General features: G+C 32.2%; 3 protein-coding genes across 5 annotated transcripts; 1 reads left to right on the top strand and 2 right to left on the bottom strand.

Annotated features, from left to right (window-relative positions):
* Positions 1–8684: 8684 nt before the first annotated feature.
* On the bottom strand, positions 8685–47089 carry LOC143048522 (glucose dehydrogenase [FAD, quinone]-like). Of its 3 annotated transcripts, XM_076222223.1 has the most exons (13): positions 47023–47064; positions 41358–41392; positions 29990–30132; positions 29438–29643; positions 28097–28286; positions 27098–27226; positions 23421–23542; positions 22887–23054; positions 20228–20375; positions 18382–18524; positions 17411–17585; positions 9326–9551; positions 8685–8840 (listed from the first exon to the last, which is right to left on the bottom strand). In XM_076222223.1, exons 3-13 carry the CDS (start codon positions 30123–30125, stop codon positions 8705–8707), a joined length of 1779 nt encoding a protein of 592 aa, XP_076078338.1. In that variant the 5' UTR covers positions 30126–30132; positions 41358–41392; positions 47023–47064; the 3' UTR covers positions 8685–8704. The 3 variants fall into 3 exon arrangements, with proteins under 3 accessions (XP_076078338.1, XP_076078348.1, XP_076078357.1); XM_076222233.1 differs by lacking the exon at positions 41358–41392 and having other exon boundaries at positions 47023–47089; XM_076222242.1 differs by lacking the exon at positions 47023–47064 and having other exon boundaries at positions 41358–41446.
* A 12822-nt stretch (positions 47090–59911) lies between these two features.
* LOC143048512 (plasma alpha-L-fucosidase-like) lies at positions 59912–71595 on the top strand. The gene is made up of 8 exons (XM_076222213.1): positions 59912–60429; positions 62406–62512; positions 63761–63888; positions 67098–67228; positions 68435–68532; positions 70070–70202; positions 70516–70686; positions 71172–71595. Exons 1-8 carry the CDS (start codon positions 60008–60010, stop codon positions 71428–71430), a joined length of 1449 nt encoding a protein of 482 aa, XP_076078328.1. The 5' UTR covers positions 59912–60007; the 3' UTR covers positions 71431–71595.
* A 14159-nt stretch (positions 71596–85754) lies between these two features.
* LOC143048506 (serine/threonine-protein kinase TBK1-like) lies at positions 85755–123773 on the bottom strand. The gene is made up of 18 exons (XM_076222199.1): positions 123635–123773; positions 117571–117696; positions 116698–116824; positions 115788–115878; positions 114217–114307; positions 113249–113409; positions 112707–112817; positions 111887–112066; positions 104192–104415; positions 102175–102340; positions 99346–99502; positions 95284–95408; positions 92609–92722; positions 92205–92303; positions 89432–89525; positions 89117–89202; positions 88735–88806; positions 85755–86054 (listed from the first exon to the last, which is right to left on the bottom strand). The coding sequence occupies exons 1-18, from the start codon at positions 123737–123739 to the stop codon at positions 85901–85903; spliced, it is 2283 nt and encodes a 760-aa protein (XP_076078314.1). The 5' UTR covers positions 123740–123773; the 3' UTR covers positions 85755–85900.
* Positions 123774–124219: the final 446 nt, after the last annotated feature.

Raw genomic sequence — 124219 nt, 5'->3', positions numbered from 1 at the left:
TACTGATTAAAATACTACAATAGGGAACAATTTGACAATGATTGAATTAAGTAGTGTCAACCCTGTGATTATGACCCGTGTTTATAGCAAAATCCTAAATACACCGTTTGGTGGTGCGCCTGTCAGATGCGGAACGTACAAATAAGGTAATAGGTAACAGGGGAATATACGATTGGTATCGGTATCGGATTCGACCCGTAACTTGTTAATTATTGGCAATATTAATTATGTGGAAAACAAAAGGGTCTGGAGTGGTGTATTATTAATCTACACCATTGTCCTATATAAGCTATACATAAAGTTGAATTATTTGATTTGTTGTTTTTACCCCATGACAGCTGACAAATTGTACCTCGTTATTTTAGTATTACTAGAACACACCCGTGATATCGCGGGTCCGTGACTGAATTAAAGTATATAACTATGCGCAAGCCTTATTTTAGTAATTATTATTAACATCTGATAAAGTCAAACTGAGTATAAGATACACCGTTTTCTCTGCCTTCAAATCTTTCTGTTTGAACCCGTCGAACTGGAACTTATCAATATTTATTATTTGGAAAACAAAAGGTCCAGGAATGGAGAATTTTTTAATCAACAGCATTGTACTATATAAGTAATAAATAAAGTTGAATTCTTTGATTCGCTGTTTCACGTCATGCCCGCTAACAAATTGAAAACTGTACCTATACGCCTCATTTTAAGTCCAGATTTTTATACGACCCCCAAAATTTTTTTGGATCGTATAATGGTATGATGTCGTCGTCTGCGTCGTCCGAAGACACATTGGTTTCCGGATAATAACTTTAGTTTAAGTGAATAGATCTTCATGAAATTTTTTCAGAAGGTTCAATACCACAAAAGAAAGGTTGGGATTGATTTTGGGGATGATGGTCCCAACCGATTAGGAATTAGGGGCCCAAAGGGGCCCAAAACAAGCATTTTTCTAGTTTCAGGATAATAACTTGTGTAGAAGTATTTCAATTGCTCTGAAATCATATCGCAATGTTTAAAACCACAAGTAGAAGGTTTGGATTCATTTTAGGGGTTATGGGGCCAAAGTTTAGGAATTAAGGGCCAAAAAGGGGTCAAAACAAGCATTTTTCTAGTTTCAAATCAATAACTTATGTGTAATTGTATGGATCTCTCTGAAATTGTACAACAAGGTTCAATACTGCAATGGAAAGCATGGGATTGAGTTTAAGGGTTATTGCTCCAAGGGGGTTTCAAAAAGTTGGGGGGGGGGGGATTTTTTGTTTACGATTTTTTGAAGGGCTTCCTTTTTTTCAAAATTTTTCAAATTTCGAAATTTGAAAAGTTTCAAGAAGAAATCTTCAGTTGCAGTTTTGTGCAATAGATTTGTTAGATCTTTGACCACATTAATTTTGTGACAAAAACCTATATTATGTCAAAAATTTGATCACAATCCAAATTCAGACAGAATCAAGCTTGAATATTGTGACCAAATTTGCCCCAACTGTTCAGGGTTCAACCACTTGTGTCGTATAAAGCTGCGCCCTGCGGAGCACCTGGTTAGTATTCGTATTGTTATCTTAGAAAGTCTTACTGATCAAAATACTACAATACTGAATAGGTAACAATTTGACAATGATTGATCGAATTTAGTAGTGTCAACCCTGTGATTATGACTCGTGTATATAGCATAATCCTAAATACACCGTTTGGTGGTGCGCCTGTCAGATGCGGAACATACAGATAAAGTAATAGGTAACAGGTGAATATACTATTGGTATCGATATCGGACTCGAGATGGAACTTCTTAATTATTGTCAATATTAATTACTTGGAAAACAAGGGTCTAGAGTGGTGTAATTTTTAATCTACACCTTTGTACTGCATTAGTTATATATTAAGTTGAATTCTTTGATCCGTCGTTTTTACGTGATGGCGGCTGACAAATTGGACCACATTGGACCTCGTTATTTTAGTATTATAGATTATAGAAATAATCTAAGACTCTTTCATCTTGCAATAGTATTAAAACATTTGACTTTTCTACACTTTACACAAGTATTTCACATTCCCAACTAAAAGACAAATGAAAGAGTTGGTATCGCTTTGTTTCATAAAAAATAATGGCCAACGTAGATACAAGTACTTTGTCTTAGAGAGGGACAAATTTTACGTTGTATAGGATCCCTCTGATTCAAACAAAAAGCTATGAAACTGATATTTAAAAATGCTTGATTTCTTGATTGACAACAAATTTGTTACGTTTGGAGGATGTGTTTTTCAACGGACTGTCGGCATTTCAATGGGAACTAATTGTGCTCTCTTGTCGACTTGTTTATTATTGTGAGGCTGACTTAATACAGGAACTTCTTAGGAAGAAAGATAAGAAGTTAGCAATATCGTTTAACTTTACTTCCCATTATACAGATGATGTTCTTTCACTAAATAATTAAAAATTTGATGACTGTTGAACGCATATATGCCATCGAACTAGAGGTAAAGGATACAACAGATACAGTGAATTCTGCCTCATATATTGACTTAGATCTAGAAATTGACAATGACGGTCGGTTAAAAACAAAACTTTTCGACAAAAGAGATGATTTCAGCTTCCCAATTGTGAACTGTGCTCATTGTTGAAGACTGTACAGTGACCTATAGTTGTTAATGTCTGTCATTTTGGTCTCTTGTGGACAGTTGTCTCATTGGCAATCATACCACATCTTCTTTTTTTTATATTTCCATTTCTAAGTAGCAACATTCCAGCAGCGCCTGCATACGGAATATATATCTCCATATTGATACAATATTCCCGTGCTTGTATTTCCTATCATGATTTCCTTGATAGAGGGTTGTTGTTCACAAGGAAGTTATTAAACCAAGAGTTCCAAATGGTGAAGCTGAAATCATCCTTTCGTAAATTTTACGGATGCCATCACGACTTGGTTAACCGTTATGGAATAACCGTTTCACAGATGATATCGGATATATTCCTTACGTCAAAACTAAAATCCCCTTCCATTTTCACGAATGTGACCTACCGAATTAGGCCTATTTACCGGATTTGTAATAACATGAGCAACACGACGGGTGCCACATGGGGAGCAGGATCTGCTTACCCTTCCGGAGCGCCCGAGATTACCCCTGATTTTGGTGGGGTTCGTGTTGCTTAGTCTTAAGTTTTATTTGTTGTGTCATGTGTACTATTATTTGTTTGTCTTTTTCATTTTTAGCCATGGCGTTGTCTATGAGTTTGACTGTCTCTCTGGTATCTTTCGGCCCTCCTTTGTGTATAGAATACAATATCACTTTCCGGCGGTTTGTTTGTTAATGAGACTAACTACAGAAGTTAACCTAACTGTGGAGTATGCCACATGTAATAACAAAAACATTTTAAGACAAAAGGTACATTTTAGCTAAGTCAGGTTTGGTGAAACTTTATGGAATTTAACACAGGTCCATCAACAACTGCTGCTTAAAAAGTATTTGTTAAGAAATGGTTTATAGTAATAGGTAACATTACGGATGTTCAAATCATATTGGTTGAATTGCAAGATCGATGATACTTTGATTAAGTTTTAGTGGGCAGTTATTACAGTTTCAACGTCATTTGGTCTCGTAGGGAGTTGTCTCATTGACATCCTCTTATTTCATTATGAAAGGCTGAATATATTTGCCATTTGACCTCGTTTTAAGATTATCAGAAACTGACACATCTTACACTATTGTTTGTCTGTTTGTCTTTTTCATTTTTAGCCATGGCGTTGTCAGTTTGTTTTCGATTTATGAGTTTGACTGTCCCTCTGGTATCTTTCGTCCCTCTTTTACACCAAGTTGCACTGATTTGTATTGACATCAAGGTTGTCAAAAGAATGGTAAATTGGCTACAAAAGGCACTTGGACTACAATGAAATTGTAAGGGTATCAAAAATATTGACCGCTCAATTAATCAAGAAACTAACTTTGAAAAGTTTATCCGGTATTTATTGTATTTGATGGTAAGATATAAAAGGACCCGATAAAATGAACAACAATTCAAACAAGAAAACTAATGACCTTATTTGTGATTAGACAATTAACGAAAAACAAAAATGACAGCAACCAACGAAAACCACTGAATTACAGCCTCGATATGAGACAGGCACATACAGTTGTTGGTTTTGTATCGTTCATCATCAACTATCGTCGTGCTCAGCTAGTATAAAAAAAAACGGCAATCTTTTAGACAGACATTGTTCTCAATAACTGTCCTCATCCCCATACGATTTTTTGACGACATACTGAATAGTACATCAACACAAAGCACGTGGGAATCGTAAATAGATAGAGCCATGACATTTTTTCCAAGCGTTTTTATTTGTTGATTTAACCTTTTCTTAACAGTTGTTTTTTTTTTCTGTATGAAACTTGTTCTTTAAGAATTCGTTATTACTATGTACCTCCAAGTGCACATTTGTTTTCATTCGTCATCACTGTTTTTCCGTTCACTCTTGTGCTGTGTGGTGGCCGAAGGCCAGGCTATCGGGGAATTAGTGTATGGAAAGACAAAAATTCAAACGACGTCCATTTATAAAGATTTTGATTATTATGACACGGATGTTCTGCTAACAGACATAAAAGCAAGATTTAACCAAAGTCAATCAAGCATAATTGGGTAGTACTATTCAAGGAGATTGTTATGGTGAAATATAATTCTGATACTAGTATAATGAATAGTTGTTGAAAAAAAATACCTAAACACTATATTTAACTAAAGTCACGCAAGAGTAAAATGTAGGTCAATGTCACGGTAGTGTTCGTGAATCACTGGTAGTACTCATCAAAGTGATAGTTTTGATTAAGTTTCATTGTTAATTATGTGTAGTTGTTGAGAAACAGACCTTAACACAAAATTTAACCAATTTGTCACTCAAGCATAAAATGTATGTGAAGGTTACAGAATTGTCGGTGAATCTGGTAGAACTCATTAAGGTTATTGTTACCGTGAAATATATTTAGGATATTATGCATAGTTGTTGAGAAGCAGACATAAATGCTAAATTTAACCAAAGTCACTCAAGTGTAAAATGTAGGTCAAGGTCACAAAATTGTCGGTGAATCAGGTACATGTAGTACTCATTAAGGTGCACGTAGTGATATTATATCATTAAGATATTACAAGAGGTTACCGAAATATGGACCTAAACGCAAAACTTAATTACCTTGGAACGGACGGACAAGGATAAATCTGTATGTCCCTACCACATTCGTGGGCAAGGCATATAAAAATATACATGCTATATGTTGCATAGCTGTATATGTTATTTAAGAGTTCCAACAAAATTGGTTCAAACCATTTATTGTTTTAGAAGGAGTTTGAGTAGGGACATATAAAAAATACCGGTAGAAAATGTCATAAAAAAGGAAACATTATAGCTGAAAATCAAATACGAGTTGCATATATGTACAATGACAGCTGTTGTAAAGACTTCCGGAAGTATTTTTTTTTTCCTCATAGTTCTCGTACAGATGGGTAATAATAATTTTATGCTGGGCTTGATTTTAATAAGAATTATTTGACAATTCAAGATACGTTTAAAGCATTTGTTTATGTTACTGTTTTCTTTAGGTGACATGTTTATGGCCTAATTAACACCTTTGATGGTCTTTAATCTGTTGATCATGGGTTAATTAGTGTTATCACTACGATTTACACGGTCAATGTTTACTTGGCAATTTCCTTCAATCAAGACTATTTGTAACCTTCGTTTCAAAGGGCTTTGATTTTTCAATATTTTTTTTATATTAGAAAACTAAAATCCACGAATTTAAAAACCCACGAACATGTTAATATTGCTCAAACCACGAAAATTGATAACCACGAATTAAAGTACTTTCACAGTACTCTATAATTGCTATCGAAACATTGCGCATTCCACGTACCTACGTGCCGTATCTCAGCAAAACTGCCACAAAGGAGTTACATGTCTTCTCTGATGCATCAGAAAAAGCCATAGCAGCTGTTGCATATCTACGCACGACCGACAGTAGTGGTGAACCAAACATAGGTTTTATTCTTGGGAAAGCTAAAGTTGTACCAACAAGTGGTCATACTATTCAACGCCTTGAACTATCTGCTGCAGTATTAGCAGTCGAGATGACACAGACCATCATGGATAATTTAGATTTACATATAGACACCGTAAAATTCTAAACAGACAGTAAAGTAGTCCTTGGCTACATCAGTAACGAGACAAGAAGGTTCTTTATCTATGTCGCCAATCGAGTAGAGAAAATAAGTCAAGTCCAAGTCAATGGAATTATGTACCAACTAACCATAATCCCGCAGATTCGGGAACAAGGTCCGTACCAGCCCACGAAATTCACAGCAGTGAATGGTCATTGGGACCAAAACAACTACTTTCCTCAGAACAGAAGAATTCTGAGGACATATACCAGCTAATAGATCCAGAAGAAGATTGAGAAATCCGTGCAACTGTTAATGTTACAAAAACATTTTCCACACCTGAGCATAAGGGTATCGGAACTGATAGATTCAATCGATTCTCTAACTGGACATCACTTGTGCAAGCGATAGCCTTTTTGGGACGTTTCTCCCGTTTACACGGGTCAAAACAGGCATCATCAGTGACTTCATTGGAGTTTTTCGAATGCCGAAAATTTCATCTTAATATCTGCACAACATGAAGTTTATGGAGATGAAATAGATTGTATAAAACGTCAGGAACAAATTAATAAGCAGAGCCCGATAGCTAACCTCAATCCGTTTTTAGACGAACGAGGACTATTACGCGTAGGAAGCCGTATCGCCAAATCTGACTAAGACCTCCATGAAAAGAAACCATTGATCGTCCCTGGACGCCATCATATAGGGACATTATTAGTTCGACACTACCACAACAAGATAAAACATCAAGGTTGCCTTTTCACGGATGGAGCGATTCGATCCGCAGGATTTTAGATCGTAGGAGCAAAACGCTTGATCTCATCTATTATTCATAAATGTGTGACATGCTGCAAACTCAGAGGAAAAACCGAGTATCAAATCATGTCTGATTTGCCAGAGGACCGTCTTGAACCTTCACCTCCGTTTACTAACGTTGGAATATACACCTTTGAACTCTGGACAATTGTTTCACGTAAAACACGTAGTGGATATGCCAACTCAAAACGTTGGACAATTTTATTCACATGCTTAGTGACAAGAGCTATTCACATCGAATTAATCTAGGAAATGAGTTCTTCAGCCTTCATAAACGCTGTCAGGAGATTCGCCGCCATAAGAGGCCAAGTCAAGATTTTCCGATCTGACCGTGGAACGAACTTTATTGGCGCAATCGAAGATTTAAAGATTGACTCAATCAACGTTGAAGATGGACCCTTCAAGAACTTTCTGTACAATTCTGGTACAACTTGGATCTTCAATCCGCCGCATTCGTCCCACATGGGTGGAGCCTGGAAGAGAATGGTTGGTATCACCAGGAGAATTCTTGATTCTATGCTTCTAAATGCAGCCGGAAGAAGCCTAACACATGATGTGCTCAACACACTAATGGCAGAAGTTTCAGCAATAGTGAACTCTAGACCATTGGTACCGGTATCAACAGATCCAGAGAATCCGTTAATATTAACTCCGGCTATGTTATTGACACAGAAAACAGACTACATATTCACCTCAGATCATCTTGGAGAATTCGATAAACGAGATCTGTGTCTTGCGAATGGAGACGAGTACAGGCTCTTGCCAGTGTTTTCTGGTACCGTTGGAGGAAAGAGTACCTGCCGTTACTACAACGACGAAAATGGACCGAAGACCGCCGTGATCTCATCGTAGGAGACGTCAATCTTCTAAAGGACAAAAACCTTTGCCGTACCCAATGGCCCGTTGGAATTATAGTGAACTCATTCAAAAGTTCCGATGAACATGTCCGTAAATCAGAAGTGCGAGTAACCGTAAATGGAAAAGCCACAACCTACACACGACCTATCGTGGACATGATTCTTCTTGTAGAGAACAACCCTGTGTAATTATTTGCATATATCTTGGATTTATAAAGTGACATTCATATGTGTTATATTTATGGAATAGTGACATCAGATAGACATCAGACGGGGAGTATTCTGTTAGACCGTTCCGTAATTTATAAAGTTCGTTTGATTATATTCTTAATCTATTTATGTGTTCCAGTCTAGGAGGATTATTCATCTTTAACCTTATGAGAACGTTAAAACATCGTGCCGTCGCTACCTTTCCCTCTCTCACACGTATCTAAAACTGAAAATTGCAAGGTCATACCAGTACTAAAAAACATTCAAAGGACAAACGTCATCTTGGACACAATTCGTGGCTAACCACAGAGTGAGTTAATTCTATAACATTGTATTTGAACCCTTCAAATTGCTCTCTACATATTTGAACCTTTTCTCCGTGAAATACCTGGAATTTACCGTTCTTGAAAGTACAACATTTTCTTGCATTCAACGGACTGTGCTATCTATTACCTTTGACATTTCGTTTTAATAACACTAATTGAACACATTGTAAAAATTGTATTTTATTTGTTTTTCAGCTTTTTACCATTTGTTAGATTGGTTTGAGAATAAATTATCAGCACCTGATAGTCTTGTTGCTTGAGCCCAATCGTCGGTTAAACTTAATGGACAGGCCATTACAGTAATTAATGTTTATCCGAGGTACAAATTTAAAACAATCAACATGTATGTTTTTTATTTAATATTTCCGTGCTCGTTTAATAAGATCTGCTGCCTTTTCAGCAATCATCACAGTTGGAGCATGTGTGTTGCCAGATGGAAGATTTCTCATCACAGATGCATCAACCACTCTCAAATTTCTTATATCTTTTACTCTGTCAAATAAAATACATAATGGATCTCATTAAAAATTAAAAAAAAACCTTGGTAAAATGCTTTGTTTTTTTCTTGGCTTTCTCATGTTTCTATTCAACTCTGCAACAGAGCGGATTGAACTATGCAGCAGGAGCTGTTTACCTTTCCGGGGCACATGTGTTGATGAGATTCATGTGCTCTATTTAAGGTCTTATGTTTTACTGTTTGTCATTTTGTCTTCTTCTTTTGGCAACATGTTTTCTATCTTTTGATTTACGATTTTTTAATGTTTTTTTTTAATTGGTATCTTTTGTATAGCAGTTACGTTTCAAAATTAAACTACCACCTAAAAATTAATATTACACTTCATAGAATTTGAAAACGAAGCTACTCATATAAAGCTAAAAAGTACAAGTGAATTGCACTTACAAATATATCGAACATTAAGTTGGTAACAAAAGTAAGTTGTTATTTACAGACATTCTTATTGTCACAAATTGCTTACCGTAAATAAGGGTCAACCACAGTGGTTGGGTCCGACTTTGCACCCATTCTACAAGTACTGGTTTGATGCCAACCGCTGTCTGCAAAATGTCTCATAATACAGTCCCAATAAGCATCTGTGTTAAATGGTAGCTTATCACAATGGTTTGTGGTATCCATCCGAATAAACCTTGCATCAAGACTTTTCCATGCTTTTGTTCTTTCAAAACTTTGCACGAGACGGATTCCTATAAAAATAATTGACGTTCAATGTAAATGTAATGGAACGGAAAGAAGCATTTAGGTTCATATTTTATTTTGATATATATCATCTGATTGTATGTTTTTCCGGATTAGCGCACAAGAAAATTTTAAACAGTCAAAATTAATTGATCAACGCTGATCACTATACTATATATATATAAAAATATTAATTTTCGCGAACCATTTAGGTCACGGAAATTCCAAAATATGGCATCAGTAAGGAGAGTTGTACAAATAGTGTGAATACACAGAACCCCCATCCAATTCATCTTCAGCTAAAAGTATTCATCATGTTCTATTTTATATGTACTGACAATATTCCATTTTTCTATAGTTTCGATTAAAATGTGCCGAAATCTGAGTTAAAATAGGTCGAATGACCCTAATAAACATTCCCTGATTGGTTGAAGTATACTGTTGCGTCGATATAAAGCATAGCAAGCCTCGATGTAAAGCACACGCTTCACAGGAATAAGGAGAGTTTTGCAAATAATGTGAATACACAGACCCTAAATCCAATTTATGTATTGCTGAAAATAATCAAGTGTTCATCATTTTCTGTTTCGATTCTGCTAACAACATTCCATTTTTTTCTATAATTCAGATTTAAATATGTGAAACCCCGCAATAAAATTAGATGGCCTCAATGATGTAAACGCAACGCAAAAAAAATCCGTTAATTAATATCTTGAACGTCGACCCTGGATTCAAAGGGGTTAATAAACCGATTCACAAATAGAGATCTCCTTGCTCTTAAATTTAATCCTTAGTGAAGTATACAGGCAACTTCGTTTACAGAAATATATACACACTTTATCAGAAATATAGTCATGCATCTGCATATTCACGTTTTTTTTTATGCTGAACTTTATTTAGTCAAATTCAATTCCATACAGTTTTATTACGTAAAGCAATAGGAGTAAAAATATTTTTAGCGCCAATTTAACCAGCAGTGATCATTGCCATCATCAAAATTATTTATCGTAATCATTATGAAATTTCATTTACATAGAGTTAACAATATGGAGTAATTGTGGTAAGTATGGCTAATTAATGTTAAGGTTCTCGAGATGTGCTTCTCTAGACCTATGTCAACATTTGATAAAATATATTCGACCTATGCCTACAAACAAAATACAATAGGTGTTGTTATAACAATTATTAATTAATTAAAGGTAAAATACAGTCAGTATATTTCAGCATTAAATATTACTCTTTTAACATTCAGAAACAAAAATAAAGTATTTGCAAAATTATGTTGTAGTTAAAATGGAATAATACAAAAAAATCTAAAAAAAATGACATAATTGTAAAATAGAACCTTTTTGTTGAATCAAATGTTAAATCAACAATAAAAAAAAATGACTAAATTTTTAAAATTAAACACTTAAATATAACAACACTTAAGAAAAAATAAGTAAAAAGCTTACATTTGTGCAATTTTTTTGATAATTTGTGTTCATAATTTTGTTGTATTTAATATGAAACATACTTCGCGATCAACAAGCAACAAAATATGCAAATATACCATACTTCAACAGAAACTTTTTAAAATTACTTTAATTTTGCAATATAAAATTTAAGATAGATATCAAATAGAATGATTTTTTGGTTCATTTATAGGCAGTGTCTTTCCAGTGGGTTAGTGCACCCTTTATTTACTTTTTTTTAGGTTTGAAAAGTATTCCGTGTTTTTTTATTCATTATATTGGGTTGTGAGAATTATAGACATTTTGTGCCTCTAACTTGGAACTCTATCATCCGAATTGATAATTAGATACATGATGTAAGAATAAGATAATTTGCAAAATTAATATAAAAAATGAGTGTAATTTATATCAACACATTTGTGACTATCCAAAGACCATCATAAGAATCCTCTCGTGTAGTCCTTACTTTGTGACCAACTTAAAGATGTCCAAATTTAGGAACACTTTGTGAAACACTCTCAGGACTAGAATATACCGTAAAACCACGCTAAGACATGTCTTACTCCTGAGATAGTTTTGTAAAACTTGCCCTAGAGACCAAAGGAAAACAAAACGACATCAGTTGATTGGACAGATGCAGCATCATATCTTATACCAGAGACATAAACTACAATAATTATATTATGTCTCTGCTTATACTATGACTTTTGAGACAATCGTATAAGTGAAATTTATCTTATTCTCTGTACGTGTAGGAATTAATAGTGAACATTTATAATAGATATTTTACATGAGTCAGTATTTATGAAATACACGAGTTTCAATAATGTTGTATTTCATTGTATTTGAAGGAACGTATTTTAAATAAAATTAAAATTTTTTATCATATTTTTTTTTATTTTATTCACCAGAACACTGATAAACTTTTAATACGACTAGATTATTGTTCTTTTAAAAAAATTATAAAATCCTTTTCTTTACCCATTAATTCATTACATGTATATTAATTTTAAACTAATTCCTATATGAAATAGAGATCCTCAACACACACAATTACTTACATTTTTACTAGCTATATTACTTGTAAAAGGAATTGGATATTGAGTATACTTTAACGCTAGATTTAAAATGGTTGCAGATTGATTAGCCCCTAATTAATCATTTATGTTTTTATAACACTTAATCTGTAAAAAATTATTCAACCTATGCCAACATTTTTTCATACAATTTTATACCTAAATTTCAAAATGTTGGCACAGGTTGAATGAACCACATTTTTGACGGTCAGTTTAATCCCATTTATCTCAAAATTATCCCCGATGACGGAAATGTCAACCCGACCTATTCGTGTCAAAAGTGAAAATCTAATCTATTTAATGAACTATTTTTTTCTAAAACTGTACATGCATTATTTCTGTATTATGCATGTTTGCATGATAATTGGTTCTGTATGAGTGAACTGTGTAGTGTATTGCAAGATCGATGCAAATTGTGACGTCAGTGCGCGAGCACGTGACATTATTATTTGTAAACAAACCGGCTCATGTAACACGTGTCTGAAGTATATATTCAAAGTGCAATCAATTTTTCAATCACTATTTTATGATATTTTTATGTCTGTTTTAAGGTTTGCATATCAGTAGTCGAAGTCAATTAGACATCGTGTCATATTGTTCCAGTTCTGAGTTGTAACTTTTAATATAGAATTAGAAGGTAAGTCTAAATAAAACTAAAAGGGTCCAAATAAGCATTTTTCATGGTTTTCGCACAATAACTTTACTATAAGTGAATAGAAATCAATGACATTTAAACACAAGGTTAATAACCTCAAGAGGAAGGTTGGGATTGATTTTTGGAGTTTTGGTCCCAACAGTTTAGGAAATAGAGGCCAAAAGGGTTCAAAATTAAACTTTGTTTGATTTTATCAAAAATTGAATTATTGGAGCTCCTTTATTAGATTTCTTCAAAAATTGAATTCTTGGGGTTCCCGAACTGTTCCGGGTTCGACCTCTGCGGTCGTATAAAGCTGCACCCTGTGGAGCATCTGGTTGTAATATGTACATCAATCAAACATCTACCCACACCAAACTGAATGTAATTGAAAAACATCTAGAGGTCAAAATACAGTCTCGAACAGAAGACAAAAAAAAAAGAAAAATATAGCGAATTTTGGAGAATATATATTATTACGTGTACATGCTTTTGATTTATTGTTTCAATTTTTTTAGTTTAAGGTTCCCCCTAGCTACCATTTTAGAAAACTGGGATTTCAATGCTAGTCTACAAGAGGGATATTTGATTTTCATTGGTAGTACATGCAGATATGGAATCTTATTTTATCATGAAGTCAGATTTGAAAATGACTTGGAGTTGTCAGTAAAGACCGAATGCCAGTTTTAGTCTTATATATGTGTAACACTCAGAAACGTGTCCTTCCCCCCAAACGTGTCCGATTCCCCCAAACGTGTCCACATCGACGTCACTGAACTGCAAAAACATGTCTAGTTGTCAAAGGGCGCCAAAGCGTGTCACTTGTATAAACGCTCAAACGTGTACATTTTTTAATAAACCCCCAATCGTGTCCATACCAAGCTTTTTATTTTACTGGAACTATCATTCGTGTTCATATTATAAAAACGTAGGTTATTTGTGTGTTGTTTTTTTATTATTATTATCATTGTATACTCATTTTACGATCTTTTACTATTTCATTAAAAGATAAAAAAAATTACTTAAATTCTTTTTCTATGCGCATTAAAATGTTTGTAGCATTTCACTCTATATAATGTGCCATACGTTGTATTTTGGAAGGCATCATTTTTTTTAATTTGTGCAACTTTTATTTGAAACGGCCTCTATATTACATAACAGACATTGAAGTAGTTTCTTACTGAAGTCATAAACAAATCGGTCTTTACTCGCATATATTTTTCTTTAGATTAGTGGTCATCCCAAATAACCGTAAAAATTAATGCCCAATAATAAATTCCCGGTTTGATAATATAACCTATCTACAGTATATATCGTTAATATGATATCGTTCAAATAACGAATGAAATATTTGGCACTGGACGTTATTTCTCTTGTTCGTGTGTCTTTAGTGACGCTCGTATCCTAAAATTTATTAAAAATTAGAACTGTTAAAAAAAGATGGGAGGTCAATTCGACTGAAAGCCCACCGTGCGATATTCTGATTAATATAAAAGGCATCATCGGAGTTTATTAGTATAAAATAATTTACATAGTAAACGATTAATTGAACTGTACCTGAATTATTTGTATGTTCGCTTTAAATGAGCATGAAATACTTGTAATGCATATGTTACATATTAAAATTTCAGTAATGATAATCATTAACAACCGGCATTGAACAAGTTAATGCTAATAAATTACCACTTCATCAACTGTGTCCCCCATCACAGAACTGCCGTGAACGTTATTGATGTCGCGTTTAGGACATGTGTTAGCGCTAAAAGACGCCAGACGTTCGGGCGTTTAAAAGTGGGCACGTTTGGGCGAATAACAATAGTATCGGGCACGTTTGGGGGTTCTAAAATCGGACACGTTTGGGGAATATTGAATATTATGGACACATTTGGGAAGAATAGACACGTTTGGGGAAATCGGACACGTTTGGGGGGGGGGGGGGGGAAGGACACGTTTGGGAGTGTTACATATGTACTTTAAAATTTTAGTCTTACAAGTATATAATTATGTGTACATATATCACTGATTCAGTGGCAAATAGACACTGACAAGTCTTGGATAACATTTTATATTTTTGAATGTTTGTTCATCAGTTGACTAAAATTAGGTGGAGGTGTGTTCTTATTTCCAACAGAGGGGCACTCAACCTATATTAATTTGTGCATGAAGCAAATTGATAGTTGCTAGATACTGAATGATTGGGTCCTACTAAAATGCACCCGGGAGCGCCCGGGTGAAGAAAAAGCGTCCGGGGAATAGAAAAAGCGTCCGGAGAAGAAAATATAGCGCCCGGGGATAAAATATATAGATATTTTATTAGCATGAGACAACTTTGTTAAGTTATGGACATTGATTTTTTTCTATTCTATTTTATAGACAAGTAATTTGCAAATTCAGATAATAGACATTTGCAATAAAGCACAAAAACAAGTATGAATATTTCAATTTTAACAATGATATATGAATACTATTTCGAAAGACTGATAATAATGGATCACAGTTTATGCGGAAGATTTATAACATGTAAGACATCAAGAGACATGTTTTTCAAAAACGATATCAAAATGAAAAAGACAACTCAAATTTCAAAGATAAATATTAATTTAATCAAAATTAAAAAAACAGGTACACATAATAAATCAGTAAAAAAAGCAGTACTATACATGTACCGTAATTAAAACAAGGGGGTACAAAGCACGTGTGTGGTTTAAATTTAAGTCTAAGCATTAAAACCCTGATAACCATAGCCATTGAAACAGTTTTAGTTTTATAAAAAGATATATAATAAATCTATCTCAGCATCTGTATAAAAAAGAGTTCACCATGCAGTTGCGAAAATATTAGACCTCAGGCACCGATTATTTTTAGTAACAAAAAAAATTATAAAGCCTATCTGGCCTATTAAATCGATTTTAAAAACTATATTTCATTGTACATGTTCAACATTTTTCATTCATTTGTTTATTTCTTAATTTGTGTGAATTAACATTGTTACAGTAAATGTTAATTACTACACTTTCATACCACAACAAATACTGTATTGGTACATGGGCAAGCTATCAGATTACTTTTGGAGCAGTTTAATATGAGTCTTTGAAGCAAAGGTTCTTTTGGTGAAATCATTGTCATATTGGTCAAAATTTTTCTTTGTTTCGACCAGATTTGAAGGAGATATTATCAAAGAATTGATAAAAATCAGCACAAAGGTTTACTTCCTAGATCATCTAGCCCCAAGCAACATGTCAGGCATTGTCATTACTAAAAACCAATAAATGTATTCTAATCAGAGGATTATTTTAACAATTTTTTTTACTAATGATACTGATGATCCACCACAAAATAATATAAATATAACCATACAAATAGTAAGCAAATACATATAAAAAAAAAGATGTGGTATGATTGCCAATGAAACAATTCTCCACAAAAGATCAAAATGACAAAGAAATTAACAACTACAACTAGGTCACCATATGGCCATCAACAATGAGCAAAGCCAATACCCCATTATCAGCTATAAAAGGCTCCGAAATGACAATGTAAAACAATTTAAACGAGAAAACAAACGGCCTTATTTATGTACAAAAAAATAAACGAAAAGCAAATATGTAACACACAAACAAACGACAACCACGGAATTACAGGCTCCTTATATCATGTTATCAAATCTATATATCATCTCCCATTTAGAAAAAAAAACAACATGAAAAAATGAGCCTATTATGTGTTGCTCTCCTAGTTACAAAATGTATCCAAAATCAAAGATGTGGAATATATTCTATCATAATCATTTGGTAACTAATGTAATTACTGTCTCTTCCATGCCCGTCTTGAACATAAAAACTAAATATTGAATAAACAATACTCCTAATGCTCAGGTTGGTTGTCATCGTGCAACACAGGTAATAACACCATATAGGAAAACATAGAACTTTTAATCATAAGACACTGTCAAACATCCAAACATACTATCCCCACTCATCTGTGTCAACACTTGTTTAACTTAAATAAAACCTAATGTATCACTACTTCCAATAGTTTAGCCCCCAAAAACATTGTAATTAAAAACATAATAATCCTCATGTTTCATACCATCTTAGAACTATCTTATTAAAGCAGGTTAAAACACATTTTATATAAGTGGTATACTTTCAAAGTTATTCATGGCGGGCATGGTGTATTTGAAATTAAACAAGGGTTACATTGTTTGTGCTTGCAAAGTATTACATTTTTATTAAATAATGCATAACTTCGATCCTGATAGGTCAATTATCGAACTTTTGGGTTAGCATCGAACACGTATGGCACTTTACAAAGGAAACCATTCTTTATTTAGATGAAGCAAACACGTTTTAGAAAACCAATCGTTTAACGGCTGACTATTCTAATCTTTTATTAATATTTTAATATTTTAACCTGATGTAGAAAACCAGAAAATCAAATAGAAAAAATAATGATTTGTTTAAATCTTCCATCAATTCGAGCAAAATATTGATAACCCTATATTAGCCCGGGTTGCACGAGAAGCACTTATTAAAGGCGTATCAAAAGGGATATGCCGCATATGGGCTGCTAATTGCCGACTGTACTACATGTAGCATATGTTCTTATTAAAGTATTTGATAAATGGATAGACACATGTGAACTTGGATTTGCAAAATCTATTTTTTTATAAATCAATGTTTGATAGATTAATCAACGTTTACCTGAAATTAACTTTGATACATCATCAGGTTGAGAGAATGTATTTGGATTTATCATTGGCGACACCATTGGGTTCCTACTCCTTAGCTTTAGAAACCCTGTACTCTCTGGGTGTAGGGAGAATAAAATTAATGAAAATCCATACTCAGGTTTTCTAGGTTCAAGCTCACGTCTTATCTAATATAAAGATATTTTTTGTATCAAATTATAAGTGTATATTAAACATGTTAAAACTAAATGCATAATAAATTTCGGCCTCAATTGAGTCGATCTAAAATTTTTAAACTTGGCATAAACCAATTATTTTCTAATGTTACACATATTGGCATAATTAAGGCATGTGAGGTGTGATAAAATAAAATATCATCAATTCGACACGTAATCTTTTAGTGGCATGAACGCATATTTTTTGGTAGAATATAACCGAATATATGTATAGAGTAATAACAGAAATGATGACATGGATATCTACCATTTTCTACAATGTAGCTAATTGTCATATTTGGTAAACAATATAGCACTGCAGTTGTAATATTGCTGGACCAATATTCTATAATACTGAATGTAATTCTTTGCGCAATGTATTTAAGAATTTCAGAATTCTCTTTGTAGTATTATTCGGTTGAAAATACACTGACCGAGAAAAAAATGTGCGCACGTTGAACGCTTTTATAACCCTAAAAGCTACAAAAAGAATAGTTCAATTCTTATAACTTCATATTAATGCTAAAACATACAAAAATACGAGCTAAATCAGACTTTTTTGATTGTTTTGTTTAAATATTTTTACAACATTATGATAACTTTGGCCCGGAGACAACATGCGGTCATGATTGTTGCATTTAGCTATGGAATAAAACATCACTTTTGAACACCACATGGCATTTGTCTGCCAATCATAGCGATGGAAGTTTTCTTTTAAACATCTTTGTAATGCAATTGCACAAACCTTACGTTATTCTTTTGTTTTTACCTCGTTAATTAAAGCACCTTGGTTTCCGCCAATGTCTGCTGGACTTCTAAGAAACTCAATCTGTATATCTGGGTAGGCTTTCGTTGGGCCTTTAATAGGAATCTTTGAAAACACATGTCCATCAATTGTTGAACTGTATCGTCCTCAATAAAAATTGAAATGTTTTTGTTATTGCAAAACTTGTCAAATAGATATGATTGCATTCGTTAAGAGTTTTTCTATATATAATATATAAAGATTCTAACTCCAAACGACGAAAAACGCTGATGAGTTTGATCTATAAATAAAAGGCATATAAATGATGCTATGTTTAAAATGTAATACTCGAAGGTACCTCGGCGTATCTGTCCGGGTACTCCGTCTTCATCCACAAAAAAAAAAATTAGTCACCTAATATAGCCAATGAATTTGAAGGCAGCGTTAAAGATATCTACAATGTATTTTAATGAGACTTCCATGCCATCGCAATTTTATTTTCAAATTACATTGCCGCATGGTTAAGGGACTGTTTATTCAACATATGACCAGGATGATGTCCAGTTGTTTTTATCAGAAAAACGCAATTTTCCATGGATTGGCTACAGTGAGCTTAACGTGTTATGGAAAATATTCCATGCATATTCAGGAAAAGAAAATATCAAAGAGAAATCAACTAGGTAGGTTCCACAAAATAAGCCAACTGCACTGAAGGACACAATCTAGACTGTCATTGAACAAAAAAAATATATTTGATAGGGTAGACATTTTCCCTAACAAAAGGCCAACAATGGACCCTTCACAGAGTTATTGCATAAAGCACGGGACTATCTCAACAAGAGGCGTCAGATTCAGCTAAATTGACGCACACTTTTCAATGTTGTCGGTTCTAACCTGTCAAGGGCACCTTCGTATTTCTTTTGTGTTTATATGATGCATATATACTTCTGGTTTATATCTTTGCTAATGTGTATACATGTCAAATGTCATTTTTAACTTTCAAATGACATCTTTTGTCTCCATTTTTGTTCCAATATTTATTGATTAATTTCGACTATACAGTTTTTGTCTTTGTGTGTATGTCCATTGTTTTCTCAAATTTACTAGTAAATAATTTTTTATCTGATTATTTCGTGATTTGTACTGACGGTACAATAAAACACAACCTCCAATCCAATTAAAACAAGTATTTAAATCATAAAAGGTTGTATGGGAGTCTTCCGCCATCTTGGATTGTAAAATAGCAGAACACAATAGGTCTAGATTTTCGATCAAGTCAGGAAATTTCAATGCAGGAATAACTTAGCGTATTAAGTGGAGGTAACTCAGAAATTGTGTAGTTTATAAAGGAATCTACTGAACATTTTCTTTTTAATTTTTTAGCAGGAAAGACGTACGGTGACCCCATTTTTTTCTTTTGATATTTTGAAAGCATTTTATAAGAGCTATATATCTTCTCATATTTTATTTAGTTTACTTTCTATTCACCAAATGATGCTTCTTCTCTGTATAATCCATACAAAATGTGTCATTTTTTCACAACCTGTAGCTTGAAAACAAGCACGGTGACCTATCATTTTTATTATATTTTTGAACATATATATCACATTATATACTACATCTTGGCAAAGTATGAAAAAAATCTATCGTTTTTTGTTTACACTCCCAAACCATCTAAAATGCAGCTTCAAAGACTTTTGTGCGAATGGTGTATAGACCAACTCTGCCTAAACATTACCTTACTTTGCAAATCTAATGACATGCATGTATTATTAGAAACCTAAACCTTAATAATGCAAAAATATCTATCTACAAAATGTATGATTCCAATTTAAAAGTATATGGAAGTTATGACGAATAGCTTACATACCTCTCCTATGGAGTATATATTCCAATTTATCTTCAATGTCGTCCTTGTTACTATTTGAAGTAAGTGTTGTGTTAATCGAGTATGTTAAAATCAAGGAATTTTGATCTCTGTAGTTCTTACCAACAGGCAAGTTTGCTCGCACTGGGATCTAAAGTAAGAGATTTTGAACTTTGTCTTATTATTTTTTTTCTTCTTGTGTAGTGTCATTCCAATTCAAATAAATGTGTACAATAATATCATCGTGACCATTCAAAACAGGTCAAGTAATATGTCAAGAAAAATGTTACTGTACTTACATGTATTTATAAGAACAAATGTAAAAGATATGCCGATGAGTTTTCATGAAATGGCTTCAAATTAAGAAGGCTAAATATCACGGAAGCAACGGACAAAAAAAAAAATCACAGGTGCGACTGTACAAAATGACATGACGCAGGATCATTCTGTGTTTTTTGGCTGTAGTTATCTCTATTTTAACAGAACCTGTATGTAATTATTTGCCTTCATTCATTAAGATGAAAGAAAGCTCATCTACTGTAAGGTCAATTGTTCAGTTGACATGTATGTGCTTGAAATGCATCTCGCAGGTGGTATTTGATAACTGCATATGATGGTGTTTATGCGAGATTCGTACGTCATAGTTTATATTATCACCAATCTTTCCTAAAACAAATTATAAATGAAGGATAGTCTGACCTTTCAGCGGTATAAAAAAAAAATCTTTGAAAAATGAAATATTCCTAGACAAAATCGTAAAACTCTTCAAAAAAAATGGGGTCAGTGATCCGAGGTGCCCTGGAAGGGTAGCTAATCAGTATCCACTAGTAGTGTACGTCGTCTTATCAGGGCATTGAAGTAGAATTCTGGTAATAAGTAGTATTAGTGGTTGTCATAATCAAGGAATGAAGATTCGAGTGTTGCCCCATGGGCATCTTATAAATAAGATATCAAATAACGGTGAACTAAATTATAATAACGTAAGTAACTGTTCATAGAGATTATTTCAATTTTACCATTTAACAAAAAAAGGAACTGTAGAGGTCTCCACATATTTTCAACAAGGGTAGAATTCAAAACCTTGAATATGAAAGCCTCGAAATCCATGATACTTTTTCTGTGCGGTAGTTATATCTACAAATTCCAATCATGTACACGACATATAATACATGTATATTCATACATGTATATTTATATATTGGGAATTTATTTTTGTTTTCAAACAGAATTATAAGGTTATGTATAAGTGCCTCCGTTCACTGCACAATTGTAAATTGTCTTCCTAAAGACCAGCAAAAATTAATGGCACAAGTTCACGTAGTCATAAAAAAAGTCGTATAATTTACGTTATCGAACAAAAAATCAGAAATACGGAATATTATATGTGAATCGTTAGGAAATCCGTTTCCCCTACAAGTTTTAAAAGTCAAAGAAAAATGTTTTCCCTGATACAAACGTTTTAAGAACCAGCTTTGTGTAACCTATAGACAAATTCGACTGGATATAAGGAAGTTAATATGTTTACTCTGATTTGAAATTATCTTTTAGAACTTTTTTTGGTAATTGAGAACCTATGTTTTTTATGGGTAATAGGTGAAATGTTGCATGATCCCTCAAAATGACAGCAAGCGCAGTTTTCCGGACGATTTTCATTTGTACACTGCTAAAAACTGTCAGGTCCTGGCCATGGTATATTTTGGAGAAATTTTTTTTTTACTGATTTTTACTAAAAAAAATATTCTCTGTGTGTGGCATTGCAAGAAATAGTTTTGCTCGTTATTTTGTCATATTTAAAAAAAAATCTCAACTAAATTTTCCCGTTTAAACTGTACTAGAAAAAAGTTTGGCATGTGAAACGGACGAAGACATATTCTAACAGAAGTACAAATACAAGTCCTCCCCTTTGTGTATACATATGAGAAAACATTTCAAAGTTATTGATTGAATTCAAATCCATAACACATACGGTACACATTGTAGTCCGAAAAAATAAAGGACTTCATTCCTATCAAACACCTTTTTAATTGTTTACCAGTATATTTCTTTTAGTTTTGGGTAAAATTGTAAATTTAGGAAATAATACTATCAAGACGTCCTTCCATAAATCTTTTTTTTCTGTTCTGACTTTGAAGAAATGACTACTTTTCGCCCGATCGAAATGGTGCATGGACATATTTTGTTTCATATTATTAGAATTATTTTCAATATTATCAATATTAAACTTGATTATCGACACATGAAAGTTTGTCAGCATGGTCAATCTTTTTAACGTTAAAGAACCAATAGTTCGGTCACTACTCAATTAAGTTTGTCGGTAACGTAGCTAATTTTGACGGTAAAGAAACATCAATTCGATCACTTCTCTGTTACGGGCTGTATCTAACTTTAAAGATGATTTTCAAAATATCTTTACATCGTATGATATTGAGATATTTCATTTAACGAAGCAGTATACAATGTCACTTTTGAAGTCACTGACATTGATGTATTACTATTTTAATACCTCCTTTTTTCTTTAAAATTAAATCACTGTTAAAATTGATCAAAAGACTTTACAAAATTAACTAATGTAATGGATTCTAATAATACACCTATACTTGACAATTTAAAAAAATCATATTTTTGCATATGTAGCATTACTTTTGAAGTATCAATAACTCACCTTTAGCTGTTGAAGATGATCTCGCGGTCCTATTCCGGACAAAAGTAGAATATGTGGTGAACCAAATGTACCAGCTGATAATATTACTTCCCGTCTAGCGTAGATCTTAGTTCTCCGTCCAAACTTTATAATCTCGACGCCTATCGCTGTTCTTTTTCGAAATAATATCTACGGATTAAAAAAATATATCTTACATTGACTCAACAGATTAACTAAATATTTCTTTACGTTTATTAACAAATTAACTAGTCCTCCTACATAAATGACACCAGCTTAAATGTTGATTTCACTTTAAAAAAAGTTACTACTGTACATTTTGTGATTATTTCTGTATATATTAATGTTTTCTTATATGACAATGAATATCATCGCAATTTTAAACAACAAATATGAAAAGTTTAAGATTTCATTTACAATAAAGCATGAATGACTTACTTGACTGTTAACAATAGGAATTTTGCAAATTGAAGGAGAAATTGATTTTAAGAGTATTAAACCCAGATAATAACATTAATTATAAAATATAAATTTTACCTTTGATACATGACTATTTATGCTGACTTGTAAATTATTTCTACGTATGACTGGTCGCAGATAACATGATGCAGAACTACAACGCTCGCCATTATCGATGGTGTGTTGCACTGGGCAAAACCCTGAAACAACAAAGTGTGTTTAAAAGAATGCAAAAATATAGTTGACACATTTTGTAAGCTTAAATGAGTTAAATGTTGATTGTCATCGGTATTCAGTCCAAGATATGTCTGCTTTTTAAGACATTTAATTATAGTAGGCAGAGTATATATAAACTGCTAAGGGACTTTATACTGGGATGGTCATGTTATACTGCTAAGGGACTTTATACTGGAATGATAATGTTAGATTTACAAAAAGCCTTTGACACTGTCGACCATCTTATATTGTGTAACAAACTACAAAAAATGGGTGTCAAATGTACTAAATGGTTTGAATCATATTTATGTAATAGACAACAAAAAGTTAGTATTAATGGTACTGAATCTGATTTAAGATATATTACATGTGGAGTACCACAAGGGAGTATTTTAGGACCACTTTTATTTCTATGTTATGTTAATGACATGTCTATAAGTATTAGTAAAGACTGCAAAATTTTATTATATGCAGATGATAGTACCATACTTTATTCTCATAAGAACCCAGAAGTTATATCGGAGAAACTGGGTAAGGAGCTTGAATCTTGTAGCAAATGGCTGATTGATAATAAATTATCACTTCATTTTGGGAAAACAGAAACTATTCTGTTTGGGTCAAAACGTAAATTATCCAAAATTCGTAACTTTGATGTTACTTGTAATAATCACACAATTTCCTCGCAAAAATGTGTGAAATATTTAGGCCTTAATATAGATAATTCTCTTTCTGGAGAAAAAATTTTAAATAATATTATTCAAAAGATAAATTCAAGATTGAAGTTCCTATACAGACAGGCAAAATGTTTATCAGAACAATCAAGAAAGACTTTAGTAACAGCTTTAATTCAATGTCATTTTGACTATGCCTGTTCTGCATGGTATGCTGGTGTCAGCAAAAAATATAAAGATAAGTTACAAGTATTACAAAACAAATGTGTTAGGATTTATAAAAAACACTGGATATAGATCAAAAGTTGACCATAATGTATTGAATAGTATTGGTTATGTTAACATTGAAAATCGTGTTAAACAATTGAGATTAAACCATGTACATAATATTTATTACCACCATTGTCCAAATTATATGTATTCAAATTTTACAAAGGTGAGACATTTACATCACCATTTCACACGAAATAGTGAATATAACTTCTGGGTTCCTCCAGTAAAAAGTCAACAAAAAGACACATTTTATTTTAATGGCATACAAGATTGGAATATGTTGCCAATTAAGGTTAAAAAAATAATGCCCGCGTCACACTGTCTCGATTTTTATATACGATGGACACCCGAATGCGAAAATTGTAAGTTCGTACGAAGTTGGTCCCGATCTCGTTAAAATACCAAAAAGTGACCGAAGCAAGTACGATGAATAACGAAGTCTATACGAGGGTGCCAAAAGTATATACAATAGCAAAAGATGGACATACGAAGGTTAACCGAAGACTGTATTTAAGCTTCATATCTCAGCCGAAGCCTACAAGATGGATCACGAAGGCTACACGATGGATTACGATGATGGCGCGATGGCCATACGATGTCTGTACAGCTTACGATGCATTTAAATTATATGCTTGTCGTTTTTCTTTGCGACCATGTTGTTGTGTTTATTGGAATTTTCGGTTGTCTCATTGGTATCTACTCTCTCCTTTTAAAGGAGTCATTGCCCTTAAATGACAATTTTTCCAAAAAAAAAAAAAAGATTTTGGTCATTATCTTGAAAACTATATCAGATAAAAAAAAAACTAGCAAAAATAATCAGCAAGTAAACATCTACCTGTAAAGATCTAAATGGAATTATATATTAAGTATATGTCAAATTTCTACCAAAAAGCGGTTTTTGCATGGTGTGAACTTCATAGTAAAATAACCGAATTGCATTTTTGAAGAGAACATATTTGGTAACTATAATATAAAATGGAAAGGGAAATTGTTCTTCCCTTCCTTTACCAAGAGTCATATCGCCAAAATTAAAGATGTTTGGAATATCGAAACGGAAACTTTTTATAGTAATCAAATAATACTTGATAAACTAATATATAAAGGTAACTGGATGTGCGAATACAATCTAATAAAGAAATCACTGATAGGATTAATGAACTAAGAAATGCAAGTAATGCAACAAATTTGAATAACATAAAAATCCAGAATCACAAAATATAATGATAAGGAAAGAAAATGTATTCCCCCAGAAAAAAAAAAACAATTAAAATCATTACAAAAATAATCAATAAATGTAACAGTTCAAAATGTAAAATTAAATGGAATAGAACATTTAATACGGAACTAGACCAGCAATTAGTTTGGAAAAAGCCGGGAACAAAATTTAAATAACAAAAGATTTCATAATTGGTTGTTTTTGCTTTCACGAGAGAAGAACTTAAAACAGTACACAAGGTTTGAAATAACATTGCTATATATATGTTTTATTTAAAAGTATAAATTTATATTAAAATGCAAGGCTTCAAGGTGTGTAAAATATTAATTGAAAACAGATGCAGATTTTTATATAGAATGTTATATGCAGGGAGTAAATTTTTCACCCATTCGTATTTTCGCTGGCAAATGAGATATGTTAAAAAAAAGCAGAGACCCCTCTGTCAGCTGCCCTGTACTGCTTATTATGTCAGGTGATTTGACATAAAAGATAAAACAAAAACAAACAAAAAAATCTACAAATAAGTCAACATGGCCGAAGTAGTGAGTTATTGACCTTAAAAAACGATGTTTACCACTTTTGCGTTCTTGGCCTGTATCTTGAAAACTATATATAACAAGAAGAGAGACAATTAAAATCGCAAAAGTGGTTGAAGCAAGAAAAGCTCTTTATGACAAAAATTGTCAGTTGACTTCTGAAAGGAGTTATTGTCCTTAAATTAGAATTTTCACCATTTTGTTTAATTTTGACTATTATCTTAAAAACTATTAAAAAAAAAAACAGAAAGAAACTGTGAATTACAAAAATGATCAGTATAAAAAGACCTACAAGTAAGTCTACACGGCCGAAATCGTTAGTCAACTCTTCAAAGGAGTTACTGCCCTTAAATGACAGCTTTTGTTCTACACTTATTTCTTTTGCTGGTGGAAACTATAATAGAGAGAAGCTGAAGTTATACGAAAAATGATCAACAAAATCAGATCTATCAATAAGTCAAAATTATAGAAGTTGTCAAACGACTCACTATGGGAGTTATTTTTCTTTAATGATGAAATTTTTACCAATTTCAGTGATTTTACCTTATATCTTTAAAACTATAAAAGACTGAAACTCTGTCAAGCAAAAATTACCAGCAACACAAAAACTTGGACCACACAGTTTCCATTCAACCTAAATAATCTTGTGGCATTGTATACATCAATACGCAAAAAAACTAGCTGACCAATACAGGCTCCTTGGAGTCTTTTAAATTAGTTTGTCTCATCATGTATAACCATACTATCTTACTTTCTTCATTCACTAGCACCATTTTAAAGGTTTTGTCTCCTCGCCCGGATGAAACATTAGCTATAGTGAAAGACTCATTATACGGTACTGACCTGTTTGATTGTATCCATTACAGTCGGTAGTTTGAAAACCAATTTCGCAAGCTGCTTGTTGATGGAAAAATTCTAGAATTGAGGCACGTCTATGCGTGATTGTGATTGGTCCTTTTCTTCCATGATACTCTGATACATCAATTAAAAGACTTATATTCAAGATATACAAATAGTTAATTTATATCACTAATGATGTTGAGATGTACTTGACTGTATCTTAAAAAATAATTGCTTTGAAAGCTTATATGTTAGACATAATCGATGTATTGTACACAAACGTTTATTATGGGGATTGGGTTTACAAGTGTCTGTTCTGAAGGATAACACACTGATACGCTTCACAAAAATGTATGTCTGATGTCTTTTGGTTCCCCTTTTTGAATTTACTTTGGAGTTCGGTGTTATTTGGTTAGTTTTGTCGTTGGGTTGCTGTTTCATTTACGTTTAACCCATGTCTCCTTTTGTTCATATGTACCATAAGCCTTGCATTTTTCCATGCAAAATGTTGATTTTATAAAGATTTCTATTAAATACCGATCGAGTTTGTGCCGTCCGTGCTTTAGTTCTATAATATTTTGTTTAGTTATTTCTTTGGTTACACTTGTTTTGCCATATTAATGGATTATGATTTTGATCATTCCTATTGGTATGCTACACTTGTCTTATAATCTATATCCTTTAAATTTTAATCTTAAATATTTTAATTATTAAATATATTAATTACATTCAGAACATTTATTTGTACTTATTGGGGAATGAAAATTGAAAATCGTTCTACAATGGACTCAATGCAGATTAGCCACCACTAATCAGTCAAGTTGAAGATAATAACATCCAGTAAGTGTGGTACTCACATAAACCTGTTAATAATCGTATACAAACGTGTCATTTAATGGTAATGTCGTTAAAACTTTGTCAATGCGGATTCAATAATGACAATATAACAATGTTATTGTAAAAATGACGCTACTGTATCATTTCCTACTTTCTTTTACATACTTGAGTTTTGGAGTTGTGGAATTTTCATTTTCTCCATCTTTTTAAAGACAGGAAGAACGTCCTTGTAACTCCATCCTGTACATCCCTCATTTTCCCATTCATCAAAATCATGCCGGCTTCCTCTGACAAACACCATCCCATTCAGACTACTTGATCCTCCAAGCAGTTTACCTCTCGGGAAAGATGAAACCTGATTTAATTATATTTGTTAAGTAGAAGAGCAATTGCTCGGTAGCTAAACGTTTAAGGCTAGTTAAACAAGACTCCAGGCATACGCCAAACATGTGCACACGAGTTTTAATTTAATGTTGTTGTAATTGATTATTAACCTTATTCCAACCTGAAATCTGCAAATAATAGATAAATGCAATATAATAATTCAGTGGTTCTGAAAGCCCATTCATGGCATTCAGAAAACTGAATGTTACAAAGTGTCCAGTAAGAAGTTACACAGTCAGACTGCTGTACTTTGATCACTTGTTATTCACTATCATATACATACCAAATATATTAGACTTAATCAAAGGTTTCAAATTATACCTAATCAGCAATCAAAATTCAATCAACAGTAATTAAAAGTAATTATAAAATAAAGTGTAACAAACAATGCAGCCAAGAATTTTATTTAATTAATATTTGTATTTAACTTTTAATAGATATACATAAATTTTAATATATATAAATATATATTTCTTTCATTAATGTAACACATACATATCATAAATGAAAACAGGGCGAACGAACCCAGGGCGAACGGATTACCAGGGCGAACAAACTCAGTGCGAACGAACCTAGGGCGAACATGTAATCAGGGCGAACGATCCCGATACCTTATTCGATAAGACTAATTATTTACCACCCCCTCTAAATAAAGGGAAACAAAATAATAAACAAAAACAAAAAACACGATAATAAAGCACAATGTATTTCTTATGCCATATTCAACCCTGTAAAGCAATATTGAGTATTGATGTTTTATTGCAGTTCATTGATTCAAGATTTTATACTGCATATTTAAGAATGTTGAAAAACACTTTACTTTAGGGCCAGTTTGTTCTTGGTTTTTAATGCTCTTCAACTTCGTTACTGATTCAGCCTTTCAACTTTTTTTTCATTCCAGTGCCACTGATGAGTCATATTTCGACAAAAGATGAAACCAGTACCCCCATATACTTTCTTGAGTGTCATTTGCCTACATTACTAATCCGATAAAGCCACTCTCGATCATGTAAAAGTATTGGTATAGTAATCTACGTAAATGAAGAAGAATGAAATATATAAAACATAGTAATGAATTTAATCGGACCAAAATAACCCCAATTATCAGATGGTACTATGTACCTTGTCTATTCGCGCAAAATGCGAGTATCTTTGCGGTACAGTTTTGATTTGCCAGTCAGCGTCTGTTCCAAACAATCTGCCATAATGCCCAGGAACGATTGTGAATTCCGTATCTAGTTCGGATGCACCGGCTTCAAGAAGGAGAACAGAGACTGGTTCTTCTGACAGCCGAGACGCCACTACCGCGCCTGCCGATCCAGCTCCCACTTAAGAAAAAGAATCTAATGTTATTCTAAGCCTATAAAATCATTTCACAGCTTACTACAAACATGTAGGCATACCATATACGTGTGTGTGTGTGTTATATTTTCATCGATCACTGTCGACCACACAGCTGCAAGAAAGAATAACCAAATCAAATGCAGGCATGCATTTATCTTTAACTTTTTTTACAATAATTATTGTTTGTTTTTCTAGATATTTGTAGCCTGTTCATTTCTTGAAATTATTTGCGCAGCAACCCTCATGCCAAAATAGTAAAATAAACAAATACTGAGATAATTTCAACAGTTTGATGTTAAGCAAGTAATATAATCTATACTAATTTATTACCGATAATATAATCATAATACCGCTTCAGAGGTCTATCAAATATTCCAGGAGGATCATATGGTCTCGGTGGTAATACATCATTCAAAAAGTTTGTTAGAGTAGCAACATTCACCAATAAAGCTGCACCAAGGAACATATCTAACCTTCGAAAACAAGTAATTTTCTATCTATGATTTTTTTTCTCACAATATGGAACTTTTTAACCACCACGTGTCAACGAAAAACAGCTGTTTTTTTTTTTTAATTTGAAATCCACATGGTTTACTTTCCTTCAACTTTTATTGTTGTATGTATCATTAACCTGTTTGTTACAAATCAAACTATACGTTTATCTGCGAAAACGTTAGCCTTTATGTATCATACTTATTAAAAAAACTGTACTAGTATTACTTCTGTTCTATATGTGTATTTTTTTTTATTTTGAAAGAATATACCATAACAATCACACACAGAATCAAGTTTGTAAAAGAAAATATATCAACCCTACAACACTGTTTGGGACATGTTTTCCATTCCGCTGTGTGCAAAAGTTGGCCTCTTAATCTTCGTAGATACAGAAAAATTAAGTTATGGAATAACATGGTATTGGTTCCCTGATATTAGTATTCAAATGTTGTTGGGCTTAGCACTACTATTGGAAGAGTTATGCCCCCTTTTTGTAAAATTCATCGAAGGAAATATAATTTCCCTTAAGGAAAACTACTTAATTCAACATTATTGAAAGATATTTAATATAGGGATGGCTGTAAGTATTGACTCCTTAAATATTTTGTTTATTATAGATAACAAGAAAGAACAGAGTACTTTTAGATAGGTACTATAAATTATGCATTTTGACATCTTGTTAGTTGTGTCAAGCCCTTTACAACTGTATTCCACAGTTTAAGTCTTAAAAATGTGCTGTGAAACCACTGTCCCAGGTTAGGGCACAGGCGCTTGGGGCAATGCCCCCTTTTGTATGTTTAAGATTTTTTAGTAAATTTTCTTTATATATATATGTAATTTCTAGGACAAAATATATTGTAAGTTTAGTAGTCCCAGATATTTCAGAACAATTTCGCTTTTTTAAACACAAACACTTGGATATAAAAGTCATTGTTTGCATTGAATATTCAAATTTTAATGTTTATACAGGGATGGAAATTCGCAAGGGGCCATAAGCCCATGGCCCCTAAAATTTGAGCTGGACTATTATTGTATTCAACCCTTTTGCCTGATCATTTGACATGTATGATATAACAGTTTGCCACCAAAAGTATTGGCTGGGCTCCCACTTAAACATTCAAGTTTCAATCTGTTTAACACTACTGCACATGTCTTACTTAGTTTTGAAAGCATATATACCAACTCTAATACAACCTGGTCCATAATTTACTAAAATATTAAATTAAAACTAATGACAAACACGATATTAATATCCTGTGCTTGTGGTGAGGTTGAGGGTTGAGCACTTACATTTTTATGACCTGTTTAAAGCCAGATAGGTGCCTGTAGTCCAGTGGTTGTCCATATATAGTTACATTCTTTCAAAAATGGTTTTCGTTGAAGGTTATTAGCTTAAAGGGATATTGTCTATCAGAATCGTATTTTTTAAACATTGAAATCAAAACTGATGGGTATTGACTTAGATAAGAGTATGATAATGTTTCCTAATCGAAAAAAGGAATAATATTGTGTAAAATCTGCGTTTTTGTCCGAAAAGATGGTGTTGTTATGCCAGTGTAATCTGATTAATTATGCACTGACCCAGATTCCGATGACGCTTCCGATAACTGCCGAATGTATTTAAAGACGCTGAGCAGGCGACTGTGCCTAATGGTATGGATACATTGTAGTAACATGTAGCACTTTATTCCAGTTTTCCCAATCTTAGATCATCTTTGAAACACAGGGAGGGGCTTGTTATTATTTGCTGGTTTTATTTGTATCCATACAAAAACCGAAAATAATTACAAGGGGTGGAACCTAATTTGCGACTTTGTTTCAAATCATTGTTTCAATAAGACTTTCACTTACTTTGTTCCCACTAGATAATTTCCTCTTCTCAGTGGCAGATCCAGAACTCTTCATAAAGGGGGGGGGGGGGGTCTCACTGACCTAAGGGGAGCCCTCTCCAGTCATGCTTCAGTGATTCCATATATAACCAACCAAATCCCCCCCTGATCCGCCTATGCTTCTATATGTACATGACATGTAAAACGAAGTGTATTTTTGGGGGGTTTCGTATGTATACTATATAGGTATTTATAGTAAACCCGGCAAATTGTAACAAACCCTAGTTGATTACACAGAACTGCTGAGTGGACAACTACCATCGATGATCAGAATCAAAGGTGTTAACTGAGTGATAAAAACAGACTCTTGCCGTAGGGCATGTAGCCTGTCGGCAAAATTCATAGAATTTCTTCTTTTTTCACTTCAAATATACTCCTTATAGTTACCAGAATAGAAATTTTGTGTTTGCGTCAGATGCACGTTTCGTCAAAGTAATTTTAAAACTTTAATTTGGCGAGAATCCTAGTTGAAGGAGATGAGGCGAGATGATTCTCATAATTTCCGCCATCGCCACTTTACCTGATTACTCCAAACCTTCCGCATAAAATTTTCGCTGGTCGTCGGTAGGTTATGCATCGCGAAAGGGACCATGCAAAGAATACCGAATGCTTGTTTTCTCATGGGGTCGAGGGGGCATCAACAGTTTTTTCTATGACGTTACATTTTGAGGGACCATGCATAAGTGACCCTTAGTGGTGGACTGATTAATAAAGATACTTGTATACAACTAGATATCACTGGAATCAGAAGGTTCTCTAGTTTATAATGAAATAAAAATAATGTGTACTTTTACTATGATATATTAAAAATATTCCATCCAATGAACATGGGGGAAAAAGGTCTAATTTGAACATAAAAAACTTGAAACCAGGTCATGTGCACACCCATGAAGACATGATCCATGCACATTTTACATAATCAAAACTGTATGAAATTTGTAGGTTTTTACCTGGCCTTTCAAAAAAATCTTGTTTCAGGGTACGGTTTACTGCTCCAAAAAGAGCTACAGTGGCTGCAAATAAGTTTTCAATTTTCACTGCCAAAAAAACAGGATGTTTACAGTGTTGTCTCCCCTCAAAACATGTAAAGTTAATAGAATTTTTAAAATTATTTCAATCATTGAACCTGTTTTAATTGAAAGCTTATTAACTAATTTTTACAATCAAATACAAAAAACATGATACTTTTTCACTAATTGAGTAAATAAACAGGGATTCCCTCCATGGTTATTTTTAGTCGGAGAATAACCCCTATTTTTTTTATACGAAACTGTTTATAGCACCCCGAACAATGTATGGCAGAGGTCATTTTAGTGCAGTATTGCGGAGCATGTATGGAACGGATATGAACTCTGCGCCGGAGAACAGCCTATTATTTATGCGCATTAGCTAACGCAACTGGATTGTGACATGAAATCTCTATGACGTTGTTTTCTTCTTGGCAAATAGAGGCAAATTGTATAACGTTCCATTTCGCGCATTTCACAGATACCAATATAAAATACGCGTCGAAATACGTTTTGTCAGAGACATATAATATTGTATTATATGTCTCTGGTTTTGTCAAGAAAACTGGGATTGGGCGCCGCAAATAGGTAGCGAAAATAACATAAAAATGAACACGAAAGATACTACCAACAATTGAGAAAAAACACGAAAATTACTCATAACCTTTTTAAAAGGTCGGTGACATATACTTTTTTGGGCTATATTTAAAATCTCTGGTAGATATATTTTAATACTGGAAAAAGTTTTTCTTTCTTTCATATTATTTTTGGCGGGAATAAAATAAATCAACTTTTCCAAGATCAAAACACATAGGAACATAAACTCTACAGGGGCGGATCCAGGAATTTGCAAAGGGGGGGGGGGGGCGAAGTTTTTCTAAATTCGCCGAGCGGAGCGAGCCGAAAATTTTTTTGGGACTTTTTTTTGCTAAAAAACATAAATTAAGTGTAAAATGCACTTTTTAAACGGTTCGTGACGTGGGCATGCATATCTTACAGTTGCTGTATAAGGGTTGGACATTTTTGATGTTGTATTCTCCCCATAAATTGTCTATCATAAAATGATATTATGGGTCAAAAGCTATGAACTGATATATTTGATGTGGGACTTTTCAGTGAAAAATAGACATGGAAAAATCTCGCTTGTTGTATGTTAAGTTAGCATAAACTCACAGATTTCTTGTTGTAAACAAGATACACGCCGCTATTCGATGAATTTTACAATACGAGCTACACGAGTTAAAAAAGACAAACAAGCAATATTTATACAAATGGTTGGTTGATGTTTTACCCAACAAAATTGAAAATTAACCAAAGGCTATGAATGAGTCTGAAATGACAACGAATTTATGAATGACGGTTGACAAATGGAGACATAAAGGCCACACCCAGCAGGTAGATTGCAGTCTGATCTTGATAAAAGTATTCAGTTCATGCAAACCCTCGTCCCCAAAAAAATACGTCCGTTTTTTATTCATTATGTTCATTTAATGCTATATTATTCTGTTGGAAATTTTCGTTTCTATTAGCCAAAAAGTGGACAAGATTATTTTTTTCGATCCAAATACGGCCAGAATTTTTAGTTTAAGGCAAAAAGTAGAGTAAGATTTGTTCTCTCAAATATCTCAGACTGCCTCCTCCAACAAATGGTTCGTACCTTGCACTTTAAATCTATCCAGAGCTTATACTGACTGGGGATAGTTATTCAGCTATGTAATTTTAAGATAGGCGCGGGCGTTTGGGGTTAAACATAATTTCGTAGGTAAATGATATTAATGTGGAACTTTTTTTTTCATGAGAGTATAACAGAGTATAACTTTCTGTTTGGTTGAATTGTGAAATAGAAGTAAATACGTTCTTGCTAACTCGTTTGTCGCTTTGAAGGTGTCATGATTTTTCATGCTCAGAATTGCAAATGTGTTCCTGTAATTTTAATTTCAAAATGACTGAGTGACGTTTTTTCGACAAACTAGTCAACTCAACCATACCGAATCACTCTACTGTGATGCGACTGTCATAAAAGACCCCGTTCACAGTTAGCATTTTTTTCAATCGATCTAATTTGAATCGATCTAATTAAAACCAGTTAGCGTGCACATTATCTTTAATCATAACGATCTCTATCGGTCTAAACCGATCCACTGCGTTCACATTAAGGTACAGTATTCGACAATCGATTGATACGATAACAATTGACTTTAAAACATCGATTGATACGATTGATCACGATTGATAATTAGTTTTCAATTCTATCAACTAACTAAAAAGTACAAACCATAGATCGTTACGATAGATTATATAATATCAACTCTATACGAAATACAAACACTCGATAGTAATGATCAATATGATTGATCACGATTGATTACCAAATATCAACTCAATCAACTTAATACGAAATACAAACACTTGATCGTAACGATCGATACAATTGATCACGATTGATTACCAAAAATCAACTCAATCAACTCAATACTAAATACAAACACTCGATCGTAACGATCGATACGATTGATCACGATTGATTACCAAAAATCAATTCAATCAACTCAATACGAAATACAAACACTCAATCGTAACAATCGATAAGATTGATTATCATATATCAACTCAACCAACTCAATACGAAATACAACGACTCGATCGTAACGATCGATACGATTGATCACGATTGATTACCAAAAATCAACTCAATCACCTCAATACGAAATACAAACACTCAATCGTAACGATCGATACGATTGATCACGATTGATTACCAAAAATCAACTCAATCAACTCAATACTGAATACAACGACTCGATCGCAACGATCGATACGATTGATCACGATTGATTACCAAAAATCAACTCATCAACTCAATACGAAATTACAAACACTTGATCGTAACGATCGATACTATTGATCACAAATTTCAACTCAATCAACTTAATAAGAAATGCAACAACTTAATTATTTCCAATGGAAGGCTCTGGTGAAGCGCAATCCAAAAAGACTTGTGCATTCGACAACATAGGTGGAAATAAGTAATATAAAACGGTTTTCATATAATTATAACTGCAAATAGTATACTATTATGTATTTTTTGCAAGGATTTGTTAGTTTTTATATATACATATAAATAAGAAGTTGTGGTATTAGTGCCATTGAGACAACTCTCCATCTAAATAACAATGTATATATATAAAGTTAACAATTACGGGTTAAAGTACGGACTTCAACACGCATTGGCTCACACCGGACTTCAACACACATTGACTCACACCGAACTGCAAGCTATCAAGGGCCCAAAATGACTAGTGAACAAGAATGTGTCCACAGTACACGGATGCCCAACTCACACTATCATTTTCTATGTTTAAAGGACTGTGAAATTGGAATAAATTCTCTAATTTGGCATTAAAATTAGAATGATCTTATCAAAGGGAACATGTATACTAAGTTTCAAGTTGATTGGACTTCTACTTTATCAAAAACTACCTTGACCAAAAACTTTAACCTGAAATTTGCACTATCATTTTCTATGTTCAGTGAACCGTAAAATTGGGGTCAAAACTCTAATTTGGCATTTAAATTAGAAAGATCATATCATAGGGCACATGTATACTAAGTTTCAAGTTGATTGGACTTCAACTTCATCAAAAACTACCTTGACCAAAAACTTTAACCTGAAATTTGCACTATCATTTTCTATGTTCAGTGAACCGTAAAATTGGGGTCAAAACTCTAATTTGGCATTTAAATTAGAAAGATCATATCATAGGGCACATGTATACTAAGTTTCAAGTTGATTGGACTTCAACTTCATCAAAAACTACCTTGACCAAAAACTTTAACCTGAAGCCAAAAACTTTAACCTGAAATTTGCACTATCATTTTTTATGTTCAGTGAACCGTAAAATTGGGGTCAAAACTCTAATTTGGCATTTAAATTAGAAAGATCATATCATAGGGCACATGTATACTAAGTTTCAAGTTGATTGGACTTCAACTTCATCAAAAACTACCTTGACCAAAAACTTTAACCTGAAGCCAAAAACTTTAACCTGAAATTTGCACTATCATTTTCTATGTTCAGTGAACCGTAAAATTGGGGTCAAAACTCTAATTTGGCATTTAAATTAGAAAGATCATATCATAGGGCACATGTATACTAAGTTTCAAGTTGATTGGACTTCAACTTCATCAAAAACTACCTTGACCAAAAACTTTAACCTGAAATTTGCACTATCATTTTCTATGTTCAGTGAACCGTAAAATTGGGGTCAAAACTCTAATTTGGCATTTAAATTAGAAAGATCATATCATAGGGCACATGTATACTAAGTTTCAAGTTGATTGGACTTCAACTTCATCAAAAACTACCTTGACCAAAAACTTTAACCTGAAGCCAAAAACTTTAACCTGAAATTTGCACTATCATTTTCTATCAGTGAACCGTAAAATTGGGGTCAAAACTCTAATTTGGCATTTAAATTAGAAAGATCATATCATAAGGAACATGTGTACTAAGTTTCAAGTTGATTGGACTTCAACTTCATCAAAAACTACCTTGACCAAAAACTTTAACCTGAAGCGGGACAGACGGACGAACGAACAGACGAACGAACGAACAGACGGACGAACGGACGCACAGACCAGAAAACATAATGCCCCTCTACTATCGTAGGTGGGGCATAAAAACAATTTAAACAGGAAAAGCAGCAGCCTAATTTGTATACAAAATGAGAAACGAGAAACACTTATGAACCTTACCATAACAGCAACGACAACTACTGTACAGCAGACTTCTGACCAAGGACATTTGCATAAAATTAAATGTAATTGTTTCAGGGTTTATACAGTTAATAGTGACTATATCAATTTCTAAAGCTTTATAAGTTACACAAAAAAAAGACAAAATGCGTCAAGTTATATTTTTATGCCCCACCTACGATAGTAGAGGGGCATTATGTTTTCTGGTCTGTGCGTCCGTTCGTCCGTCCGTCTGTTCGTTCGTTCGTTCGTTCGTCCGTCTGTCCCGCTTCAGGTTAAAGTTTTTGGTCGAGGTAGTTTTTGATGAAGTTGAAGTCCAATCGACTTCAAACTTGGTACACATGTTCCCTATGATATGATCTTTCAAATTTTAATGCCAAATAAGAGATTTTACCCCAATTTCACGGTCCACTGAACATAGAAAATGTTAGTGCAAATTTCAGGTTAAAGTTTTTGGCTTCAGGTTAAAGTTTTTGGTCAAGGTAGTTTTTGATGAAGTTGAAGTCCAATCAACTTGAAACTTAGTATACATGTGCCCTATGATATGATCTTTCTAATTTAAATGCCAAATTAGAGTTTTGACCCCAATTTTACGGTTCACTGAACATAGAAAATGATAGTGCAAATTTCAGGTTAAAGTTTTTGGCTTCAGGTTAAAGTTTTTGGTCAAGGTAGTTTTTGATGAAGTTGAAGTCCAATCAACTTGAAACTTAGTATACATGTGCCCTATGATATGATCTTTCTAATTTAAATGCCAAATTAGAGTTTTGACCCCAATTTTACGGTTCACTGAACATAGAAAATGATAGTGCAAATTTCAGGTTAAAGTTTTTGGTCAAGGTAGTTTTTGATAAAGTAGAAGTCCAATCAACTTGAAACTTAGTATACATGTTCCCTTTGATAAGATCATTCTAATTTTAATGCCAAATTAGAGAATTTATTCCAATTTCACAGTCCTTTAAACATAGAAAATGATAGTGCGAGTGGGGCATCCGTGTACTGTGGACACATTCTTGTTATGAAAGGATTGAAATGTAACAGCCATTTATATGTACATTTTGTAATACCAAGTAAATGTTGTACTATAGAGACCCATTGTATGCTGAAAATAATTAAAAAGTATCATGCGAAAGCACAACTTATTACTTCGTCAATGTCTTTTTAAATTGCCAAGTCCGCTGCCCGAGTGACGAAGGAGCGGAACATTTGTTGCCATTTTATATATACAATTACATACTATAATTCAAAATGTTTAACAGCTTGAGTTTACAACTAGTTAATTGGAAGATAATAATTAAATTTGCCTCGTTTACCTTCACAACCAAGTTTTTGAGGTTTATTTATAAGAATAGGTAATATTAAGTGTTAGACAAATTAGTTTTTTTTTATGTTTACTGAAGAATTAATTAATGCAGGCTGTTATATTCCATTTACATCTGCGTTAGGGTTAGTGTTAGGGATAGTGTTATGGTTATGGTAAGAGTTATGGTAAGAATTAGGGTTGAAACTGATACAGTTGATTGAGTTCATTAACTCTTTATTGATCGTCACGATTGAATATGATACGATCGTTACCCTTGAAAAACAAATGATAGAGTTGGTTGACTTGATGTACTTTTAATTCATCGTAATGATTGAACCAACACGATACGATTGTGACCTTGGAAATAAAAATGTTACAGTTGGTTGAGTTGATGAACTTTTAATCATAAAGGTTGAATACGATCGATACGATCTAGACCACTGAAAAACAAATGATAAAGTTGATTGAGTTGATAATCTTTTAAAAGATTGTTACGATTGAATACGATCGATGCGATCGTGACCATTGAAAAGGAAAGGATATAGTTGATTGAGTTGATTAAATGTTAATTGATCGTATTCGATTGAACACGATCGATACGATCGTGATCCTTGAAATAAAAAAAGATAGAGTTGATTGAGTTGATCAACTCTTAATCGATCCTAACGATTGAATACGATCGTGACACTCGAAATGCAAAAGATAGAGTTGTTTGAGTTGAATACGATCGATACGATCGTGACCCTTGAAATAAAAAAAAAGATAGAGTTGATTGAGTTGCTCAACTAATCGATCGTAACGATTGAACACGATCGATACGATCGTGACACTCGAAATGCAAAAGATACAGTTGTTTGAGTTGATCAACTCTTAATCGATCGTAACGATTGAACACGACCGATACGATCGTGACCCTTGTAATACAAAAGATAGAGTTGATCGAGTTTATCAACTCTTAAACGATCGTAACGATTGAACACGATCGATACGATACTGACCCTTGAAATACAAAAGAATGAGTTGACTGAGTTGATCAACTCTTAATCGATCGTAACGATTGAATACAATTAACTTTAAAAATAAAGGGTTGATTGAATAGATTCACTGAATTGACTACAAATTATAGTAATAAACCGACAACAATTGATTGATCCTACAGCAGAAGTCAATTGATTTGAGTTGACTATACAATAGATAGTAATTTTTTTAAACTGTCTATTCAATCGATTGTCGAATACTGTACCTGTGTCTAATCTGACACACACACTTGAAAAAAAAATGGACAAAGTTATTGTTTCTCCTGAATCAGAAGTTAACATTTTGGTACAGATGTTATTGCCGTTTTCTTTAATTTTGAAAAACATATCTGTAGTAACAAAGTTACAACATGACGAAATATTGCGGTTCCTGAAAAGAAAAAAAAATCATCATAAGAAAAGAAGACACAGATTTTGCAAATCTATGCGATGGCGAAGACAAAATGTTTTCAGTTTGTTTTAAATGTCTGTAAACAGAGAAATATGGGTTAAACCATGAACGTCTTAGATAGTTTTGGCGCTGTACATGCGCATACGTTATTTTCGATTTAATCGTACTAGTTTAAACCGATCTCTGCGTTCACATTTAAAGTAAGATCGGTTTACTTTAGATCGATTCAAACTAAACTACCTCTTTTGGTCTTTTAGTTTAGACCGATTGAAGATCGATTCAAAGCGTTCACATTGGCCCTTAAATCGATCTAAAGTGAACCGGTCTAGTTTAAATCGGTAAAAATGTCCTAGTGTGAACGGGTCTAAGTGAGAAGTTTATAAAACCAGGTTCAATCCATCATTTTCTACATTTGAAAATGACTGTACCAAGTCAGGAATATGGCAGCTGTTGTCCATTCGTTTGATGTGTTTTATCATTTGAATTTGCCATTTGATTATGGACTTTACGTTTTGAATTTTCCTCGGAGTTCCGTATTTTGTCATTTTACTTTTGACATAATCAGTAAATACTGGCGAAAAAAAAAAATCTTTATATGTAAAGAATTGTCTCATAAAAATTAAATACACGAGAAATGGCAAAGTTCACGAAGTCTAGTCTTATTAACCTTTTTACAAAAAAAAGTCCAAACAAAAGGGGGCGTACGCCCTCTACGCCTCCTCTGGATCCGCCACTGTACGCAGTTACTGACAGCTTGTTTAAAACCAATATATATAACAACTTATAAAAAAAAAATCAAGCATCTAAGACTAAATTCTTACCAAGATTTCTGTAAATCAGTGTTGATTGAGACCCACTGGAAAGAAATGCACCACTATTATTCTGTGTAACAGATTGTCATTGTTGCGTCAACCAGATTGATTTCTTGTTTTACTTCATTTGAATTTTAAAAGTAAGAAAAATTGATTTCTTGTCCAAAAATACCGTGTGTTGCACTTATAAACATTTTTCCTGTTTTTTAAAACATGCTAAATGTTTATAATTACATGATTGTGTAAATATACATTCAACAGAACATTAGATGAATTGCATTTATTTCAAACGTGCCAGAAAACATGCACATATTAGAATAAGCTGACAATAATTCAACTGAAACAGGGATGGGAATATACAAAGTACTGGAAAAAAAAAGTTAGAGTATCTATACTAATAAACGAGAAGACCTCATTTTGTGTGTCGCTTGTCTTCCTTCTACAATAAATTAATCATCATGCCTCTGTGTTTTATATAGGCTTATTTTTGTCCATCTGATGAGTTAAGCCTTTTTCAACTGATTTTTATAGTTCGTTCTTATGTTGTACTGTTATACCACTGTCCCATGTTAGGGGGAGGGTTGGGATCCCGCTAACATGTTTAACCCCGCCACATTATTTATGTATGTGCCTGTCCCAAGTCAGGAGCCTGTAATTCAGTGGTTGTCGTTTGTTTATGTGTTGCATATTTGTTTTTCGTTCATTTTTTTACATAAATAAGGCCGTTAGTTTTCTCGCTTGAATTGTTTTACGTTGTCTTATCGGGGCCTTTTATAGCTCACTATGCGGTATGGGCTTTGCTCATTGTTGAAGGCCGTACGGTGACCTATAATTGTTAATGTCTGTGTTATTTTGGTCTTTTGTGGAAAGTTGTCTCATTGGCAATTATACCACATCTTCTTTTTTATATTAGTCGCATTTGTCATCTTTTCCTATGATTATTCAGTTTGGCTTATTTTGGGAGGAAAACGAAAATAAAGGTGTCAGACCACCAATTAAAAATCCCTATCTGTTCAACCAAATCTTGCAATTTTCACAGCTATCTAAATATTTTACCTTAAGTTTAACTTCAAGGAAACCAAGTATATCCTGAATTGTACATGTATCACCTTTCTACATGCCAATTTTCAACCAATGTTTAAAGTCTTATATGAAATTTCTGATCTTAAAAACACAGGTACTACCAAACTACCGGTTTTCTGGAAATCTTAAATTAGTGTACTATGTAGCGCATTGATCCTGATTTTTTTTAACGCAAACTCATAGACAAGTGAATTTTGACTCAAAATGGTCTAAATATATTTCCTTTCACCAAAAGTTTCATTTCTGCATATTTGTTTTAAGTAAACAATGACATCAAAAGCACTGTTTTGTGTCAGAGTACAGGGGCGAATCCAGGATTTTGGAAAGGGTGGGCGAAGTAAATTGAATTTCGCAAAGCGGAGCGAGGCGAATTTTTTTTTGGACCTTTTTAGGCTAAAAAACATAAAATAAGTGTACAATGAACATTTTACACGGTTCCTGAAGTTGGGCATGCATATTTTATAGTTCAATGCTGTAAAGTGTAAGTGTCGGACATTTTTGATGCCGTATTTTCCCATTATAAAACGGTTGGGTAGATCAAATGCTATGTACTAATATAATAAATGTGGGAGTTGGCAGTAAAAAATGGACATGGAAATTTCTCGTTTGTTTATTTAGTAAAACCTCACAATTATTTGTTGAAAACAAGATAGACGCCGGGCTATCGATGAAATTTACAATAGACCGACACGAGATAAGAAACAAACAAACAATTTTTGTCCAAATGTTTGGTTGAAATGTTTCAGCCAACAAGGGAAGTGAGGGTTCCAAATTAACCAAAGTCTACGAATGAGTCTGAAAGGACAACGAATTTATGAATGACAGTCGACAAATGGAGACATAATGGCCACACCAAGCAGGCAGGTTGCAATCGGGCCTTGAAAAAAGTATTCAATATATCAGTTCGGCGAAACAAATATTCCGGTCAGATATGGGATTTACATGCAAACCCCGGCAACAAAAAATAACACCCGTTTATTATTCATCATGTTCATTTTATGCTATTATGTTTGAAATTTTTGTTTCTAATAGCAAATAAGTGGACAAAATTAATGTTTTCAATCCAGATACAGACGACCAGAATTTTTGATTGACAAAAATCAGGGTAAGATTTTTTCTCTCAAACTTCTCAGATCATTGCCCCTCAAATCAAACAGTCCATACTTTTAAAAGACATAAAATCTATCTACAGCTTACTGACTGGGGATCATTATTCAGCTTTGTTATCTATAGGCTGTGGCCTTTGGGATTAAACATGTTTTCGTAGCTATATAACATTGCTATGGAACTTTCACGAGAGTGTAATAGAGTATTATTTTCTGTTTGGTGGAATTATGAAATAGAAGTCACTCAGTACGTTCTTGCTCAATCCTTTGTTGCTTTGAAGGTGTCATGCATGTCACCTTCATCATAAGCAAGTGTTACTGTAATCTGAATTTCAAAATGACTGAATGACGGTTTTTTTTTTGACGCACTAGCGAATCACATGACGTTGACATAACCAATAATATATTACAGTATTACGAGCAATAATTATCGTTATAAGTTAAGACATGTTGCATAAAAACAAAATACACGGGAAATGGCAAATTTCACGAATTAATGATTAATAATTTTTACAAAAAAAAGTCCAAGCAAAAAGGGGGGGGGGGGGTACGCCCTCTACGCCCCCTCTGGATCCGCCATTGTTCTAGAATCTTTAGTTGATAGATTCTAATCTTTTGTTTAATGAAACTCTAGAATCTTGAATTGATAGATTCAAATCTTTTTAAGGAATGACTGTAATATTTTTTCTGTCTATGAAGAAATAACATAAAAAAAAATTGGTGCACACTGAATAACGCGCGTGGCGGGTTATTTCACAGTGTGCACCACATTTTTTTGTGTTATTTTGACTAGACAGAAAAAAATATTAGTCATTTCTTATAATTTATTATAAATTCCATTTTAAACCGTATAAAACCATGAAAAAACGTTGATGACGTCACGGTCACATGACTTAATTATGTCTATGGGCTGATAACAAAATAACGACAGCCAATCAGAAGACGCGTTACATTCAAAATTAAATTATAGTTTAATGTGAGAAAAAGAAATATGGTTGTAGGTTCGATATTAATGGGTTATTTGAAGTTTTAAATAACAACCAAAAAATGTTCATATTGGGGAATACTCGAATTTGAGGTTGCTATAGATAGTGACAACACGAATTCGGTGACTCCCAATTTGTTTCATCATATTTTGTTCCTAAAATCAGGAAATACCTTGACACAAAATTTTAAGAAAAAATCTCTGGTAGAATTAAATAGGCTGTTGGGTCTTTAAGTTTGACTTTAATTTCAGATTCAGATTCTTTATTTACACTCAGACACAAGGTTTGTGTAACATGAGGACATTACATATACATTGTTCACAATGACAGAGTAGTCAAGACTACAAAATACTACATTTTAAATTTAACATAATACATATTGATTTATTATATATAATGTTAAGTATGCATGTCTCTACCAAACATAACATGCGAAGCGTAACAGTTTGAGAAGTTGTTTTCAAAATGACTTATAATAGATAAGATAAGATAAGATAAGATAAGATAAATTTTATTTTCCAAATTAGGTCCCCAGGGGGGCATATACACATAACATATATATAATTGATACAACATACAGTATTTTACATAACATTGTAAAATAAACTATTGAAATAGTCATACAGGTATTTTTGTTAAATAAAAAAAGTATTTGAGAGTTGCTACTCTAGAGATGTGGCAAACCCCATTTATTTATTTACTTGATTTTATAATATTTTGCTGAAAATGTAAAAAATTAATATATGCATTTCAGACGGTGCATTTATTTGAATGATGCAATTTTAATGCATCTTACTATAAAAACTCTAAAGAACAGATAATTTGAATTTTAAAAACCTTGAAAACGTGTTTATCAATTTATGCAGGTACAAACAAAAACGTAAAACTTTTTCAGCAATTTATGTATTTGAAAGCAAAAAAAAAATGAAACCAAAGTAAAGTGTTATACATTGTAACTTCTTCACAAATTGAAATACTTTGAAACGACAATTAAACATCTTTCAATAAAATCTAGAGGGAATTGAACGAACTTTTTGAAAACCGACATTTATAGATTTGTAAATGTTTGATCTACTTTCAATTTATATATTACTTTTACCAGGCTTCAAATTTTGAAATAAATTGTATTTTAAATCTACCATGCAAACATATCTTACGACTTCTTTGGACTTCCATGATTAATGTTTAATATTGTTTCTGTTCTTCTGTTTACTTATATATGGACTCCTAAAAATACATCACATGTATTCACGTCTATCAATTTATATTAACTGACTGGACCTAACATAGACAAACAGAACAAATACAATTTTCTTTTCTAAATAAACAGACTGATCCACTTAAAACACTTGCATTCTTATGGAAACTAAACTAGTTTACACGTTTATGTAGTCAAAAGCGTTGAAAAGCATATATGTTGGGAAACAGTCATGTCTTGAGCTATTAAAAATTAGCAAAAGTCCGTTAATTTTGCAAGAATATTAACTGATAACGAATGCAGTTGGATTTTCTAATTTTACAAAAAAAAACTGTGATATTCTTTAAATAAATTTTTGCTCAGAGGATTGATTGATTGATTATTTGTTGGTTTTAAAACGCCACTTTCAGCACTATTGTGCTTTATCGGCAATTTTTACATTTTCCCTTTGATCTTACTGCCTAATATTTTCAAGATCATGGACAGGACTTGATACACGAAAATATTAGGCAATGACGTCATGTATAAGTGCAGCGACGTCGCGTGCTCAAATCCATCCGCGTCTATTTATCAATGAAATGCACGCTACGTCATTCATACAACCGAACGACTATCCCAACGTTTTGTACGCGTAAAAGTAGCACAATAGTGTTGTTGTCTGCTCTATGGTCGGGTTGTTGTCTCTTTGGCACATTCCCCATTTCCATTCTCAATTTTACTAGTTAGTTCATTTTACTTCATATTCTCAACAAAAAAACTACAGTTATGACAAGTTGCCGATAAAAAGAATAATGGCATTTTATGTTTTGATACTGACTTCATCAGCTCGCCCTAGCGGGCTCGCTTGATATTCTTGCCTTATAAAGTCAGTATCAAAAACAAAAATTCCATTATTCTATATATATCGTGGCGGTCAGTTTTTATTGGTGGAGAAAGCTGGAGTTCTCGGTTAGAACCATCAACCTTCGGCAGGAAAACTGACAATCCTTGTAAATAAAGATTGGCGTCAAACGCACCTACCATGCCGGCGGGGTTCGAATTGACAACCTGAGTGTTGACATGCTAGTGATACAATAGATGAGCTACTTAGACCACGCGGCCACCGAGTCCCCTTTATCAAAGAAAGTCAGTATCAAAGATGTACAGACACCATATACGTGGCAAAATACAAAGTCATACGACAGGACATGTCAGATAGAGAAAATAGAAATAGATGTGTTTTTTTATTAATTAAGGGATTAGAAATATATACCACCCGCTTGAAAAAAGGAAGGGTATTATAAATAAGCCACATTACTTACTTTATACTGTAGTTGTCCTATCACTAGCTTCGCGGTTTAACTGCTCTCACACAGAATTTCGAACACGTGATATAACATAACATAACATCACTCTATAAACCAATCAAGGGCCCACAAAGGGTAATGACATATAACAATCATGATTAAGTTGCAAGTTGCTGTTGGATAATAGCTCTTCATCTTTTATATAAGCTTTGGATATCAAATATTTTGGCCACGAGCATCACTGAAGAGACATGTATTGTCGAAATGCGCATCTGATGCAGGAAAATTGGTACCGTTAATGTTATTAAGAACAAACAAGTACATATAATATATAGCATAACACATTTTAACAGACTATAGATCATTTTTTTCAACACAGGCTTGCTCTGTTTGATGGCCATGGGATGAAAGAATGACAAACAAACAAATATTTAAGAATTGAAAACTGTCATTTATTATTAAAAATTAAAATGACGAAGAAGCTACGGGGCGCCGAATGGGACTCTTGTGATTTTGTACTCAAAATTCAATTTTGTACGGACAAAAGTGAGTTTTGTTTAACAAAAATGAGTTCAGTTTAACAAAATGTGTAGCGTACTACAAATTTTGTCTCACAAAAGTCAATGTTGTCTCACAATTGTCAATTTTGTCTCACAAAAGTCAATTTTGTCTTACGAAAGTCAATTTTGTCTCACAAAAGTCGACTTTGTATGCAAATTAGTTCACAGAATCCAAACTAAACAAATTTGCATACAAAATTGACTTTTGTGAGACAAAATTGAATTTTGTCTCACAAAAGTCAATTTTGTCTCACAAAAGTCAAATTTGTCTCACGAAAGTCAATTTTGTCTCACAAAAGTCAATTACTTTGTCTCACAAAAGTCAATTTTGTCTCACAAAAGTCAAGTTTTTCTCACAAAATTGAATTTTGTCTCACACAATTGACTTTTGTGTTTTAATTTCCATATTAGATAACAAAAGTCAATTTTGTATGCAAATAAGTTTATATTTGCATACCTTTTTGAGGAAATTGACTTTTGTCATGACAAAAATGAATTTTGTCTACAAAAATGAATTTTGTCATGACAAACCTGAATTTTGTCATCACAAAATTGAAGTTCTCATAAAACAAGTCTGTATCACATAGTTTTGTAAGACAAAAATGATTTTGTTATGACAGAATTGAATTTTGTACAAAACCACAAGAGTCCCATTCGGCGCCCCGTAGAAGCAACACAATGAAAAACATGTATAATGAAATCAATAAATCATATTTATAAACAACATGTATGGTTATAGTGACAAAACCTTATCGACCTATCCCATCAAAGATGGCGTTACATTCGCCACAATATTGTTACCCAAAGCCTTCCTTGTAACAATATCCCCCATCCAAGCCAGTGATAAAAAATTCTAAAGAAACAAAGTCTAACTACTAAAAAAAAGAAAAACAAAAAATATCAAAAACTAGTATCTCAATTGTTTGTAAAACAATTGAAAGTTCTTTCCTGTAAAAGTGATGTTTTCGTAATGTACTTTGTACGATCTTTCGTTTGATATACGACAAGCATACCTTCTGAAACTTTTCACTTTTTACACTTAATGACCTCATCCGCCTACATTTTCGAGATCGGAAGTATGATATATGTAACATAGACTTGATGATCTTACATTTGATATGCGACAACGCCATGTTCTAGAAATTTTGATTTTTGCACTTAATAACCCCATCCAACTTATTTTTTTTTAGGTCAGGAACTTGACATTTCAAATGTACACATTATGACCTTTCATTTGATATACAACAACCCTATCTTAAAAGAAAATTTATTTTTTGCACTCAATACCCCACCCAACCCATTTTTAGGCTAAAAAACATAAAATAAGTGTACAATGAACTTTTTACACGGTTCCTGAAGTTGGGCATGCATATTTTATAGTTCAATGCTGTAAAGTGTAAGTGTCGGACATTTTTGATGCCGTATTTTCCCATTATAAAACGTTTGGATAGATCAAATGCTATGTACTAATATAATAAATGTGGGAGTTGGCAGTAAAAAATGGACATGGAAATTTCTCGTTTGTTTATTTAGTAAAACCTCACAATTATTTGTTGAAAACAAGATAGACGCCGGGCTATCGATGAAATTTACAATAGACCGACACGAGATAAGAAACAAACAAAAAATTTTTGTCCAAATGTTTGGTTGAAATGTTTCAGCCAACAAGGGAAGTGAGGGTTCCAAATTAACCAAAGTCTACGAATGAGTCTGAAAGGACAACGAATTTATGAATGACAGTCGACAAATGGAGACATAATGGCCACACCAAGCAGGCAGGTTGCAATCGGGCCTTGAAAAAAGTATTCAATATATCAGTTCGGCGAAACAAATATTCCGGTCAGATATGGGATTTACATGCAAACCCCGGCAACAAAAAATAACACCCGTTTATTATTCATCATGTTCATTTTATGCTATTATGTTTGAAATTTTTGTTTCTAATAGCAAATAAGTGGACAAAATTAATGTTTTCAATCCAGATACAGACGACCAGAATTTTTGATTGACAAAAATCAGGGTAAGATTTTTTCTCTCAAACTTCTCAGATCATTGCCCCTCAAATCAAACAGTCCATACTTTTAAAAGACATAAAATCTATCTACAGCTTACTGACTGGGGATCATTATTCAGCTTTGTTATCTATAGGCTGTGGCCTTTGGGATTAAACATGTTTTCGTAGCTATATAACATTGCTATGGAACTTTCACGAGAGTGTAATAGAGTATTACTTTCTGTTTGGTGGAATTATGAAATAGAAGTCACTCAGTACGTTCTTGCTCAATCCTTTGTTGCTTTGAAGGTGTCATGCATGTCACCTTCATCATAAGCAAGTGTTACTGTAATCTGAATTTCAAAATGACTGAATGACGGTTTTTTTTTTTGACGCACTAGCGAATCACATGACGTTGACATAACCAATAATATATTACAGTATTACGAGCAATAATTATCGTTATAAGTTAAGACATGTCGCATAAAAACAAAATACACGGGAAATGGCAAATTTCACGAATTAATGATTAATAATTTTTACAAAAAAAAGTCCAAGCAAAAAGGGGGGTACGCCCTCTACGCCCCCTCTGGATCCGCCATTGTTCTAGAATCTTTAGTTGATAGATTCTAATCTTTTGTTTAATGAAACTCTAGAATCTTGAATTGATAGATTCAAATCTTTTTAAGGAATGACTGTAATATTTTTTCTGTCTATGAAGAAATAACATAAAAAAAAATTGGTGCACACTGAATAACGCGCGTGGCGGGTTATTTCACAGTGTGCACCACATTTTTTTGTGTTATTTTGACTAGACAGAAAAAAATATTAGTCATTTCTTATAATTTATTATAAATTCCATTTTAAACCGTATAAAACCATGAAAAAACGTTGATGACGTCACGGTCACATGACTTAATTATGTCTATGGGCTGATAACAAAATAACGACAGCCAATCAGAAGACGCGTTACATTCAAAATTAAATTATAGTTTAATGTGAGAAAAAGAAATATGGTTGTAGGTTCGATATTAATGGGTTATTTGAAGTTTTAAATAACAACCAAAAAATGTTCATATTGGGGAATACTCGAATTTGAGGTTGCTATAGATAGTGACAACACGAATTCGGTGACTCCCAATTTGTTTCATCATATTTTGTTCCTAAAATCAGGAAATACCTTGACACAAAATTTTAAGAAAAAATCTCTGGTAGAATTAAATAGGCTGTTGGGTCTTTAAGTTTGACTTTAATTTCAGATTCAGATTCTTTATTTACACTCAGACACAAGGTTTGTGTAACATGAGGACATTACATATACATTGTTCACAATGACAGAGTAGTCAAGACTACAAAATACTACATTTTAAATTTAACATAATACATATTGATTTATTATATATAATGTTAAGTATGCATGTCTCTACCAAACATAACATGCGAAGCGTAACAGTTTGAGAAGTTGTTTTCAAAATGACTTATTATAGATAAGATAAGATAAGATAAGATAAGATAAGATAAATTTTATTTTCCAAATTAGGTCCCCAGGGGGGCATATACACATAACATATATATAATTGATACAACATACAGTATTTTACATAACATTGTAAAATAAACTATTGAAATAGTCATACAGGTATTTTTGTTAAATAAAAAAAGTATTTGAGAGTTGCTACTCTAGAGATGTGGCAAACCCCATTTATTTATTTACTTGATTTTATAATATTTTGCTGAAAATGTAAAAAAATTAATATATGCATTTCAGACGGTGCATTTATTTGAATGATGCAATTTTAATGCATCTTACTATAAAAACTCTAAAGAACAGATAATTTGAATTTTAAAAACCTTGAAAACGTGTTTATCAATTTATGCAGGTACAAACAAAAACGTAAAACTTTTTCAGCAATTTATGTATTTGAAAGCAAAAAAAAAAAAAAAATGAAACCAATGTAAAGTGTTATACATTGTAACTTCTTCGCAAATTGAAATACTTTGAAACGACAATTAAACATCTTTCAATAAAATCTAGAGGGAATTGAAGGAACTTTTTGAAAACCGGCATTTATTATAGTATTAATGAATGGGTGTTTTTATAATGGCCCTGTTATATGTCCAAGGTCTGTTATAATGGTCGAGGAAGTCTGTAATGGCCCGAGGCAACGCCGAGGGCCACTACAGACATCCGAGGCCATTATTACTGACCAAGGACATATAACAGAGCCATTATAAAAACACCCATTTCTTAATACATTTATTAACCAACTGAATAAAAGTGTATGTGTTAATATACCAAATATTCAAGATATTAAGTTGACAGAAGTTATGTGTTGAAAAACAGGAGGAACAGTGATCCCTATATATGGTTCTTTAATGTTGGTTGCTGGTTACTAAATTAAATAAAATACAAAAAAGTATTATACTCTTTACAACTTAATTTTATTAACTTTATTAAAAACCCTAACTGTGCTTTATACAGACAAACCGGGCATTAATACAGGGCCATTACAGAAAAACAGGGCCATTACAGAAAAAAACAGGGCCATTACAGAAAAACAGGGCCATTACAAAAAAACAGGGCCATTACAGAAAAAAACAGGGCCATTACAGAAAAACAGGGCCATTACAGAAAATATGTTATTTTTAATAACCAGTCATTTTTGGCAATAATGTACTTAGTTGGTTAATAAAGATTTGTAAATGTTTGATCTACTTTCAATTTATATATTACTTTTACCAGGCTTCAAATTTTGAAATAAATTGTATTTTAAATCTACCATGCAAACATATCTTACGACTTCTTTGGACTTCCATGATTAATGTTTAATATTGTTTCTGTTCTTCTGTTTACTTATATATGGACTCCTAAAAATACATCACATGTATTCACGTCTGTCAATTTATATTAACTGACTGGACCTAACATAGACAAACAGAACAAATACAATTTTCTTTTCTAAATAAACAGACTGATCCACTTAAAACACTTGCATTCTTATGGAAACTGAACTAGTTTACACGTTTATGTAGTCAAAAGCGTTGAAAAGCATATATGTTGGGAAACAGTCATGTCTTGAGCTATTAAAAATTAGCAAAAGTCCGTTAATTTTGCAAGAATATTAACTGATAACGAATGCAGTTGGATTTTCTAATTTTACAAAAAAAAACTGTGATATTCTTTAAATAAATTTTTGCTCAGAGGATTGATTGATTGATTATTTGTTGGTTTTAAAACGCCACTTTCAGCACTATTGTGCTTTATCGGCAATTTTTACATTTTCCCTTTGATCTTACTGCCTAATATTTTCAAGATCATGGACAGGACTTGATACACGAAAATATTAGGCAATGACGTCATGTATAAGTGCAGCGACGTCGCGTGCTCAAATCCATCCGCGTCTATTTATCAATGAAATGCACGCTACGTCATTCATACAACCGAACGACTATCCCAACGTTTTGTACGCGTAAAAGTAGCACAATAGTGTTGTTGTCTGCTCTATGGTCGGGTTGTTGTCTCTTTGGCACATTCCCCATTTCCATTCTCAATTTTACTAGTTAGTTCATTTTACTTCATATTCTCAACAAAAAAACTACAGTTATGACAAGTTGCCGATAAAAAGAATAATGGCATTTTATGTTTTGATACTGACTTCATCAGCTCGCCCTAGCGGGCTCGCTTGATATTCTTGCCTTATAAAGTCAGTATCAAAAACAAAAATTCCATTATTCTATATAAATCGTGGCGGTCAGTTTTTATTGGTGGAGAAAGCTGGAGTTCTCGGTTAGAACCATCAACCTTCGGCAGGAAAACTGACAATCCTTGTAAATAAAGATTGGCGTCAAACGCACCTACCATGCCGGCGGGGTTCGAATTGAACACCTGAGTGTTGACATGCTAGTGATACAATAGATGAACTACTTAGACCACGCGGCCACCGAGTCCCCTTTATCAAAGAAAGTCAGTATCAAAGATGTACAGACACCATATACGTGGCAAAATACAAAGTCATACGACAGGACATGTCAGATAGAGAAAATAGAAATAGATGTGTTTTTTTATTAATTAAGGGATTAGAAATATATACCACCCGCTTGAAAAAAGGAAGGGTATTATAAATAAGCCACATTACTTACTTTATACTGTAGTTGTCCTATCACTAGCTTCGCGGTTTAACTGCTCTCACACAAAATTTCGAACACGTGATATAACATAACATAACATCACTCTATAAACCAATCAAGGGCCCACAAAGGGTAATGACATATAACGATCATGATTAAGTTGCAAGTTGCTGTTGGATAATAGCTCTTCATCTTTTATATAAGCTTTGGATATCAAATATTTTGGCCACGAGCATCACTGAAGAGACATGTATTGTCGAAATGCGCATCTGATGCAGGAAAATTGGCACCGTTAATGTTATTAAGAACAAACAAGTACATATAATATATAGCATAACACATTTTAACAGACTATAGATCATTTTTTTTCAACACAGGCTTGCTCTGTTTGATGGCCATGGGATGAAAGAATGACAAACAAACAAATATTTAAGAATTGAAAACTGTCATTTATTATTAAAAATTAAAATGACGAAGAAGCTACGGGGCGCCGAATGGGACTCTTGTGATTTTGTACTCAAAATTCAATTTTGTACGGACAAAAGTGAGTTTTGTTCAACAAAAATGAGTTCAGTTTAACAAAATGTGTAGCGTACTACAAATTTTGTCTCACAAAAGTCAATGTTGTCTCACAATTGTCAATTTTGTCTCACAAAAGTCAATTTTGTCTTACGAAAGTCAATTTTGTCTCACAAAAGTCGACTTTGTATGCAAATTAGTTCACAGAATCCAAACTAAACAAATTTGCATACAAAATTGACTTTTGTGAGACAAAATTGAATTTTGTCTCACAAAAGTCAATTTTGTCTCACAAAAGTCAAATTTGTCTCACAAAAGTCAATTTTGTCTCACAAAAGTCAATTACTTTGTCTCACAAAAGTCAATTTTGTCTCACAAAAGTCAAGTTTTTCTCACAAAATTGAATTTTGTCTCACACAATTGACTTTTGTGTTTTAATTTCCATATTAGATAACAAAAGTCAATTTTGTATGCAAATAAGTTTATATTTGCATACCTTTTTGAGGAAATTGACTTTTGTCATGACAAAAATGAATTTTGTCTACAAAAATGAATTTTGTCATGACAAACCTGAATTTTGTCATCACAAAATTGAAGTTCTCATAAAACAAGTCTGTATCACATAGTTTTGTAAGACAAAAATGATTTTGTTATGACAGAATTGAATTTTGTACAAAACCACAAGAGTCCCATTCGGCGCCCCGTAGAAGCAACACAATGAAAAACATGTATAATGAAATCAATAAATCATATTCATAAACAACATGTATGGTTATAGTGACAAAACCTTATCGACCCATCCCATCAAAGATGGCGTTACATTCGCCACAATATTGTTACCCAAAGCCTTCCTTGTAACAATATCCCCCATCCAAGCCAGTGATAAAAAATTCTAAAGAAACAAAGTCTAACTACTAAAAAAAAGAAAAACAAAAAATATCAATCTCAATTGTTTGTAAAACAATTGAAAGTTCTTTCCTGTAAAAGTGATGTTTTCGTAATGTACTTTGTACGATCTTTCGTTTGATATACGACAAGCATACCTTCTGAAACTTTTCACTTTTTACACTTAATGACCTCATCCGCCTACATTTTCGAGATCGGAAGTATGATATATGTAACATAGACTTGATGATCTTACATTTGATATGCGACAACGCCATGTTCTAGAAATTTTGATTTTTGCACTTAATAACCCCATCCAACTTATTTTTTTTAGGTCAGGAACTTGACATTTCAAATGTACACATTATGACCTTTCATTTGATATACAACAACCCTATCTTAAAAGAAAATTTATTTTTTGCACTCAATACCCCACCCAACCCATTTTTTGAGGACGTCAACTTGATATTTGAATGTACGCTTTACGGACTTTCATTTGATATGCAACAACCTAGCCATCTGAGAAGTTTGAATTTTTTGCACTAAATGACCCCACCCTTACCCCTGGGATCAAAAAGGGGTTTAAAATTTTCATTTTTAAGTAGAGTTTATTAAGACCTTCAATTTGATATATCAGACGACACCATTTGACAAAGTGCCAAAAATGATGCAATATCAATTATATAAATAGAACTTATGCAACTTACAAAGTCAATGCAAAACATGAAAATTTCAAATTGATTTTTTGGTGGTTTTTTTCCATGAAATGTTTTTGGTATTTGGTCAAACATATAACTATGTTAACCTCTTCAATTTCTTAAACATTTTAAGTGGTAACCTGTTGTTGATTCATAAATACATGCCTCCGCTCGCAATACTTGAAACTGCATTATCTCTTAAACGACAATAGATATCTCAAATCTGTTAAATGATAAATAATTTAAAGTTGAAGAACAACAATGTAGAAAAAAATTTGGGACAATTCCAAGGTTCATCAAGGTCAAAATGAATCATCAAATATATGATGCAATACAAAACTTGAGAACCGGAAGTCGTAGAAATATGAGACTACCACCATTCAATTAAGGACCACTTGACCTTTAAAATGTCACAAGGTCAAGGTCATAATACACTTTGAAGGTCAAGGTTAAATTTCATCATAACATGACATTGACCCTAAATTGAAGGTCTTAAACTACTGATCATTTTTGCAGTTTATAGTAAGTTGATATCTGTTACCATTAAAAAGATATACACACAATTTTATACTTTTAAGAATCATTCCATCGTAACTTTTGAACAGACAGTCGGACACTTTTGAGCTCAGTGTATAAAATGTAGAGCTCGTCGAGAGGAATATTATATACGCTGTAAGTATGCAGCAAACTCTTATCGTTTTCTTAATATGCAAGCTTGAAATTGCAGCGTAATTTTTTTTTTTTGCACTCTGTGACCTTTAACCTTGGGTGCAAATTGAAGGTCACATGAACTTAAGATTATTGGTGTAGGTTCCAAGTCTTTACGACTTCCGGTTCTCGAGAAACAATTTTTCAAAAATTGTGTATATTTTTTCAAGGGAAATAACTCCTTATAAGGGTTAACAACAAAATGATTGTATATGTTTATTAACATTGCCATCTGGTCTTGTACATGTTGCCGTTTTCAAATCGATTCTATCTGGAATACTTTTTAAGAAAAATGCAAAAGAAATTGCTTCAAGGGGACATAACTCTCATAGAGAATGATGAAATCCTTAGCAGCCTCATATGGTAACACATCATGATGAGATCTAACTATTGTCCAAATAAGGTCATGATATCTTTAAAAACAACGAGGGGGGGGGGCATGTCGAAAAAAACCAATAAAAGGGAAATAACTTCTAAAGGGGATGATGAAATCCTACACAGCCTCATCTGGAAATACTTCGTGATGAGATCTACCGATGGTCCATATTTGGTCTTGATAACTCCAAGAGAAACGGGGAGAGGCCATGTCAAAAAAATGCAGGAAGAAAAAAAAACAGAAGAAAAACAATAAGGTCTTTTTATCTGTGATAAACATTTTGACTGCTTAGTTTAACTTCTTGAAAGATAACAGCATTACCCGCATAGTTTATTACAGTGCGTAAAGTTAATCAACAATCTTTATGAGATTTCTTAAATTTTATGACAGCAGGTCGACCAAGAGTTCACCCAATCGTCAGCTGCAATGACAGAAGGGGATGATCCATTACTGTTAGTTTTATATTTTCTCTGAGAAATTGGAAAAGATGGTATAAAATTGCATGAGCATGGTTGCAAACGTAAATACTTCATTTTATTATGGGTTAAATTATCCTTGAAAATAATGGTAGCAAATGATTGTATTTCTTATAAATATCTCAACTTAATTAAACAAAGAACAAATAATACAAAATATTTTCTTTAACAAGGAAGTTATTGTACACTTGTTATATAGCCATTCAAGTTTCTAAAACGTACTTAACTTTTTTTTTAATTATTTTACATCCCAACCGTTCTAGAATAGATAAAAACAAGAATGTGTCCATAGTACACGGATGCCCCACTCGCCCTATCATTTTCTGTGTTTAATGGACCGTGAACTTGGGGTAAAAACTCTAATTTGGTATTTAGATTAGAAAGATCATATCACAGGGAACATGTATACTAAGTTTCAAGTTGATTGGACTTCAACTTCATCAAAAACGACCTTGACCAAAAACTTTAAGCTGAAATTTGCAATATCATTTACTATGTTCAGTGAACTGTGAAATTGGGGTTAAAGCACTAATTTGGCATTACAATTAGAAAGAGCATATCATAGGGCACATGTGTACTGAGTTTCAAGTTGATTGGACTTCAACTTCATCAAAAACTACCTTGACCAAAAACTTTAACCTGAAGCGGCACGAACGGACGCAAGGACAGACGGACGAACGAACGAACGGACGCACAGACCAGAAAACATAATGCCCTCTACTATCGTAGGTGGGGCATAAAAATATTCACTCTTCATAAAAAATAGTTTAGAACGCCACACAATCATTATAATATACTTTATATATTACTATTTAGTATATACCCTTCATGAGCCCGGACACAATGTTTAAATATGTTAAATGAACAGAGAGTTTGTATCTCTGGTGTTGGGTTATTATTCGTTGGTCTATGTGCTAAAGGTCTTGAGTTCGAATACCAGTATAGACACTGGATTTTTATGACCCATTATGTTTTCTGGTCTGTGCGTCCGTCCGTTCGTTCGTCCGTTCGTTCGTGCGCATGTCCCGCTTTAGATTAAAGTTTTTTTGAAGAGGTAGTTTTTGATGAAGTTGAGGTCAACTTGAAACTTAGTAAACATGTTCCCTATGATATGATATTTCTAATAGTAATGCCAATTTAGAGATTTTATTCCATTTCCACGGTCCACTGAACATAGAAAATGAAAGTGCGGGTGGAGCATCCGTGTACTTGGGACACATTCTTGTTTCTACATAAATTTTGATAGTTTTTGGTATAAATAATTTAAAGTTTTATTGTGGATTTGCATGCAAAACGAAGAAACCCAAGCTGGGGTGATCCGGCTCAGATCATCCCTTGTAGAACAAAGGAGCTGGGATGTAAGCTGCTTAAATAATCATCTCAACTCGCGAAATTATGCACTAAAATTTATGAATAGTGTTTCTTCATCAGTCAAAAGGAACATCGTTCAAAATGTAACTTTTAAAACATCTTTTGATCAAACTAACTTACGAACGAACTAACTATAGAAAGGTAATTTCTTCGCACACATCTAAATATAAAATCTATACTATTAAACGAGAAGACCTCATTTTTGGTGTCGCTTCTCTTCTTTCCACAATAAATTAATCAACACGACTCTGTGTCCTATATGTACAGTGCATAGTCGCATTTGTCATCCATTCATATGATTATCCAGATTGAGTTATTTTGGGAGAAAAACGAGAAAAAAGGCATCCGGATATTGTCCCGTCATTGGACGAAATTTTAAGTCAGATTATACTTCCGGTTTGCGTTTTTCTGTATACTTTGAACAAACAAATAGTACGAATAAAGTGTATTTTAATTCTGTTCAGAGTTTATTAAATGGAGAGGGTCTGTATACTATGTCAATTGACCACCATGGATCGATTACTAAACTAAGAATTGAAAGTAAATACACTTTATTTATATAGTAATATACAGATAAGCGCTAAAATTATTCATGTGAACTTTTGATACCTTTTCTGAAATTCTCCATTCATTAAATATTTTACAAAATTCATTGAGAACAAAAAAAAAAGATGTGGTATGATTGCCATGTTGAGACAACTCTCCACAAGAGACAAAAATGGCACAGAAATTTACGACTATAGGTCACCGTACGGCCTTCAACAACGAGGAAAGCCCATACCGCATACTCAGCTTTAAAAGGCCCCGAAATGTCGATGTAAAAAAATTCAAACGAGAAAACTAGCGGCCTTATTTATGTACAAAAAAAGGAACGAAAAACAAATATGTAACACACAAACAAACGACAACCACTGAACTACAGGCTCCTTACTTAAATGTTCATAACATACTAAATGTATGTTCATATTGAAATTGATAGAAAACCAAAAATTGGGAATTTTGGAAATGAAGGAGGGGGTATAAAACTTCTAACAACACTTTACATACTTTTAACTCCGCTCTGAATGCCCGCGATTTCGCGGGTGTGTTCTAGTGTATTTTAAAGTTAAATATCGTTTACGGATGAATAGTTTTATTCTCTACCTTGACAAGATATACCTGAGTTATGTTTAGTATCATAGTGAAGCTTGGGTGTATTTCAGTTATTTCCCTTTTATTTATATCGATATTTTGTAATAACAAACATGTAAAGGTAAGAATAGTGTGGAATATACTATTATTTGAAAATGCCGAACATTAAAGACTTTAATATTCTACCATGGATATTGATATTGTTATGTCCATACACAGTTGAACTAACCAGTCAAGACCAGCATATAGTGGAGGAATTTAACATCGTAAAACAATGGAACAAAGGCGATAAACTCTATCCTCCAAACTGGGAAGCTTTAGACAAAAGGCCTTTACCAGTTTGGTATGACAGTGCTAAAATAGGAATTTTTGTTGTTTGGGGTGTCTACTCTGTTCCTAGTGTGTATGACGAATGGTTTTGGTGTTTCTGGAAGGAAAAGAAGATCCCAAAATATGTAGAATTCATGAAGAAAAACTACAGACCAGGTTTCACATACCCAGACTTTGCCCCTATGTTAACAGCTGAGTTTTTAGATACGGATGAATGGGCATCACTCTTTAAATCCTCCGGTGCCGAGTAAGTAGATACACAACTTTATCAAGCCGGAAGATGTGAAACTTCTGTTTTCATATGGAAAAACTGTTACAATCACTCGCTATTCGTTATTTTGCGAATTGGGTCCATCTTTGACATATTTGATTTGCATGTAAAAAAATATTTCACTCCTTTAAAGACAATATACTAGTAATGTCTTTGAGTGAAGACCCCTCGAAAAAATACGTTTGCAACAATTGCTACCGCTTATTTATCTATGGTTGTTACTAGCAACTTGTAAAATCATAAATTATTGATGTTTCTTCCATATTTGGACTGCATATATGTGTGTGTGTTTAAAAATCGAATAACCTTCTGAAACTAACTAAACTTAAATAAACATTTGAATGGTATCGCGTATCAATAAAGGCGGAAGGAAAATAACTTTAAATGTAAAATTGATTTGTGTCTTAGGTAAGATTTTATATGATCAATGGTGACCAGTTTTTGTCGAGCCTGCGACTTTTGTCGCAGAAAGCTCGACATAGGGATAGTGATCCGTCGGTGGCGGTGGCGGCGGCGGCTACGGCGGCGTTAGCTAAGTTCTTAAAAGCTTTATATTTTAGAAGTTGGAAGACCTGGATACTTCATACTTTGTATATGGATGCCTCATGTTACAAAGTTTCCGTCAGTCGCATGTCCAATGTCCTTGGCCTCATTTTCATGGTTCAGTGACTACTTGAAAAAAGTTAAGATTTTTTGTAATGTTAAATTCTCTGATTATAAGTACCGGTAAAAGATAACTATATTTGGTATGTGCGTACCTTGCGGGCCTCATGCCCGTCAGACAGTTTTCATTTGACCTCGACCTCATTTTATGGATTAGTGAACAAGGTTAAATGTGACAATATGATGGGCTTAAAAAATAATATTTATGATTATATATTCTCAAAATGTTTATTAAATTGAATAAAATAAATACAGGGGAATATCTATTAAGAAAATCATGACCTTGTAAAAGGTTGTTCAATTGACCGCTACGTTGCATATAACATATTTACATGCAGACCAGGTGGTGACATGTAGTAATAACAATTAGTTAAAACACTGGACATACGTGTATTCTTCAAACATCAATTTCCAGGTTGGTCAAAACATGTCAATTAAAGTCAACTTAATAGATATTCATCCCTTTATCTTTTGATTTAAGACTATAATGGTCAAATTAATAGAAACCTTTACACTGTTTATATTTTGTATATATACTTATGCATTTGACTGTATAGGGAGACCGTCCGTTATGGACACTGGTCCAGACGGGCTTTAATAAACTGCTATTCCAAATAACCATGTGTTGTGTTACATAAATTGTGGTGGTCAAGTCCTTAACTCAGATAGTGTAAGCAATAGCTCTTGAATATTCGGTGTATGGGAGGACTGTAAGGTGAACATGTCCAACTGGCAGATTTCATCTGACCTTGATCTCATTTTCATGGTTCAGTGGTCAAAGTTAAGTTTTTGAGTTTTGCTTTTTTTCTAATACTATATGCATTAGGTCAACTATATTTGGTGTATAGAAAGAATTTATGATCTGTATGTCAGTCGCGCAGATTTTTTTTTTATATTTGTTGTATGGAAGAGTGGTTAGCTGTACATGCCTGTCTGGCATGGTTCATCTGACCTTGACCTCATTTTCATGGTTCATTGGTCAATGATGAGTTTTTTTGGTTAATGTTAAGTTTATGTGGCAGTTGTAATTAAGCTTTATATTTAGGACTATCAACATAATATCAATGATTAGTAAAGAAGGCGAGACATTTCAGCGTGTGCACTCTTGTTTGTAGACAAATTAAGAGAATAATTCTTGCGTCATTATACTTTAGTTGGTCATTACTGAATTGTGTCTACATAAAGACCATTTGTGGAATATACTTTCATGTTATTATGCCTATAGTTTATATACACTTTTGTAATAAAGATGTATAGTTATAAACAATATTTTGTGTTTGTATATGCAGGTATGTGGTATTTACGACTAAACATCATGAAGGTTTTACAATGTGGCCTTCTAACCACTCTTTTAATTGGAATTCTATGGCAGTCGGTCCAAAAAGGGATATCGTAGGTACGTTAGTTTAAGATTTACAAAAAAAAGCTTGCATATGACCAAAAGTATTTTAAATAAGCGAGAAATAACCAATTGTTTTTTTTTATTTCAAATTTTTTTATTTTTTTTTTCTGTTCATAAAATTATTGGCCGTTAAAGTAAAATTAATTGATTTGAATATTCTCAAGAATAGTTTACACCCTTGACGCAGGTAATATGGAACATGACTCTCATTGAAGTACAAACTGTATATCATTATACACCCACTGTGTATACACCATTATCTTTCATTTTTGGAATTAAAATATCGAAACAAAATAGATCTATTTAAATATTAATAATTTAATTCACATACTTATAGATTTCTTGTTTTTGCTTGGAAGACTGAAACAAAAAGCGTCAAGTTTTTATACTTAATTTTTTTAATATCTTACACAAAGAACCGGACCGTTGGTTTTTTTGTTTGAATGGTTTTACATTTGTAATTTTGGGGCCCTTTATAGCTTGTTGTTCGATATGAGCCAAGGCTCCGTGTTGAAGGTCGTACCTTGACCTATAATTGTTTACTTTTATAAATTGTTATTTGGACGGAGAGTTGTCTCATTGGCACTCATGCCACATCTTCCTATACATATTTGCTATTCTTTACGATACAAACATATATAACAGTACCTCTTTTTAATGAATCTTTTGAAAAAACAAATCTAAGGAAATAATAAAATCAAACACCCTTTGTTCCTTTAATGCCAATTTAATTTTGGTTCATATTGCCAAATAGTTATCAAAGGTACCAGGGTTATAATTTAATACGCCAGACGCACGTTTTGTCTGTGAATCATCAGAGACGGCTCAGATAAAAATAGTTATAAAGCCAAACAAGTACAAAGTTAAAGAGCAAATATAGAGGACCCGAAATTCCAAAAAAGTTGTGCCAAATACGGCTAAGGTAATCTATTCCTGCGATAAGAAAATCCTTAGTTTTTCGAGAAAATTTATAGTTTTGTCAACAGGAAATTTATTAAAATTACCATATAATTGATATTCATGTCAACACCGAAGTGCTGACTACTGCCTAGACTGGTGAGACCCTCGGGGACGAAACGTCCACTAACAGTGGCATCGACCCAGTGGTGTAAATAGTTATTAAAGCGTTCTGAATATACACCGTGAGGTACCAGGATTAAAATTTGAAACACCAGACGCGCAAAGCGTGAATGTAAGACATTTCTATGCTTTGATGTTTAAAAGTATCGTATACTTTTTTAGGAGAACTTGTTACATCACTACGTAAAAAAGACCTCAGAGTTGGACTTTACCATTCTTTGTTTGAATGGTTCAATCCACTGTTTCTGCAAGATAAAGCAAATAATTTTACGACGCAAGAATTTGTCACAGTAAGTAAACTATCCTTTTATATTCATGTTCATCTCATTTCGATTGCGATCACATTTTGGTTTTACTATTATATATATACATAGATAAAACATTGAGTGTTTTAATGGAATTGTTTCAAATGTATGACACTCATCAGACTATAGCAAAGAGAAAAGCGCAAGTAACTGTTTGTGCAGTATTACTCTCGGTTCAAGTCATAAGTTTACAACTGAAATACTAGACAATAACTGTCATTTATTTTAAAAAAACGTAGGAATCAGCTACCGCGGTATAGCTATTTGATTCTTCATGATATGGCCATATTGCACCTCAACTTTCTATACGTATATATATGTGATCCGATGGATAAATCTGTTGTAAAGTTGTCACTGGCTCAGACGTACTTATAAATATAATTATTTTCTGTGACTGTATCTGACATTAATTGTAGAATCCTTTACTATAGATAATTTAGCAGATCTGTAAAAATAACATCTCCATGCCTTATATATCATGTACTGTAGTACAACGCTAGATTAAAACTGACGTGGAAAGGTAACAGACGGCCACCGAAAGCTTCATTTTGAAGCCCAGGTGGTCGTGTGGTCTAGCGGGACGGCTACAGTGCCGGCGATTTGTTGTCACGATATCTCAGTAGCATGAGTTCGAATCCCGGCGAGGGAAGAACACAAAAATTACAGATCTAACATTGTTGGGTTGATGTTTAGACGTATAAGTGTCTAAGAATGTAACTTTAACACACTAATGAGTGTTATAAAATTAGTTGTTATATTTTATATATTATTCGCGCAATATTTCGTTAAACAAATTAGCTTCATCGGGCGTGTGCATCTATCTAGGTGAAATCTTATGCATGACAAAAAATATCTTTGTAGCTTGAGCTACACAAAGTTCGTGTAAAAGTTTAACATATTGATTGATGGTCTATATAAAACATATTTTTGTCGTTTATTGTACATAACAATTTTTAAATCTTAACAAATAGTTGTTTTAGTTAAATAGAATGAAATTCATGATTTATTCCTTTGGTTTTGGGTAGAACTGTTTTTCGTCCCTCTCATTAAGTCCATCAGGTTCAAGAGTACGTAGCTGATGCATCCAGAACCTTTCTCTCTGTTTTCTTTTTTCGGTGTCCCAATTTTGGTTTACCTCAATTATTTGAAAGGTGATATTATCAAAAGTATGTCCTGTTCTTAAGAGGTGTCTCGTAATTGGACAGTTTCTTCCTTTAGTATAGAACGACCGGTGATTGTTAAGTCTGATGTTGAATTTAGTTTCTGTTTCACCAACATACTGCAGCTTGCAAGTTCCGCAAGTAAGAATATAAATACTATTTTCCGTTTTGCAATTAGATGTAACATAGATGTTGTATCGCTGCTTTGTTACTGTGCTGCTGAAAGAGTGACCAGTGTTAGCGGCTTTACAGCACTTACAATTGCTTCTACCGCATTGTTTGTAACACCCAAATTTAGAAGTTTCTTGTTTCTTTACTTTTGATGTATCTTTGTATTCCATGAGGCTAGCTCGACCTTACAGTCAAGCCATCAGACTAAAGCGAATTTGCTCCTCGGAATCCAAACCTAACTATCGTTTGGGACAACTAAAAACACAGCTGAAATCAAGAGGATACAAAACCAAAAACATCACAGACGCTTTTGATAAAGCCCAAGAAAAAGATCGAACTAGCCTCATGGAATACAAAGATAAGACGACCCGTGAAGATAGAATTCCGTTTGTTGTAACCTTCCATCCCGATTTGACAAATATTTCATCTACTATCCGAAAGCACTGGCGTCTTATCGAAAATGACTCTTCCTTAAAAGAAATTTTTCCATCACCTCCTATTATTGCCTATCGCAGACCCAAAAATCTCAAAGACATACTTGTGACATTAAAAGTAAAGAAACAAGAAACTTCTAAATTTTGGTGTTACAAACAATGCGGTCAGTGGCGTAGCTAGGTCATTTTTACGTGTACGCCCGAACCTCGGTGCGGGCCTGAAGGCCCAAGCGGGTCCCGGCCAAAGAACCTGCTGGTAGTGGATTAGCGGAGGCGAAGCCTCCTGAAGTTTAAGAGTTATCGAGCCGGTAGAAGCAATTGTAAGTGCTGTAAAGCCGCTAACACTGGCCACTCTTTCAGCAGCACAGTAACAAAGCAGCGATACAACATCTATGTTACATCTAATTGCAAAACGGAAAATAGTACTTATATTCTTACTTGCGGAACTTGCAAGCTGCAGTATGTTGGTGAAACAGAAACTAAATTCAACACCAAACTTAACAATCACCGGTCGTTCTATACTAAAGGAAGAAACTGTCCAATTACGAGACACCTCTTAAGAACAGGACATACTTTTGATAATATCACCTTTCAAATAATTGAGGTAAACCAAAATTGGGACACCAAAAAAGAAAACAGAGAGAAAGGTTCTGGATGCATCAGCTACGTACTCTTGAACCTGATGGACTTAATGAGAGGGACGAAAAATAGTTCTACCCAAAACCAAAGGAATAAATCATGAATTTCATTCTATTTAACTAAAACAACTATTTGTTAAGATTTAAAAATTGTTATGTACAATAAACGACAAAAATATGTTTTATATAGACCATCAATCAATATGTTAAACTTTTACACGAATTTTGTGTAGCTCAAGCTACAAAGATATTTTTTTGTCATGCATCCGATTTCACCTAGATAGATGCACACGCCCGATGAAGCTAATTTGTTTAGCGAAATATTGCGTGAATAATATATAAAATATAACAACTAATTTTATAACACTCATTAGTGTGTTAAAGTTACATTCTTAGACACTTATATAATTTAATTTACTAACTGCATTAGTTTATTTACAAACTGATCCACACCTAGATAGATTGAATGTTGATTGTTGCTATTTTTAGACACTATATATATATATATATATTTTTTTACCAACTGGCTTTCAAATGGTTAGGTTTCAGAGTTCCCGATAATCGTAAATCTAGACAAGCTCTTCGGACGCACACAGTTCAAATTGCTTTACTAGTATTTGAATTCACGACTGGCAATGAATTGAAATTTATCAACAAAAAACACGATGCACACCTTCGTCCCCAGGAAAGCATCATACGAGCACTGTTTTGCTATTTGATAAGGGACTTTTCTTTTTGAATTTTCCTCGGAGTATTTTTGTAATTTTACTTTTTAGTTCCTCAATTTTTAGACTAAAACTATGCCTGAACTTTATGAGTTAGTGAATAATTACAAACCTGATTTAATATGGTCTGATGGAAGTCCAGCGCCGTCCTCATATTGGAATTCTACAGAATTTTTGGCTTGGCTGTATAACTACAGGTACATGTATAATTACAGATAAGTGTTTTAAACACCACAAATTGTTTAAATGATATTTGCATTTTCATGATGTTGCCACTTTTAAGAGGTAATTGAAGCAACACAAAGGATACTCATTTTTACAATAAAGAAATATCATGGTTTTGGCCAATAACTTATTTGAAAGACTGTATTGTCATTTACAACGAAAGCAGTATAATTTTTGTATTGGTCCAATTCATAGCATACAGTGATATATAATCGTCGATTTTCTACTTGTTTGATTAACAGCTTTCTCTCCAGGAGAATTTTAAGTTCAACCCATGAAAATATGACACAATGTAAACGAGAAAACTAACGGCTTAATTAATAAATAAAACTATTTACGAAAACAAATATGACAGACATGAACTACAACTACTATACTATGGACTTGACTTGTCACAGACATATCCAGAATAAGAGTAGGTTAAATATTTGTGAGCTCTCAATCCTTCTCTGACCTGATACAGATGTAATACAGCATAACAGAACAAACTATAAAAATCAGTTGCAACTGGCCTATAATTAGCTCAACAGAACTGTACACGATCAAAAACAATGATAACAAAAACAGTAGAAAAAACGCCCGGAAATAAGAGCATTCACAGTTGGGGGGGGGGGGGCTAGTTCAAAGGCAATTACAACTAATAAATAAATCATACTCTCTCAAACTAAAATGTCATTCAGAACTCATCCTTCGGGTTAAGTGTAAAGACGCCATAAACAACACGAGACACGCATGACATTGTGCAATGCCAAAATAAACGCTATCGGTAGGATGCAGAAAAAATATACTTATATAGCAATATATATTAAGTTATGTTTTAGTTTTTGAAATATAAAATTAATGTACATTATTTAGCTGTTTTTTTTCTTTCTATTCCTTTCTCATGAGAAAATCTATTTCTGTCTTCTTTCCCGACCGAATTTAACAACAGAAATTCCTGCATTACAGTCAAAATGTAAAAATAAAGTCTAGTTACAGTCAAAATAATGTGTCTGGATAGTGTGACATGTCCTCATTCTGAGTGTTACCTTATATGCTAACGATTTAACATATCGATATATCCCAATGCCGGATTATATTTTGTTATAATAACTATCTATATTAGTTTTTCCTAAAACTATGTTTTTCACTTATACTTAAACCTATTAACTAATAATTTCTTTTTTTCCCTTTTAAAGTCCAGTTAGAGATGAAATTGTAACTAACGACAGGTGGGGTACTGATACAATGTGTAAACATGGAGGTTTTCTCACTTGTTCAGATAGGTTTAATCCAGGTACTATATTTAAAAACTAGTAACAAAACTCGTGTTGACACAAATCAATGTGTCCTCAAGCTTAAATTAAACACATTTTGGAAGAAAAGCTACTAGAGAAAGCTTTGGAATAGATGAAGTTGTTCAACATTGTGAGCGACCATGTTTGATAATTAATAGATATAGGAAAATGTGGTGTGAGTGCCAATGAGACAACTCTCCATCCCAATAATAATTTATAAAAGTAAACCATTATAGGTCAATATACGGCCTTCAACACGGAGTCTTGACTCACACCGAACAACAAGCTATAAAGGGCCCCAAGATTACTAGTGTAAAACCATTCAAACGGGAAAACCAACGGTCTAGTCTATATAAAAAACGAAAAACGAGAAACACGTATAAATTACATAAACAAACGACAACTACTGTACATCAGATTCCTGACTTAGGACAGGTGCAAACATTTGCAGCGGGATTAAACGTTTTAATGGTACAAGTATGTTGTAGGTATATACTAAAATAAGAAATAGTCATCTCAGAGTATATTAAACAAACACAATTTATTCAATATAAACTTTTATCACCAAGCAAAAAAGGTCGAAAAATATACTGGAGATGCCTCATCTTTCAGAAAAGTTTTCATTTAAAGGGCCATTATCTATCAAATTCATGTTTATCGATTTTACTCAAATTCTTTAAATGATCACAATTTGATAATATGTTGCATTTCATATGTATTTTAGTCTAGACGCCATCTAATTAACTATCGAAGTGACATCCAAAGACTGTTGATGGTCATATTACCCGATTTAAATACAAATATAGATAGATAGATAGCAAACTCGTAAAATTGATTTGTAAACAATTGTTTGATATTATATTATATGTTAAAAATACATGTTTATCATCTTTTTATCTTTATAAGATTGAGTGTTAACAGAGTGGTGGATCGAATGGTTTACCGTTGTTTCACATTCAATGTTGACATTCTTTTCCTTTTATTAACTGAACACGTCTAATTCATGCATAATCCATCTCTGTTAAGGGTTTACACTGAAGGTCACATGAATACGCATTATTGAGATTAATTATTCACTTGCAAGTGAAAAAAATCATCATCGATGTTTGTTATCTTATTTTGACAAAATTCAACCAAACTGGCTGCTACAAGAGAATTATTATTTCACTACATTTGTTAATGATTGAACCGAAAGAAAAAAACATCTAAATATTTTTGTTGTTGTAGCTAATGTTAGATATACTTATCAAATGATTTGAATTGATTTAACGGAATTTAAGTCAATGTAGCTTTTTCTTTTACTTCAATAAGCCAATCAAAGATCAATTCTAAAACATCATATGACTATGATACGTCTTTCTGTCAGTGTTTTATATTAAAAACATCAATGAAAAAATTTTGTTGAATTCTTTCAAATAACGTAATGACAAGTACTTATATTTTGAAGCAATACACTAATAAAAACAAAATTTAGTATTTCCATTATCAAGAAGGCAAACCAATGAAAAAAGTATGAATTTAAATGTTTCAATATAGGAAAACTTCAGAAAAAAAAGTGGGAGAATGCCATGACTATTGATAAAGTGTCTTGGGGATTTCGAAGGAATGCAAAGTTAGACGAATTCCTCACTATAGAAGAACTTATTGCTTCCATTGTTTCAACCATAAGGTGTGTATGGTTTGAATAAAACGTTGTTCTTATCATAACAGCTGATATTAAAGTAAATTTTCAAGTTTTCATCAATGTTCATTATCCCACTAAAAAGATATAAAGTCTTAAGGCTAAGTTTCTTATTTGCACAATAGCATGTCCTATTAAAATGACATATCAAACTTTTCGTTCAAAGTCCATTGCAGACTATTTTTCAATAAGGAACTCAGTTGTATAGATCAAAAAGTTTAATAAAAAAATCATTTCTTTTCAACGTAAATCAAAACAAAAATTTATTTGCTCGCATTGATTACACTTTTGATTGTTTTAGTTGTGGTGGCAATATCTTAATTAATGTAGCTCCATCATACGATGGTACTATACAGCCTTTGTTCCAAGAAAGATTGAAACAAATGGGTAGTTGGCTGCAGGTCAACTCTGAGGCCATATACGGATCCTTTCCATGGAAACATCAAAATGATACCTCCACTCCTCGAGTTTGGTAAGTACTATCTATCAAAACAATGTATTTGTAGATTTAGGGAAAAGGAATTTCTACATTACCAATGAAATCATCTTCTTATTAAAAGGATACATGATATGTCGGTTTAGGAGTTTCCTGAAAACTGTTATATACATAAATGTATTCAGGATACATGTAGGATCATTATTCTGTTAAGTACTTGTACATTAGAGCCTAATGCATAATTTAGGCAATACAAGAGTCAATGTCTGAAAGAAACATCATAAGATGTATAATTGTATATAAGACACTTAAATATTCACAGTCACCAATAAACCCTCTTATTTCAAAATGATTCATTGAGTGAAACATATATAGGAAGTTGTCGTTTAAAACACCTTTTCATATCAAAGTAATGACATGTGTTATGATTACTAATGATGCAGCAATCCAATAGAGACCAACTGACGATGATTGTTATACTTTTTCATGTATATTTAACAGCGTCATTGTATTATTAACAGGTATACTGAACAGCAAATTAAGACCAACAAAGCCGTTTATGCTATAACTCTAAATTGGCCAGACAAATATTTATATCTCAAGTCTCCAATTCCAGTCCAAGACCAGACATTTGTATATTTCCTCGGAACAGAAGGTCAACTTGAGTGGACATCCCCGCCACAAGGAGGAATCAATATAACTCTTCCATATATACCGTATAACAAAATGCCATGTCATTGGGCATGGGTCTTTAGATTAGAAGGTTTGCAAAACGGTTGATAGTGGTTTTTTGTTTGAATAATAATGTATATTTGTTTAAATGTTCGACCAACTGTTTCATACTTAACTTATAGATGTAAGACTGTTTGATATTGTTTCACTAACGAGTATATGTTTATCATGTCAGCTATTGCTTTTCAAATTAAAGAAGAACGTTTCTGGTAGCTTCAATTATTACATGTATGCAATGCTTTTAACTCTCAAATATTTTAAATTAATACCGACAAAAACGGATTTCACAATACAAACAAACAAAGTATGACATTAGATAAGAGCAACACAAACTATTCCGCTGTACACACTCGTAAGATCTCTGTAACGGTTAACGTGTCTATTTCTAGATTATTCAGCATGTCATATTTTCTTTTGTTTATTGTTTTGTTAGAAATCAGAACGTTGGTTTTTTTTCGTTTAAATTGCTTCACATTTTGTCATATTATGGGTTTTCAAGTATGACTAAACGGCATGTTGCAGTGAGTTTAGCTCATTGGCAACCTATAGTTATTTAAACTACGTCATTTTAAGACTATAATGGATAATTGTCTCATCGGAAATCATATCAATAATCTTTATTATTATATGTAAGAAGTGACGTAAGAAATATAACTTATAAGTAAGACATATCTGAGTTTTCTTTACTGCTAGTATACAATATATAAATAAATTCATCATAGATATCAGCTGATTGATTTTTTTTTATTTACGCCAGACGCGCGTTTCGTCTACAAAAGACTCATCAGTGACGCTCGAATAAAAAAAATGTTAAAAACCAAACAAACTACGAAGCTGAAGAGCATTGAGCACCAAAAATTCCTACAGCTAAGGTTATCTATTCCTGAGGTAGAAAAGCCTTAGTATTTCAAAAATTCAAAGTTTTGTTAACAGTTAATTTAAATCTATGAACATATCGATGATAATTAACTCAAGTCAACACAGATATGCTGACTACTGGGCTTGTGATACCCTCTGGGAATTAAAACTGCACCAGCAGTGGCATCGACCCAGTGGTCGAAAATAAACTCATCATAGATATCAGTTTTAGTTTTTTTTTTATTCACGCGAGACGCGCTTTTCCATAGCCAAAATACCCCAATGTTTACCAAAAGTAAGGATTAAAGAAGTAACAAAATCCCAAGAAAATAGATATATTTTTAAGTATTGTTTATCGTACTTCTGTAAATGTTCCGTTTTGGTAACCTTCACATTTTGTCCGCGAGTTTTATGAAAATGAATGTTTCGAATAATGAGTCGCCGCACATTATTCCTGTACAGTGATTAAAAAATAAAGTCAAGTTATATAATAATAAAATGTTATATATTATTGGCATGCGTATATTCATTATCCCAATGAAGGGTTAAAAAAGTTCTTCTACAATTTAGTTCCATACAATAGTGACGTGTATTACTAGTTACATATTCCACGCCATCCAAAATACATAACAATGGCACCGGAAAATCACCTGGTGAACTGGAAATTTTCCTTCCCTTTACAATATCAACAAAACGTTAACTTATTAGTTATTGCAATAGTCAGATAGGAGTGAAATTTTAAAGGTTGGCAAAAGATACCACAGATATCAAACTAACAAGTCAAAACAAACCGGAAACGCCATGACAAAAAAAAACGACGAAACGACAAACGACAGTTCACAAAACCAAATATAGAAAACTACAAAGACTGAGCAAATTTAGGAGTGATCACATGTGCTCCGAAAGGGCAAACAGATCCTGTTGCACATTTAGTTATCATTCTGTTGCTAATGTCGAGTCATTGTCGTCATCTGTATATAAAACCGATATTCCATGCCTGGGATGTCGTCCGTAGAAATTAACGAGCGGATGATTTGAACTGCACCACTTGAAACTATTGGTTTAATATCTTCTTTGCAACTCTGGAATATCGTATCAATTGTGATATATATACAGGTGTTGCTTGAATGTTGCTACATAGAAATGCAAAGTTCACATTTGTTGAAGCTGCAATCATCTTTTTTGAAGTTTTTTTTTCAACCGACCCTCATCGTCAATTTCTAGATGTACTTGAAGATATGAGACTTAACTGTCTCTGTTGTTTACTTTAACATACGTCCCATGTGATAGATGAGTTCAATGAAGTCACCAAACTTAAAAAAAGAAGACAGTATGTTTATAGCGGAACATGTAGTGAATGGATAATGCAAGCATCTTTTCATGTTTACCAAGATGTTTCTGTGTGAAGTCAGCAACATGAAAAACGGATTGATTGATTGTTGGTTGCTTAACGTCCAGTGGCAAATATTTCATGCATATTCATGACGAGAACAAGTTCACAATAAATACAATAGGCAGGTCTTGTCACAATAGAGGCCATTTGGGATGATTGTCGGGGAAATTTGGAATGCCACTGGAAAATAAGGGTATATTGGATAGGAACAGAAATTTTGCCTTGCAACAGGCCACCTACGGACCCCTCAAAGAGTTGTTGCAAGGGTTCTTAACGTGCAAAGAGCGTGGCACTCTCTCTACACGAAACATCGGACACGAAAAAAGGACAATTTACCAAAAGGATATAAAACTACCATTAAAGGTGAGGTATTTTGAAACTTTTAACGGATCCTAAAAGAAAAGTATGCCATAGGATCATGTGAATTATTTTCATCGCCATGCCTCCATCGAAATTTCTCACAATTTAACATTCTAGTCCAAAACCAGCCTTGCAGGGGATACGTGGTGTAGTGCTTAGTGCATTGGACTACTAACGCATAGGTTCCTGGTTCGACCCCCGCTCCATATGCGAGTATGGTATTGAGAAACGAAAGTTCGTCGTAAATTACAATTGGAACAAAACTTGACATTAATGTTTATATTAAGGTGCTTAACAAAGGTTGAGAATCGATGTGGTCGGAAATTAAAAACAAATCTGCCATGTCTAAAAATGTTTGCTGATTGCCTGAAATTGTTGCACAAGATTTTCTGATGAATGATGTATGAATGATCCATTATGGTCCTTTTGTAATTTATAATTTTTGTTGGTTATCATAATTGAAGATAACTGCTATTGTGGAACATATTTTATCATAAAGTCTTCTGAGAAATGCATCCAAGTAGCTTCTTCTTGTTATTTTTTTAACATTTAAACGAAATCTTGCATAATTAATAATGTACTAACTTGATTTTTTTGCTACCAATCCGAAATTGGAAATGAAAACGACGCTGGAACATGATAGTAACAGTTAAAAACAGCTTTTTAGAAACTGCGGTACACACTAAGGGTGTTCATCCAGTAATGCTTTGTTGCCTATTTGAAATTAAAAACAGTTTCCACTGTATAAGATAGTTTAAGCCTGGTTTATTTGATGAGTTTTTACATTCTTTTGGTCAATGCTTCTGCAGGAGCACGTTTGTCTCGAGAATAGCAACAACAAAATTTGATAAGTTATTGAATAATTCTTAACACCACTGTTTTTCTACCCCAAATCATGTTGTTCCTTATTAGTATTGTGACGCAACTTTTCGGAATATTTGGTTTTTTATTGTTCTTTAACTTTGTATTTGATTTGACCTTCAACTAAATAAATGATTATAATGTAGACGAAAAGAGGCTTGCATTATTTGGGATCGAAAAAAAAAACACGTAAAGTAAAAGCTGCAATGAAAATCCGTATTTTGCATTATACTAATAATCTGTTTGGTTTCCATTAATATATCCTCCAATACTTGAAATTAAAGAAACAACACACACGGCTTCCTTCGCCTCATTTTTATACATATACCTTGAATTTGACATATGCGTTCATCTCAATACCAGAATCTATGACAAGAGGAACAATTTTAATTTCTAAGTTATAAATTGTCTCAGCCTTATCAACAATATACCAACTTCACCTGGATATTGGATATACATTTCGGTATCCAGTAGCTTTGTAAAAGTCACCAGTCACGGTCAGAGCAAAAGTTGATGAGACAAGGTTGTGTCAGAGAAAATCTTGTCCTGTTTCTAAAAAAGTTCATTGTAAGATACTAAAACCTTATTTATAAATATTCCGTATCAACATCACAAAAATAGTACATGAAGGTCTCGAAATATAAATTCTAGGTACGAACAGTGTTTGTCATCTTAATTGCGTGTTTTGTCTCATAACTAGAGGTCTAATTCACCATTTTTTACATTTTGAAATTCCTGTACCAAGTCAGGAATATTACAGTTGTTTTCCACTCGGTAGATGTGTTTGAGCTTTTGACTTTGCCAATTTATAAAGAACTACGTGTTTTCGGTATTTTATTGTTATCTTACCATTTGCGTGATATACTGAAAATTCAGAAATTATAGCGATGTATATATTGATGCGAATAATACGAATGGATGAAGTTCGCAACAATAAGAACTCACATTCCGATATCTGATACTTTTTTCAGTATGCAGATTTTCCTGAACTTGAAATAATTAACCTTGCATTTTAGCCCACTCTTAAAGGGGCACTAGCTGTCAAATTCATGGTCACCGATTTGACTCAAATTCTCATATTTGAAATATAACAATGTAAAACATTTATCCAAACTATCAAAAGTGTAAAATAAACACTTTACAGAGCATGGGGTAAATAATATATAGGTTCGTTTCGTGTGTATTTTAGTCCAGACGCCATATAATTTACTATCGATTTGACCTCAGATGACCATATAAGCGATGTAAACATAAATAAAGATATGAATAGATTAAACCAACACGTGCAATTGGATTTTTATAGGGTCTGTTTGATTTTATTTTATAGATTAAAAATAGATGTTTCTTATTGTTTTTAACCGTGTAAGAATGATTTTATGTGCATCGAATTAGTAATCAAATGATTTACCGTAGTTTCACTTTCATCGTTGACATTCTTTTTCTTTAAATAACCAGTACACGTACAATGCATGCGTTGTCAATCTCTAGCTAGGGGTTAAATTGAACTTCACATGAATACGAATTTCAAGAGGTCGACTCATTCGTTTGCATAACTAATTATCAATGTTTTTTAGCGTAATTTGACAAAAGTGAACCTTTATGGCTGCAAAAAGCGAAAAGTTATTTCACTATTTCACTTTCATTATTGATTGAACAGAAAAAAATCAAACTTTAGATTTTTTATATATCTCGTAGCTAGTGCCCTTTAAACAATCGCTATAATAAACATAAGCAATAATTTCTGAATTTACAGTTGTCATAATATTATATTTCAGTAAATATTAATTAAAAAGAAATTTTGTAATACATGGCTATTGGTTCTAAATAGTTAACCATGATTATTGTTTTCAATTAGTTAACAATGATAATGAAGGTGAACGGTACTTTAGTAAGTAAATGGACAGTTAAATAAAAAGTAAAATCACAAAAATACTAAACTCCGAAGAAAATTCAAAACAGAAAATCCCTAATCAAATGGCAAAATCAAGCTCATCAAACAAATGTCATATTCCTGACTTAACTATGGTAGTTGGGTCGCATGATGCTTCAGTTCTTCCTACTCTGGGTCTTTTATCCCGATTAAAACATGAATGAAGCATGCAACGATTGAAAAATCGATTCTCAACAAATAAAGGACGAACTATATCCTGCTAATTGGGAAGAATTTGATACTAGACTTCTCCAACCCTGGTTTGACAGCGTTAAAATTGGGATTCTTGTCTTATAGGAAGTATATTCTGTACCGAATATATATACTGAAAAAGTATCATGACAAATAATACTAAAACCCGAGGACAATCCAAAACGGCAAGTTCATGATCAAATGACAAAATCAAAACAGCAAACACATACAACTGTCATATTCCTGACTTTTTACAGGCATTTTCTTATGTAGAAAATGTTGAACCAAACTTGATCTCAAAGCCAGCCAAACCTCTCACTTGTATGACAGTAGCAAACAGTTCCATTCTATTGACCACAACGAGTAAACAAAACAAACAGATATAATAGGTAAAAATGTCAAAAGTAGAGATACCGCAGTCAACATTGTGTTTTTATCTTTATTATTATGTAAACAAAGAAATATGTCATCAACTTGAGAAAACAACACGTCATATAGACAAAGCACATATTAAGTAAAACCGAAAGACAAGAATACAAAAATTCACCATAGCTCAATAACACAATTACGGGATGGATGAGTACCGAGCCACGTCAAATGGATATAACCAAAAATGACAAAAGAGTATATAAAACAATTTTCAAATACAAATACTATAACACGTAATTAAGATGATTAACAGCGTTAGTACCTCGAGTTTATAATTCAAGACCATCGTGAATTATACGGATTATTAACAAGATCTTGGTATCTTCCTATGAACTTTTATAAGATTTACACTGTAGGTGTACACAGAATAATATAGGCATGGACATCCTGGGCATACAATGATTCAAGACTGGACAAAGACCAACCACTTCTACATGAGATGACCAATTGCAGCACATAGTTCAAAAAACAAAATGCAGTGTTAATTATACCACACCATCTTGAGGAGGAATCAACATTACAATACCAAATATATTAGTCAATTAAACGACTTTAATCTAATCACATTCTATATGTACCTGTCCCAAATTAGGAGCTAGTATTTGAGTGTCGTTTTTTTGGCTGTTTTTCATATTCTTTTTATGTTTATTGTTTTGTAAAATGAATTATTGTGATGTTCCAGAGACATATAATACAGCACTGTCCCATTGAGAGGGGGGATGGCGACAACCTAGTTTAACACTGCCACATTATGTATGTGCCTGCCCACAGTCAGAAGCCTGATATTCAGTGGTTGATGTTTGTTGCTGTGTAGCATTTGTTATGCCCCACCTACGATAGTAGAGGGGCATTATGTTTTCTGGTCTGTGCCTCCGTTCGTCCGTCCGTCCGTCCGGTTAAAGCTTTTGGTCGAGGTAGTTTTTGATGAAGCTGAAGTCCAATCAACTTGAAACTTAATACACATGTTCCCCATGATATGATCTTTCTAATTTTAATGCCAAATTATAGTTTTGACCCCAATTTCATGGTCCACTGAACATAGAAAATGATAGTGGAAGTGGGGCATCCGTGTACTATGGACACATTCTTGTTTTTCGTTCATTTTTATACATATATTTGATTGTTAGTTATCTCATTTCAATTGTTTTACATTTGTCATTTCTGGACCTTTTATAGCTGATATGTATGGGATTTGTTCATTATTGAAGGCCATATGTGACCTATAGTTGATAATTTCTTGTCACTTGGTCTCTTGTGGAAACTAAAAGAATCCCTTTGTTAAAAATTATTTTTTTTTAAAAAACTAAGGTTAAATATATAATTTTTTATTTTCTGTAAATTCATCAATGAAACAAACATAACAATTTAATATATAAATGTATCACAGATTCACTCTGGCGTAGGTTTACATACATAAATTCAAGTTGTTATAATCAAATCACCATCAATAAAACTATGTTCTACAAAGTATGTCTTCTATCATTTCCAAAGTAACCAGATGCTCTGCAGGGTGCAGTTTTATACGACCACAGAGGTTGAACCCTGAACGGTTGGGGCAAGTATGGACACAACATTCAAGCTTGATTCAGCTTTAAATTTGGATTGTGATTAAATAGTTGACACAGCATAGGTTTCTGACATAGAATGAATTTGGTCTAATGAACTTAAAATTTTTGTTTTGCCTTTGAGCAATTCACTATACTGTTGAATATTAATCCTCTCAAAAAAATGTTTAAAGAAATTTTCTTTTTATTTATGAAATCTGAAATGAGAAAAATTGACTCCCCCCCCCCCCCTCCAATTTTTTTTTTCACATCCCCCTTTCCCTTATTCCAAAACTGATCTCAATTCAAATTTCTAATGGAGTTTGAAACAATAACTACTCATTAAAATACATCATAAAATATTAAAATGTAAAAAAAGTGCTTGTTATCACTGAATGGTAAAGATTGTTTTAATTTATCAGTTGGTAGTAAAAGTGAATATACATTGTATATTGTATAAAACAATGATTTAAGTTGATTCAACTACTATTCTGGACAAAGAAAGATAACTCCAATTGAAAATTTCTTGTTATTGTGCAATATTGTGCAATTAGATATTTCTTGCTATTGCGCAATACTCTGCAATTGAAAATACTTGCTGTTGCACAATACTGTGCAATTGAAGATTTCTTGCTATTGCGCAATACTGTGCAATTGAAGATTTCTTGCTATTGCTGAATACTGTGCAATTGAAAATTTCTTGCTATTGCACAATACTTAATATAATAATTTTGGATCCTGATTTGGACCAAATTGAAAAGTGGGCCAATAATCAAAAATCTAAGTTCAAATTTAGATTCAGCATATCAATGAACCCCAAAGATTCAATTTTTGTTAAAATCGAACTGAGTTTAATTTTGGACCCTTTGGACCTTAATGTAGACCAATTTGAAAACGGGACTAAAAATTAAGAATCTACATACACAGTTAGATTTGGCATATCAAAGAACCCCATTTATTCAATTTTTGATGAAATCAAACAAAGTTTAATTTTGGACCCCGATTTGGACCAACTTGAAAACTGGGCCAAAAATCAAAACATTAAGTACATTTTTAAATTTGGCATATTAAAGAACCCCAATTATTCAATTTTTGATGAAATCAAACAAAGTTTAATTTTGGACCCTTTGGGCCCCTTTTTCCTAAACTGTTGGGACCAAAACTCCCAAAATCAATCCCAACCTTCCTTTTATGGTCATAAACCTTGTGTTTAAATTTCATAGATTTCTATTTACTTATACTAAAGTTACGGTGCGAAAACCAAGAAAAATGCTTATTTGGGCCCTTTTTGGCCCCTAATTCCTAAACTGTTCCAACCTCAACTCCCAAAATCAATCCCAACCTTCCTTTTGTGGTCATAAACCTTGTGTTTAAATTTATTGATTTCTATTTTTCTATTTACTTATACTAAAGTTATTGTGCGAAAAACCAAGAATTATGCTTATTTTGGGCCCTTTTTTGGCCCTTAATTCCTAAACTGTTGGAACCAATACTCCCAAAATCAATCCCAACCTTCCTTTTGTGGTTATAAACCCTGTGTCAAAATTTCATAGATTTCTATTTACTTAAACTAAAGTTATAGTGCGAAAACCAAGAAAATGCTTATTTGGGCCTTTTTTGGCCCCTAATTCCTAAAATTTTACTAAAGTTAGAGTGCGAAAACTAAAAGTATTCAAACAACGATGACGACGACACAGACGACGACGCCAACGTAATACCAATATACGAACAAAAAATTTTCAATTTTTGCGGTCATATAAAAAGAGTTATTACAATGTATTGATTCTCATGTCTTTGGTTTTTGTTTTGTTGCAAGCAATTCATACTTTTCGTAATCATTTAAATGGGGATTAGTTCAAATAAATAAGAAAAGGTACAAATATACAGGCATAGAAGTACAAACAGTCAAATTCCATGAACTCCAAATAGAAACAGATATGTGCATTCATAGGAAAAGCTTCTTCATTCAATTCATCATAAGACATGCAATTCCAAATGGATGATATTGCCCACAGATTCACACTTTACTTTGTCTGTTTACTAAAAGAATGGGTTAAATATGTAAATATATTCTGCTATAGTTTTAATTGATCTGAAAAATGATAAAAATCAAAACCATCAAATTTTACTACATGTAATAATAAGATGAGGTATTATTGCCAATGAGTCAACACTGCACCAACGACCAAATGATGTGGAAGTTCAGCAATAATACTTAACCGTAAAGCCTTTAACAAATGGCCATTCTGCACAGCAAGCCATTAAAGGCCTGAGATGACAAATTAAAACTGTTTAAAAGGGAAACTACTCAATATACAATAAACAAAAAACAAAACAAATATAATATACTGCAACAAACAACAATGCTCGACATTGTTAACCACAGTTGCAGGTTGCCAAGTCTATCCTTAACCTGGGACAGTGGTGTAACAGGACAACATAAGAACAAATTATAAAAATAAGTTCAAAAGGACTAAACTCATCCGATCAACACAAAGCACAACAATAACTTATAGAGACACAAAAGACATAAAGCACAGATCTAAGAATTCTCACCATGAGGCAAAAGAACTGTATACGGTATATATGCCAAATGTAATCAGACTTGTGCAGGAACTGATATCAAAATATTTTATGAACCTTAGTTAAAATACTTCCTTTTAAAGATTTTATTAATCCTGGTACCTTTATTAACTTTTGCAAAAGTTTACAATACCAATTAAATCAAAATATTATTCAGTGCTGTACATTGTTGTGTTACTCAAAATGACAAAAAGTGCATGTTTTTGAAATCTTGCATTAAACAACATGAATCGATTTGAATCAGAAAGTCTAACTATAGCTTCATAGCCACTAAGATTTTGGTTTTGGTTAGCAGCAGCCTTTATATTACTATTTGTAGTAATTATGTCTTATGTACAAAACAATAAACAAACAACAAATAGGACATACAGCAATAAACAACAACCACTGAATTACAGGCTCAAGACTTGGGACAGGCGTATACAGAATGTAAGAGGGGGTTAGGGGGCACTTATTGTGCATATTGAAATTTGTTGCAAGAATAAAATGGGATAATTGAAAAGCATTTAATCATGTTTACTTTTTCTAACATTTTTGTACAACTTCCAATAAATCAATCAAAATAATGTAAAATTTGGAGGAAATCAACCCTAACAATACTAAAGTCAATGTGAGTTTCCTCATTAATACCAACAACAATGTAAAGTTTTGTTGGAGTCAGTTCCACTAGAGCTAGTGCAGCACAATTTTTGAAAACTTGAATCGAATCTAAGGATCAAAATACATTAACTCTGGAATGTCAAAAATTTTAAGTGAAAAGGTGCTATCTGTTGTCAATTCTAATGTTGTATTAAAGTTATATCTGTGAATTGTTTGAATAATTCAAAAGAAAAACAACAACCTGATTTATGCTAAAAACATAAAGAAATAACATATATACAGAAACCAACAAACATGATCATTGAATAAAAGAGGGATGAAAGATACCAAAGGGACAGTCAAACTCATAAATCTAAAACAAACTGACAACGCCAACAACATGCTCCTGACTTGCTTTGGTAAAAAACAGTAACAAATTAATATTTATGAAAAAAAAACAAATAAAACAATTATTGGGCTTTCATAGTGTTTTGGATATGTATCAGTAGAAATTCAAATAACTGAAACAGAAAAAGACACATATTAATAATTATTCAAAAAAAATTATTCAGCACATAATAAGTATGCATAAATAATAAAGGCATACAATCTTTGGTCTTGTACTTGATTTTATAAAGTTTAGCATTATTTCCAAACCAAAATTGTTTACAGCATATAGTGTTGATTTACATTTCTTAGAATACTGCCAATATGTAAGGGTGGTGGTATATATCTAGAATTTATTTTTATATAAAAAAGATCTATGAATGAGTGGTAAGTTGATAAAACAAACACTACTGAACTGCAAGGATTAAATGTATATTTGTACATGTATTAAGACAATTGCATGATTTGTACTACACTCACTTTTTTTCTAACAGACAATACATCTTGAAATACTTTTCTAACGAAAATTAGAAAAATATACTTCTTTTGTGCAAACAACTTTTATCCATGCATGCACTTGACTGAACTATGCCAAAAGTTATTTTGTCGGCAACATAATCAGTTATCGTACCAATTGTCATTAATCTGTTTACTAATAATGGATTTTTATTTCTGATGTAGACATTTTGATGCCCAAGTATTAATATTCATTGTTTTAAAAACAGTAAAAAGTTATTAACTGTAAAGCACCAAGTGATTTGGTTTGAAAGAGAGGAAAACTTCACTGTTTATGTCCCATTAGTTTATAACATCATCCAATTATTGGCAATATGTTAATATGTTTTTTTTTAACAATGGAATTTTAATATAAGAAAAAACAGGACTGAGCAATTTTGTGGGGATATAGGAGTTTGGCTGTTTGGAGCAGGCAATAAACCAAAGGAGCACTGTAACATTAAAATCATAAAAAAATCTTCAAGATTTAAATTAGTAACCTAAAGTAACACTCAATTAACAACCCTAAATAAAATAATGTGTATATAATTTATCGAAATAAAAACAGCAGGAATTCCAGTGACTAGAAGATTCAAGGAGTCTCATCCTTTTATCTTTTCCTTTTTAGAGAATCTACCTGAATCTTTATCCATTCTACATTCTTTAATGAGTTAGAAACTCAAAGACTACAAGATATCTTCAATATATCTAAGATAGTTTTGCAAAGCTTAAACAGCTTGTTACAAAAAACGTGTGTATAAACCTTATGTTATTCAATTTAAAGATGTATGATTATTTGAAAATACTGTTTTTAATTAGTATAAACTAAAATATTTGAATCATTTTGTAGCCTGGGATTAATATGGATGTTGGATTTCACTTTATATTTAGTATGCATATGGATATTAATTAAACAAATGCAATAATTACATGATTGATATGATTAAGTATGGAAGGCACTGATGACATTATTGTTCTATAGACTATAAAACCAGATGCTCCGTAGGGCGCAGCTTTATATGACCGCAGAGGTTGAACCCTGAATGGTTGGGGCAAGTATGGACACAACATTCAAGCTGGATTCAGCTCTAAATTTGGATTGTGATTAAATAGTTGACACAGCATAGGTTTCTGACACAGAATGAATTCTCTTATTGCGCAATAGAAAATATTTGCTATTGCACAATACTGTGCAATTAAGATTTCTTGCTATTGTGCAATACTGTGCAATTGAAAATTTCTTGCTATTGCACAATACTGTGCAATTGAAGATTTCTTGCTATTGCTGAATACTGTGCAATTGAAAAATTCTTGCTATTGCACAATACTTAATATAATAATTTTGGATCCTGATTTGAACCAACTTGAAACCTGGGCCCATAATCAAAAATCTAAGTACATGTTTAGATTCAGCATATCAAAAAAGCTCAAGAATTCAATTTTTGTTAAAATCAAACTTAGTTTAATTTTGGACCCTTTGGACTTTAATGTAGACCAATTTGAAAACGGGACCAAAAATTAAGAATCTACATACACAGTTAGATTTGGCATATCAAAGAACCCCATTTATTCAATTTTTGATGAAATCAAACAAAGTTTAATTTTGGACCCCGATTTGGACCAACTTGAAAACTGGGCCAATAATCAAAAATCTAAGTACATTTTTAGATTCAGCATATCAAAAAACCCCGAGGATTCAATTTTTGTCAAAATCAAACTAAGTTTAATTTTGGACCCTTTGGACCTTAATGTAGACCAATTTGAAAACGGGACCAAAAATTAAGAATCTACATACACAGTTAGATTCGGCATATCAAAGAACCCCAATTATTCAATTTTTGATGAAGTCAAACAAAGTTTAATTTGGGACCCTTTGGGCCCCTTACTCCTAAACTGTTGGGACCAAAACTCCCAAAATCAAACCCAACCTTCCATTTATGGTCATAAACCTTGTGTTTACATTTCATAGATTTCTATTTACTTATACTAAAGTTATGGTGCGAAAACCAAGAATAATGCTTACTTGGGCCCCTTTTTGGACCCTAATTCCTAAACTGTTCAGACCTCAACTCCCAAAATCAATACCAACCTTCCTTTTGTGGTCATAAAACTTGTGTTTAAATTTCGTTGATTTCTATTTACTTAAACTAAAGTTATTGTGTGAAAACCAAGAATAATGCTTATTTGGGCCATTTTTTGGCCCCTAATTCCTAAACTGTTAACTCCCAAAATCAATCCCAACCTTCCTTTTGTGGTCATAAACCTTGTGTCAAAATTTCATAGATTTCTATTTACTTAAACTTAAGTTATTGTGCGAAAACCAAGAAAATGCTTATTTGGGCCCTTTTTGGCCCCTAATTCCTAAAATGTTGGGATCAAAACTCCCAAAATCAATCCCAACCTTCCTTTTGTGGTCATAAACCTTGTGTTAAAATTTCATAGATTTCTATTCACTTTTACTAAAGTTAGAGTGCGAAAACTAAAAGTATTCGGACGACGAGGACGACGACGCAGACGACGACGCCAACGTGATAGCAATATACGACAAAAAATTAAAATTTTTGCGGTCGTATAAAAACAGGCATGTTCAAGTTTAGATTAAGAGCAGGTTAATAATATAGATTTATCATTCAGACATTTCTGATATGAAAATGTTTTAAATATATCAATATATAACAAAATTCAATCTGGTTCTAATGAATACTATATATGTTAGCAATGATAGATAAATTTTGGGGTATTTTTGTACCAATTTATAACACTTCTTTAAAACACCAATTTTCCAATCAAACGACATCAGAAATATGCATAGAATTACTTTTAACCAATTACATCATGTGTTCTCTCTATTCATATCACAGGAATAATGTGCTTTGCAGTCACATCAGCAACAGCTACATTGTATTTTCATCTTTTGCAATCAACCAAGTCCTCTAAAATTGACATGTCCTTCTCAAGGGATGTATCTACTCCATTAGTCAATGGAGTATCAGACTTGTTGGACAATGACGTATAGTCAACATCCTCAAGGGATGGGAAATCACTCATTAAGGAGGACAAACTGAAAGAGAAAGACAAAGTACTTTTATTATTACAAAATTCTTAAAAAATTGTATGCAAAACTATAGTAGTAACCAGGTGCTCCGCAGGGCGCAGCTTTATACGACCGCAGAGGTCGAACCCTGAACAGTTGGGGCAAGTATGGACAAAACATTCAAGCATGATACAGCTCTGAATTTTGGATTGTGATCAAATTTTTGACATTACATGTTTTTTTTTTACACAAAACAAATGTCAAGATTTTACAAATCAATTAAAGATTTCTTCTTCAAACTTTTTAAATTCAAAATTAAATAGTTGACACAGCATAGGTTTCTGACACAGAATGAATGTGGTCTAATGAACTTAAAAGTTTTTTTTTTGCCTTTGAGCAATTCACTATGCTGTTGAATATTAATCCTCTCAAAAAAATGTTTGAAGAAATTTTCTTTTTATTTATGAAATCTGAAATGAGAAAAATTTAAACCCCCCCCCCCCTTTTTTTCACATCCTCGCTTCCCTTTTTTCCAAAACTGATATTAATTCAAATTTCTAATGGAGTTTGCAACAATAACTACTCTTTTAAATACATCATAAAATATTAAAATGTAAAATAAAGTGTTTGTTATCACTGAATGGTAAAGATTGTTGGTAGTAAAAGTGAATATACATTGTTTATTGTATAAAACAATAAAAAAAACTTCATCAGCAACATTTTATATTGGCAAATTTCCAATGAAGTTATTTACATAAAGTTATTGGCAAATAAAAATAGAAAATGACATCATAGTCATGTCTGGCAAATGTCCAACATACATTATCTAAAAACATTTTAGATAAGATAAGGAAAAAAAGCTTCATCAGCAACATTTTATATTGGCAAATTTCCAATGAAGTTATTTACATAAAGTTATTGGCAAATAAAAATAGAAAATGACATCATAGTCATGTCTGGCAAATTTCCAACATATATTATCAACTACTATTCTATACAAAGAAAGATAACTCCAATTGAAAATTAATTGCTATTGCACAATATTGTGCAATTAGATATTTCTTGCTATTGTGCAATACTGTGCAATTGAAAATTTCTTGCTATTGCACAATACTTGATATGGAATCCTGATTTGGACCAACTTGAAAACTGGGCCCATAATCAAAAATCAAAGTACATATTTAGATAAAGCATATCAAATAAGCCCAAGAATTTAATTTTTGTTAAAATCAAACTTAGTTTAATTTTGGACCCTTTGGACCTTAATGTAGACCAATTTTAAAACTGGACCAAAAATTAAGAATCTACATACAAAGTTAGATTTGGCATATCAAAGAACCCCAATTATTCAATTTTTGATGAAAACAAACAAAGTTTAATTTTGGACCCCAATTTGGACTAACTTGAAAACTAGGCCAATAATTAAAAATCTAAGTACATTTTTAGATTCAGCATATCAAAGAACCCCAAGGATTTAATTTTTGTTAAAATCAAACTAAGTTTAATTTTGGACCCTTTGGACCTTAATGTAGACCAATTTGAAAACGGGACCAAAAATTAAGAATCTACATACACAGTTAGATTCGGCATATCAAAAAACCCCAATTATTCAATTTTTGATGAAATCACACAAAGTTCAATTTGGACCCTTTGGGCCCCTTATTCCTAAACTGTTAGGACCAAAACTCCCAAAATCAAACCCAACCTTCCTTTTATGGTCATAAACCTTGTGTTTAAATTTCATAGATTAAAGTTATGGTGCAAAAACCAAGAATAATGCTTATTTGGGCCCTTTTTTGGCCCTTAATTCCTAAACTTTAGAACCAAAACTCACAAAATCAAACCCAACCTTCCTTTTATGGTCATAATCCTTGTGTTTAAATTTCATAGATTAAAGTTATGGTGCAAAAACCAAGAATAATGCTTATTTGGGCCCTTTTTTGGCCCTTAATTCCTAAACTTTAAAACCAAAACTCCCAAAATCAATCCCAACCTTCCTTTTGTGGTCATAAACCTTGTGTTAAAATTTCATTGATTTCTATTCACTTTTACTAAAGTTAGAGTGCGAAAACTAAAAGTATTCGGACGATGACGACGACGCAGACGACGACGCAGACGACGACGCCAACGTGATAGCAATATACGACCAAAAAATTAAAATTTTTGCGGTCGTATAAAAAGTATAAACACCAAATATGCATCAAGTTTAATATAATTATAAGCTTGTGGAAACTGGATTATACTAAGAATAAACACTGAATAAACTAGTAATAGTTTGTTACATTCCATGTCACATCTGCTATAAAAGTAAGTGAAGATTGTGAAATCTTTGAAAAGAACATTGTTGTTTTACTTAAATAGAAAGTAGACTAAATAGAAACAAAGGATTTTTTTTTTCAGATTATTAATCTAACATACTTGTTTTGATTTTTTTAACATATCAAGAAACCTGCATTGAAAAGTGTTACTAACAAGATCATGGATCAAAAGACATTGACCAAACATTATTTCACAAAAAAGGGAAATAACCTACCAAACACCCTATGTCCCAATGAAGAAGTTAAAGAAAGACAAAGTTTCAAAATGTTGAATTGGGGTCTGCCATCTTTTAAGTAGAATGACATGTAATGAAAATCCCCTTTCTTTTCCCCATCTGGAACTTTTTTTTTAATTTCAAGACACATGTGTATGCAGAGTATAAACTTACCTATCTAACTGTTCCCTTGACTGAACTGCTATCAATTTTGATTCCATTACATTCCTCTGTATATCTTCAACTCTAAAAAAACAAAAGCTTTTAAAGATCCCAGTAGGTGTCTTTATCTACCGCTATGTATGGGAATTAATATTCTTTTGAAAAGTTATAAAACTGTTGTTTTCCATAATCTAAATGTAAATTTTAGGCAATTATTCTGTATTAGAAATTTCTTATCAGTTTTTACCAAGTTATTAGTAAATCTCCTTTCCATTCAAAAAAAAAAAAAAAAAGAAGAGAAAAGTATTAAAAAAAAAATGTATGAACTAGATAATTTTGTAAAGCTTAACTAGCAAATCTATTTAGTAAAGCTCTAATTAAAAACAAACCTTACCTCAAATTAACATCTGTGATAAACTGTTTTCTTTTCAGGGTCTTTTCTCCTATGGCAGGTAATGGTGGTTCTTGTGTACTTAATTCCTGACACAAAAATGAAAAGACAGATAAAGAAAATATTCTAGCAGACCAAATATTGAACTTATATTGTCTTAATATTCTTGTCTTGCAAGAAATATTATACCTTGTCATAAATTAATTTTAAACTATTGTGCAAAATGTTATGAAAAAGCATAAGGAATTCTACATATGGAACCTATAAATATGTTTTATGTTAATAGATATTGTATCAACACACTGAAAGAGTCCTGACCTTAAATGTCTGTATAAGATCATCAATAGAAGAACCAGCTTCACTTATATACACATCCAATTCTGTGCTCTTTTTCTTTCCTTGTTTAAAATATCTACAAATATATATTTTTATACCTGTATATTTTCAAACAACTAAAATTCAATTATCTCTCAATATTATTTGTCTAGTATCATAATGCCAAATTGAGAAGAAAACTATTTCATTGTTTACTTTACAAAACTTTTATTCATTTTTATCAACGATGATCGTAACTTTTATTTAAGATGATCGTAACTGTCTGTTCCAACGGAGCATTTTCTGATAAATAAAGCTGTCTGATATGGGAAAAAGAGTACATTATCAGCTTACGGCTTATATTGTGATAATAATGAGGAACGATCACCGAGTGAAGGGTAACGTCCTATTGGTAAGTTCAAAAATGGTTATGATTTCGCGAGATTTCATGTTTTTTTTTTATCTATAGTACAATATTAAAAAGCATTGGGGGTTAAAAACCTTATTTTGACAACATATATTTTTACATAAAGAAGGTATTGGACATTTCGTATATATCAATGGCCATTTTGGTAAAATTGGAGATATTTCTTTCTTTGTAGGAATAATAGTACTTTTTGAGAATCTGGTATTTTGGGAGAATTCCGACTTTACAAGGTTTTTTTTTTTTATCAGATATAGCATTATTATATTAAAGGAGATGTTGAAAAAAAATATTGCATTTAGAAGTTTTCACATATCTTTTGAATGAAGAAAAAAATACACCAATGAAACCATCAATAAAGGGAGCTACTGTTTGATTTTTATTGTGGGAGGGGCTAGGATGAAAAATGTTGTTCTGCATTTTTTTAAGTTTAAATATCAATCCTGCATTTTTATTTTTTCACTCTATTCGGCCCTGCCTTTTTCATTGAAAATTCAAAACTTGGATAGAAACACCTCAAAATAATGTAACTTCATGCCTACCATCACTTAATAGTTATTTCTCAATATTCAGTGAAAGTTTTGGCCTGTATCTTAAACTGTATCACGAGGATGATATTTATATTTGCTTCATATAAACATGATAAACCTACTTCATTTCGAATGTTAGCTAAATTATTTATTTAAAAAAATATTGAGGACATTTGCATATAAGCCTACTAATTCCCCCTTATGTCATTTCTTTTTGACAAATAGTGGTGTTCATAAACATTCATTTTGTTTAGTATGCAAATCATACTGTTTTCAGTAATACCATACATCGTTACTGCTAAATAGGATTTCATTTAAAGAAATTTTGAGTAACGATCATCTTTTCATAAAAACATGTCCAAGTTACAATCATCTGTAGACGAAGTAACGATCATCATCATGTTTTTTTGAATCTCGATTTTCTTTCTTCTGGTTGTTTCTATATCATTTAGGAAAAACACATTCAATGGCAATGATTATTAAGATTTTTCTTCATATTAAACAAATTTGAAAATAAGCTGTTGAAATAGAGAAATCGGGCTTCTAATATTTCCATAAATTTCTGTCCGCCATATTTGGATGATCATAATTGCGGTTACGATCATCACGCTGACACCAGTGAATAAATAAAAAACTAAAACTGTGAGTGAACTCATAAAAATACTCACGCCTATATTTGCATATCAAAACTTAAATTAAATGACTTAGTCTATAAAAATTTACAAAAAAAAGGGAAATGAACCAAATACTATTTTAGTCTTCAAGAAAAACAGGATATTAATATTCCATTGTGCACATCCTAAGTCAGATGGTTTCTACAACTGTTAAACGTTTCACCATTATCTGTCTGGCTTTTTAGGAGAAATTGTGTTTACAAGAGACTATAGAATGATAAAATATTGGATAAAATTATTATGTACTGATAATTGCATATTGAAAATTGTTATGACAAAATGTTTATTAGCTGTAATAGAAAACCAAATGATAAGCAGAACTAGTTCTGTAAGATTGAAGATATTTTGGGTTAATATGGCTTTGACTTTCTTTGGATATGTCAAAAGGTAGAAAATGTAGATTTTTTACTAAGACAACGAAAAGAAAGAATAGTTGATACATTTACAAGCGAAGCAAATGCTTTCTTTAAAGTCTCAAATAAATGTCAATTATATAAATATATTTTTTTTACACATGCTTTACAATTTTACTTAAACAAACAAGTGAATCATTTATATAAACCTTATATTTGTAAATACTGTATTTATGCACATAATTTGAATATAGAGACTGGAAGATATTATAATATTGACAGGAAAGATAGATTATGTATTTATTGTGATACAAGTTCCATTGAAGACAAATTTCATTCTTTATTGGAATGTAATAATTATGCTGACATTAGGGAAGATATATCAAACAATATTATTGGAGACACCTCTCTACTTATAAATTGATATAATTGTTCTCTGTTCAATAAACAATCTGGGTAAAGACTTAAAATTAGCTGAAAACCATGCTGCTAACTTTTAATAATTTTGTGAATTTCATAATCTGTGTTATACTTAAAATTGTATTGTATAAGAGCTATTTAATGTATTTAAATGTAGTTAATATTTTATTATTTTATGTCTGTATATGTGATATGGTGCATGTATAATTAATTTGTCAAAAAATGTATATCTATATATCCTATAAGCTGTACTTGCTTTTGGAATAAAGTATTACATGTATTACAATGTAATTGAAATTAGTTTAATTATCTCCCTTTAACATCATACTCTTGTTTTCACATCCTAAGTGTTAAGCTATATAATTACAGCATTACCTGTTCCATACAATAAAATCTGAATGTTCTTTCTCCAATTCTGTTTTACTGATTGTCATCATCTTTTGTATTTCTTTGGAATGTTCAAGAATATTTTTTCTACAAAAGTTATAAATATTTTTTATTAAAACTAAAATGTTTTAAAATCATCTCAATTTTGTTTAAACATCAAAAGATTCAAAACATCAATTTGTCTGATTTTTACATGATCTGCTCAGTTCTTAAACAAGTTCCTGGTTTAAATATAAAAGAAAAAAAGAAAAAATCTTTTGCTTAGTAATGAGTCAAGTGTAAAACCACAAGTTACAGATTATAACATTAAATGTTACTTAAGAAATAGTAATAAAGGCAAGCTTTAACAGTAAAAATATGAAAAATTGGATTAGAAATTCTAACAAACTAACCTGTCAAAATTGTGCATATATTCTATATGTACAGTCATACGTTGACTTCGTCTCTCAGCAAATTTCTTCAGTAATTCTTCCGATTGTACAATATGTCTCCTTACTTTTCTCTCACTATAAAAAAAAATGCTAGTAAATTCCCTTCTGTCATTGTGAAAAGACATTTGGAAATTGAAACAGCTGAACATTATTTTAAGAGAAATATTCTTTTGCTTTATAGCTTAAGGCTATATGTTTTTTTACTGTACTGGCTTTTCATTAATGGCCAAAATGAATTAAACATCAGAGGAGGATTTAAGAGGCGCTTATGGAGCTACATACATGGTTTATATATAGACGTTTTACATGTTCTACTCCTAATATTGCATATATTGGCTGAAAATTATTTCCATTCCAGATTCAGATTATCAAAAGTGTAGATATTTAAAGATAAAATTATTTCCAATAGTTAAAGTCATTTCAAATATCTATTTGAAGCCACATAAAGTATTGGGGTTAGGCATTAGTTATATTTACTTTGTACTCATTAACAACATACAGATCTTCAAGGATTACTTAAAAAATTTGGTGCTCAGTCTTTAGTTTTCAATGTTGGGTTTTGTAGACTGATGTCTCTTTTTTTGTTGTTTTACATTTTTTTGTCATGCCATTGCCACTTTTTTTCAGCTTGTGAGATTAAATATCTCTTTAGTAGCTCCTGCATCTCTTTTATACTTTCACATTCAAATTACGAAAGTTTTTAAATTTCTTTTCCATATTGTCTATTCTTTTAAAAAAATAAACTCCATCTGGTGAACCAACGCCTGTGTGAATCATTTCGTTAGAGTCCCTGAAGTGGATACCTTGGTATGCAGGGTTGTCAAATCATGCAAATAAATGCAACATTAAAATAATAGCCAAAATTGACAACAACACTTCGAATGGTCTGCAATTTTATTTGCTATGGTCTACATGTTTCGCCTGCAAGGCAGGCTTCATCAGGACAATTTTTATACAGAAATTAATCCCTGAAGTACTCAAAGTGGTGAAATTTGACGTCGTCATGGTGAGAGAAACAATGAAAAGTGAAAGTAGCAATACAGAGTTATAAATAGATATAAAGATAAATATAGAAAATTGAGAAAATTAAAGTTTGTTTACAATGTAACTTGAGTTCGTTTTACTATTATATGATACATGAAATTGTTCTAAAGGCTTGGTATCTAATTGGACGAACTTCCCATGGTTCCTACCACTTCGCAAGGCTTCTCTTCCAACCTGGCCATTGTTGGAGGTTACTATACTTCCTAGCGCGTCGGCAACAATAGGAAGATTATGGTCGCCGCTATGGAAAATAAAATTGTCAAAATTTGCTCCCTTGTTGTAAATTATTTGGTGACTCTATATAATTGTTGGATCGTCTGCAGTAGTTGGTCTGTTTAATGGCATGGTTATGAATTCCTGGCAAGTTCCTTTAAGATCGGCGCCCGTGGTACATTTCTTCTACTATCATTTATATCTGCTATCATTTATAGATGTTAAGGTGGTATCGGACATCTTGTTCATCTTGGTTCAGTTGTTATTTCGTCGCAAGTATGTTATATTCCTTGGTCCATGTATATGCTGGTGGCCTGTAGATCGGCGCGTGTAGCAAGGCGGTTCCTTTCGGATGCAGGGGTTCACAAAAATTAATAACAAATTAAACTCCATTTTTTTTTTTTTTAATTTTTGTGAACCCCTGCATCCGAAAGGAACCGCCTTGCTACACGCGCCAATCTACAGGCCACCAGCATATACATGGACCAAGGAATATAACATACTTGCGACGAAATAACAACTGAACCAAGATGAACAAGATGTCCGATACCACCTTAACATCTATAAATGATAGCAGATATAAATGATAGTAGAAGAAATGTACCACGGGCGCCGATCTTAAAGGAACTTGCCAGGAATTCATAACCATGCCATTAAACAGACCAACTACTGCAGACGATCCAACAATTATATAGAGTCACCAAATAATTTACAACAAGGGAGCAAATTTTGACAATTTTATTTTCCATAGCGGCGACCATAATCTTCCTATTGTTGCCGACGCGCTAGGAAGTATAGTAACCTCCAACAATGGCCAGGTTGGAAGAGAAGCCTTGCGAAGTGGTAGGAACCATGGGAAGTTCGTCCAATTAGATACCAAGCCTTTAGAACAATTTCATGTATCATATAATAGTAAAACGAACTCAAGTTACATTGTAAACAAACTTTAATTTTCTCAATTTTCTATATTTATCTTTATATCTATTTATAACTCTGTATTGCTACTTTCACTTTTCATTGTTTCTCTCACCATGACGACGTCAAATTTCACCACTTTGAGTACTTCAGGGATTAATTTCTGTATAAAAATTGTCCTGATGAAGCCTGCCTTGCAGGCGAAACATGTAGACCATAGCAAATAAAATTGCAGACCATTCGAAGTGTTGTTGTCAATTTTGGCTATTATTTTAAAAAAATAGTTCATATTTTCTTTAAAAAAAACATACTAAATTTAAAGCTGGCTTTATGGTATTGGATTTCCTCATTGTTGAAAGCTGTTTCATTGCCTATAATTGCTTCATTTGAACTTTGGTCTATAAGTGTCACATTGGCAATCATACCAAATCTTTTTTTTTCTGGATTGAATGTATAATCCATACCTGTCTGTGTTATTTTGTAGACAGTTTGCACATGGTTTCTGTCCTGGAAATAGTTTTTTCTCTTCTGTATATAATCCAGATATTTCTAACAATACTTTCTCACATTTTTGTACTCTGGCTTTTGTCTAAAAATATTATTATTTCTAATATTCAAAACAAATTTATTTTAATAAATGGAAGCAAATATTGGTAAAATATACATTTCAGAATAGAAATTTATATCTTAATATAGAACATGTACAATCCAGCAATACATAATCTTTCTAAATCAGTAACCTTTTTAAGAAAGCTTTTGATGTAGTAGATCATGATATTCTCTGTAAAAAACTTGAAATTTATGGATTTGATAATACTGCTGTTTCGTTTTTTAAAACTTATTTGAATGAAAGATCTCAACAAGTACAAATTGGTAATGCTCATTCTGAAAAACTTTATATCAAGTATGGTGTCCCCCAAGGCTCCATATCAGGCCCCCTTCTGTTTATATTATACATAAACGACATTCCTATTTATATGAAAAATTGTTGCACTGATTTATATGCCGATGATTCAACTTTACATCTTTCTGGTAATTGTTATCAAACTCTACAGTCAAAGGTACAAGAAGATTTACATGGTGTAGAGGAATGGTGCAATGATAACAATATGTTCATCAATAAAAATAAAACAAAATATATGATTATTGGAACAAAACAAAGAGCAATGCCACATTACAATGAGAGTTGTTTAACTATTAACAATCAAGTGATACAATCTTCCACATGCGAAAGTCTTTTAGGCATTAAAATTGACCCCTCCCTCACATGGACAAACCAAATTGATGTGATCTGCTCAAAAATATCATCTAGACTATATCTACTATTAAAGATTAAAAAATTTCTAAATCTAGACTGCAGAAAATTATTCTATAATGGTTATATCTTGCCACTAATTGATTATTGTTGTATAGTGTGGAGTAGTTGTAGCAGTGAGGGTTAAAAAGGATATTAAAATTACAAAAGAGGGCTGCTAGATTAATACTAGAAACAGACCCATTCGCTCCTTCTACACCCTTATTCAAACACTTAAACTGGATGACAGTTGAACAGAGAATAAAATATCATAAGTTAGTGATGACATTTAAGTGCATTAAATGTGATGCCCCATCATATCTTACTAACAAGTTTCATTATGTTTCAGACAGAAATCCATACCCCTTGAGAAATGATGTTCAAGGAAACCTCATACTCCCTAAACCAAAAACAGAATTGTTCAAAAAATCTTTTATGTATTCTGGACCATTCTTGTGGAATAATTTGCCAATGCCGTTAAGAAATATTACAAATGTTAATTCTTTCAAATACAAAATAACAGATCATTTATTGAAATCAACCTAGCTGTATCAATAATATAAAACCAGATGCTCCGCAGGGCGCAGCTTTATACGACCGCAGAGGTTGAACCCTGAACGATTGGGGCAAGTATGGACACAACATTCAAGCTGGATTCAGCTCTAAATTTGGATTGTGATTAAATAGTTGACACAGCATAGGTTTCTGACACAGAATGAATGTGGTGTAGTGAACTTAAAATATTTTTTTTGCCTTTGAGCAATTCACTATGCTGTTGAATATTAATTCTCTCAAAAAAATGTTTGAAGAAATTTTCTTTTTATTTATGAAATCTGAAATGAGAAAAATTTAACCCCCCACCCCCATTTGTTTTCACATCCCCCTTTCCCTTTTTCCAAAACTGATCTCAATTCAAATTTCTAATGGAGTTTGCAACAATAACTACTCATTTAAATACATCATAAAATATTAAAATGTAAAATAAAGTGCTTGTTATCACTGAATGGTAAAGATTGTTTTAATTTATCAGTTGGTAGAAAAAGTGAATATACATTGAATATTGTATAAAACAATGATTTAAGTTGATTCAACTACTATTCTGGACAAAGAAAGATAACTCCAATTGAAATATTAATTATATATATTGTATAAAAGAAAGATTTAAGTTGATTCAACTACTATTCTGGACAAAGAAAGATAACTCCAATTGAAATTGCAATTAGATATTTCTTGCTATTGCGCAATACTGAGTAATTGAAAATATTTGCTATTGCACAATACTGTGCAATTGGAGATTTCTTGCTATTGCGCAATACTGTGCAATTGAAAATTTCTTGCTATTGCACAATACTGTGCAATTGAAGATTTCTTGCTATTGCTGAATACTGTGCAATTGAAAATTTCTTGCTATTGCACAATACTTAATATAATAATTTTGGATCCTGATTTGAACCAACTTGAAAACTGGGCCCATAATCAAAAATCTAAGTACATGTTTAGATTCAGCATATCAAAAAAGCCCAAGAATTCAATTTTTGTTAAAATCAAACTTAGTTTAATTTTGGACCCTTTGGACTTTAATGTAGACCAATTTGAAAATGGGACCAAAAATTAAGAATCTACTTACACAGTTAGATTTGGCATATCAAAGAACCCCAATTATTCAATTTTTGATGAAATCAAACAAAGTTTAATTTTGGACCCCGATTTGGACCAACTTGAAAACTGGGCCAATAATAAAAAATCTGAGTACATTTTTAGATTCAGCATATCAAAGAACCCCTAGGATTCAATTTTTGTTAAAATCAAACTAAGTTTAATTTTGGACCCTTTGAACCTTAATGAAGACCAATTTGAAAAGGGGACCAAAAATTAAGAATCTACATACACAGTTAGATTCGGCATATCAAAGAACCCCAATTATTCAATTTTTGATGAAATAAAACAAAGTTCAATTTTGGACCCTTTGGGGCCCCTTATTCCTAAACTGTTGGGACCAAAACTCCCAAAATCAAACCCAACCTTCCTTTTATGGTCATAAACCTTGTGTTTAAATTTCATAGATTTCTAGTTACTTATACTAAAGTTATTGTGCGAAAACCAAGAATAATGCTTATTTAGGCCCTTTTTGGCCCCTAATTCCTAAACTGTAGGAACCATAACTCACAAAATCAATCCCAACCTTCCTTTTGTGGTCATAAACCTTGTGTCAAAATTCCATAGATTTCTATTCACTTAAACTAAAGTTATAGTGCGAAAACCAAGAAAATGCTTATTTGGGCCCTTTTTGGCCCCTAATTCCTAAAATGTTGGGACCAAAACTCCCAAAATCAATCCCAACCTTCCTTTTGTGGTCATAAACCTTGTGTTAAAATTTCATTGATTTCTATTCACTTTTACTAAAGTTAGAGTGTGAAAACTAAAAGTATTCGGACGACGACGACGACGATGCCAACGTGATAGCAATATACGACGAAAAAATTAAAATTTTTGCGGTCGTATAAAAACTGATCATGTCATCATGTTTATTTTTTTCATCACATTTTATCAAGTTGTATTGAACATTATTATCATACTTGACTTTTTATACTAATGTATGCAATGTATATGTTTGCATTTTGTTTGATTTCTCATGTCGAGGGCCTCAGGGAAGATTAGTTATATAGCTAACTGTGTAACCCTCTTAAAATAAAGTATTGTTGTTGCTGTTGTTGTTGTTGTTACATATAAAAACGTAAGTACAAATTTTTACAATTATTATTACATTTTTTCAATTTTTGGCAAAATTGGCATATTTGTGAAATTACTTCAACTGAATCATATGGCATTTCAATTTTACAGCTATCAGATTATAAAAAAGCTATTGTGTCAATCTGTACAGACTTGATCAAATTAGCAATCTGATTAAAATGCAGATCTTTTGTCTACACTTTGCTTACAAGGATCTGAAAATACTCTGTTCTACTTTCTATTTTAAGGCTTCTTGATTTGTCATGATGATATACACCTTCAAAATTTACTAGGTAGGAATTTGATTGACTGATTTAATAAACATGAACACAGAAAGTAGAATGGAGTGTTGTCAGATCCGTGTAAGCAAAGCTTGAACACACGATATGTATTTTCAAATTTGAAAATAAATGATTTAAAATACATATATGAATTTGTAATCAAAATTTAACACAGCAGTCAATGCTTTCTTTACTATCAGTGCATTTCTGTTTTTACATACCATCATTGTATCATCTTCGGCTTCATCCCCTTCTTTAGTTATAGCAGTAAATTTCTCTTTCTTGGAATGTTCTGTTAAGCTACTGATGTCACTTAGTCTTTGTTGTAGGAAACTTAACTCTCTTGAGAAGACATCCAACTTCTGGTCATTATGCTTTCTTCATAAATAAAATAATTATTGAAAGTTTAGCTTTTACTCAGGTATGCAAAACAAATATCAACACAAGCAACTTAATCTTAAGGGCATACAATATATTTTTGATCTCAGTTAAATTTTTTTAATTGCATACAAACTATTTTTCACCAGACTATTCTCAGATAAATCTATTCATTGCATAGACATACCTAACCTCTTTGTTTTAAAAGATAAGCACAAAAGGATTTTTTAACAAGAGTGCACACGCTGAAATGTCTTGCCTTCTATACTCATCATTGATATTATGTTGATAGTCCTAAGTATAAAGCTAAGCTTTAATACAACTGTCACATAAACTTAACATTAACCAAGATACATTTTTTGTAACTAAACAAAGACCAATGAACCTTGAAAATGAGGTCAAGGTCAGATGAACCATGCCAGGCAGACATGTACAGCTAACAATGCTTCTATACATCATATATAGTTGACCTATTACTTATAGTTTAAGAAAAATAGACCAAAACACAAAAACTTAACACTGTGCAATGAACCGTGAAAATGAGGTCACAGTCAAATAAAACCTGCGTGACTGACATAAAGATCATAAAATATTTCCATACACCAAATATAGATGACCTATGGCATATAGTATTAGATAAAAAGACCAAAACTCAAAAACTTAACTTTGACCACTGAACCATGAAAATGAGGTCAAGGTCACATGACATCTGCCCGCTAGATATGTACACCTTACAATCATTCCATACAACAAATATAGTAGACCTATTGCATATAGTATGAGAAAAACAGACCAAAACACAAAAATTTAACTATAACCACTGAACCATGAAAATGAGGTCAAGGTCAGATGACACCTGCCAGTTGGACATGTACACCTTACAGTCCTTCCATACACCGAATATACTAGCCCTATTCCTTATAGTATCTGAGATATGGACTTGACCACCAAAACTTAACCTTGTTCACTGATCCATGAAATGAGGTCGAGGTCAAGTGAAAACTGTCTGACAGACATGAGGACCTTTCAAGGTACGCACATATCAAATATTGTTATCCTATTACTTATAATAAGAGAGAATTCAACATAACAAAAAATCTGAACTTTTTTTTCAAGTGGTCACTGAACCATGAAAATGAGGTCAAGGACATTGGACATGTGACTGACGGAAACTTCGTAACATGAGGCATCTATATACAAAGTATGAAGCATCCAGGTCTTCCACCTTCTAAAATATAAAGCTTTTAAGAAGTTAGCTAACACCGCCGCCGCCGCCGCCGCCGCCGGATCACTATCCCTATGTCGAGCTTTCTGCAACAAAAGTTGCAGGCTCGACAAAAATCAATTGGAATATTTTATATACATGTATGCCTTAGATTTATGCAATAATTCTTTGAAAATAAATATGTTTATCAACATAAATTTAGATTTTAAAAAAATGCATTTTGTAGGTTTATTTTAGATATCTAATTTCAAAAAATTCCATCATAAAAAAATCAAGCCAATTGTCTTTAAAATAAAATAGGGATCAAATAACTCATTTTGAAGCTAATAATCAATTTGTCTAGTTTGATTTCAAGAAAAATAGCTCATTATCTCCCTTTTAACTGTATCATATGCCCTTAACTGTTTAATGAATAATCTGGTACATGTAAAACAATAGACCTGTTACAGTAAAATTTGAAACTTCAAGTATTTAAATTTTCTGAAGTTTTATCTGTATTTTGAGAAATATTTGCCAAGAGCATGGGACAGAGTATTTAACCTATTCAATCAATCGGTGGGAGGAATTATGTGCATATATAAAACTTTGTAAGGGCCTCGCCTACTTTTGCTGTAAATCGCAGGCTTAACAAAAATGAGGAAAAAAATCAATAAAAATATTCCTCTTGATACTATCTTTTGATTGTAAGAAGCTTCTGTCCAAGTTTGGTAAAAATCCAGGATAGTTTATGTACCTAATAAATGTTTTAAAAACTTTAACTGCAGACTATATGTAATGTTAATTGGAAGAAAAACTAAGTCCGTTTATAAGTAAAATACAGATACACAGGTACAAAATATTAACAAAATTTCCTTCTAGATACTAGCTTTTGATCATAAACAAGCTTTTGTCCAAGTTTGGTACAAATTTAAAATAGTATAAGAAATTAAGTTTAATTTTTTTTTTAAATTTAACCACAGAGTACATGTAGGTTGTTGTTTCCTGACAGAAAATATAAGTCCATTTAAAAGTAAAATACGGGAAAAATAGATTTATTTTTTTTTAAATTTACTTCTGGATACTATCTTATGATCATAAACAAGCTTCTGTTCAAGTTTAGTGCAAACCCAGGATAGTTTGAGAAAGTTATTAAAATTTCAAAAACTTTAACCACAGAGTCACTACTTGTGGACGGCGCCGCCGCCGACAGAATGTAGGAACGCTTAGTCCTGCTTTTTCGATTAAAGTCAAAGGCTTGACAAAAATGAAGAAAAGTTAAAAGATCAAGGTAAAATACTCTACACACAATACAGTATCTTTTTTTAAAAGACCTATTTCCAGAAAAAATAGTCACAAATAAAAGTTTTCAACGATTATCTAACTCATCCAAGGAATACATATTATATTTTTAATTATCAGATTTCAGTGAAATTAAAAACTAATTCTACAATAAAATGTTAAGAGTTACCTGCCGACACCAACAGTTTGCTGCAACAACTTTTTAAACAATTCCAGTTTCTTTATTATCTTCTCCATTAAAAACATTTTTGCACAATAAATTTTGGCCACTTGATAATCTCTGTTTATATCATACACTGTTCGTTCTGTTAGCTCAAAACATGGCATAGGCTCATCTGAAATTATCAAACACTTTCTAAAATATTACTGTTCTATGCTATATTCATTTTACTTTGGACTGTGTCATATTTGTGGATATGTCGTGTACAAGTTGCGATTTTGTACAGGTTATAACATGTACAAAAATATTGTACATGTTATAACTTGTATAATACAAAAAAACAAGTTATAACATGTACAAAAGTACCTCATACATGTTATAACCTGTACAAAATATTGCTTAAAAATGGTTTTAACTTGTACAAAATTAAAAATAAATCTTAATGAGGTAAAATATACATTTAAATTCACCAATGCATAAAGATCAACAATAAATAGGCCAGAACGTGTCTTTTTCTGTAGAGGACAATGATCACAAAGTTTCAGAAATATATGTTTCATGACTTATGTTGGCAAATGTGTTTTCATGTAATTGTACGTTATATGCAGTCCATCATGGCTTAAATAAGTGTGAAACTATTTACTTAAAGCTTGCATTTCCTCAACTCAATGACAATTACATTAGATACTAGTAACTAAATTCTTCCAAAAAATTTAAGAACGATGCCTAATAATTTTGGGTAATACTCCTCCCTCTCATTTTATAGCATGCAAAGACTAAAACAATGTCTTATATGCTTACTCTGTAAAAGCAAGAGAGAGCTGAAATAGTTTTCATTGGACCACGCTTCATTATCAATATCTTTGGATCTACTCTTCAACATTTTTGGCCTTCAGCATGACTTATGTAAATTTATAACTCAATCTTGTTTTATAAACTCTAGGATCATTGCATGAGGCGAATGTCATTTTGATGTTTAAAATATATCCTCTACTTTGAAAGCATGTATTTGTGGCCTTTGGATGTTGTTTGGTCCATGGGCGGGTTGTTGTCTTTTAGACACATACCCCATTTCAATTCCCAATTTCAATTGTAGACACATCTATCTCGGCTATCCTCTTACGTCTTTTAGTGTCAATTAGAATGAAAGTATTTTACTATTGCCTTCAAAGTGGACACTCACAATTATAATTCATTAAATAAAGATATGTCAATAGATAGTCATAAAAGGATCATAAGACATGTCCTAAGATATATCTTATGACAGGTCTTAGGAATGCTTCGTAATACCCACCCCTGGACATTAACTGTATCAAAAAAGGACAAAACACACTAACATGAAGGAATAATAAAAAAGTTATTGAGGTCAATATCATCTTATTTTTCGATTTTGTACAAGTTAAAACCATTTTTAAGCAATATTTTGTACAGGTTATAACATGTATGAGGTACTTTTGTACATGTTATAACTTGTATTTTTGCATTATACAAGTTATAACATGTACAACATTTTTGTACATGTTATAACCTGTACAAAATCGCAACTTGTACACGACAGATACACATAATTTTAAGCAGCACATTTTTAGTATTATGGAAATGAGTTGACAATATAACTATTTTCATATTTCAGCCTCTAATAAGCAAACTTAAAAACTAAATTGATTTCTATGATCGCACATGCATATAGTAAGAAGTTGTGTGTAATATATTGGTTCCCCTCAAAATTCCATAACAACAATCAAACTTCCAAAAATAATCTGCCATAGGATATCTTGTTACTAACAATTCAAAAAATATATCTTGAATACAGAGTACTGTAAATTCATAAATCATTGAGATTATTTTATTATTGCAAAAAAATGCAATAATTTAAACTCGCATTTGAAATTTTTTATATGAATTGAACAGGGTTTTTTTCTCAATATCACAAACATTTTAAAAATCTCATTTTAATCTAAAATGACAAAATCCCAAAAATAAATGCATGCAATAATTTCTGAATTTACAGTAACTAAAAACATACCAAACACTGCATGTTCCCAAGGTTCATAATTAATGCTGGCTATTTCCTCTTTATTGGATACATCTAATATAATGAGGGGATTCTCGTAGTCAGTGGAAATATTTGGAAAAACACAGTCAGTTTCTGATAAAATATTGTTCAAATGATTGTCTGAATATAATACAAACTGGTTAGCATGGGTAATATCTGTCTCTGATGAAATCATATCCTTAAGTTCCCTGAAACTACAACAAAAGTAACATTTAAAGACTGTAGTACTATTCTATTCAAAATTAAGGTTACTTTTTTCTTTGGTACATTTACCAATTTTGGAGGATCAATTAATCGATTTTTATGTTTGACTTTCCCAATTAAAACATTTGGTACAAACAAATTCTAAAAGAAATCCTTGCTAAATTGTAGTGATGAATCATAGTAGTCACAAACAAATCAAAATTGGTCAGAATATAACATTTTTTTTAGTCTAGTGGTCAGTATATCAAGTTGAATTTGGTTCATTTTTAAGAAATCTGCACGTTTGACTTCAACAAAATAGCAAAATAAAATAGATCTTACTAAACATGCTTCATTTGAAAATTATCTATTATTAAAAAATCTTTTTTTTCAATACCACATGTTTTTATTGTTTTCTATGGAACGCCACGACTGCCTTATGTTAATAATCAGCATTATACGCAGTGTTCACAGCATTATATGAAGTGATCACAGCATTATATGTAGTGCTCACAACATTATATGAAGTGATCACAGCATTATATGCAGTGCTCACAGCATTATATGCAGTGTTCACAACATTATATGAAGTGCTCACAACATTATATTAAGTGCTCACAACATTATACTAAGTGCTCACAACATTATATTAAGTGCTCACAACATTATATTAAGTGTTCACAACATTATACGTTTTTTTGTTGTATGATGAGATTGATGTATGATGAGATTTATGAATGATGAGATCATTCGGTAAACTTCGTTTTTTAGCGGAAATTACCGAATCCATAATTGGTAAATTACGGTAAATTAATGCCCAGCAAACAAATTTAAACAGTTATTATTATATATGTGATCATTAAGGCAGTATACAATATTTAAAACGGATTGAAATAAGTAAATTAAGAAGTATGATCAATTTAACCCAAGTTTATTCCACACCAGGGCATTGTAAACTTATTTTGAGGATTAGTTTCACCATATTCACAACTTAATATGTATATTTATTTACTAGAACACATCCGTGATATCGCGGGTCTGTGAATGAATTAAAGAATATAACTATGCGTAAGCCTTATTTTAGTATTGGTATTGTCATCTGATAAAGTCATGCCGATTATAAGATGAAGTTTTCTCTGCTTTTAACATCTTTCTGTTTGAACCCGTCGACCTGGAACTTGTCAATTTAATATTGGTATTATTGATTTTGTTTGGAAAACAAAAGTCTCTGGAAAGGAGTATTTTTTAATTAACAGTTTTGTCCTTTATGAGTTATGAATAAAATTGAATCTTTGATTCGCTGTTTTACGTCTAACAAATTGAAAACTGTACATGCTGTACCTATACGCCTTATTTTAAGTCCAGATTTTTATTATTCGTATTGCCATCTTAGAAAGTCATACTGATTAAAGTACTACAATCAGGATGGCGATGATTGAATTAAGTAGTTTCAACCCTGTGATTACGACCCGTGTATATAGCAAAATCTTAAATACAGCATTTCGTGGTACTCCTGTCAGATGCGGAACGTACACACGGTGGGTATGGTTGTCCTGCGAGAGAACGTACTGTGCTGGTGATTTGGTCCTGACGGGTGCTGGTGGGTCCTGATTCTGTGCTGGTGGGTTTGTTTACATTGTATCAGAACGGCAATAAAACGACTGTTTTGTTGCTTAATTTTTCTCTGATGTGTCATAAGTACCATGCAAAGTATATTACAACAATATTATATAGCAAAAGTCGTGCAAGTTCGTTAAACGGAATTGTCCTGACGCTGTGCTGGTGATAAGAAAAATGGTCCTGGTTCTGTGCTCCTATGTCCTGGTTCTGTGCTTTTTTATTTTAGTTAAAAGTGGCATATATTCAAGATCATTGATGCTGTACTGTTATTAACGTATTAGCTGTTGTCTGCTTTCTTGAAATTGACATTGTTGTGAATCTGTTTACTGTTATTATGAGAGAAAAAATACACCTATTTTTAAATATTTTTTTTTAAACTAACTGTAATCTTATTTATTGGCCTGTTAATGGAACCCTTCTTGCCCCCTTTTAAGGTAAGAAAATATGTTTACGATTTTCGGGATTACGATCATTTTGCAAGATCACCAAAATACGTTGTAATTTATACAATACTTATATAAAGTAGATAATGTGGTATGTTTGTTGTCAATGGACAAATTTCCATAAGAAACCAAAGGAAGTATGTGTTAACAACCATACGCCATCGCACGACCTTCAACAATAACCCATAAAATAAAAATGTAAAAGATTTTGCATAAAAATTGAGAGCAAAAATATAGAACAAAGGACTTTCTGAGCGTTTGAATCATGTCTTTAGCAGCTTCAAACACATTTGTTTGTGAACAATTGAGTGCTGACTATAAGAATGACAATAGTATTGCGAATTTGTTTGTTTGGTGTTTTTTTTGGGGGGGGGGGCGGGGGGAGGGATGGGGATAAGTTAGAGCGAGGTTACAGTGAAAGCTTGGAATAGTTTCCCGTAAGATTTAAAAGTTGTATTGTAAAAGAAAAAATGTATCTAATAGCTATTAAGAATCACTTGCTGTAAGATTTTTCCAACAATTTTTTTTTGTCTAAACTGTTATCAGGTTTTTTTTTTTTTTGAAAGTTCGATAGAACACTAAAAAAAAATCACTATTTTATGAAAAGGCAGGCTAACCTAGAGAACACTAATAGAATTAAGATTTCTTAGCTTTTTTCATTTCAAAATAAATATTTTTTATAAAGAATTACGGGGAAGGAAGTGAACAATGTGTCCTTCTTTTCTATATATAAATATTTTTCATGAATAAAAATAAAATGTGCCTTGATTATAATTGAAAATGAGTAAATGGAAAAAATACCCAACTAAAATATACATGTACTTTCATTTTAATATTGGTAATATCACTAAGCTTTTAAGTTTTGTGTGTCAAACACACCATCTCTGTAGTAATGACTTCTTACTTAGATATTTCACTTCATTCATTTTTTTTTTCTGCATTTTTTATATTGTGAATTCATAGAATTATTATATTAAATGTAGCCTTAATTTGTATTAAAAAAAACCTGAATCTAAAGCCAGATATATCAAACTTTTTTGTTTCCATCTATCCGTTTTCAGGACTTTAACAATCAACAATAACACGCCTGGAAAGTAAAATGCGTACTCGGCTGTCTGTAATCGACCATTTTTAGACACCCCATGCTCCTAAAAAAACAAGCCGGGGTGGGGTTCAAAGATGCAAATTAAGTACTTATATCAATAGTTTATCTTTTCGTGTACGGTTTATGACCCCTCATATGGCCTGTCAATTCCGAAACGTGCAAACTGCAATAGTATCAAAACAGCACAGACAATGAATAATAGAGATATAATTGTGTACATATATCAAGGGGAAACTTCTTGCATTTTTAATTTTTAGCATTATCATTTATAGTTCATAATTGTATTTATTAGAAAAAGAGAATTTAGTGGAAAAAAAATCACTATTTTTGTAGAAAATTCGCAGACCTTTGTACAGAGATTTTTGTTATGTTTAGCATGGGATCAACACAATGGTTCATTACCGAGTAAAAAAAAATCAAAATGTCTATCTACCTTGCACATTTGAGAAAATTCAGATCAGAAAACGAAACTGGTTCCAGCAACATTTATATGCAATTTAAGATTGTGACCCTCACAGTTTCCATTCACCACAAATATTTTCGTTACAACGAATCATTTTAAATACAAAAATACGTGTTGCATGCAGCCTTTTGTTTATCTATTAATATATGTATACGGATAAAGTTATGAAAGGCAGCAGGGTCATCAGGGTGAGGAGTCCATGTCATCTGAAATAAATGCTAAGCATAGATCTAGAAAGCGACATATAATCATGACATTAAAAAAGTCTCTTCTTTTCGACTTTTTTCGAACAAATTGACACATAAAATGAATTATATAGTATTGCGGAATTTTTATCTTATTTTAGATACTATATATTGTTATCTGATATTGGACAAAATATGTTGCCCTTTTATGTTATTATGTAATACAAGTTCAGATCATTTGAAAACACATATTAAACATCCAAATGGATGCACAAGAGCTAAAATGGGAGTCATAGATCCTGTTGGCAACAATTATCTGGCTAATTTTATTGATTTTGTAACATTTGTTTCAAATATTACCAACTTCTTATCCAAAATCACCAGCACCGTATCAGGACCCACCAGCACAATGACAGGACCCACCAGCACAGTATCAGGACATGAATAAATTGAGAAAATGAGCATTTTTGTGTTAAGCTTACTGAAACAGTTTAGAGGGTTATTTTTTTAATGGTTTATATATGAACCCATACGAAACGAAATTGAAAAATCTCAACTGTTTTCTTCCATTTTTTATGAGTGAAAACGTCAAAAATCATCATTTTCGTCTTTGTTTACATTTTTTCATTGATCACCAGCACCCGTCAGGACCGAATCACCAGCACAGTACGTTCTCTCGCAGGACAACCATACCCACCGTGGTACAGATAATGTAATAGTTAACAGGTGAATATATTATTGGTATCGATTCGACCCGGAACTTCTTAATTATTGGCAATATTAATTATGTGGAAAACAAAAGGGTCTGGAGTGATGTTATTTTTAATCAACAGCATGGTACTATATTAGTTATATATACTCTCAGATCAGTACTTATAGTGTCTTTTTATTGTTGGGATATACAAGTACCCGCCCACATGCACGTTCACTCTATTTTCTTGTTAGATCATATGTATTTATATTTGTACCCATCTAATGAGTTAATATAAAAAAGAAGATGTGGTATGATTGCCAATGAGACAACTATCCACAAAATACCAAAATGACACAAACATTAACAACTATAGGTCACTGTACGGCCTTCAACAATGAGCAAAGCCCATACCGCATAGTCAGCTATAAAAGGCCCCGATACGACCATGTGAAACAATTCAAACGAGAAAACTAACAAGCCTTTTACAACTGATTTTCATAGTTCGTTCTTATGTTGTTCTGTTACGCCATTGTCCCAGGTTAGAGGGAGGATACCAACATCCCGCTAACATGTTAAAACCCGCCACATTTTGCATATATGTGGCCGTCCCAAGTCAGGAGGAGCCTTTATTTCAGTGGTTGTCGTTTGTTAATTAATGTGTTATATACATGTTAGTTTTTCGATCGTTTGTTTGTACATAAATTAGGAATATTTTTCGTTTATCATTTCGGGGCCTTCTATAGCTGACTATCCGGTATGGGCTTTCCTCATTGTTGAAGGTCGTACTGTGGCCGTTTAGCTGTTTAAAATTTCTGTGATGTCATTTTGTCTCTTGTGGAAAGTTGTTTCATTGGCAAGCATACCACTTTTATATATATACATGTATGTACCGTGCAAACTGACGTACAAACGTAGTAAATGTTTTATTCATCCCCACAAACTCAATTTTCATAAGAGCTGATAACTTTAAATGAAAATGTTAAACAGGGTCTTGAAAGGGTAAATTTTTCTATGAAAGTTTAAATTTCTATATAAGACTGCTGATCATATTTAGAAGACAATCTTAGTACTTGCCGTGCTAAAAAGCTTGTAAAAAAATGGAATAATTGATGTAAAGTTATGTTTAACACCTACAGTGAAATGCTTTAAACTACATTTTCCATATCTGTTAGATACTTATTCATGTAAAAATGCCAAATTCTGAAAATCGATGCCAAAAATGACTCTATCATGACATATATAAGCTAGCGTAATATGGCACCTATGTGTTATAGAAAGATGACTGTTTTATTTAAAAGGTAATTAAGCTTTTTAAAACTGAGTACGGACTATAAAGTGGCACCTTGCTAAATTTCTTCAGTATAGGAAATATCATACAAATTTTCCTACGATATTTCATTAAATAAACTTTTTATTATTTTTAACTTACATTTTGCCATTCGTATTTCTTACGACGAACAGAACTACTTCAATCATTCACCTCTCCTCTCAGTTTCATCTTTTCCTTACTTATTTCAATCAGTTTTAAATATTGTATGCTACCTTATGATAACATGATTTTAATAACTTTTTAAATTTGTTTGCTGGGCATTACCGTAATTTACCAATTATGGATTCGGTAATTTCCGCTAAAAAACGAAGTTTACCGAATGATCTCATCATTCATAAATCTCATCATACATCAATCTCATCATACAACAAAAAACGTATAATGTTGTGAACACTTAATATAATGTTGTGAGCACTTAATATAATGTTGTGAGCACTTAATATAATGTTGTGAGCACTTAATATAATGTTGTGAGCACTTAATATAATATTGTGAGCACTTCATATAATGTTGTGAACACTGCATATAATGCTGTGAGCACTGCATATAATGCTGTGATCACTTCATATAATGTTGTGAGCACTACATATAATGCTGTGATCACTTCATATAATGCTGTGAACACTGCGTATAATGCTGATTATTAACATAAGGCAGTCGTGGCGTTCCATAGTTTTCTGTCTATCATTTTGTTATTTACATGTTTTTTTTTATTTGATAACAATCCTAAACACCTTATTGCTAATCCCGGCTTGAACTTTTGACACATACATCAATCACTTTTCCATTGTGATGTCAGATATTTTGCTTTATGACGTCAAAATTTTACATGAACCTGTGTGATATCCAATAATGGCAGACAAATAGCGAAAAGGTGTATTATTTGGATTTTAGACCTTTAACATTTTTATTCTTATTCTAAAATATGGGATGCAGTTTTAGAGACCTGCATGAATTTATATCATGATATTTCACACATACAGTGGAGTCCCCGGTGTCCGTGCGGCCGGTGATACCGCTCATTAGCTGATTTCGTTATATCAACTTCGTAACGCAAATAAAATTGTTCTTGTTATTGTGTTAGCATTCCAAAGGGATAAAAAAAAAGAATAAAATTGATAAGTTCCAGATTGAAATAATAACTGCAATCCCTAGATTTACAATATTTGGCCAATGTCCATTAAAAAAATACAGCATCAGATAAAATTTGTTTCAGATTGAAATAATTTTTGCTCTGCATCCTTGGTAGTGTGCTTGGTTTGAATTTAGCTACCTTTCGTAGCAGCAAATCTTTCCTCTATTCAAAATAAGCTATTTTTGGAAGGCATGCACGAATCACTGGGCATTGGAGGAACTCTCAGAACAGGGGTTTCCTTACTTTAGACACACATTACACAAAATCTTGAGGGTTAAACCCTACAAACTGATAATTTTATGAAATAAAAGTATGTTATGAATGTATTCACTAAATATTTTCCAATTATTGGTTTTATCAGTTGAATGAAGTGAAGTCATAAGTCTTATGTGCGCGGATACACCGGACTGCACCGTACCCATACTGTACAATATTTATCCAACTAGAATACCATATCCCCCTCTTAAATCTATTAATGCAATTTGAGGAAATGGTTTGAATTCTTACTTTGTTTCTTGTTTTACATATAATATGTTTCTTGTACAGGTATTTGGATAAAACACATAAACTGGTTTCCTGCTCATTAGTTCATCAGCGGCATCAAAAAAATCTTCAAAACTCCATATTTTTGTTTTATCACTTTCCAGTAGATTTATAAGAATGGTTTTTACACAGGTGTTCATAGATCTGAAACATAATAAAAAGCAAGTCTCTAATGATAGTTTTTCAAAGTGATTACAATTTTATTTTTCTCTGCCTTTTAATGGAATGATTAACCCTTTCCTCCATAATGACACCTTTTGACGCCACCCCCTTTACTCCATAATGACGCCTTTTGACGCCTGTGCAGTACCTCAGTTGAAACGCTATGTCCCCAAAATGTCTGCATCAGACTTGAAAAATATTGTATCCAATATGAAAAGGAGATTCATGAGAATATCTGACTTGAATTTCATTGATGAAATATTAGTTTTCACAATACATTAAAACTTTAAACCTGATGATTTTTTTTACTGAAAAAAATCCTATTCGAATCAAGTATTTTAAAAAAAAAAATCCATTGAGTAAAGGGTTAAGACATCAGAAAACCATCTAACCCTAAAATGAAAACAACAATGAAAATGATTGAAGATAGTTTTTACACAACATTAAGAATTTATCTATTCAAATAGATTGCCTTTACATTTTTGTGAAACATAATTATCTACCAGTGAGTAAAGTTTCAGTTTTACAGGTTTTATTTTTATGTCAGCTATATCTAGTTTTTTTAACTGAGTTTTTTTTTACAAAAACTATTATTTGACAAAAAATTAGAAGTCTACGTTACTTTGACAGCCTGCATGTTTTGGGGAGATTTTTACTCCAGTGAATACTTCCACCAGCTGACATCTGCTCCCCTGATATAACACCAGATTCTTTTTCTGAGATCATCTCAAACCTGAAAATATTAATAGAATGGCATAATTATAGCTAATCCTGCAAGAAACTGATACATTTAACCTCTTGGGAGAGAAAAGTATAAAATTATCAATGGTTAAAATTTCTTACAGCCTACACTTGACTTACCACTTTAGCCTAAGTGAAAAATATCTTTCTGTTGTCAATTCTAAGTTTTGTTTATTGGTAAAATAAATCCTTGATTTTTTAACTTTACAGGAAAATGTGTGGTGTGTAAGAAAATGAGATTTTCTTGTTTAGTGTTCTAGAAAAGTTGGTGTTCAAGTTCAAAATAATCATACAGTACAAGGATATTCATAACAATCTCTAATTTCAGTTATAAAAGATTTTAAAGAACGTATCAATACTCTGTTTTTGATATAAACTATTATTCCTTATAAAACAATGAAAATGGATCAAAGTAATACATACATAACATTTTTATCATCCCGTCCAATGTATGGAGAGAAAGGCACTTTGCCTGTAACTGTGTGGTAAAGTGTGGCTCCAAGACTCCATAAGTCAGCTGATATAGTGAATGATCCACCACCTCGTCTTCTGTCAATGAAGGCAGCTTTATATATATCTGGATGCTGGTATAAACAAATTTACAGATCAGTATTACCATTTTGAAGAAATTAGAGTTAGCCTTTAACTTGATCAACACAATTTAATAAAATACCTTTCAAAAATACTATTGCATGGAATAAAATCCATATTTATTTTAACTATTCAATAAAGCACTCCTTTGATTATAAAAATGCAGTACATCTATATGATTATTTTTAAATCACTTCACTCTGGTGTAATCTTTTAAAAGTTGCTTATAATTAATTGTAGAAATATTTGATGGAACTGAATACACATATCTACTTGTTACAACAAGAATGTGTCCTCAGTACACGAATGCCCCACTCGCACTATCATTTTCTATGTTCAGTGGACCGTGAAATTGGGGTAAAATCTCTAATTTGGCATTAAAATTAGAAAGATCATATCATAGGGAACATGTGTACCAAGTTTAAAGTCGATTGGACTTCAACTTCATCCAAAACTACCTCGACCAAAAACTTTAACCTGAAGTGGGACAGACGGACGAACAAACGAACGAACGGACGAACGAACTGACGCACAGACCAGAAAACATAATGCCCCTCTACTATCGTAGGTGGGGCATAAAAATTAAAACAAAATACCTTTCAATTTTAGAATTGATATTATTTCTTTTAGGAACAAGAATGTCTACTCTAATTGTATGCTTATGCATTAGCTAATATTTCTAATTGCTTGAAAAAAGTCCGTGTTTGAGAAATACTAAAATAATTTACTCCTTTTTTTACTAAAACAAAATCTCTTTGAACTATATAATTATACATATATCTCAGTAACCATTGACTTACAAGGTATTCATCTGTTCCAACTAGTGACACAAAGAAATCATTGTCATTGAGAGGTTTAGCAGTACCAAAATCAGATAATTTGTAGATATTTCTGAAGAAAAAAGTGTCATCAATTATTATAAAGAAGAACATCTATACTATTACAATAACGAGGTATAATTTGTTAGCTGGCATGACATAAAAACAACCAATCAAAGAATTCAACTTTATGTAAAACTTATAAAGTTCAATGGTGTTTTACAAGATTACAAATCTAAATCTGATACCAGTAGTCAGGTAGTATATGCCACGTGTAGTTTTCAATTGTAGTATGAAAACCAGGACAAGTTCAAACAGAAAAATGTTAAAATCAGAGAAAACTCTGTGCATCTCAAAATCAGCATGACTTTATTAAAAGACAATACAATTAAATATTAAAAATCCAGGCTACATGTAGTACTTAAAAATCACGGGAGTAGATTACCTTAGCTGTATTTAGCACAACCTTTTTGGATTTTTGGGTCCTCAATGCTTTTCAACTTGTTTGGCTTTTTAACTTTTGTGATTCTGAGCGTCACTGATGAGTCTTTATGTAGACGAAACCCGCGTCTGGCGTATTAAATTATAATCATGGTACCATTGATAACTTTTTAAATTCAGTCACAGATCTGCAATGTCGCTTGTGTGTTCTAGTGATATTTAGGATAACATGTTTCTGTGACAGAAAGATATGCGCTTAAACTAAATTCACATATCTATCTATCTAACTTTACACTTTTGTCTTTGAAATAGACATCTCACTTTTAAATGAATTCATATACCTCATGTTATATAAGTGTTTACCAACTTTATGTTATCTTTTACAAACAAACAAACAAACAAATAATTTATTAGAGTCTCACCTCTTTAAAACATTTGATATACAACACAATATAATATTAACAATTTATAAAAGAGCCACTCTAAAAAGAGTTATGAGAGACTGTAAAAACACAGATTAAAATACATTGATATTACATCTATTACATATATCAATATATCTTAGCATAAAACACCATACTATTAAAAACAATTATACAAAAGAAAACAAACAACATTATAAACACTTATTACAAGTATAAAATACACTTTCTCTTAAAAAGTACTTCATGGCAGATTTTGGCTGTAAAATAACAAACTCAATCATCATGAAACATAAATAAAAACTTTTCTTCATTACTTAAATTACTAAAACTACTTTCTATATTACATACACTGTTAAAAAATATCGTTCGCAAATCTGCATATTCTGGGCATTCTAATAAAACATGTTTTTCATCTTCAATTATATTCAAATCATTTTTTCTACAATTAAAACATAACCTTTCATTTACATCTATACCTTCATATCTGCCAGTTTCAATTTTAATCGGAGCAACACCTGCTCTAAATTTAGCATATGCACTTCTATATTTACCGGGCATAGTAATACTTAAATATTTTTCTGTACAATAATTTGATTTAAATAGCCTGTAAGTACGCAATTACATGACACTGGCCGTTAAGCAAACACCAATCAATGCATCACTCTTCAATAAAAAAAATGAAAATACCTGCTATCTTCTCCAATGCAAACAAGAATGTTTCCAGGTTTAATGTCTCTATGTGAAAATCCATGCTTTCGTAGATGTTTCATACCAGAAACTGGAAATAATATAAAAATATATCAGTGAACTCTAAATCAAATTTTTTTAAAATTTGCCTTTTTACAAAGCTGAGATCATCCAATTTAAAAAGTAACCTGTCAAAAATGATTATTCCTTTAAAATTTACATAGTTTGAGACTGTTATTGTAGAAGTCCACTCAGTTATTAAAATAAACAAGTGTAATTGGTGTCCATATTTTGCATAGGATCAGAACAAAAAAGAATGTGTTATATAATTGCTTTCATGCTATTTCTATGTAAATTCTGAAAATGAATGGAATAATAGTAACAGAAGAGATGATAAAATGTGTGATTTAAGTCAGGCCTATGTGTTAATTGCAGGACTATAAATAGCAGTCACTCCATCAGGATATAATGTTGAATTTTAGTAATTGTAAGTGCTCATAACTCTTTCTGAGTCTAACAAGTTAAGGTATTGGGACTAAAATAAGAAATTATAGCATCCATAATAGCATCCATAAAATGTGTCTTCATCTGTTTAGATAAAGCTATTAATATCGTGTCATTATAACAGAAGTGTTTTTAGCTATACCAGTGAGCCAAAGGTGTCTGATTTTTAAAACTTTTTATGAAACAGAAAGTTATTGTTTTGAAACAGATGATTAGATTATTTTTATAACAGTGCACTGCTTTATATGGTGTTCTCAGGACTTATCTCAGGCAATGAAAAAAGTTGGAGTTTTTTAACAAGCTTGTTTGAAGAAATGAATTGAAAATATAGCTTGAAAAAGTGTTTGGTCCCATTGGTATTGTAAAAGGACAAAGCCTTGTAGATATGCATATAATTATCACCTACCTAAATGCGAAAAAACTCTGAGGAATTCTTCTTCTTCGAGTCCTGTAATATTTTCTGGTTTCCGTATTGAATCAAGTAAACTTCCTCCCTCACATAACTCCATTACTATTACCTCCTTTTTCTTAGACTGTTAAAATGAGATCGGTATGACAATATCAAAACAAATGACAAAGAAGGTTTCAGTTGATAAAGTTGTATGTCTTTGTGTTAATAGAGTTGTAATATATCTAATTTTGGGTTAAATCCTCTTATTTACACTAGTTCACATTTCCTCTGAATGTCCCATGTTCATCAAAATTGTTTGCAGGCAATCTAAATTATTCACCCAATATTTCATGCAACATTATCTAATATCTGAATATGCACCATGTTTGTCCTCATGTTTGTACTGTTCCATTATTTTACAATGAAGTTGTCCGACAAATTATGACAGTATTTTTTAGAATCCTTTGTCTGTTACAGTCTGATATTTGTTCATATAAACCTGCATCATTGCACTTCAAAAACCGAATGCAGATATATTTTCAGTCCTTAAAGACTTTATTTTACCTGTTTTAATGGCTTTTAAACATGTTTAAGAGTACATCTATTCTCTATACCATAATAAGGATATTTGGTATGAATTTCTATGAGACAACTATCTTACAGAGATTAAAACAAGCATAGGTCACTTTATGGTATGGAACATTGAGCAAAACCAATACTATATAGTAACCTATGTACAAAATGTATGGAAGATTGATTGATTATTGTTTGCTTCAAATTTACAGCCAGTGGCATATATTTCATGCATGTCAAGGACAACCTTGGCATGACATTGTGTGAAATGATTCAAAATATAAAATCAAAGATCTTCTTAATGAAATTACTTACATCTTTTTCACATTTATAAAACATGACAATATTTGGATGCTGCAGTTTACTTAGTGCATCCATTTCTCTTTGTGTCTGCAGATTATACTTCTCAAACATCTTCAAGGCATGAACCTCACCACTGGACTGAAACAAGATAATACCAATAAGAATAACTAAGATACATGTATGTAACAATAGCATTAGCAGAGCGAGTAAGTCTGAAATTTGTAACTAGCAGTTCTTTCCATATACATGTATTCAGAGTTAGTTTCAGACCCAAATTGTAAATCTGAAATTTTAGAAAAGATATCATCTGCCATCTATCTGTGAAGATGTGAACCTTCATTTGACCTTGATAAGAACGACATTACACTTTTTTCTTTTGTAAATACTTATATAACAGATGTGAACCTAATCTGTTAAATCCTAAACACTGAATTCAGCACTTCTGTTCTATTTCTCTGCATTTAGTTTTTTTTTGGTGGAGGAAGTTAGGGTGTCAAGACAAAAGCCACTGACATTTGAAAGTAAAACTGACAATCCTAGTTAATGAAGATTTGAGTCAAGTGATGTACTGGATTGGAACTCACAATCTCAGTGTTGACTGACTTGTAATTCTGGTCTATTTATAAATATGGCTTTAACTTAAAACTACTTGTAACTATGTAAATGTTCAAACATGTACTAGGATGTTAGTTTTCCTTTCGATGGTTAGTGACTTTCTCTAGGCACTCTAACTTCCTCCACCAATAAAAACTGAATGCAGAGAAATAGAACAGTATAGTTCTGTGAAATTTTATTGTATGTGTTCAAGCGAAAAACAAAAACAACTGAAGACAAAACTATGACAAAATAAACAGATAAACAAAATTTTTTTTGGTCTTTTAAAAATACTTTGGCTATATTCTGTTCATGAGTAAATATAGTACAAATGTAAATTTAGAGGAAACAAACTGTTTTAAAGGGGCACTAGCTACGAGATGTATAAAAATCTAAAGTATGATTTATTTTTGTTCAATCAATAATAAAAGTGAAATAGTGAAATAATAATTCACTTTTAGCAGCCAAAATGGTTCAATTTTGTCAAATTAAGCTAAATAATATTGATAATGAATTATTCACTTGCAAGTGAATAAGTCAACCTCATTAAATCTGTATTCATGCGAACTTCAATTTAACCCCTTAACTAGAGATGGACAATGCATGCTTTGTACACGTTCTGTTTATTTAAAGGAAAGGAATGTCAACATTGAAAGTGAAACAAAGGTAAATCATTTGATGACTGATTCGATCCACTAAAAATCTTTCTTCTACATGTAACCAGGTGCTCCGCAGGGCACAGCTTTATACGACCGCAGAGGTCGAACCCTGAACAGTTGGGGCAAGTATGGACAAAACATTCAAGTGTGATACAGCTCTGAATTTGGATTGTGATCAAATTTTTGACATTACATGGGTTTTTATTACACAAAACAAATGTCAAGATTTTACAAATCAATTAAAGATTTCTTCTTCAAACTTTTTAAATCTAAAATTAAATAGTTGACACAGCATAGGTTTCTGACACAGAATGAATGTGGTTTAATGAACTTAAAAGTTTTTTTTTGCCTTTGAGCAATTCACTATGCTGTTGAATATTAATCCTCTCAAAAAAATGTTTGAAGAAATTTTCTTTTTATTTATGAAATCTGAAATGAGAAAAATTTAACCCCCCTCCCTTTTTTTTCACATCCCCGTTTCCCTTTTTCCAAAACTGATATCAATTCAAATTTCTAATGGAGTTTGCAACAATAACTACTCTTTTAAATACATCATAAAATATTAAAATGTAAAATAAAGTGCTTGTTATCACTAAATGGTAAAGATTGGTTGGTAGTAAAAGTGAATATACATTGTTTATTGTATAAAACAATAAAAAAAACTTCATCAGCAACATTTTATATTGGCAAATTTCCAATGAAGTTATTTACATAAAGTTATTGGCAAATAAAAATAGAAAATGACATCATAGTCATGTCTGGCAAATGTCCAACATACATTATCTAAAAACATTTTAGATAAGATAAGGAAAAAAAGCTTCATCAGCAACATTTTATATTGACAAATTTCCAATGAAGTTATTTACATAAAGTTATTGGCAAATAAAAATAGAAAATGACATCATAGTCATGTCTGGCAAATGTCCAACATACATTATCTAAAAACATTTTAGATAAGATAAGGAAAAAAAGCTTCATCAGCAACATTTTATATTGGCAAATTTCCAATGAAGTCATTTACATAAAGTTATTGGCAAATAAAAATAGAAAATGACATCATAGTCATGTCTGGCAAATTTCCAACATATATTATCAACTACTATTCTATACAAGGAAAGATAACTCCAATTGAAAATTAATTGCTATTGCACAATATTGTGCAATTAGATATTTCTTGCTATTGTGCAATACTGTGCAATTGAAAATTTCTTGCTATTGCACAATACTTGATATGGAATCCTGATTTGGACCAACTTGAAAACTGGGCCCATAATCAAAAATCAAATTACATATTTAGATAAAGCATATATCAAATAAGCCCAAGAATTTAATTTTTGTTAAAATCAAACTTAGTTTAATTTTGGACCCTTTGGACCTTAATGTAGACCAATTTGAAAACTGAACCAAAAATTAAGAATCTACATACACAGTTAGATTTGGCATATCAAAGCCATTTATTCAATTTTTGATGAAATCAAACAAAGTTTAATTTTGGACCCCCATTTGGACCAACTTGAAAACTAGGCCAATAGTTAAAAATCTAAGTACATTTTTAAATTCAGCATATCAAAGAACCCCAAGGATTCAATTTTTGTTAAAATCAAACTAAGTTTAATTTTGGACCCTTTGGACCTTAATGTAGACCAATTTGAAAACAGGACCAAAAATTAAGAATCTACATACATAGTTAGATTCGGCATATCAAAGAACCCCAATTATTCAATTTTTGATGAAATCACAAAAAGTTCAATTTTGGATCCTTTGGGCCCCTTATTCCTAAACAGTTAGGACCAAAACTCCTAAAATCAAACCCAACCTTCCTTTTATGGTCATAAACCTTGTGTTTAAATTTCATAGATTTCTATTTACTTATACTAAAGTTATGGTGCAAAAACCAAAAATAATGCTTATTTGGGCCCCTTTTTGGCCCCTAATTCATAAACTGTTGTGACCTCAACTCCCAAAATCAATCCCAACCTTCCTTTTGTGGTCATAAACCTTGTGTTAAAATTTCATTGATTTCTATTTACTTATACTAAAGTTATTGTGCGAAAACCAAGAATAATGCTTATTTGGGCCCTTTTTTGGCCCTTATTTCCTAAACTGTTGGAACCAAAACTCCCAAAATCAATGCCAACCTTCCTTTTGTGGTCATAAACCTTGTGTCAAAATTTCATAGATTTCTATTCACTTAAACTAAAGTTATAGTGCGAAAACCAAGAAAATGCTTATTTGGGCCCTTTTTGGCCCCTAATTCCTAAAATGTTGGGACCAAAACTCCCAAAATCAATCCCAACCTTCCTTTTGTGGTCATAAACCTTGTGTTAAAATTTCATTGATTTCTATTCACTTTTACTAAAGTTAGAGTGCGAAAACTAAAAGTATTCGGACGACGACGACGACGCAGACGACGACGCCAACGTGATAGCAATATACGACCAAAAAATTAAAATTTTTGCGGTCGTATAAAAACGATGAGAAACATATATTTTTAATCTATAAAATAAAATTAAACAGACCTATAAAAATCCAACTGCAGGTATTGGCTTAATCTATTTATATCTAATCATTAGTATATTAATGTTTACATGGCTTATAAGGTCATCTGAGGTCAACTCGATATTTAATTAGATAGAGTCTGGACTAAAATACACACGAAACGAAACTACATATTATTGACCATATATGCTCTGTAAACTGTTTATTTCACACTTTAGATAGTTTGGATAAATTTTTTACATTGTTATAAATAATATATGAAAATTTGAGTCAAATCGGTAACCCTGAATTTGACAGCTAGTGCCCATTTGATGGATAATTTAATAGACATTCTTTTCATTTTTTTCTTACCAATTCCATTACCTGATTATTCAATTCTTTTATTTTTTAGTACACTTTTTTATGATAATTTTTTAAAGCGAAACTACATACATGACATATGTGATTATCATTTTACAACTTACAACAGAATATAATTTCCATGAGAAGTAAGTAAGTAAGTAAAACTTTATTTAGATTCAGCATATTGACAAACAATAAGAAATTTAAGAAATTTCCAGTCAATGCCTGCAAGAACAGCTACTGGAGCTGTATTTCTCATCTTAGGCGCTCATACAATTGAGGCTGAAATCCATAAAAGGCACCTTTCTTTCCTTTATAACATTGTCTCATGTGACAACTCAACAATACTGGATCTGGTAGACAGACAACTAATTATGAATATGGATAATCAACAAAGCTTCTTCTGTAAGGTCGCAGGTACGTTAGTTATGTATGATGTACCAGGCATTGATTCATTAAAACAATAGCCTCCATCAAACTCAAGTGGAAATCTTCAGTAAAAATGGCTCTTCAAAAATATTTGACAAAATTTTTTCTGGAAGAAATAGAATCTAAAACTACTTTGATACACCTGGATAGAACTCTCTTAAAAATTGGATCAGTACACCCTGTTTGGACCAGCTTAAAGGAGCAGTAAAAATTCGTCTTTTAACTGGAACATATCTCTTTGAATCAAATAAACATAAATTTAGTGGTGGAAAAGAGTCTTCCTTATGCAGATTGAGTGGAATATCAAATGAGGACATAACACACTTTTTACTCCTCTGTCCTGCATTACATCAGCAGAGAAAGGCATTATTTTATAATCTAAAGGCCTATGAGATCTCTTTTATTGGCACGTCAGGATGGACTGAAAGATTTAAAAATCAAGTAGATATTGTTAAATTGATTATTGACAGTACGTTTATATTGCCTGATATTAAAAATTGTACCGACTTAGACAAAATTCAAAAAATGTCTACCGATATGTGCTATAGGTTGCATACCGAGAGAACTTGTATTCTGAAGAAATTGTGAATCCGTCCTGTATATCATGTATATAAAACCATAAATATTGAACATTTGTGATATGAGCTATTTGTACATATGTGATAAGGTAGAGGCAGGGTGTCCCAATTATTTTTACTGTATAAAGCTTAAGTGATCCTAACCAGTTTTTATTTGTTTTTTATTTACATTTATATTCCAATCCGTAAACTTTGGATTTCTGCGCTTTCCATTGTATAAAGCACCCTATATTTTTAGATTTTAGTTGTGTACAGTAAATCTTAAAAATAAATATTGATATCATAAGGCCTAGATACTTTTACCTTTTAATTGCGTAAATTATTTTATCAGTCCTGAAATAGTTTAGATTTTATCTGTGTACAGTGAATCTTAATTTTTTATGTTATTTGTTGAAAACTTTTAGTGCATACAATATAATGATATAAGTTTTAACTAACTCATGCTGGATAATATCAGTTGCGGAGGTGTTCCATAACTGGTAGTAAATACATACAGAAGAAGAAGAAGATACAAACAAAAGCTCTAATGAGCTTTTCACCGAATATAAAAACATACATGTATGCAATAACAAATAAAACAAGGCATGCAGCATGCAATAAATAATAAAAAGCAACACCAAAAATTAACTCTAAGCAAATAGCATATACATGTATCTTGCAAAATACCAAAACATATATATGAAGAGATTTAATACCGTCATCAAGAAAAAAAATTGTGAATATTGACGAACGCTTATATAAGCAGAGACATATAATAATACAGTATTATATGTCTCTGTTATAAGGATTATAAAGTTACAAAAGGAAAATTTGTATTTAACTTGATAAAATAAACACCTTAACAAAATATCAAGTTGTGACACCAACCCTTCAACTGAAAATTTTCAAATCTCCAGTAATGACGACTGCGTAAAACTCTGTTAAAGTCATGAAAAGTAGTTATTCTTTTACCCAAAAAATGTATCATTTTAATACCTTATGTATTCCTTTGTATATGTTACCCTGGGCTCCACGACCTATCAAATCTTCCAATGAATATACATGGTTTTCTGTGTCGAGGAAAGCCTTTTTGTGTTCCATCTTTGGCACTTTGCTTTTGGATTTCGTATTTCAGGAAAACCCCTTGTTATTAAATATAGAACAAGGGGAATAATTGTGTATGCATACAAAGAATTTGCACAAACTCGTACCTTTTCTAACTCGTACCAAATTTTATATATCAAGTTATGCGTATTATTGTACAGTCCTTTAAATGTACTATGATATCTACTGAATAGTAACATATAAAAGAAAACAAGAATAAATCAATCATTCAAGCAAACAAGCAATCAATCAATGAACAATTTCTAAAAAAAGAAGAAATTTACTACATTTCATTGTCATTTTCTTTTTGGTGAAGAGTTTAATTGTACAAGAGATTGCATGTTTGGGCTTATTGGTTGGTAACGTTTGGGCTGGGACTCATACTAACAGTATACCATTCCCAGTTTTGGGCCAATGGTAAGTCGACGTTTGGGCTAAATTCTGAAGTCGACATTCGGGCTTATCATCATATCATAA

This window comes from Mytilus galloprovincialis, chromosome 1 (assembly GCF_965363235.1).
Source record: "Mytilus galloprovincialis chromosome 1, xbMytGall1.hap1.1, whole genome shotgun sequence".
Taxonomy (NCBI): domain Eukaryota; kingdom Metazoa; phylum Mollusca; class Bivalvia; order Mytilida; family Mytilidae; genus Mytilus; species Mytilus galloprovincialis.
The sequence above is the reverse complement of the archived record's forward strand: the minus strand, read 5'-3'. Positions and strand labels throughout refer to the sequence as shown.

What these genes read in the sequence shown, in the direction of transcription:
- LOC143048522 (XM_076222233.1), bottom strand. Translation starts at nt 30,125, where the DNA reads ATGTTCCTTGGTGCAGCTTTATTGGTGAATGTTGCTACTCTAACAAAC. An exon ending in ATTTTGCGCGAATAGACAAG is followed by an intron (nt 28,287 to 29,437) that starts GTACATAGTACC and finishes TAATTAAATCAG; the next exon opens with GTTTCATCTTTCCCGAGAGG. An exon ending in TAAATAGTCATGTATCAAAG is followed by an intron (nt 23,055 to 23,420) that starts GTAAAATTTATA and finishes TTTAATCCGTAG; the next exon opens with ATATTATTTCGAAAAAGAAC.
- LOC143048512 (XM_076222213.1), top strand. Translation starts at nt 60,008, where the DNA reads ATGCCGAACATTAAAGACTTTAATATTCTACCATGGATATTGATATTG. An exon ending in TTCAGATAGGTTTAATCCAG is followed by an intron (nt 68,533 to 70,069) that starts GTACTATATTTA and finishes GTTTCAATATAG; the next exon opens with GAAAACTTCAGAAAAAAAAG. An exon ending in TCCATTGTTTCAACCATAAG is followed by an intron (nt 70,203 to 70,515) that starts GTGTGTATGGTT and finishes TGATTGTTTTAG; the next exon opens with TTGTGGTGGCAATATCTTAA.
- LOC143048506 (XM_076222199.1), bottom strand. Translation starts at nt 123,739, where the DNA reads ATGGAACACAAAAAGGCTTTCCTCGACACAGAAAACCATGTATATTCA. An exon ending in TGCATTGGAGAAGATAGCAG is followed by an intron (nt 114,308 to 115,787) that starts GTATTTTCATTT and finishes TTTTTTCTTCAG; the next exon opens with AAATATCTACAAATTATCTG. An exon ending in CAAACTGTTGGTGTCGGCAG is followed by an intron (nt 99,503 to 102,174) that starts GTAACTCTTAAC and finishes TTATTTATGAAG; the next exon opens with AAAGCATAATGACCAGAAGT.